Source organism: Triturus cristatus, chromosome 5_1 (genome assembly GCF_964204655.1).
Source record: "Triturus cristatus chromosome 5_1, aTriCri1.1, whole genome shotgun sequence".
In the NCBI taxonomy this organism is placed as follows: Eukaryota; Metazoa; Chordata; class Amphibia; order Caudata; family Salamandridae; genus Triturus; species Triturus cristatus.
In genome coordinates, this window is record NC_140587.1 from 764,973,289 (window position 1) to 765,117,467 (window position 144,179).

Genomic DNA, 144,179 nt, shown 5'->3' on the forward strand with positions numbered 1-144,179 from the left:
CGAACCGTCCGCGCACCGTACGTGCACAGTGCGTGCACCCTAACATGCGCGAGCGTAATTCTGATTGGTGGATTCATGACAGTCAACATTCGAATCGGTCGAAATCAGGAAGTGTCGGCCGCCATTTTGTGTGTTGTGTGTGTGACAGGGAAAAAGAAAGGTGGAGAACGTGAAAAGGGGGCAGGGTAGAGAGTTCCTGACCCCCTAGCCTTTGTCAAGTAATTTTAGCACTTGCACTTTCACTTTGTTTACTTATTTATATATTTATATATGTATTGTAAAACTGCGATTTTTGCACATTTGCCCAAGTACGATTACTTAATTGTACATCTTCAACAATATGTTATTAATATTGTGATTTAATGTTTACATTTGAGATTTTAGCTAACAACGGCATATTGTGTCTGTTTTCACTGTTTTCTCAACGGTATATAAGCTTGGATTGGCCGCACGCATGTCATGTGATCAAGACAGTGTTTCACTGTCGAAACGCGTAATGCTGCTATGCCAGAATTGCTGATAACCTGAGCAATAAACTGCACTGAATACCTGAACACGCTGTGGTCCGTACCTGTTTTTTCCTGGTATTCTCAAGATCAGACGGGACGGTGATACTTTGTATACATTTCGGGGAAGTTTGGCCGTCTTCCCCTCTACGGACCCTCTCTTCGCACACGGGCGGGCAGAATCATACAGCCAGCATCTGTGAATGACCCGGAAGGAGTATTTCTTTCAAGCCAGCCCCCCGCAGCCAAACCTGAGGCACAAGAGCTAATTCCCGCGTAACCCAGCTTTCCGGACTCAGCCGACGACTCAACGGAGGTCGGAGGACGCCGACGAGGAGAAGGAGTGACTCCGTAAGGGTGAGCGGCACTAGCTATACCTCGTATGTGGCATACAAGCGGGTGATTGAGATTCGTGTTCACAACAGTATCAGGCTCTGTGGGAGACATACTCACACCAGTTACAAGCGCACTAGTGCAGATACCCTTTGCAACTCACAGCAACACTAATATCATTGGAAAATGGCTACATCAGCAGACGCGCTGTGGGCTAGAGAAGCTATAGCGGACGTCCTATTTTCAAATCTTCCAGCAACCGACACAACCCACAATGGCAACAAAGATGGTCCAGGTGTCGATCATGGCGTAAAAACAACGTTGAAAAACTTGGAAAAATTATTAAAAACGGAACTCCCTAAATGGTGGGAGAAAAAAAGCCTGGAAAAATACAAAGAAGTGGGTGCATCCCACGTGGTCTTAGAATATTTACTGCACCATTGTTTGAAAACCCTAATCCCTTAATGCTAAAAGAATGGGCAAACAACAACCTGGAAGCATCCATGAACATGGTAACAATTTTGATAAAATATGCAGAGATCGATAGAATTGAGATCCTCAAAAAAATTGAATCATTAAACGAGATATTGGATGCACATGAACAAAAAGACTTTATCAAAAAAAGCCGTGAAGAAATAAAGTCAAGACTAACCAAACACGAAGAAACAATCAAAGCAAGAAAAGTATGGAAATTCACAAGGGATAAGACAGACTATGAAACAGGAAGAGTATTTACATTTTCCAGAAAATTTGACAACGCAAAAAGACAAGCTCTGACCACCAAAGTTACCGGTAGCAACAACCTAACCGAAATGAGAAACAACACACCAAGTACAGATACAAGCTCTATAAGTAGTAATTATGATACTGATGACAGTGCTTCAAACAATCACCTAACAAGACTCCCAACAGATTACACCCCCTCGGAGGAATTGGGGTTTCTCATAGACGATCGTCGCCATACTCTACGCTCACACGATCCCGAGAAGACAAATGCCGGGAAAACAACATCAGGAGAAAACAAAGGAGAAAAGTCCAAAGGCAGAGGAAGAGGCAGAGGGAGCAGGGGGAAAAAATGGTAACAACAGAACCAAATCAAACAGCCCCTGACAACACTGTTATCAATCTATCAAACATCGAACTAACAACAGCAGAATTACAATTACTATCACTTGGTTTATCGTTTTGCCCAGGCAACCAATTCAAATACCCACAAACTAGAGTTGACGTTTTCAAATTCATAAGGAAATTAAAGCTGAGAAAACATTTCAAGTTGAATAAAGTAACGGAAAAATCTAACACTACTGAATCAACCAACACTATGGATGAACTGTTCCAAGTATGTGATATTCCACTACTCCGTTCTATGCATGCCCTAGCACAAGAGGAGCCCAATACCATCCAACCAACACAAGAAGATATGTCAGCAATGGGCATGCAGGGCAATGCAATTGTTCCAACACCATTTCGACCACCATCATCATTTATCCCAATGATGCCAAGGGATGCTATTGATATCTTTAATGACTGCGTCACAGAAGATCTGAAAAAACTAAATCAGAAAACATTACGCACACAGAAACATAGAAAATACAAAGAACTTCAATACTCCAAGTTAATGCGTAAACTACAATCACGTGGAGATCTGATTATCAATAACTCCGACAAAGGTGGTAATATTGTCTTATGGCCACGGCATATGTATATGGAGGAAGCACAAAAACACTTGGGAGACAGTGACTGCTATGTAAAAGCAACATTCAATGATTTGAAGAAAATTAAAGAACTAGTATTCAAAGAACTATCTAAATGGAAAAGAATCGGACTGCTGACCAAAAATGAATTTGAGTTTGTAAGGAATGACCACCCTATTACTCCAGTACTTTATTTTATTCCTAAAGTACACAAAAAGACAAATCCAGTCCCAGGGAGACCTATAATATCAGCACAAAAGGGACTCCTGGAGAACATGTCCAAATATGTGGATTTCTTTCTCCACGAACATGTGGAACAATTGGACTCATATATTCGAGACACTAACCATTTCTTATCTAAACTTCAAACCCTTGAATGGCAACAAGACTATGTTTTTCAGGTTATGGACATTAGCTCTTTATACACTAGCATTCGACACTCTGATGGTATATTGGCTAATGAATACTTTCTTTCTAAGAGCTCCAGTATTTTTTGCCAACACAATATTATGCTACTTGACATGATTAACATATGTTTAACTAACAACTTCTTTATCTTTAACAAAGAAGTGTTTCAACAACTACGCGGGGTGGCGATGGGGACATGTTTTTCCCCCAGCTACGCGTGTCTTCACGTGGGCTGGTGGGAGGAACATGTCCTCAGAACCACTCACAAGGAGTTGTTTGACACACATGTCATTAGATGGTGGTGTTTTATAGATGATGTGTTCATTATCTGGAAGGGCAGTAAAGCAACAGCTCAGGAATTTGTCAAAAGTATAAACGTCAACAATCTAAACTTGAATTTTACGGCAGACATCGATGAGAAGTCAACACAGTTTTTAGATGTAGAAATTTACATCAACAACAACTCCATTCACACAAAACTACACAGAAAAAGCACAGCGGGCAACGCCATACTGCATGCTACGAGCTCTCACCCCTACCATTTGATTAAAAGTATCCCATATGGGGAATTCTTGAGGATCAAACGTATATGCAACACAGAGGAGGACCTCAAGATCTGTCAAATAGGGGCATTTGAGAGATTCATTCAGCGAGGATACAAAGAAAAAGAACTCCTTAAAGCCATGGATAAAGCCAACACTCGTAGCGCCAGTGTAGAAACGAATGAAGGTGTAGATCTCACAACCAATAAAACTGAATCTGAAAACACCATTAGATTAATTACAGCATATAGCCAACAAGACAAACAAATAAAAAAGATTATTTACAAAAATTGGCCCATTGTAAAAACAGACCTTACTATGTCCCAATTGGTGCCTTAAATGCCTAACATTACTTTTAGACGGGCTCCATCTATGAGAGACGCATTAGTAAGATCCAGTCCTGAAGTTACTAAAAACACTAGTAACTGGTTAACCAGCAAAAAGGGTTTTTACAAATGCAGCTCATGCAGAGCTTGCAAATTCGGGGTCAACACCAATGAAGTTATAGGAATGGTGGCATCTAATCCTATAAGAATCTCCAAAATGCTTACATGCCGCACTGAGTTTGCAGTTTATGTCCTTCAATGCACTTGCAAACTCAGATATGTAGGAAGTACCAAACTCCAAGTCTTTAATCGGATCCTACAACATCTGAGAGCAATAGTTAACTCAGACCCTAGTTACCCGGTAGCTCGACATTTTAAATATGTTCATAACAACAACTTAAATGACTTCAGCTACTTTGTCATAGACATGATACCCAAATCCATCAGAGGGGTAACAGGGAGAAAAAATTGCGGCAGTTAGAGTCATATTACATTTTGGCTTTAGGGGGCATATGTATCAAACTCCCCTTTAGCGAATCCTAATTTGCGAGATTTTGCGATTCGCAAATTCAGATTCGCTAAACGGGATGTATAAAATAAATCGCTAATCATTTGCGATTACTTTTAAATCGCAAATAATTCGCAGAATCCCGTATTGCGATTTCTTAATAGCAAAATTCGCAAATTAAGAAATCGCAAAAACGGGAATCTGCAAGCCTGGTGCAGGCTGATGACATCACAAACAGGAAACTGTAGTGATTGCCTGCACCTGCTCACCTGAGCCACACCCAGAGGCTGCTTGTGGAGTGTGAGGAGGCTTTCCTGGAGACAGCAACCAGCAATGGATCCCAAACAAAACCAGCAGGGCAAGGATGCAGAAAAAAGAAAGAGAAAACACAAGTTTTCAAAAAAGGAGCAGGAGGTCCTCATTGAGGAGATGGTCTGCAGCCATGAGCTCCTCTTTGGGAAGAAGGCACTCAAAGTCCCAGAGGCCAGGAAGAGGAAAATCTGGCTAGAAATACAGAGCAAGGTGAATGCTGTTGGAGTCACCACACGCACCATCGAGGAGCTGCGCACGCGGTGGTATGATATGCTCCAGAGGTCCAAGGAGAGGATGGCAGCCAGACACAAGGATGCCAATCAGACTGGAGGAGGACCATCCACTGCAGAGCAGCCAACCCCCCATGAGGAGCTCGTGGAGTCTACCCTCGTGCCTGAGAGCGTTGGTGGATTGGCTGCAATAGACAGCTCCGACCCCTCATCCAGCAGACAAGGTAAGATGCATGCCAAATCAACCTGCACTCCTCCCCATCCCTTGCACACTCCCCCAAATGCGCATAGTAAACTCCCAATATGCCAATCCAGCCCAGGTCTTACAGCACACCCAGCAATGCATCATGGGACTCGTAGTACTGTGTCTGACTGTGTGTCCATGACACCATCACAATTAAATGCAACATATGTGTTTTGGGGATCATTGAATGAAAATGTGTCAGAGGTTAGCCGTCAAAGAATTGTAACTTTATTGAGTGCCACATGCAGACAGTAACACAAACTCATGTAGTCCCCTTTACATCCACAGCACATGGCATGCCACAAGAAGACAGCGCAGAGGGAGAGGAGCCTGCAGACCCTGCGGACTCCAGCGATGACACAGAGCAGCAGCCAATTCAGCGCAGGAAGCGCGCACATGTGCCCCCACTGCCTCCATTTGAGGACGAAGTCCCAGCAACAGGCGATGACACCAACAGGAGAGAGGGGAGTCAGGGTGTGACAGACATGCCCCGTCAGGACGCACCAACACCAAGGCAAACGGAACAAGCCACATCCAGGTCGAGGCCCAGGAGCAGCACTGCAACAGAAGGAGAAGGCTCCGTGTTCTCCGGCTTGGAACAGTGCATGCTGCAGGAACAGCGCCTGCAAAGCAAGGCAATGCGGTCAATAAATCGCCAGCTAGGCCGCATACATCAGGACAATCGCAACATGGTAGCGGCAATACATGAGCTCTGTGCCACATTGAGGGACACCCAAGCTGCCAATAACAGGGCTGGACGACGTGCCAATGCACGGCTACACAATTATACAAAGGCAGTCAACCGCCTCTGCACCAACACCAGCGAACTCACACGCAGAAGCATAACCATGCAGGTGGACATGGCACATTGCTGCCAGGACATTGCATGAGGGCTAGAGCAGGTAACCACTGCTGTGGAACAGCTGCAGACAGCCAATGCTGGTGGCAGCGCACTAATGGCCTCTGCTGAGAGTGAGGACACATCGAGTCGCAGCAGCATCACTCCAACCTTGCCAGGTGAAAGACGCCGCAGTGGCAAACAGGTAGCAGGCCAAGGGCGCACCATGGGGGGCACTCACCCTGGACGGCACCGACGGAGGTGATCATCTGCGGGGACACTGACTGCAACACGGGTGCATTAACCCGAAAAGGCTGTTTGCCCTATTACTTGTGCCTTCTCTGCACTGTGTGTACAACATGTGCTGGGGACAATTGCTATTTCTTTCATGTGAAGTGTGATTAAAAACTTGACACATCATCAGGCTTTGTAGTCTCATTTCATCAATACTCACCTAAAAGTAGTTTTGTGTGATCTCAGTCCGTCTCTGGCGTCCAGCAGCTGCCCCAACTCCTGGTGCTGGTCTGGCAGGGGGAGCAGGGCGCTCGTCATCCGATGTGTCTGTATCGGTCACATCAATTGTGGTGCCTTTCCTCATTGCCATGTTATGTAGCATTGCACAGCTTGCCACGATTTTACAGCAGGTCTCAGGGCTGTATTGCAGTGCGCCTCCACTTTTATGCAGGCACCTAAAGCGGCTCTTCAGGATTCCGAAGATTCGCTCAATGACACAGCGTGTAGATCTGTGTGCCCTGTTGTAGCTCCTCTCACTTGCATTTGCAGGATCTAGGTATGGGGTCAGGATGAAGTTGCGCACTGCATAGGCACTGTCACCTGCATGGAAAAAAACACAATAGGTGAGTCAATGTCCCCCCCTCAAGTGATGTAGTGGATGTATTGATGTGTGCAATATATTTACCGAGCAGGTACCCCTCCCCAAAGTCTCCAGCACTCAGACGTCTGTGTATTCCACTGTGTCGGAAGATGAAAGAGTCATGTGTACTGCCGGGGTATTTGGCTACGATGTCTGTGATGTGATACTTAGCGTTGCACACAATCTGTATGTTGAGGGAATGGTAGCATTTCCGATTCCTGTAGACATATTCAGTTTCTGCTGGGGGTGTGATGGCCACATGGGTCCCGTCAATGCAGCCAATGACGTGGGGGAAACGTGAAATCTGGTAGAAGTCCAGTATCGTTTGCTGTAATGCCTGTTGGGTGGTGGGGAAGTAAATGTGATGTGAGAGCTGCAGTAGCATTGCATCTAGGAAGGCATGGAAGAAGCGCGAAAGTGCACTCTGTGACACCCCACCAACCTCCGCTATGACCCGTTGAAAACTCCCTGACGCCAGGAGGTGCAGGGAGCACAGGACCTGCACATGTGTGGGAATTGTTTGTGTCCTGCGAGTAGGGTGCTCCAAGTGGGGTTTCAGCTCCTCAATCAGGTCCATTATGGTCTGTGGGTGCAGTCTGTACTTGTCATAGATGTCCTCTTCAGTGTTCTGGAAAAGGGTGATGCGCAGCCTGAAGATACGTTCCTGTCTCCTTCTCCTCTGAGCAAGGGCCCGAATTCGCAGCCTCCTGGCTATCACGAACATTGCTGCCATTGTGGGTGGGTCTGTTGCATTGTGGGGTGGTTTAAGTACCTTGCACCAGTTTACCACCTGCAAGCAATTGGTGTTAATAGCGATTTCTTATTTAGCGAATTTCGTAAAATCGCAAATTGCGATTTTTTCATACATGTGTTTGCGATTTCTTAACTTGCGATTTCTTGATAGCGATTTTCGCTAAGCTAAGAAATCGCAAATTATGTTTTCGCAAGGAAATTCGCTGTTTTCATGTTTTGCAGCCTAAAAAATCGCTAATTTAGCGATTTCTTATTTTTCTGTGTGGAAGTGTGTCATACATATGAAATAGCAAAAAATCAGTCGCAAACGCTGTTTTTTGCGATTCGCAGCGTTTGCGACTCATTTTCCCTTTCATACATATGCCCCTAGATTCCAAAATGCCAAATGGTCTGAACAATGGAGAAGAAATGCACCATTTTTTGTAATGTATTGAATTTTTATGTATATGCATCGAATTGGGGACATACATCTTGTTTTATTACCTTCTCTTATCGGCCAACACAGCTTTAAAAACTACTTTTTATGCCATTTCTATTTGTTATTTATCAGGCTTTTATTGAATTTTTAGAAGTGTTTTTATCAAGAGTTTTTACTGGTTCTCCGGTTTTACTCAAGATTTTAAACATTCTATCACTGAAATGATCGCCGATAATAGCATGGGGGACTGGTGCAATAAGTATTAGTAGTCGTCTACATTTGTGCGTATTCACTGTTTGTAATCTCATTCAGACTGTGGCAACTATAATTATAACCCTATGATATGCTATTCTAGCTCTAGCACACAATACGAGGTTAACCAATTATTATGAAGTACACACAACAACCTCACACGAGGTCGATACATTGTGGACAGTAATGGTCTCAGTTTTACTTCATATTTCCCGTTGCCACAATAAGAGTTATCAAACACCAAACACACGCACTATCAATGAGCTTAGCTTCTCTATATTGATTCAATTTCATATGATTTTAATATGGATATTTTATCAATTTGGTTTTAAATAACTGTCGGTGATGGAATTCAATCTGAAATAATTTTAGCACTTGCACTTTCACTTTGTTTACATATTTATATATTTATATATGTATTGTAAAACTGCGATTTTTGCACATTTGCCCAAGTACGATTACTTAATTGTACATCTTCAACAATATGTTATTAATATTGTGATTTAATGTTTACATTTGAGATTTTAGCTAACAACGGCATATTGTGTCTGTTTTCAATGTTTTCTCACCGGTATATAAGCTTGGATTGGCAGCACGCATGTCATGTGATCAAGACAGTGTTTCACTGTCGAAACGCGTAATGCTGCTATGCCAGAATTGCTGATAACCTGAGCAATAAACTGCACTGAATACCTGAACACGCTGTGGTCCGTACCTGTTTTTTCCTGGGATTCTCAAGATTAGACGGGACGGTGATACTTATATATATATATATATATATATATATATATATATATATATATATATATATATATATATATATATATATATTATCTACTGGTGGTCGCCAGTAGATAGTTATAGTTAGGACCGTGTTTCCATAGGAAATCTCAAAATTCTATTTTCAATAACTTTCGCGCCGGTTGACGAATCCTCGCGAAATTTTCAAAACTAATGAGGCGCTCCGCTCAGCTCCTGCCCTGAAAGTCTTGGGGGGATTCGTCAAGCGGGGGCCGAGAAAAAAGGGGGGTCCCAAAACACATTTTCCCCATGCATTTTCCCATAGAACCTTTAGTCGAAGGTAGAGCCCGAACGGCTGAACAGAATTACTTGAAATTTGGCAAAGAGGTAGTCCTGAGGACGGGGATGTGCCTTTTCCATATATGGAGTCAATCTGTTCAGTAGTTCCTGAGAAAATTGCAGTTAAAAGCACATAAATATCTATAGCCGCGCACCGTCCGCGCACCGTACGCGCACGGTGCGTGCACCCTAACGTGCGCGAGCGTAATTCTGATTGGTGGATTCATGACAGTCAACATTCGAATCGGTCGAAATCAGGAAGTGACGGACGCCATTTTGTGTGTTGTGTGTGTGACAGGGAAAAAGAAAGGTGGAGAACGTGAAAAGGGGGCAGGGTAGAGAGTTCCTGACCCCCTAGCCTTTGTCAGGGGGTCCCTGAAGGACCCCGAAGGGTTAAAAAAAAATTAAATTTTTTTTCAAAAAATCGCGGGGTGCAGCCGCCATTTTGAGTTTTAGAGGTAGAAGAGAGCTAAAAACACAAGTGGATAACGTGAAAAGGGGGCAGGCTAGAGAGTCCCTGACCCCCTAGGCCTTCTCAGGGGGACCATGAAAGACCTCTTAGGTCTAAAAAAATAAAAAAAACAAAAAAAATGTCGTGGGGTGCGCGCACCGTGCGCATACGGTGCACACACGGTGGCAAAAAAACCATTAAAAAAATAGATTAAAAAATCAAGTTTAAGTGTATAGATGTTGGTTGGCTCTAAAAAAAGCCGTTGTGTTCATTGAGTGTTTTTTTGTACCTACAAGTAAGTACCGATGCAGAGTCTAAAGTTCAAGAGGAAGACTCTGTTGCCTTCATCTGTGAAATGAACACCGTCTCCTCTATAAATTCCTTGCATGTTGTAACACAAGTTGTTGTGGTATATAGAACCTATACCATGGTCTCTGAGGAAAGCAGAAACAGACTTATTGACGTGCTTTCTTGCTTTGTCAATCTGCGGACAATATTGGTTGGACCAGTTCCACTTTTGCCTTTGGCATATATTAGAATATACAAAGGTAGTTTGTGGAAAAAAGTGACATCAATTGCACAAAGGTGTCCTTAACAAGCATTTCCAGACCTACCCCAGTTAAAGTGCCTAGGTCATTTCCACCACCGTGCACAATTATAAGGTCAGGCTGTGGGAGATGTAGAAAGGATTTCACCAAAGGCATTAATTGGTGCCACTTTAACCCTCTCTGACCAATCCATTTAATGTCTACATTTGGCAAAGCAAGGTCTTTGAACATACCTCTTTTTCTGCATACTTTTCACTCCAGAAGACATAGCTATGACCTACAATCCACACTGTGAACATCTTTCAAGGAGATCTGGATGCACTCAGAAGGTGTCTTTCAGTAGAATAGCAATATGAAAAGAAAGATAGTTGTAAAATGGAGGCTTACGAGCTCATTGGCTGTTTCAGACCATTCTACACTAAAAACTAGGCTGTATGTTTAAATTTTTAAAAGCATGTTTTGTATTGGTTCAGAAAAATGTGTTCCCACAGAAGATTACTTTGGATATGCTGTTAGGTTTGAAAAGTCAAGCACTCTTGCTCTTTGGATTAGAAACATTGTGTGCTGAACTTCTGACCTCTCTGCTCACACCAGTGTTCCATGACCTGTTGCTATGGTAGGAGGCAAAAGTCATGTTGGGGGTAGGGATCATTTGGAAAGGGTTAAAATTTGCAACCAATAGAAATGAAAAAATGTGGGAAGCACTGTGATTTGAAGTTAACATGTATATGTGTGAAAAAAAGAGAGGGAAACATTGCCATTTACTGGTTCTGCTGAGAGGTGTACAGTTCAGGGATTCTGGCTCTGCTAATCTGCTGTGTGAGTGCCACATTTCTTTCTCAACTAACTACTTTTAAAGGTGAGTTATCAATTTGAGAGGGGATGTATGTGGTGCATTTTGATATAAAAAACGTAAATGAGATTCTTGTTTTAAAGTTGTGTTTTACATTTTATGTTTTGGAAGATATTTAACTGCCTTGAACTTGTCAGATATTATGGAGTATGTCTTAATCATAAGGAAAGGTGTACTGGTATCACCCAGGAATATTGTTTTCTGCCTACAATCACACCATGAGTCTGTGTGCACAAAGGAATTGTTGTCAGAGATTTAATTCGTGGTGGTCTGGTTCTGTAAGACTTGCATTCGTAGGAAAGGGGCAGATTGTTTTCTTGAACTGTGATGGCTAGCATTCAGCACAAATCAATATCTCACAAAAGAGAGGCAAATGCTAACACATTTGAAAACAACAGGGTAGATTTTCCTTACACTCCTGCAATGGGTGAGGTAGATCCAACATGTTCAAAACTCCAATTAACCCTTACCCCACATGTACTCTTACATACACCTGTGCAGTCTTCATGTAGTTGTGCAAGTGTCCATGCAGATCTCTCTTGCACCTGACAATACACAGTCTCCAGAAGCACGCTCTTAACACACAGGCAGCTGCTTCTCCTGCACTCCCATGCTAAGTATTCAGCACTGTGTGGTATTTTAGATAGTAGTGTGTAACGCTACCACATTCAACATCACCAAGGCTTATTTCCTTTGCTCTAGTCCAATCACTCACCCAGATTCCACATGCTCATGCTCTCAAATAGCTGTTAGGACATGTGCTCGTTTCTGCCTCTCTAAACTATAAGGAAAATGTGTCAGGCTCTTACAGTAATTATCACTTGCAAAACCACAGTAGTAAATGTGCTTTGAAATTGCCAATCAAAAATCGTTTTCTGCTTAGAATCACACCATGAGTCTGTGTGCACACAGGAATTGTTGTCAAAGATTTAATTCGTGTTGGTCTGGTTCTGTAAGACTTGCATTCGCAGGAAAGGGGCAGCTGGTTTTCTTGAACTGTGATGGCTGGCATTCAGCACAAAACAATATCTCACAAAAGAGAGGCAAATGCTAACACATTTGAAATCAACATGGTAGATTTTCCTTCCACTCCTGCCATGGGTGAGGTAGATCCTACATGTTCAAAACTGCAATTAACCCTTACCCCACATGTACTCTTACATACATCTGTGCAGTCTTCATGCAGTTCTGCAAGCGTCCATGCAGATCTCTCTTGCACCTGACAATACACAGTCTCCAGAAACACATTCTTAGCACACAGGCAGTAGCTTCTCCTGCAGTCCCATGCTTACTATTCAGCACTGTATGGTATTTTAGATAGTAGTGTGTAACGCTACCACATTCAACGTCACCAAGGCTCATTTCCTTTGCTCTAGTCTTATCACTCACCCAGGTTCCACATGCTCATGCTCTCAAGTAGCTGTTAGGACATGTGCTCTTTTCTGCCTCTCTAAACTATAAGGAAAATGTGTCAGGCTGTTACAATAATTATCACTTGCAAAACCACAGTAGTAAATGTGCTTTGAAATTGCCAATCAAAAATCGTTTTCTGCCTAGAATCACACCATGAGTCTGTGTGCACACAGGAATTTGTTGTCAGAGATTTAATTCGTGTTGGTCTGGTTCTGTAAGACTTGCATTTGCCGGAAAGGGGCAGCTTGTTGTCTTGAACTGTGATGGCTAGCATTCAGCACAAATCAATATCTCACAAATGAGAGGCAAATGCTAACACATTTGAAAACAACAGGGTAGATTTTCCTTACACTTCTGCAATGGGTGAGGTAGATCCTACGTGTTCAAAACTCCAATTAACCCTTACCCCACATGTACTCTTACATACATCTCTGCAGTCTTCATGCAGTTGTGCAAGCGTCCATGCAGATCTCTCTTGCACCTGACAATACACAGTCTCCAGAAGCATGCTCTTAGCACACAGGCAGTTGCTTCTCCTGCACTCCCATGCTAAGTATTCAGCACTGTGTGGTATTTCAGATAGTAGTGTGTAACGCTACCACATTCAATATCACCAAGGCTCATTTTCTTTGCTCTAATCTAATCACTCACCCAGGTTCCACATGCTCATGCTCTCAAGTAGCTGTTAGGACATGTGCTCTTTTCTGCCTCTCTAAACTATAAGGAAAATGTGTCAGGCTGTTACAGTAATTATCACTTGCAAAACCACAGCAGTAAATGTGCTTTGAAATTGCCAATCAAAAATCGTTTTCTGCCTAGAATCACACCATGAGTCTGTGTGCACACAGGAATTGTTGTCAGAGATTTAATTTGTGTAGCTTTTATTGTGTAAGACTTGCAGTCGTAGGAAAGGGATAGCTCATATGATATGTTTTGAAAAGCTCATAAAAAATATAGTAATATATATAAATTACATAAAGGTATTTTTTTTTTAGTTTCTTTCAGGTATTGCTGAACAAGACTGAAATAAATTAAAGATGCCTATAAAATCAAGAAAGAGAAAAGAACAGCAACAACATCTATATTTGAAGACAACTAGACAACAAAAATTAGTTGAAGAACCTCATGTTGGAAAAAAGAAAAAGCCTTCTGGTAAGCAGACTAAAGATTTATTTTTAAATATCCTCAAGCAAAGAAAAAATGTAAAAAATATATCCACTGGAAATAGTGTTTCAAGTAGAAAACAACAAGACAATCGACAGAATATACTAAATGCTAATGTACAAACAGAAGTAAGAAAGAATGACTTAAAAAGAAAAATAGATTTGAAAAACATTCGTACAAAAATGTTTCAGAGAAGAGTGATGTTCAATTTGCTAAAGGATGTGAAAAAATATAGGAAGAAAGCCACATTTTATAAGAAAAAGAAACATATTGAATCAATTGTTGCAAAGGCTTTGGAATAAAAAGAAAACTATTCATTTTAATTTTGAACAGGATCCGTACATTAGATAAATTAGTCAATGTAATGAAGTCAAAAAGCAAAAGGAAAAGAGTAGTGAAAAAAAATAACTTTTGTAAAGTGTTCTTAGGAGAATGGAAGCATAGTTCAAGTACTGAACCATTTTTTAATGAAGAGAGTTATCTTCAAAATTATAGTTTGCTGCATGCAGTTGACACCAGTGGTCGAGCTTATGAAGTTAAGGACGGTTGTGCAATGGAAAAGGAGAAAATGGTTCCAAGAAATGAGGAAGAAGTGTTAGCTGATGAGGTTATGGGGAAAAGTCTTAAAACCCCAGTGTACACTTGGAATTGTAGTAGTATTTGTACTGTACGACAAGAATCTATTGATAAATTACGTGACTTTCTAAGGGAATATAGTAAAGAAAATATTAAACAGAAGATTAAGGTGCTTCAAAGACTAGATCCGTGCAGAGTGAGAGAGAATACTGGTTTGCAAGGACATTCTCTGGCTTGTCTTTCTAGGAAAGTTTGTCAAAGTGTTTTTCACCATTTTAGGATGCTGGCAGTTCATCATACTGAAATGAGAAAGTTTGTGAGAAGATTGTATTTTGCTAAAAGTCCAGCACTAAAGTTAAATGAGTTGAATAGTGCTCTGTTCCGTGGATCTGTATCAGATGTCAAGAAGGTTTGTGAGGATATTGAGTTTTGTTACTTTGGTCCAGAGCAAGAAAGTGCAGGAAATGAGACAGTTATTGAAGAAAATGTGGAAGAGAATGTAGAACCCACTGTTAGTAAAAAATTTGAAGATCAAATGACAAAATGTACTATCATCTCTAATGAAAGACCAAATATTACTTGTATTTGTTGCCGGAGAAGCCATTATAAAACTCAAACAAGGAATGTTGATCTGTATAAAAAAAGTGAAAAAGAAAATAATTATGAGTGGAAGGATTTTGCTACATATTTATTTCTGGAAAATTGTTTTGATTTGGGTGAAGATCAGCGTATTTGTAAATACTGTTATAACAAGTTAGAAGAAAATAAAATGCCTGCTAGAGCTGTACATAATAATTTAGAATTGGTTGATATTCCTGCAGAACTTAGTGATTTAAATACGTATGAGTCTATACTCATTCAATGTGTCCATCCGTTTCAGACTATAGTTCGTATGGAGCCCAAAACAGGCAAATTACCTCCTACAGATTTACAAAGAGGTTTAGAAGGAAGAGTTGTCTATTTGCCATTAGATTTGAAAAAAAATATTGAAACAATTCATGCAGATAGTTTGGAAACTGAACCATTAGTTATTCTGGTTAATGGTGTACCTACAAAGAATAAGAAAATTTGGCAGGAGCTGGTGGATGTACGAAAAGTACAAAGAGCAAATTTATATTTGAAAAGAAATAATAAATGGTATGAATCAATTTATATGGATGAAGATGAAGAAGATTTACTAGCAGACACAGGAATAGCAACTGGGCAAATTGAAAAAGTGGATAAGTCAAAAGAAGAAGAAATTTATGAACATTTCAGCATACATCCTCTTCATTCTAAAGAACTTATGGGAAACACTATTGATCTCTTTCAGATGAAAAAAGCAAAAGGAACTCCTGTGAGTGTATGGGAGGAGAGCTTGGAAGCTCGTTGTTTTCACCAGCTGTTTCCTACAGGAAAAGGTGAACGATATGATGAACGTCCAGTACAGATTCCTGCTTCTGAGTATCGGACTACAAGATTATATGCAGAAGATCCAAGATTTTGTCAAAGTATTCCTTATTTGTTCCATCTTTTATTTGAAAGTGACTTATCAGCACTATCTTATGCAGTAAATCACATTTTGAAAACTGGAGTACATCTACATAATGTGTCTGCAAAGGATTTTCTGAACAAAGTGCAACAGCGAGATGATCATTTGGAATCTCAATTGATTAATCTAATGGCTTGTCAGCGTGGGACTAATGAATATTGGTACCGACGCCATGGAGAATTGAAATGTATGTTATGGAATTTAGGAACTCCTACATGGTTCCTTACCCTAAGCTGTGCAGAGTACGCTTGGGATGATTTACTGGATTTTCTTCGAGAGGCAAATTCAAATATTGAAAACATCCAATACAAGACAGCACGAGAATTGTGCTCATTGGATCCGGTTAATGTTTGCAGATATTTCAATCATAGATTTGAGGCTATGATGTCCTTCATCTGCAATAAAAAAAATCCACCTCTTGGAGAAGTTGTGGATTTCTTTTGGAGAAAAGAGTACCAAGAAAGAGGTGCTCCTCATATTCATATGCTGTTGTGGCTCAAGGATGCCCCAAAATTTGGAACAGATTCTGATGATGCAGTTTTATCTTTCATTGAAGGATATGCAACATGTGCTATACCTAAAAGCACAGAAGAAAAAAACTTAAAAGAGCAAGTTTTACGTTTCCAAAGTCATCGGTGTGGAAAATACTGTCGATGAAAGTAAAAGAGTAAAGATAAATTCTACACAAATTGTCGATTTGGACTTCCACGACCTGTTCTTTTAAAAGGAAGAGTAAACAGTTTTATGTCAGCTGTGCGACATACTATTACAAGAAAATCGCCTAAGAATACCTACAACCTAAGAAGAAAAGAAGAGTCAAAATATATAAATGACTACTACCCAGTCATTTTATCCATGTGGAATGCTAACATGGATATTCAGTTTGTAGCTGACAATTCTATTGCTGTTGCTCGGTATGTTACATCTTACATCACTAAATCTGAGAAAACGGAATTGAAAGAAATGTGGGAAGAGATTTCTCACGAGAAGACTGTCAGTAAAAAGCTATACAGTTTCAGTTTAAAGATGTTATCGCATCGTGAAATTGGGCCATACGAATCCTCAGATAGGTTATCATCTGCAAGTCTGTACTCCAAATCCAGAAGAATAATTTTGGTAAGTTTAGGCCTTGCAGGAATGCGACATCGGGTACTGAAATCTATTCGAGAAATTGAATATTTAGCAGAGTACGAACCTGAACGTACAGACATTTTAAGAACAAACATGTTGGACACATATTACCCAAAGAGAAGTCATCATCTTGAGAACATGTGTCTCTATGAAGTGCTGCAGAACTACATTTATAAACGGAATGCCACAGAAGACATCAACAATGGAAAATATAAAGTCATTGGTGAGGAAGGATGTTTGGTAAAACAAACAAAAGGAAGTTTGATTAATCACAGAAAGCTGAGTTGCGACACTACTGACAAGAAGGAATTTTACCACTTAGCACTTTTACAGTTGTTTAAACCATGGCGCTCAGAGGATGAATTACTTGGACATTTTCAAAGCTATGAAGATTCCTTTAATGCATGCAAAGATACCATAGAATGCAGTACTTTCACAACTTATGTACAAATGTTAAATGAAGAAATTGAACAAGAAGCAACAATTGCAGCTGAAGTAGCTAGAGACAGTTCTCAAGACAATCAACGTTCTGGGACACTCAGTCAAGATCCCCTAGGACAACCAATCGTAGAAAATTAAGCTGCAATAGCCATGACTGAAGTGGAAACAGCTATGAATCAAGCTCAGGAAGATTTATTAAACTTACCAAATTTGGAACAGCAACTGAATGATGAACAACAACAAATTTATGAGGAAGTCACAAAACAAATTGATCATGGATTACTACATGAAAATAAAGAGTGCTCATGCACATCATTTGAACCAATCAGAATGTATGTGAGTGGACAAGCTGGGACTGGAAAAAGTTTCTTGATTAAAGTAATTAGAAGCTACCTACAGAAAAAAACTTATTCAACTTTGTCTTGTGTTGTTACTGCTCCAACTGGGTTAGCAGCATATAACATAAAAGGAATTACCTTACATCGTTTGCTAATGTTACCAGTAGACCATGAGAACAAAATACAATACCACAAGCTAACAGGAGAAGCATGTTTTGAAGTTTCAAGAGTATTGAAAAAAATGAAAGTTCTCATTATTGATGAGGTAAGCATGGTATCAAACTTAATGCTTGCCTTTGTGCATTTAAGAATGCAGCAAATTCTAAAGACAAACTATGACGTGCTATTTGGAGGAAAACATATTATAGTTTTTGGGGATCTACTGCAGCTCACACCAGTTAAAGGACAACCAGTATTTCATACTCTTACACATGAAGACACGAAAAAGTCGTTAGGAAGTATAGGTAATGTGAATATTTGGACATACTTTGAGTACAAAGAACTCATTACCAATATGCGGCAAGCAAATGATGATGATTATGCAAGTATTCTCAAAGATATCAGAATTGGACTACTCACAGAACATGGAAGAAAAGCTCTACAGAGTCGATTGCTATGTAATTTGTTTCCAACAGAACAAATAGTTCCAGAGAAAATATACAAGAAAATTGCTGGAAAAAATACTGTAATCTGCTTAATGCCAACACTACATGAATGACAAAACACAGCACCAAATGCACCACTCTATTCATGTAATACAAATAAATCCAAGTCTTCAAGGTAGTACGTTTTCCAAAGAGTTCTTCTTTAATGTTCAATTTAAAATGTGAGTACTTTGACAACAGCAAAAACAGCCGACGCGTTTCGTCCAACTTTGGACTTCTTCAGGGCTGTAACAAATTTATATACACAAAAACACAAAAAATATAAGTGACATACATGAAGACAAAAGCACGAATAGCACATACGATACATATATAAATACTAAAAAACATGTTAAACTAGAGCATATTAATATCAAAACAATGACAGGCTCATATGAGCACATCTTAATGCTGCTAAAAAGGCTACAACGATAAACAACAGTAATGCAGTGAACAAACATGTGCATTGGGATAGCAAATCAATATTATAGTGAGACATAGGGGTACCCCTCGACATATGTCACATGTTTAGAATGAACCTAAGCTATCATAAGGGGGAATAGGGACTAGAAAAGGGAAAAGGAATGGTAGAACAAAGGAAAAAAAAAAAGAAAAAAAAAAGAGACGTCACCCCAGTGAGATAAGGAGACAGCAGTTAAGTGGAACGAAACCAGCTATTGAAGATAAAACCAAGAGATAAAAATAAGACGAAAATAGCGTCTTTTTAAGACAAAAGCTCAATTTGTACCCACCTAAGGTCGTAGGTTGAAATATAAACGCGTATGGTTATGATTGGCTCAAATCGAAAATCTAACACAGTGTAGCTGGATATGGTATATCCATGGTATAAGATCACAGTCCCTAAAAGGGAAAGAAGATCACATGAGAGGCCCTATGAGGGAACCAGCAACTTCTCTAAACTAATTGTCGTGGACGTAGTCAGTGTGTAAACCTACTTACTGTATAGGAGAAGAAATGGATAATACCATTTAAAATTCAGAAGTTCACAAACGGTCTTCTTATAGTATCAGTGACAGTTCGTAGTCGAATGATAAGAACGAATTTGTCTTATCGTTGAATACCTACAAATGAGGGGGACATATGTGAGGCATGTTTTTCACAAAGGATACAGGAACATCTGAGGGCAGTCAAGAATGGGGACCTGAGATACCCTTTAACATCACACTGCCAGGAACAACAACATAATCTGGATGATCTGGGGGACATATGTGAGGCATGTTTTTCACAAAGGATTGGCGTTTTACAGAAAAATGACCAGTAGCATTGGGAGTCAGGCTAAATTCCTTACAAGTAGGGAACGTTGGCAAAAGTAATGGGATATGTGTAAATAGCATCAATATCAGCGATGGCCATGAATGAAGTTTAACCTGTGCAAGGCAAGAGAAAAATACCAAGACTTCTAAAAGTCCTACGTTTTAACCAATCGGTAATGTAAAATACATGACGGTATTTAAGTGGTTATGTGTAAATAGTATCAATGTCAGCAATGACCATGAATTAAATTTAACCTGTGCAGGGCAAGAGAAAAGTGCCAAGAGTTCTATGAATCCTACGTAAAAACCAATCAGTAACGTCAAAGACGTGACGGTATTTAAGTGGATAAAAAGATAAAGAAATAACCTCAGAACTATCAATAGCACGCTAATATCATTATGCGCCGTGACCCTCCCTGCAGGCATGATAGGAGGCTTCTTACCCGATTCAGTATCCAAAAGCGCAGTGAAAGGCAAATGTCCGCTCCGTCCAGAGACAGCGTCAACCACTAGTCAGAGAAAACTTGTTTAAATAGTGTGGGGTATCAGACTCGAATGAAAAACACCTGTGAGCGATTCCCAAGGGTCGGAAGTTCAAGCCTAGGGTCCGGCGTTAGCCGAGGGGGAAGGATATCGGGAAGCCAGTCGCCATATTGGAACGAGCAACAGAGCATGAATGCCCGTTACCCGTATCGTAACATAAACGGGAAATTGATGATCCCAAGTGTGCCGGAAGACTCTCCCTTCAACCTAATATAATTTCCCAGAATAATGTGGGGTCACCTATCAGTAGTGCCAAAATAAGCAAAACTTTGATTAAATAAATCCAAATTATAATATTACGTTATATTGGCTCTCTAAGCACGACCATTGAAAGCCGTACATGCCTGAATAGGAACCTAGTTGATATCTGCGGCATCTCACCATCTTAGAGAATATATAAAGCATGCGTTAATAAACGGAAAAGCAACGGTCTCAACCAATGTATATCCTAATTCCGCCGCCATCTTAGATAGGCCGGAGTACAGCTAATATGTATATTGTTGTAAGAACTGAATACTTATTACAATACGGCCATAATACGTCGTACATCCCCAAGTGTAAACCAGGTTAACATCTGAAACAACTCATCATCCTGGAGTATATGTGAGGTGTGCGTGGTTGTATGGAGAGAAAAACAGTCTCCACCAGCATGTATCCTAAAAACAGTCGCCATCTTGGAGTGGTCGGAATACAGATCGCTTCCAAGAGGTGGAAACAGATGTGCATAATGGCCAGAAGCTCCTAATTACAAGAATAACCAACGGAAATTTAAGATGTTAGCGAAACCAAATCATCTAAACTAACTCATCATGCTAGAGTACATGCAAGGTGTGCATGGTTGAAACCAAGTCATCTAAACTAACTCATCATACTAGAGTACATGCAAGGTGTGCATGGTTGAATGGAGAGAAAAACCAGTCCCCACCAACGTGTGTCCTAAAAGAGGTCGCCATCCTAGAGGGGGAAACACCCCTAAACGTAAAATCATAGTAGACACTCAGCAAGTAATTGATGCCTCGAAATATGTCAAGCGGGCTACCCCAAAGGGGTTAACACCCAAACCCACTAATTCATGCCTCAAATACGTAAAAAAGTGAAACCCTAGTGGTCTGGCGGACACCCATATGTTCGCCAACGTGAGAGAGGAAATATGCTGGATATGTCCTGGTAAACAGGTATGACAAAAACCACAAAACCAGTTAAGACACATAGTCAGTCCCAGGTCATGTAAGGGCAACAGATTAGGGAGGCGAATAGAGCCATGACTCCCGCCGGGGAAAAAGGTAGAGGAGAACTGCATATATCCCCAAAAAACCAATTGAGTATAACGCAGGGCATCAATCTCAAATTAATGGTAACCATGAATCATGTGTCATATGGTGAGTGGTACCCAGAGAAAACAGAATCGGACGGGACGGGAGTACAATTGAGGGAACCGATCATGATTAAAGAATGAGATGTCATCACATAACTATGCTAAGCATTGTGTCAAACATGGACATCAGTGACGTGATTAGAAAGCATATCTAATTCGAATTCAGCTTAGAAAAACAGAGGTCATATGAAGATGGAAAAGGTAGGGTAATCTTGTACATTTCAGAGAAAATAATGCATTTCGGATTCATTATTATGACCCATCTCTACACATCGGAGTCTACAAATCCAACTTGCTTCATTTCTCCTCAGGTTCTGTTCCCTATTCCCACCCCTAGGGGAGATCCGTGTGTGATCAATACCAAAAAACCACAGATCATCCAGATTATGTTGTTGTTCCTGGCAGTGTGATGTTAAAGGGTATCTCAGGTCCCCATTCTTGACTGCCCTCAGATGTTCCTGTATCCTTTGTGAAAAACATGCCTCACATATGTCCCCCTCATTTGTAGGTATTCAACGATAAGACAAATTTGTTCTTATCATTCGACTACGAACTGTCACTGATACTATAAGAAGACCGTTTGTGAACTTCTGAATTTTAAATGGTATTATCCATTTCTTCTCCTATACAGTAAGTAGGTTTACACACTGACTACGTCCACGACAATTAGTTTAGAGAAGTTGCTGGTTCCCTCATAGGGCCTCTCATGTGATCTTCTTTCCCTTTTAGGGACTGTGATCTTATACCATGGATATACCATATCCAGCTACACTGTGTTAGATTTTCGATTTGAGCCAATCATAACCATACGCGTTTATATTTCAACCTACGACCTTAGGTGGGTACAAATTGAGCTTTTGTCTTAAAAAGACGCTATTTTCGTCTTATTTTTATCTCTTGGTTTTATCTTCACTAGCTGGTTTCGTTCCACTTACCTGCTGTCTCCTTATCTCACTGGGGTGACGTCTCTTTTTTTTTCCTTTGTTCTACCATTCCTTTTCCCTTTTCTAGTCCCTATTCCCCCTTATGATAGCTTAGGTTCATTCTAAACATGTGACATATGTCGAGGGGTACCCCTATGTCTCACTATAATATTGATTTGCTATCCCAATGCACATGTTTGTTCACTGCATTACTGTTGTTTATCGTTGTAGCCTTTTTAGCAGCATTAAGATGTGCTCATATGAGCCTGTCATTGTTTTGATATTAATATGCTCTAGTTTAACATGTTTTTTAGTATTTATATATGTATCGTATGTGCTATTCGTGCTTTTGTCTTCATGTATGTCACTTATATTTTTTGTGTTTTTGTGTATATAAATTTGTTACAGCCCTGAAGAAGTCCAAAGTTGGACAAAACGCGTCGGCTGTTTTTGCTGTTGTCAAAGTACTCACATTTTAAATTGAACATTAAAGAAGAACTCTTTGGAAAACGTACTACCTTGAAGACTTGGATTTATTTGTATTACATGAATAGAGTGGTGCATTTGGTGCTGTGTTTTGTCATTTGTATATTCCAAGTATTGGAACGGCATAGTGCTGGCGGGTGCTAACCAATAGTGCACACTCCTGGTGAATAAATAATCGTTTCACCTTACTACTATATTGAGTTATTCTTAAATCCGGTGCTGCCTCAGGGGGATTCCGCTGGCATTGTGGTTTTTTATTTATGTATGATGTCACCCTTGTAGCACGGATTTAACTCTGTTATATTGTACGAAAGGAACGTTTTTGAACATCTTAATTTCATCCTTGTTTTATTGAGTCTACTATGGCACAGTTTAAGGACAGAAGACACGAGTTGGCACAGGACTTATTTGTCAGTAATCCAAGGGCAGGAGGACAGGCTACGGCCACCCCCAGCTCCGAAGGACTACGCAGTAAATTTCAAAAGTTAGAAAGGCTAAAAAAGGCTGAGATGGCACGGTGGTGGGATGGCACCACCCTGACCAAGTATATAGAAAATGATAAAATCCCCAGGGGGTTGAGAATTTTAATCTTCCCTACCTTCGAGAATCTCGAGGAGGGGGACTTGAAAGATTGGGAAAAGAACTTACACGACGCATCATTTGTGATGATGCGTATTCTTATCAAAAATGCAGAATGTAAGGGTAAAAAGCTAGAACAGGAGATCACAGAACTAGAGTCTGAAATAACATCTATGGACCTAAAGGAGGCCACTAAGAAAAACTATGAAATATTAGAGAAGATTTTGGATGACCACCAGATCTATCTTAAAGATAAGAAGGTTAAAAAGATACGCAGGGATGACAAAGACTATAGGGACGGGAGGGTCTACACATTTGCCCGGAAATATGACAACATCAAAGTGACAGGGGAAGGTAAGAGGCAACGTGAGGATACAATGGGTTCCTCGTTAGCGGGCAGTGTGTCTTCAATCTCATCCTCCGTCAGTTCCATAGCCCCTGAGGACACTACTCCAAGACCCTCTGATAACATCCAACCCCACTCCGCTTCATCTTTTTTATTAGAAATGGAGAAAGTCAGGGTGGGTGGAAGACCGTTGGGAAAGGAACAAAGACAAGACGAGGTGGTAGGAGATGGCAGGAACAGCGAAAAAAACAAAAATATAACAAAGGAGATCCCAGAAAGGACGACAAGAGCCAGGAAGGGAGGAATCAGGAAGTGAGGGAAGTTGATGCCAGTATGACGAACAATTTGAAAATAATCAACCTTTCAAAAAAAGTACTTTCTTATGATGAGATTACCGTTCTGAGTAGGGGTTTGGGGTTTTGCCCAACTCAAACAGGCAACGATGTAGATATTTTTGTTGATGTTTATAAATTTGTACGACAACTTAAATTAAAAAACCACTTTGCAAACACTTTGCCTCCATGTATTGATAATTCTTCCAATCGTACTGATACTGTACAAACGGTCTCGGAATTCAACACTTTGAGATCCATGTTATCAATTCAGTCTGAAACGGAGATAGATACAGAGTCACTCCGCATGGAACTAAACATAACGGAGGATCTAAGTGTTAATAGTGGACTTCAACTGAAATCCAAATTTATTCCATCAGGGACACACCCTAACATCGACACCTTTCACGAGAGGGTCATACGTGACCTCTACAAACTCAAAACCGCCCCGCCCAGAACGGTTAATACTAAATTCAATCTCTCCCTGACTGAGAACCAAGCTATAAAAAATCTTAAATCGGACCCCTCTATAGTTATGCGGGAGGCGGATAAAGGGGGTAATGTTGTCGTGATGGACAAGGAGGCCTACATGGGGGAAATTGAGAGACAGTTGGCGGATGCCACATGCTATAGGAGACTTACACTTAATCCCACTAGGCAACTATGTGATCACATTAACAACAAACTCTTTGAGTGGCGTGAGATTGGGCTCATTGATGAGAAAGAGTACAGATATTTGACGGTCATGGAACCCACCTTTCCATGTCTATACATCTTACCAAAGGTCCATAAGGGTGGCCCTTTTCCCCCGGGGCGCCCAATAATCTCAGGCATCAATTCCCCCACGGAAAGATTATCTGAATACGTGGATGGCTTTCTCCAACCACTGGTGCAACAACTGCCTGCATACATAAAGGATAGTAAAGATATCCTTTCGAAATTTGAGGGCCTGGAGTGGTTGGACTCGATGATCTTTGTGACCTTGGATGTCACCAGCCTCTACACCAGCATCAAAAAAGAGTTTGGTGTTAGGGCCATGGAGCACTTTCTGGGACAAAGAACGGCCGACCACCTGGGCCACAATGAAATGTTGATGGAGATGACGGACATAATTCTCTCTAAAAACTATTTCATGCATGATAATGGGTGGTACCAACAGATACAGGGCACTGCAATGGGCTCCAGGTTTGCACCCGCTTATGCCGGCCTTTTCATGGGCTGGTATGAGCGGGTGCATGCCTGGGGCAGACACTCCTCTGCATGGACGGATTTTGTGTTGTTCTGGGGCAGGTACATCTATGATATTATCATTATCTGGAATGGACCTGTCCCAGAACTCATGGAATACTATAACTATCTAAATGATAATCCGTACAATATCCGACTGACTTTAAATTGGAACAAAGAGAGGATTGACTTCTTAGACATTCAATTTTTTGCTAACAACAACACAATTCAGAGTACCATCCATCGTAAATCTACAGCCTGTAACAGTGTTTTACACTATGACAGTGCTCACCCCCGCCATGTGGTTAACAACATCCCATTTGGTGAAATGGTGAGAATGAGAAGGGTCTGTAGTACCCATGAGTCATTAGTTCAAAACTTAACAGAAACAAAAAAGAGGTTCTTGGAAAGAGGTTATCCTGCCAGCCTGATGGATAAAACTGAAAAAAGGGCATTCAATATTAAGCGGGAAAGCACTCTTGCAGTGAAAACACCAAGTATGACAGGGAGAAGCTCACCTACTGCCTTAGTAACGGGTTACAACAGGGACAGTAGCAGAATTTATAACATCCTACGTAAACACTGGAGATTACTTGAGGAGGTCCCAGGCCTCAGGAATGAGATCACTAAATACCCAAAGGTTACCTACAGACGGGGAAAAAATTTAAGAAACATGCTTTGCCCTAGTTTGGTTCTGACACCCAAAGCCCCCAATTGGATGGTCAGGGTGGGTTTTTCACATGCACCCAGTGTTCCGTCTGCAAAATAGGTAAAAATAGGACCCGCACCTTCGAATTTAACACTGGTAGAGTACATACGATTAAACACATCATTACGTGCAGAACCAAATTTGTGACATATATACTGGGATGCCCTTGCAATAAGATATATGTAGGTAGCACGAAGAGAGAATTAAAGGTCAGGATACAGGAACATCTGAGGGCAGTCAAGAATGGGGACCTGAGATACCCTTTAACATCACACTGCCAGGAACAACAACATAATCTGGATGATCTGTGGTTTTTTGGTATTGATCACACACGGATCTCCCCTAGGGGTGGGAATAGGGAACAGAACCTGAGGAGAAATGAAGCAAGTTGGATTTGTAGACTCCGATGTGTAGAGATGGGTCATAATAATGAATCCGAAATGCATTATTTTCTCTGAAATGTACAAGATTACCCTACCTTTTCCATCTTCATATGACCTCTGTTTTTCTAAGCTGAATTCGAATTAGATATGCTTTCTAATGACGTCACTGATGTCCATGTTTGACACAATGCTTAGCATAGTTATGTGATGACATCTCATTCATTAATCATGATCGGTTCCCTCAATTGTACTCCCGTCCCGTCCGATTCTGTTTTCTCTGGGTTGGGTACCACTCACCATATGACACATGATTCATGGTTACCATTAATTTGGGATTGATGCTCTGCGTTATACTCAATTGGTTTTTTGGGGATATATGCAGTTCTCCTCTACCTTTTTCCCCGGCGGGAGTCATGGCTCTAGTCGCCTCCCTAATCTGTTGCCCTTACATGACCTGGGACTGACTATGTGTCTTAACTGGTTTTGCGGTTTTTGTCATACCTGTTTACCAGGACATATCCAGCATATTTCCTCTCTCACGTTGGCGAACATATTGGGGTCTGCCAGACCACTAGGGTTTCACTTTTTTACGTATTTGAGGCATGAATTAGTGGGTTTGGGTGTTAACCCCTTTGGGGTAGCCCGCTTGACATATTTCGAGGCATCAATTACTTGCTGAGTGTCTACTATGATTTTACGTTTAGGGGTGTTTCCCCCTCTAGGATGGCGACCTCTTTTAGGACACACGTTGGTGGGGACTGGTTTTTCTCTCCGTTCAACCATGCACACCTTGCATGTACTCTAGTATGATGAGTTAGTTTAGATGACTTGGTTTCAACCATGCACACCTTGCATGTACTCTAGCATGATGAGTTAGTTTAGATGATTTGGTTTCGCTAACATCTTAAATTTCCGTTGGTTATTCTTGTAATTAGGAGCTTCTGGCCGTTATGCACATCTGTTTCCACCTCTTGGAAGCGATCTGTATTCCGACCACTCCAAGATGGCGACTGTTTTTAGGATACATGCTGGTGGAGACTGTTTTTCTCTCCATACAACCACGCACACCTCACATATACTCCAGGATGATGAGTTGTTTCAGATGTTAACCTGGTTTACACTTGGGGATGTACGACGTATTATGGCCGTATTGTAATAAGTATTCAGTTCTTACAACAATATACATATTAGCTGTACTCCGGCCTATCTAAGATGGCGGCGGAATTAGGATATACATTGGTTGAGACCGTTGCTTTTCCGTTTATTAACGCATGCTTTATATATTCTCTAAGATGGTGAGATGCCGCAGATATCAACTAGGTTCCTATTCAGGCATGTACGGCTTTCAATGGTCGTGCTTAGAGAGCCAATATAACGTAATATTATAATTTGGATTTATTTAATCAAAGTTTTGCCTATTTTGGCACTACTGATAGGTGACCCCACATTATTCTGGGAAATTATATTAGGTTGAAGGGAGAGTCTTCCGGCACACTTGGGATCATCAATTTCCCGTTTACGTTACGATACGGGTAACGGGCATTCATGCTCTGTTGCTCGTTCCAATATGGCGACTGGCTTCCCGATATCCTTCCCCCTCGGCTAACGCCGGACCCTAGGCTTGAACTTCCGACCCTTGGGAATCGCTCACAGGTGTTTTTCATCCGAGTCTGATACCCCACACTATTTAAACAAGTTTTCTCTGACTAGTGGTTGACGCTGTCTCTGGACGGAGCGGACATTTGCCTTTCACTGCGCTTTTGGATACTGAATCGGGTAAGAAGCCTCCTATCATGCCTGCAGGGAGGGTCACGGCGCATAATGATATTAGCGTGCTATTGATAGTTCTGAGGTTATTTCTTTATCTTTTTATCCACTTAAATACCGTCACGTCTTTGACGTTACTGATTGGTTTTTACGTAGGATTCATCGAACTCTTGGCACTTTTCTCTTGCCCTGCACAGGTTAAATTTAATTCATGGTCATTGCTGACATTGATACTATTTACACATAACCACTTAAATACCGTCATGTATTTTACATTACCGATTGGTTAAAACGTAGGACTTTTAGAAGTCTTGGTATTTTTCTCTTGCCTTGCACAGGTTAAACTTCATTCATGGCCATCGCTGATATTGATGCTATTTACACATATCCCATTACTTTTGCCAACGTTCCCTACTTGTAAGGAATTTAGCCTGACTCCCAATGCTACTGGTCATTTTTCTGTAAAACGCCAATCCTTTGTGAAAAACATGCCTCACATATGTCCCCCTCATTTGTAGGTATTCAACGATAAGACAAATTCGTTCTTATCATTCGACTACGAACTGTCACTGATACTATAAGAAGACCGTTTGTGAACTTCTGAATTTTAAATGGTATTATCCATTTCTTCTCCTATACAGTAAGTAGGTTTACACACTGACTACGTCCACGACAATTAGTTTAGAGAAGTTGCTGGTTCCCTCATAGGGCCTCTCATGTGATCTTCTTTCCCTTTTAGGGACTGTGATCTTATACCATGGATATACCATATCCAGCTACACTGTGTTAGATTTTCGATTTGAGCCAATCATAACCATACGCGTTTATATTTCAACCTACGACCTTAGGTGGGTACAAATTGAGCTTTTGTCTTAAAAAGACGCTATTTTCGTCTTATTTTTATCTCTTGGTTTTATCTTCACTAGCTGGTTTCGTTCCACTTACCTGCTGTCTCCTTATCTCACTGGGGTGACGTCTCTTTTTTTTTTCCTTTGTTCTACCATTCCTTTTCCCTTTTCTAGTCCCTATTCCCCCTTATGATAGCTTAGGTTCATTCTAAACATGTGACATATGTCGAGGGGTACCCCTATGTCTCACTATAATATTGATTTGCTATCCCAATGCACATGTTTGTTCACTGCATTACTGTTGTTTATCGTTGTAGCCTTTTTAGCAGCATTAAGATGTGCTCATATGAGCCTGTCATTGTTTTGATATTAATATGCTCTAGTTTAACATGTTTTTTAGTATTTATATATGTATCGTATGTGCTATTCGTGCTTTTGTCTTCATGTATGTCACTTATATTTTTTGTGTTTTTGTGTATATAAATTTGTTACAGCCCTGAAGAAGTCCAAAGTTGGACGAAACGCGTCGGCTGTTTTTGCTGTTGTCAAAGTACTCACATTTTAAATTGAACATTAAAGAAGAACTCTTTGGAAAACGTACTACCTTGAAGACTTGGATTTATTTGTATTACATGAATAGAGTGGTGCATTTGGTGCTGTGTTTTGTCATTTGTATATTCCAAGTATTGGAACGGCATAGTGCTGGCGGGTGCTAACCAATAGTGCACACTCCTGGTGAATAAATAATCGTTTCACCTTACTACTATATTGAGTTATTCTTAAATCCGGTGCTGCCTCAGGGGATTCCACTACATGAATGCTCTATATTCAATCAAGAACTTTTGAAATTGGAAAATGAAGAGATTGTAAAACTGGAAGCTGTGGATAAAATAAAACATGAAGGAATAACTATTATATTGACAAGCAAATTGACAACTAAATTGGATTCTCTAGAGAAAAACATATTGAAAACAGCTGGTTTAGAAAAAAATCTTTATGTATGTATGAACTGTCGAGTAATTTTAAGACGTAATTTGGATGTAGAAAAAGGTTTAGTGAATGGAGCTATGGGTAAAGTTGTGGGTTTTGTTAATTACCAGAAAAAAAGATGGAATTGAATTTTTAAAAATAAAATTTGATCAGATTGAAGAGGTTAAAGACATTAGTCATTGTTCAGTTCGTTTCTTGCTTGTGAAAGACTTATATGTACGTAGGAAGCAGTTTCCGTTTTCTCTAGCATATGCTGTAACTATTCACAAATCTCAAGGATTAACTGTAGATAGTGCTTTTGTAAACATTGGATCTAGTGTGTTTAAAGAAGGTATGGCATATGTTGCTTTGTCATGCGTGAAAAAAATATCTGGTTTATTCATGATAGACTTTGATGAGTCAAAAGTTAGTGCTGATGCAAACTGTGTAAAGGAATATAATAGATTAAGAAGAAGCTATGCTCCTCATTTAGGTCAGTATCTTGTGTTTGAAAAACGTGTTGTTTGTCGGAAAAGGAGAATTGAGAATATCTGTAATGAGGATGTACAGAAGAGAAAACAAAAGGAGAGTGATGTGATTCCAAGCAAAAAGAAAAAGGACAATGTTGAAGAGGGTGTTGGTTGTCCTTTTGAAAATAGCTCTGGTGTCAACTGCTACGCTAATGTAGTGCTGAATGGTGTATTTTATCTTGAAAGTTTGCAAGAGCAGATAATACTAAATCATGAAAAAAGATTCTGTTCTCTGCTGAGTTTTCTTTATGAGAAGCTGAGTAATGATAAAACTAAAATAGAAAGTGCTTATGATGTTAGAAATCTTTTAGATGTATGTTCAGGATGTACACAGTTTACTCAAAATGTCCAGCAAGATTCACAGGAATTCTTAATGTATATGCTTATGGTACTGGAAGATGAAGGGGTAGAAATAGAAAATATGTTTGGTCTCTCTTATAAATGGGAACATAGTTGTGAAAACTGTTTGAACACATGCAGCTCTAATGTTGATTCTGAAAGGTTCATATATTTAACACTACCAGAGAGTAAATCAGTGACTTTTAGTAAATTAGTTAAAGATGCAAATCACAACATGGAATGTTCTCAATGTAAATCAGAAATGTTATCAACGTTATTTTTAAAGAAATATGGACAGTATGTAATTTTAATGATGCAACGTTGTAGAGCTGATGGAACAAAATTGGACATTTTAATAAAGAAGTTTACAGGAAATCAGTTATCAATATCAGGAAAAGCTTTTGTTGCAGTTGCAATAATTTTCCATGATGGACCTTCTATAACTTCTGGTCATTACACAGTTTATCTAAAATGTGAAAAAGGCTGGACACTGTGTAATGATTCTCAATTGATTTTCAAGCAACGTTTGCCTGCAGAATTACCAAATTCCTACTTAATTTTTCTAAAACCAAAATTTTAGATACAAATTGCAGCATCTGAAGAAACCATTATTTCGATTTTATTGGATTACCATTGGATATTTCACCCAAATGTTTTACAAAAATTACCATTTGGCCTCATGGAAAGGTAAAAATTTCTATTGTGGACTTCTTTGACAGATATTATTTTGGTGTATGAGCTTAAGCAACAAGATTTACAGACGTTATTTATTGGAAATAGTTATTGTTCTTAGATGATATTTTTTATATATATGTTACATTTCTATCAAGGTATGTTTTACTGAGGCGAGATTGAGGGCTTTTTTTAAACAATCTTTCAGATTGTTGATTTTTTTGCCTGCTGTCAAGTGATGAATGCAATTGATTTCACAATTTGCAGTGAAATTCAATATATTCTGAAAACAGCAAAAAAGGGCAAAAAATTACTTTCTTAAATATGAAAATATGCGTACTGTATTCTAAAATGTTTCGTTAAATATTACTACTTTTTTTCTTTTTTTTCAGATCGAGAAAGAAAAATTAGGAAATGTAATCCTTTTTTCTAGCAATAAAAAAAAAACATTTATTTATAATTAAGTTATTTTGTTGGTCAGGTAAGTTTGAAATATCTGTATTTCTCACCACTTCACTTTCATGCTCCCTTTTCTTCACTTCTCCTCACTCTGCTTTTCTCATTCCCCTTCTCTCTGTCTTCTTCCTTTACTGCTCTTTCGTAACTCCCTCACTCCTTCTATACTACTCCCCTAGGTTTACTGCCTCCATCACTACTTTTTCAACCATGTTTCTCTCCCTGTCCCCATGTGTCTCAGTCATTCTAACTGCCTTACTCCTTCTCAGTTCCTTGCTCTCTGTCTCTGTTTCTGTCTCTCTCCCTTTGTCTGTCTTACCCTTAATTTGCTTAACATCTCTGGGGAAGATTAACAAGGCCTCTGCGCCACCACTACATCACTTTTCATAATGTACTGGTGGCGCAGGGAGCTCCTTCATATTTACAAGGAGAGGAAAAGCCACCCTGCGTAACTTTTCCACTCCACATAAATACAGCCACTTCACACGCAGCACTGTGCGTTGAAGGGGCGTTCCATGGTTGTTGTTGTGGGTGTTCCCACGCAACACACAAAGAACTAGACACATCTCCAGGTATACGAGAAATCGTAACTCTGGAGCTGCGTGTGAATGCTACGCCACCCTAGAGGTGGTGTTGCGAGGCACAACGAGGAGAAATGTTTTTATTTCTCCTCGTTTTTTCCTCTTTTAGTGCGTCCTCCATTCTACAGCACGCATTGAAAGAGGAAAAAGCCTCTTGTGACAGTTTTTGTGCAGGAAGGTGTCCCTTCCTGCACAAGAACAATCATGGCTGCAGTTTGTACACCTGCGCAGGGGAAGCATAGAGATGCGACAAAAAAATCGTATAAAAAATAGAATTAAAAATAAAGTTTATGTGTTTGGATGTTGGTTGGCTCTAAAAAGAGCCATTGTGTTAATTGAGTGTTTTTTGGTACCTATAAGTAAGTATCGATGCAGAGTCTAAAGATCAAGAGGAAGACTCTGTTCCCTTCATCTGTGAAATGTACACCGTCTACTCTATAAATGCCTTGCCAATCCCCTCACTATTTCTTCTTATTTCGTGGGACAAGGAGCAGAACAGGTATCAATTTTAGTTGTAAATGGCAGAAGAGCACTCTACTTCAGGGAGTGAGGAGGACATCTGGATGCACTCAGAAGCATTGGTTCATAGTAGTTTCTCTTCCAGAATTTTCATACACCATAGCCACTCCCCTCACTATTTCTTCTTATTACCTGGGACAAGGAGCTGAGCAGCAATCAATTTTAATTGAAAATGGTAGAACAGCAGTGTATTTCAGGGAGTGAGGAGGAGACCTGGATGCACTCTGAAGGTGTCTTTCAGTAGAATGACAAAATGAAAAGAAAGGTAGTTGTAAAATGGAGGCTTATATATTTTTTTAATAAAAAGAACTCATTGGCTGTTTCAGACCATTCAACACTAAAAACTAGGCTGTATGTTTACATTTTTAAAAGCATGTTTTGTATTGGTTCAGAAAAATGTGTTCCCACAGAACATTACTTTGGATTTGCTGTTAGGTTTGAAAAGTCAAGCACTCTTGCTCTTTGGATTAGAAACATTATCTGCTGAACTTCTGACGTCTCTGCACACACAAGTGTTACATGATAAAATGCTATGCTAGCAGGCAGAAGTCATGTTGGGGGTAGAAATCATTTGGAAAGGGTTAAAATATGCAAAAAAAAGAAATGTGTGTTTCCATTTAAAAAAAAGGTGGAGAACGTGAAAAGGGGGCAGGGTACAGAGTTCCTGACCCCCTACCTTTTGACAGAAGTTCCCTGAAGGACCATGAAGGGTAAAAAAAACATTTAATTTTTTATAAAAAATCGAGGGGTGCGCGTACCATGCGCGCACGGTGTGCGCACGGCGGGGAAAAAAACTAAAAAAAAAAATAAAGTGTTTAGATGTTAGGTGGCTCTAAAAAGAGCCGTTGTGTTAATTGAGGGACAGAGGAAGAAAAGAATGGCAAAAATTATAGGGTGCCGCACGTGTGCTGCTGTATCTTGATCTCTATAAGGGGAATGCTGGTCTCCCCCAAAGCAAGAAGAGCATTACACGTATTGCACCGTATATGCACCCTCTTAGACAGAGGGTGTATATCCAGAGGAGCAGAAGAAGGTGAAGCTGCCGCCGCAGATGAAGTGCTCGGCTGAGCTGCCGATGATGTACTCGGCTGTGCTGCTGCGGATGTGCTCGGCTGAGCTGCTGGAGGGTTTTCTCTAGCAGCTCGAGCATAAGCCACAGGAAATCACGTACGCATGCTCACACAGAGCACGTACGCATGCAAGCCACGTGCGTGCACCATACGCGTACGGTGCGCTCACAGTCAAAAACCCTTTAAAAAAAAAATGTTTAGAGGTTTATAGAAGATATTAACTATGCTGTTCAACTATATCTACAATTTAAAAAAAAAAGCTGAGCCATTCCATATTGCAGGATACAGTAAATCTATAATTATATACATAGGTAGCATATTGTAAAATTATTAAATAAAAAATATAATAATACATTCATAAATTAGCATTTAAAAAACCTTGCAAATTCACTTAAAAAACCATAGGTTTCACACACGTTATAGTTAGGAATTAGCATTTAAAAAACCTTGGAAATTCACTAAAAAAACATAGGTTTCAGGCACGTAATAGTTAGGAATTAGCATTTAAAAAACCTTGCAAATTCGCTGAAAAAACCATAGGTTTCACACATGTTATAGTTAGCTGGACATTTCACTCATACAAAACCATTGAAATTCCCCCGTTATAGTTAGTTCAGCTAACTAGAACTCGCGCACCCACAATCCACTGCTGATGACGTCACATATTACATCACTCATGACATGGTCAGTGACATCACTCATGACATCACTGATGACATCTCAAATGACATCACTGATGACATCACTGATGACGTCATCCATGTGATAAGTTACCACATCTTCTCACACCCTAATATAACCTTTGATACACCGACTCAAAATGTAAGAGTTCCATTCTCAAAACCATACAAACTGCAATACCAATAACTACATACCCACTTATTAACTCTTAGGTCTACATACACCTCCAATCATTCACCTGTACAGTCACTCATACTTACAGTCACTCCATACAAAACTATCATATGCATTTATACACCTATATAGACACTCACACACTACCAATCATCTATAGAGGTACTCTCACACCTACTCAGTCATGCAAATAATCACACTCCCATTTACTCACCTATGCGGTTATACACCCTCAAGTTCACTTACTCATAAAAATAGTATCACATTCTTACGCTCTTATAGAATCATTGATACAAGCACACACTCATCCATACAGTCACTCTCACAATCACACACTGGCACATCTACCCACTTATATACTCTTACACGCATATATACTGCCTTTCACATATGTAGTTAGTCACAAATGTACAACTGAGATATACATTCAATCCCTAACACACCCATACATACACTCACTCAACCATACAGTCCATCACAGATGCACTCTTAAAACCATGCACCCATAGAATCACCCACTCACACATCTATGCATAGAGTCACACACACCCTACCCACACAAACACTCAGGAACCCATACAGATACTGAGACAAGCAATCAATAACTCATATAGACACTTATATAGGTATTCACAAAACCATGCTGCCACTCATACACCAACATACAGACACATACAAGCATTTACACAGTTTAGTCACTAGTCTGCAGTAAGATACATTTAATGACTCACTTATAGAGTCAGTTACGCACCACAGAAAATCATCCATTTACACACTTGTACACCCACTCATTCTTCAACAGGCCTTTCCCTATATATATTAAACATATTAAAATTGTTCAGAAACACATACTCAATGGATGATGTCATCAGTGATGTCATGAGTGATGTCATTTGAGATGTCATCAGTGATGTCATGAGTGATGTCAATGACCATGTCATGAGTGATGTAATATGTGACGTCATCAGCAGTGAATTGCGGGCGCGCGAGTTATAGTTAGCTGAACTAACTATAACGGGGGAATTTCAATGGTTTTGTACGAGTGAAATGTCCAGCCTCCTATAACATGTGTGAAACCTATGGTTTTTTCAGTGAATATATATATATATATATATATTCACTGAAAAAACCATAGGTTTCAGGGGTGTTATAGTTAGCTGGACTTTTCACTTGTACAAAACCATTGAAATTCCCCCGTTATAGTTAGTTCAGCTAACTATAACTCGCGCGCCCGCAATGCACTGCTGATGACGTCACATATTACATCACTCATGACATGGTCAGTGACATCACTCATGACATCACTGATGACATCTCAAATGACATCACTGATGACATCACTGATGACATCATCCAGTGAATGTGTGTTTTTCTGAAAATTAAATATGATTTATATATGTATATCTCAAGGTCGATAGAAGAATAAATGGGTATATAAGTGTCTAAATGGATGATTTGTTTTTGAAAAATTGGTTGTGTAACTGACTGATTAAGTGTATCATAGTGAATACATGGCTTAGTGAGTAATGTTTAAATATGTAAATATCTGTATCAGTCTCTCACTTTGTGTATAAGTGGCTGCATGGGTTGGTGAGTAGCTACATGGGTGTCTATATAGGTTATTGGTTGGTTTTTTGAGTATCAGTCCGACTGTCTGCATGGTTCGGTGGGGGGTATTATGTAGTGCATAGGTGCATGAATGAGTGACTCACTGTTTGTATGTGTTGAAGACAGCATGTGTGCAGGACTGTATGGGTGGATGAGTGTGTGTATGGGTGTGTTAGTGAGTGAATGACTGTCTCAATAGTGTCTTTATGAGTAACTACATATGTTTTAAACTAGTATATGTGACTATTAGTGTATATAAGTGAGTACATGTGAGAGTGAGAGATTGAAAAAGTTCCTGTATGAATAAGTATGTGTTTCTATAAGTGATTGTTTAAAAGACTGAGTATGTGTACGTTTCCGTAGAAGTAAGTGTGGTGGTGTGTGTATAACTATATATGCAAGTAAATGTATGTTTGATTCTTTATTAGCATGAGTGACTATGTGTGTGAGTAACTCTATGGATGAGTGGCATTGTGTAACAGGATGTATAGGTGTATGAGTACATATGATGAGTGAGTACATGTATGAGTGACTGTATAGGACTGTTGGTGAATGAGTGGATGTGTATGTGGATCTTAGAATTACTGAAGAGGTTATTGTAACTGGTATTGGTATGTCCATTGTTTTGAAAATTTTAGTCTCTATTTTTGAATGTGTGTATCAAAGGTTATATTAGGGTGAGAGGAGGTCTGCCACACTATCACAAGGATGATGTCATCAGTGATGTCATCAGTGATGTCATTTGAGATGTCATCAGTGATGTCATGAGTGATGTCACTGACCATGTCATGAGTGATGTAATATGTGACGTCATCAGCAGTGCATTGCGGGCGCGCGAGTTATAGTTAGCTGAACTAACTATAACGGGGGAATTTCAATGGTTTTGTACAAGTGAAAAGTCCAGCTAACTATAACACCCCTGAAACCTATGGTTTTTTCAGTGAATTTCTGAGGTCTTTTAAATGCTAATTCCTAACTATAACGTGCCTGAAACCTATGTTTTTTTCTGTGAATTTCAAAGGTTTTTTAAATGCTAATTTCTAACTATGCCTACAGAGATAGGACATGTGAAGAAAGAAGAAAAAATGCACAGAAAGAAAAAAAAGAAGTGCAGAAAGAAGCAACAGAAGTCCTCAAAGACGAAGAAAAGTGCAGGAAGAAGGATAACGTGCAGAAAGAACAAAAAGAAGAGCAGAAAGAAGCCTTGTTGCAAAATCATCCTGTACCCTCAACTTTTTCAGACGGATACTGGTGGTAACTGAGTCTGACTAACCAGTCCTAGAGCCAGTGCTATGTTAAAAGACACTTAGAATACAGTGAAAACACCTACATACACTAGGGAACATTATGCGTTGGGGTCCCCCTGTGATTAGCATGACCTCCTCTGTAAGCCCCTAGTATATAATAGGGCAGGGGGATTAAAACTACCTCTTAAAACAGGCCACAGGGCGTTTTTGCACATGTTAACTCAAGCCCCGTCCCCTCCCGTCACCACTGTGTAAACACGTCCTGTGTCCGTTTTTAGTTGGGAGATTAAGTTCATTTGAATCCTGAGGGTCCCTAGGGTCCAACTAGCCCACTAGGTACCTCCTGCCACAGAGCTGCGTTGCAGAGAGGTGTAAAAAGTGGCACGGCCTGGACCACCTCTCTGCAATGCAGCTCAGTGGCGCTTACTGGAAGCACTTGGTGGGCTAGTTAGCCCCGGGGGCCCTCAGTATTGAAGGGAAATTATATCCCCAATTTAAAACGTGCCATAGTGTGTGTTTGCACACGTCACCTCAGGCCCCGCCCCCTTCCTTCACCACTGTGTAAACGCGCCCTGTTGCTGTTCTAAGTTGAGAGATTAAGTCCCCTTGAATCCTAAGGGTCCCTAGGGTCAAACTAGACCACTAGGTACCTCCAGTAAGCACCACAGAGCTGCGTTGCAGAGAGGTGTAAAAAGGGGCTTGGCCTCAGAACACCTGTCTGCAGCGCAGCTCCCTGGCGCATACTAGAGATGCCTGTTGGGCTAGTTGGCCCTCAGGGACCCTCAGTATTGAAGAGGAATTAATTCCCCAACTTACAACTCGCCAGGGGGCGCGTTTGCAGAGTGCTGCAAGGAGGGGGCATGGCCTCCGGCACGATGCCAGTCTTTTATTAATTTTAATTTTTGAAGAAGGGGGGCTGTGTGGTTCCCCTTCTTATTCTAATTTATTGGCCCTGATGACCCCATCCCCCAGGGCCTGTCTCCTAATTATATTTTTTTGACCCCAATCCCCAGGGCCGGCCACTGTTTTTAATTATTTAAAAAATATATATATATTTATAGACACACCTAGGACATGCTGGACAAACCGTACGTACCTATCACCATGTCGATTTGCGTGATATTTATTAAAAGGCGACTATGCATACAATGAATCCACGTGGAATGTATTTACACCACTAGTGAAGCTCTGACATGTCTGATGCCCTACCGTGCCCAATCCCGGTAGACACCCTTGTCGTTTATTTATACAAACATGGGTAGCTATTGACGGGCACATTTAATACACATGCACACCAAGCCATTCAAAGGGGATTCGAAAAAAATTCGACCAAAACTATGCAAGAAACCCCCCTCACGGTTAATAAAACACACATCCACTGCCAGATGTGTAATACTTTTTATTTTTCTCTCTGGAAAGGGGACGAACATCACTTGAGAGTCACAGCGCGCTCCTGGCAGAGCCCAATGCTGTGTTCCACCCACCATTGCCTGCTGAGTGCCACACACCTCTGTGTTGTATTCCACTAGCTAGTGCATATGCTATGACACTCTCTAGCCCATGTGCACTGTAACACCACCCCGTGAATATGTCATGCCACACTTGTCTTCGCACGGGTTATATTGCCCCATCTAACGTGCCTCCCTCGATGCCTATGTTATAACGCACAGTGCTATGCCATACATATTACAATCTGGGATCCATATCTTTGTCACAGTGCATATGCAACGTTACACTCCCCAGCACATATTTTATATTACAACTTTAGAGACTAGTTAGGTTACACAACCCTGCCCTGTGCATATTACACTCCAAGGCGCATATCGCATAGCACGCGCTAGTGCCTTTGCTATCTCGCGCTTTCCAATGAATCTGTCATTGCGCACAATGCATTGCATATTATATTTCACGCCCGGTTCATCTTATATCACACTTTTTGGTGCATAGTTTATACCATACACTATATCTAGTTTTCATTTTCAATCGTGCGCTCAGGACTATGTTCTATATAACACTGTGTTCACCTACCCTTTTCACGGGCATTACATTTTGAGATAGGGGGTGGAGGGTCAGGGGGTGTTTCTGCCAAGTGAGCCCAGAGTCACAGTCACAAACGTCCTCTTCTTCCTGAATAAAAGTGAGATTATGCTGCATACTTGTTCATATTTTAAGTAGTTCGCACAGACACACGTTTTAAAAACAATAAAGCTCCTAATACCCGCCTTCTCTGAACAGTTAGCTTGCTGCGCCATCCCCCTCCTCCCTATCCTCTGTTGTGTGAATCCATGGACTAGCCACCTCCCTCCTGCCATGCATGGTCTGATGTGCTGCCACTGCCCCCAATTTAGTATGATGTACCAGTCCACTCCTCCTGCCCTCCATTGCCCAATTCTATGCCCCATCATTGACCTCCTGCTTAAACTCTGTGCTTAGCTTGCTGCTCCTATTCTCCTTCCCCCTGCCCTCCAATGTCTTTGTGCATGCCCCTGCTCCATCCTTTTTGCCCACCATGTTCCATGGACCTGCCACTCCTATCTACTCTGAGTGTTCTGTTGAGCTGCCACTCCCCTCCCACCTGCCTAGCATTGTCAGATGACTGTAACCTGTCCCTGCTACCTCCACCCTGCCTGTCCACATGCCATGCCCCTATCCTCCTGTCCTACATGGTCCATTGTACTGCCACACCCTTCTGCCCTCCCTGGTCTGGTGTGCTGCAACTGCTCCTCCTGCCTGCCCCGTGCGGTCTGTTGTGAGGCCCCTTCCCCTGAAAGTTCTTGTCTGTGTACAGGTCCTGACCCTCCCTTCTATCCTCCATCGTCCTTTGTGCATGCCCCTGCACCCTCCTTCTTGCCCATCATAGCCATTGTGCTGCCACTAACCCTCCCACTTGCCATGCATGGTTTTCTGTGCTGCCATCGCTCCTCCCACCTTCCCTGTGTGGTCAGTTAGCTCCCACCTTCCCTCCATGGTCTGTGTGCATGCCATCACAGTCTCGCTGTTGCTCTTCATGGTGTGTCTTGCTTCTAGTGCCCATCCTGCCTGACCTCCATGGCTATCTTGCTGCTCCTGCCCTGCCCACTTGCCCCCAGCCCTCTGTTTACATGTGCAGACCCCTACTCCCTCCCTCCTGACTTGTCTGTTCCATTGTAATGCCCCTGATACGTCCCTCCTGCCCTTTATGGTCTGTTATGCTGCAACTTTCTCTCCTGTCTGTCCATTATGGTCAGCTAGCTACCATTGCCTCTTGCCCCTCTGTTCTCTGTTGTCCATGTGCATGGTCCTGTCCCCTCCCTCTTGCTTTCTATGGATTGTTGTGCTGCACTCCCGTCCCGCATGCCCTGTGTGGTGTATTGTGCTGCTGCAAACCCTGATGCCTGCCCTGCAGGGTTAGTTTGGTTCACCTCTCCATGTCCCTCCTGTCCTCTGTTATCCAAGTCCATGTCCCTACCCCATTTCCTTCCATGATCCAATGTACCATACTTGCGAACATTTTGAACTTGGTAAGAGGGAGATTTTGAAAAAAAACTGGGGTATTAATTTTCCCCTTTGAGTTACATTGAAAAAGAGGAGATTGTAGACAGGAGACAGATCAAATAAAGCCCATTTGAGCTTAAAAACATTGGACGTTTCCTGGCTGAATCGGGTCTGTTGGCATGTATGGTTGTACTACCATTGCCTCTTCCTTCTGCCCACAATGGTCTATTACATTGCCACAGCCTCTCTTGCAAGTCCTGTATTGTTGGTTTGTTGCCCCTGCCCCTCTTTCCACTGCCCTCCATAGTCTGTTGTGCTGCCACGGCCCTTCCTGCCTGCTCAGTGTGGTTAAATTGTTGCCTTTGCACCCTCCTACCTGCCTTCAATTTTCAGAGTCCGTGCCCCTGGCCTCTGCCTCTCAACAGTATCCTAATGAACAACTAGATTGCTAACATTCTATATTTATTACAAAAGTGTGGAACGCCTGACGTCATCTTGATGTAATCAAAACTGTAATACCTAGAGCATTTCCTTTAGAAATTACATATATGAGACGGTCTTATTGGCATCAAAATTATGGTTAGTGCTCTAAAAGACTAAAATAAAGACATATTTTCTGAGTTTTCAAATAGCGACAAAGCACTTTTAAATTATTTGGTATCTTTATGTTTTTTTATCCAGTTGACCACTTGATTAAATGTTGCACTTAGGGGAGAGGATGTGGTGTTACTTCCAGAACTGCAGACTTTGCAACTGGGGAACCAGGTTGGAGTTTCTGCTTCAGCTCGACATTCTGTGACTCTGGTCCAATTACTTAGTCTCCCCATGTCTACAACCAAAATGAATTTGTTCTTGTGTGATGTAACCAATGCTCATGTAAAGCACTCCAATACCTGACAAGTCTGCACTATATAACACTGCAAAAACACAAAATAATAAGTGTTTTGCACACTTCTGTCATTGGGCTATATTTGGGCTACATCTGGGTGATTTTGGGCTACATTTGGGCTCTTTTGTCTCCGGTGGCCATCTTGGGAGATTTATTTGTTATGAAGTTTCCTAATTTCCTCATGTACTTCAGTCTCCTCAGTAGGAAATGCTTTCAGTTTTTTACTTTGATTCCATCATGAAGGTATTCAGATATGTCACACATTTGCCATAAATTCTGAATGTTAGCACTCTAGTTGCTCATTAGATCACTGTAGTAAAACTACTGTTCACCATGGAAGTCTGCTCCTGGTATTAAAAGTGCATGTTTCAGTCTGCATGTCAGAATTTTTTAATGAAATAGAAGAGGATTTGAGAAGTCACTCAAAATGTGCCCTCATCTTCGTTCTTCAGCATTAATCATAATTTCTATGGCAAAATGAACCCCCTCATTGTGTTCCTTTTTAAATTAAATGTTTTAATTGTTACCAGTTTATTCCAATCAAGATGGCTTCAGGTGTGCCATACGTTTGTCATAATGAAGACAGTAAGCGCTCTAGTTGTTTTTAAGAACACTCTGGGACATTCTGTCATTGGGCTATACTTGGGCTACATCTGGGTGATATTTGGGCTACATTTGGGCTCTTTTGTCTCTGGTGGCCATCTTGGGAGACTTATTTGTTATGAAGTTTCCTAATTTCCTCATTTACTGCAGTCTCCTCAGTAGGAAATACTTTCAGTTTTTTACTTTGATTCCATCAAGAAGGCATTCAGATGTGTCATACATTTGCCATACATTCAGAATGTTAGCACTCTTTTTGCTCATTAGATCACTGTACTAAAGCTACTACTCACCAGGGAAAACTGCTGCTGGTATTGAAAGTGCATGTTTCAGTCTGCATGTCAGAATTTTTTAATGAAATGGAAGAGGTTTTTTTTGAGAAGTCACTGAAAATGTGCCCTAATTTTTCTTTCTGCAGCACTAATCATACTTTTTATGGAAAAATGAACCCCCTCATGTTGTTCCTTTTTAAATTAAATGTTTTAAGATTTACCACTTTAATCCAAGCAAGATGGCTTCAGGTGTGCCATACGTTTATCATAAGTAGGACTGTTAGCGCTCTAGTTGTTCTTTGGAACACTCTGGGAAGCTGCAGTAGAACACAAAGGAATCAACTGACAGTCTCTGCCCTTGTTGGATGTACATGTTTTACTGAGAATGTCAGACTTCATTCTCACATGACTAAGAAAGATAATGTGAATTTACAGAAAATAAGCTCTCAGTTTAGCTTACAGATCACCTTCCAAACCTCTGTGGGAAAAGCATGAGAAAATATTTTTCTCTCAATCATGATATCCCAGCAGAAGGCTTTTTCACATGGTGAAATCACCTTAGAACATACCACAATTCCTAAAATGAGTATGGTACCATCAACAAATGATTTATAATGTAACTAAAGTCTTAAAACCTTCTATTAACTGCAATGCTTTTTAATGAGGTGCTATCATGTATATTGGTCCCAAGATGGCTGCCAACACTTCTTGGATGAAGTGCTGACAGCCAATCAGATCTCAGGATGAGATGTGTGGTTAGGCTCCGCCCACATATATATATGATTTTACTTTTGATTTTCTCAGGAACTACTGAACAGATTGACACCAGACCTGCAAAAGGCACATCCCTGAGCTGAGGACTACCTCTCTGCCAAATTTCAAGAAATTCTGTTCAGCAGTTCGGGCTGTACCTTGGACTAAAGGTCCCTATGGAAAATTGCATGGGGAAAATGCGTTTTGGGACCCCCCTTTTGTCTCAGCCCCCGCTTGACGAATCCCCTCGAGACTTTCAGGGTAGGAGCGGAGCGGAGCGCCCCACCTATTTTGAAAATTGCGCGAGGATTAGTCATCCGGCACCAAAGTTATTCCAAATAGAATGTTGCGGATTTCCTATGGAAACACGGTCCTAACTATAACTATCTACTGGCGACGCCAGTAGATAATATATATATATATATATATATATATATATATATATATATATTCACTTAAAAAACCATAGGTTTCACACATGTTATAGTTAGCTGGACATTTCACTCGTAAAAAACCAATGAAATTCCCCCGTTATAGTTAGTGCAGGCAACTATACCTCACGCGACCGCAATCCTCTGCTGATGACGTCAGATATTACATCACTGTATTTAGACACTTATTTACCCATGTCTTCTTCCATTAATCTTTAGCTATACATATATTACAAATATTTATTTTTCAGAAAGACACATATGTCATCAGTGATGTAATATCTGACGTCATCAGCAGAGGATTGCGGTCGCGTGAGTTATAGTTGCCTGCACTAACTATAACGGGGGAATTTCATTGGTTTTTTACGAGTGAAATGTCCAGCTAACTATAACATGTGTGAAACCTATGGTTTTTTCAGTGAATTTGTACGGTTTTTTAAATGCTAAGTTATGGTTTTTTTTTTCAGGTTTTACACCGTCCCCCAAGAAAAAAAAACAATTTTTTTTTTTTAATTCGCAAGGTGCGTGCACCCAGCGCGCACTGCGAACCGTGCGCGCACGGTGCGCTTCCCACAACGTGCGCGCTCTGTGGGCACTCGGTGCACTTCGCGCACCTAGCACCCACGGTTCGCAGTGCGCGCAGGGAGCTCGCACCTCGCGATTATAAAAAAAAATTGTTGTTTTTCCCCTTGGGGGTCCCCCTGACCAAGGCTAGGGGGTCAGGAACTGTCCACTCTGCCCCATTTTCACGTTCTCCACCTTTGATTTTCACCCCCTTAGACTGCGAGAGACAAAATGGCGGCCGACACTTCCTGGTTTCGACCGATTCGAATGTTTACCGACATCTAACAACCAATCAGAATTGCGCTCTCGCACGGCAGGGTGCGCGCACCCAGCGCGCACGGTGCGCGCGTATAGATATTGATATGCTTTTAAATGCTAATTTCTCAGGAAATACTGAACAGATTTACACCAGACCTGCGAAAGGCACTTCCTTGACCTTATGGCTACCAAATTTCAAGTAATTCTGTTCAGCCGTTCGGGCTGTAGCTGTGTCTAAAGGTCCTATGGAAAAATGCATGGGGAAAATGCGTTTTGGGACCCCCCTTTTTTCTCGGCCCCCGCTTGACGAATCACCCCAAGACTTTCAGGGTAGGAGCTGAACGGAGCGCCCCATTAGTTTTGAAAATTCGTGAGGATTCGTCAACCGGCGCCAAAGTTATTCAAAATAGAATTTTGAGATTTCCTATGGAAACTGGGTTGTAACTATAACTATCTACTGGCGACCGCCAGTAGATAATATATATATATATATGATTGATTGATTGATGTACTTATAGAGCGCAGCTATCACCCTACGGGCATCTTGGCGCTTGCATTGGGAACACGTCCTGGTTTTTCCCTGTAAGATAACCTGTACTGGGCATCCCCAAGGTGAAAGCCAGGCATCCCGCCGCAGGGGGCCGTTGTGGAGATTAAGCAGGCTTGTTGCCCAGAGCTGCATAGTGTGAACTCGTGCTTAGAGTGGGCACCGAAGCGAGAATTATCGAGTCCGTGGACGATTGGGCTCTGGATATATATATATATAAATGTTGCTCTAACAAAGTCAGTTTCACACACTTAAATAGCCCAATGTTTTACAGACACATTTAGAGGACCGTAGATATCACAAAGATAGACAGCCATGTATGAACAAACTTACATACTCATTGAATAGGAATTCCTGATAGGGACTCACACAGTAATTGACATATATGTGAAAAGACAGAGATATTCAAGTAAAGCCCTTCTCAAGTTTTAAGCTACTCTTATATAATACATGACTGACCACTGAGGTAGGCTGTAGGTAGTAAATAGGGTAAGCTCCTTTAAGTTAATGTCTGTGTAAGTAGGTGTATGGCTGATGAGAGGGTGTGTGTGTAACACTATGGGTGGGTAAGTGTGTGTCAGTAGGTGTATGAGCAACCTTTTACTCACCCATACATATAACTGTGTAATAACATAAGTTGTCAGTAGTTAATAGGATGGTTGATACATACGTAAAAGTGAACAAACCTAGTCTGAAGATTGCTTTAGGTATATATCCTCATATAAACTAAATGTTTAAATAGTTAAATATGTAATGTGATACTATATAATTAAGTGATGAATGTATTTTTCTATTTTTGTTCTCAGACATCAATATCTAGTTATCTACACAGAATTACCATGCCAACAAAAACTCATCGAAGAAAGAAGCAACAGCAAATAGAGCATCTTCTTAGAACTAAGATATGTAAGGGGCTAAATGCAGAAAATATGGTAAAAGACAAAAGGCTTACTGGTAAAAGAACCAAGACATTTCTTAAAATTGTTTGTGCACAATTGGAAAAAGTGCAGAAGTAAAGAAAAAGAAAACTACATTACCAAGTACTAAAGCACAAAAAGTCTCTGATATAAAAAGTAGGAAGTCATTGAAAAAGTGGGAGACTTTAACAAGAAGGCAGAAGCAGTTCAAAGAAATCAGAAGTAGAATGTTCTGTACTAGAGTAGTTCGCAATTTGTTACTATCTATGAAAAAGTATAAGAGAAGAACACAAGCGATCAGACAGAAAGAATACCTTGAAAATGTAATTGATAAAGTGTTTGCTCTGAAGAGGAAACTATTTATCTTAGTTTTAAACAGAATTAAGACCCTGGACAAAATAGTGTTGTCCTTGAGGAGACAGAGCTAAACTCAAAGACTTGTTAATAGAAGTAATTTTTGCAAAGGTTTTAGTGGTGAATGGATACATACTTAAAGTACTGAGCCTTTCTTTAATGAAGAAGGCTATTCCCATGACAACACATTAGTACATGTTGTAGATGAAAGCGGATGATTTTATGAGATCAAAATTTGTATTCCTGTTTCAAAGAAAGTAATGGTACCTAGAAATGTTGAGGAAGAGATTGCTGAAGAGGTACAAGGAAGGCATAGACAGGTCCCTCTGTACAAATGGAACTGTAGTAGTGTTTGTAGCATTCTTCAACAATCAATTGATATATTGGGAAATTTCCTCTTTGTGTTTGTTTCCAGAAGTTTAAAACAGAAAATACATACTTTGCAGGGATTAGATCAATTCAAAGTAAAAAAGCATACTAATTTACAAGGACACTCACTAGCTTGTCTGTCGAAAAAGTGTGTCAAAGTAGTTTGCATCATTTTAGAATGTTAGATGTACACCATCCAATAATGAGAACTTTTGTTAAGAGGCTTCATTATATAACAACTCCTGCTCTATGTTTAGAAGAAATTAATAGAGCTTTTTGTATGGTAATGTATTAGAAGTAGAAAAGGTTTGTGCTGATTTTTGAAATTCGTTTTTTTGGACCAGAACACGAGTGAAGGGTAAATGAAGAGTTGGTAACAACATGAGTTGTGGAGCAGAACAGATGTATTAGTGTTTCTAATTTTGTAAAAGAGATTAGAAAGTTTAACGCAGTTTCTTCAGAGCAACCAAACTGTTTATATATGTTGTCGATGCACTAAATACAAAAATCAAACTCATAATGTTGATTTCTACATTAAATCTGAAAAAGAGTATAATGAGAGGCAAGAAATTGCTGTTTATTTATTTGTAGCGGGACGATTTGACTTGTACATTCATCAAGTTATATGTAAGCTCTGCTCGAATAGGTCAGAGGAAAACAAAATGCCTGCTAGAGCAGTACACAACAACTTAGAAATAGTACCTATTGCAGAAGTACTTAAAGATTTAAATGTTAATGAATCTTTGGAGGAAAACACTTAATAGTCCTGCTACAAGTAACTTCACTAAAAGTACAACCGGTTTTTAAGAAACTACTACATAATGAAACTAGGAATTTCCTAGGAAGTATTGAAAATGTAAACATTTGGAGAAATTTCCAATACAAAGAGTTAATCCAAACTATGCGCCAAGCATCAGATATACATCATGGAGATATTCTAAAGGACATAAGAGTGGGAGTCGTCACAAAAGATGGAATGACAGTATTAGAAACCAGACTCATCAAAAATGTGTTTCCAAGTAATATTTCAGCTGCTGAAGTAATGTATAATTTTGTTATGGAAGAGAAATCTATTGCTTGTTTGATGCCTACTCCTGAGGAGTGTAATACATTCAATGAACACTTATTGCAACTGGGAAAAGAAGAGATCATCAAAATTAGAGCAAATGATAAAATGGAATATCAATGAGTTACAGTGCTACTAACAGAAAAACTGCAGTCAATATAGGATAGTTTAGAAAAGTCTGTGTCAAAAACTGCATAATTAGAAAAACAGTTCCGCATCTGTAAAAATGGTTGCATAATCTTATGTCATAATTTAAATGTTGAAGAAGGGCTATTGAATGGCGCAATGGGTAAAGTTGTGAAATGTATTAATTATCCAAACAGAAATGATGTGGAATACTTAGTCATAAAATGTGATGATGTTGGTTAGTTAAGCAGATTAGTAGATGGAGTGCACGTTTCCTTCTAGTAAAATACTTCTATATAAAGCAAAAGCAGTTCCCAGTGTCCTTAGTGTATGCAGTAACTATCCACAAATCACAAGGTTTAAGTGAAGATACAGCTCTTGTCAATATTGGTAGTAGTGTATTCAAAGAAGGAATGTCATATTTAGCTTAGTCTCGAATTAGAACATTGTCTAGTTTATTTCTGATTGACTTTGATGAGAAGAAAGTAAGTGCTCATGTGAACTGTGTAAGGGAGTATAATCGGTGAAGAGGTCAGTATGCTCCTCATTTAGGCCAATATCCTGTGTTTGAAAAACCGATAATGTATCCAAAGCGGAAATCAAAGCAGTCTATGAGAGCTGAATAGAAAGATGAACAAAAAGAAAAGGAACAAAAAACTAAGAAAAGAAAACTACAGCACAATGAGGAAATAGATGGTGATCACTTTGATAATACATCTGGAGTGAACTGTTATGCACATGTTGTGTTAAATGGACTATGCCAGTTGCCTCATTTTACAAATTCTATTTATAAAAGTTAGATGAAAGAATATCTTCACAACTATGTAGTTTACTTGAAGAATTAAGAAGGGATAGAAGTATTATACATTCTGCGATAGGGATAAGAAAACTCACAGATGACTGTACTGGATCAGAAGTGTTTCTCTAAATCTTCAGCAGGATGTTCAATAAGTTTTAATGGTAATGGTAGGACTATTGGAGGAAGATGTGAATATCAATGAATTATTTAGTTTAACTTATAAATTGAACCATAACTGTGAAGATTGTGAATTTATGTCTAGCAGTGATATCAATTCAGAACGATTCCTGGACTTGCCATTACCAGATTGTAAAGCTGCGCCTTATGATTTTTTTTTATTAGAATCGCCCATCAAGATATGACCTGTGAAAACTGCAGATCAGAACTTAGGTCAACGTTGTTTCTACAAAGGTATGAAAAATATGTCATAGTCATGCTACAATGATGCAGAGTGCAGGGTACTAAATTAGGAACTAAAATTACAAACTTTGTAGATGGACAAATTTCCATTTCAAAAAGAACTTTCACAACTATAGCAATCATATTTCATGAAGGTGTTAATATAACCCCTTGGTACTACACAATATATTTAGGATGTCAAACAGGATGGACAGAGTGCAATGACATACAAGTGACATTCAAATCAAGACTACCTAAAAAGTTACCAAACTCATATCTGCTAATTCTAGAACTGAAGTTCTAAGGAGAATTTAGGATAATAAAATGTGCTATTGTGTTGCCATATATATGGATTATCTGTTTCTGAGACATTATGCAGCCTATTAGGGGTATTGTCTACAGCAACCTGTCAGAAATTAAAGACTCTTAAGAATTGTGGCAAAGGAATTTAAAGAACATTTGAGGACTACATTCTGTTACTAAAGATAGAAACTAAATGGAGATACCAGTAGCTTTAAGTTGCATCTTAGAAGTCTCTTCACCACTGAAAAAATGCCCCCTTTTGTTTCTGCTGCAGCAACTTGCACGTAGTGCTGTGTGTTATATTTTTCGTACATGGCCCAAGAACATTTTAGACATCATTTGGCCTAACAGGGATGATGTTTACAAAAGGATATCGAAAAATTAAGAATGCTTCATAATTGTTCGACATTTTGTATTCGGTAAAAATATGAGAAACAGTTTCAATATTTAGTTGCTTTTCATTAAGGTAGTAACCTGTCAGCAAGCCAATATTAACAAACTTGTAGTAAGTGAAATGCACAGTATGACATATTTGTAATGATCTACTGTGTATATTTGTTTTTGCTTTTACAATCCATTGATTTTTTTCCCAGCTGTTTGATGATGATGCTTCATGTAGGCCACTGTTGAAAGTGAAGACGTATGAAAGCTGAACACAGTAAAAAACAGTAAAACATTTGGCAATGTTGAATTCCAGTTTTGGAGAAAAAGGATTGTGTGTTGTTTTGGTTGCCAAATGTTTAAAATGAAATCCTAATACATTTTCTCTGTTTATATTTTTTCACAGTGATAGGAGAACGTAATATATTACGTGTGTCAAATGACTAATCTATTGGTGGACTCAACAAGTCACTACTCATATATTCATCCCATCATCCAGAAACTACACTTGCACTCATGCAATGCCCCAGGTAGTACCCATATAGTCAAGCAGTCCAGTCACCCACACACTACCTATGCACTTATCCAATCACCAAGGCACTGCCTATGGATTCATTCAATCACCCAGGAACTGCCCATGCACTCATACAAACAACTAGACTCTACTCATGTACTCACACAGTCACTCAGGCACTACCCATGCACTCATACAATCACCCAGGCACTACAGTTGTACTCATGCATTTACCCAGGAACTACATTTGCACTCATCAACTCACCTAGGCACTGCACTTGCACTCTTTAATTCACCCAGGCACTATACTTGCGGTCATTCAATCACCCAGGTGGTACCCCTGGAGTCATCCATTCACCTAGGCACTGCACTTGCTCTCATCCAATCATCCAGGCACTGCACTTGCACTTATACACTCACCCAGGCACTACCCATGCAGTAATGAAATCACTCAGGCACTGCACTTTTACTCATTCATTCACTCAGGCACTGCACTTGCACTCATCCATTCACTCAGGCACTACACCTGCACTCAACTATTCGCCCAGGCATGTACTACACTTGCACTTTTACATTCACCCAGGCACTGCAGTTGCACTCATCCAGTTATTCAGGTAGTGCACTTGCAATCATTCATTCACCCAGGCACTACACTTGCACAGATGCATTCCCCCAGGCACTGGACTTCCACTCACCCATTCACCCAGGCTCTACCCATGCACTCATTAATTTACTCACGCACTACACATTCAGTTATCCAATAATCCAGGCACTGTACTTACACTCATACAATCACACAGGCAATACCCATACACTCAACCATTCACACAGGCACTACAGTTGTAGTCATTCATTCACCTAGGCACTACACTTGCACTCATTAGGTCACCCAGGCAATACTGAGGCACTCATCCAATCATCCAGGCACAACCCATGCACTCATCCAAATACCCAGAAATGACTCATGCACTCATCCAATCATGCAGGCACTATCCATTCACTCATCCAATCACCCAGACACTACAGTCGCACTCATGCATTCACACAGGCACTGCACTTGCACTTGTCCATTCACTCAGGCACTGTGCTTGCACTCATACATTTATCCAGATGCTGCACTTGCACTCATCCAATTTCTCAGGCACTTATCCAGACACTGAGGCGGTACCCATAGAGTCATCCATACACTCAGGCATTACCCATGTAGTCATGAAATCACCAAGGCACTGCACTTGTACTCATTCATTCATCAGGTACTTCACTTGCACTCATGCACTACATTTGGACTCATCCATTCACCAAGGCACTACACTTGCACTTATCCATTCACCCAGGCACTGCACTTGCACTCATGCTATCATCCAGCCATTGCTTTTGCACTCATACAATCACTCACGCAGTAGTTATGCACCAAGCACTACCCATACATTCATCCAATCACATAGGCACTACTCATGCACTCATTGAGTCACACAGGCACAATACATACACCCATTGAATCACGGATGCCATACCCATGTAGTCATTCAATCACCAATGCACTACTTTTACACTCATCCAATTACATATCCACTACTCATGCACTCATCCAATCACCCAGGCACTACACATGTACTCATCCAATCAACCATGCATGCAACATGCAGTTACCCAACCACTCATGCAGTCATTTAATCATGCATGCACCACTTTGAACTCATTAAGTCATCCATGCACCACTAATACACTCATTCAATCAAACATGCACCACTCATACACTCATTTAATCATCAATGGACTACTCATGCAAGCATTCAATCACCATATACATGTTCATATACTGATTCATCCAGCTTATTTTTTTTAACTGAAAAGATGTTTGTTTTTTGGGACTTTTTTGGTGAATGTTAAAGTTTTCTTGCTGGAGACAAAAATGGTGACTGGGAATGCAAAAACTTCAACATGCACTCAAAAATGTAAAAAACTATGAAGGGACAAAAAATTGAAAAAGATTGCTCTCCAGTACCCACCACAGTTCCACAATCCATGCAGTATGATGCCATTCGGTAAAACTCTGGAGACAAATCTTGAAGTTCACATAGGACCTCTGAAGGGACTTTCTGCCCCAGTGTTGTTGCGACTGCTATTGAAGCTGAGGGTCCTTCAGCCTCGTGTTGCCTTCTTACTGCTTTTAGATAATTGCCATGATATGTTTTTGGATGGCAAAAAATGGACACAGTTCTGCAAGAATATTTCTTGTTTTACCCCTTGACAATGTCTTGCCACATATTGTGCATTGCACACATTTGGAGACTGTTTTTGCTTCTTCCTACAGAATCCTGAAGAAATCCCAAGCAAAGGTTGATTTCCTCTGAGGATGCCCCTCATCTCCAGATTCAGCAGAATCCACCTCTTCGACTTCCTGGTCCACCTGCTGTTCCACCTGATCTCCCTCTTCTGGCTGAGTTGACAATTTTGCAAAAATATGCATAAGAACCAATCCAATAAATGCTAGTGAGCTGCTCACAATGAACTTCTCTTAAAGAATGTTCAATATAGACAAATTTCAAAATGCTTTATTCGGTATGTACGAGTACAACCATATAGCAACATACATCAAAACAATAAAGAATCAAATTTATGAAAATTAAATAAAGAAACATATAAAATTACATCACTATCCATGCCAATATTGTTAAATCAATAAAATATATCACTTTGTGTACAGAGTTAAATTAATCATTAAGTACATTTTAGTAATAATTATAAAGGGGGGAGTTAATTCAGTTTAGACATTTTAGCAGCAATTTGTTTGTAATGAAAGTTTGTGCAAATGCCAGTACAAAAATAAATACACAACAAACAATGTAACTTAACAGTAAATCACCAATAGTCATAAAATCTGATAGCCAACGGGTGAACGGGGATAACGGGATAAGGGAATCATATAATAATTGATTTCCTGTGCCAGGTGCATTTTAAAATGTAGGTGGCCACACGACAGCACACATTCAGGGAAGCCAAATCAAACAACAATTGTATTGCGGCTCTTGTATTATATATCTTATGTTCTAAAAATAGTTGCTTCAAATAAAATTTCCTAAAACCAGTATAAAATTTACAAAAAAGTAAGAAGTGGCAAGTGCTCTGTTTAGATTTCCCGTCGCATGGGCAAAGACATGACCCGGGTTTTTTTACGGTTGGGAAAGCCACCAGATGGTGGACTATTCCCAACCTCAGGCGTGCTAGAACGAAGCGATGAGAATTAATACTAACAAATGTAAGATAAGGTGGGAATCTTGTACTAAGGTTGTACTCCAAATATAATTTGAACGTACTTTGCATTGCATACTCCTTCGTTCTGGTCCCTTTTGCATGGTCCAAGTAAATAGTTTTAAGGTTACGCTTTGTTAAAACCGATGTTGTTAAAATATCTTTAAAAATATCCTGGCCAAAGAGAATCTTATACCAGGAGTGAATATGTTCTAACCAGGGGATTTTCGAATGACGATCTAGTTGAATACAGTCCAAAATTACTTCCTGGGTAAACCTAGTTTCTTCTTTGGCCCATATGGACCGCCATAGGGACAAGGGACGCAATGCAATCAGATCTGCGGCATAATTTATGCCAAGCTCTCTGTGGGTAATCTCATTTGAGGCAGAAGCGGGGAGGCATAATAATCGTTTCAGGTACTTGTTTTCCTCTTGCTGGATGGACAGAGCAATTTGACGATTCCATACAAAGCAGAGGACATGCACCTTGAATTATAGATAGAAATCATCTCACGGATTCTACGACCCCCCAATTTCGAGGCAAATCTGAAGATGCAATTTGTATTTCTGGTCATCTTCATACCAACACAGGATTGCTCATTTACCCATCTCCCATCACCTGAAAAGGTGATACCTAAGTAGCAAAAATGTCGGACTGCCTCAAGTTTATCCCCATCTAAAAAGAATGACTTGTTTTTCTTTATTTTCTTACCACAAGTCATAGTCATAGTCTTACCCTTGTTAATTTTAAGCTTTCTGCCCTGAATAAAAATGTGAAACTTCTCAATTAACTTTTGCAACCCATTCGCGGTCCTGGAAATCAGGACCGCGTCGTCCGCATATAATAGGACGGGTATTTGCTTTCCATTGATGATGGGAGCATCAGCATAAAATTCTTGTAAAAATTGATCAACCTGATTTATAAAAAGGGAGAATAAAAGGGGAGCTAGCACGCACCCTTGTCGGATCCCTCTACCAATTTTAAAAAGGGGGGTGCATTCACCATTTGTTCCGAATCTAACCTTACTTGAAAGGTTACCATACATTCTGGCCAAGAGGTGGATGATTTCAGGTGGTGCGCCCATATCCAGTAGTACTGGCCAGAGCAGTGCGTGTTCCACTAAATCAAAAGCAGAACTTAGATCGGCAAAGCACATAAACAAATTCCCCTCCTTAGCTTTAGTGTACTTGCCGATGATAAGTTCAAGGTTCACGCACTGCTCCATAGTTCCTAGACCCCTTCGGAATCCAAACTGAATAGGCGAAAGAACATTATTGTCCTCGGCCCAGGTCTCTAGTCTCACCAAAAGTATACGACTCAGAATCTTTAACGACGAGTCTAAAAGTGAAATTGGGCGATAATTTCGTGCTTCAGCCCTAGAACCCTTTTTAAAAAGTGGTACTAAGATGGATTGACCCCATGAGGTTGGTAACTCGTCCTCGATTGCAGCATTAAAATAACGGGTTAAAATGGGGGCCCATAAAGCAATCTCAGATTTGAAAAAGTCCACGGGGACCCCATCTGGGCCCGGGGCTTTCCCCCCCTTACTCTTTTCAATTGCCACAATCACCTCGCTTAGTGTCACCGAGAACAATGTTTTCTCCCATTTAAAGCAGGTTGGAGGATCAGTTAAAACATTAGAATTAAAAACAGTAGTAAAATCAGAGTTAAAAATCCCGGTAAAGTGAGCTATCCAGGCCTGACAACTGACATGCGAGGTTAGTTCAGGGACATTGTCATTCTTCAAGAATGGACTATTTACGGTGTCCCAAAAAAGTTTATGATCTTTGGTATCTGCAGCCAGATCTAATTTTTCCCATGCCGCATCCTGCAATTCCTTCTTCCTAATGGAAAGTGCAGTTTTATAATTATGGCGCTCTTCCCTGATCTTACAAACGTCTCTTGGTATTGCATCAAGTGAGGTTTTTAACCTTTTTAATGACTGCGCACAAAGGTCATCAAACCACACCGCCTTAACTTCCCTTGATTTCCGAGGTTTGTGCGTCAGGGATTTCTCAATGGTTTTTGTGATAGTTAGGAATTTGGATAACAGAATTCGTGGGCATGGGTCCAGCAATAAGCAATACTCGACCTCACCACAACAGTTTGTGATCACATTGGCAACAAGTTTAATGGGGTCAACTTTTATCCATTTCACTCTCATCCCATTCGGTCTTACTGCAACAATGTCCTGAATTGGTTGACCAAAGGTGTTCCTTTTGATTCCCCAACCCAATAGTTCAACGGTTACACTGTTGTGATCACTGACCTTTTGTTCAATCACCCAAACATTAATATAAGCTACAGAGCAAGATATCATAATATGATCAATGAATGATTGACTGTTCCTCCCATGGAATGTTGGACATCTAACATTGTTTTTGTTCTTATTACACTCTAGGAGGTCCAGGTCATATTTGGCCAATAGGTTATTCAGAGCACTACCATAATTATTATGCGGGAAATGATTATATACACATGTTGTTTCCCTTCCCGAGTACTCCTCCCTATGGCCACAAGCCCCCTTGAGTGCATAAGTACATGATTTAATGTTAAAATCTCCCACCCATATGATGGCAGCAGGTTTGGGTGTACTCAATAAAAAGGCATCAATGGCCTGCTCTATGTCAGAAATAAACTTTCCCTGTTTGTGCCCGGCAATGTTGTTATAAAAGTTCACTATTATTAAGTCTCTGCATCCGCTATGGACCATACGCAGAACCGAGGCGTGTTCACCTAGAACTACATGATCACTAGCACAGAACTCAGTCAGTGCAGTGGATATCAGGGTCACGAGTCCGCCCTTAGCTCGACCAGCTTGGGATGCCACAGCCTGCACGTTAAAAGAAGTATAGCCCTCAACATGTACTTCAGCCCTCTCCCAAGTTTCTTGCAGGCAAATAATATCATAGCCTTGTTTAGTAAAATCAACCCATATGGGGGTGTTTACCTTAGAGGCTAGCCCAGCTATATTCCACGTAATAGCCCTTAGGTTCTCTTCTAAGGCTACTTGGGATGGGTTGGTAACTATTGTGGCCGTTAATATTGTTGGATTTAACATACTTTTTCCGTCAGTACATGTGGTGGTATCTAACACATTAGAAATTCTTAAAGTAGTGTTTTCCGCATCCTGGAGAAGCCCATCACGACTTTGAGGGTCATCTACCACATTGGGTAACACAGTAACGTTACCCACAACTCCACCTCCAATTGGACTCTCCCGCCTACCCTGCCCAAACCATAATTTTCAATCACAATCATCCATGCTGGAAAAAACATCAAACCTGTTCCCTAATTCTAAAGGAGTAAAAGGCCTCAGGTGCTCCATTCCCCGAATATTATTATTCCTGTGGCCACTAAAGGGAACCATATTCCAACCTTGGTGATCAATTCGCTGATTTGGTGCATAAAGGGCAGTGGGGTCATTTGCGTAAACTGAACGATTTTTCCTTACATAGGATGTGGGGAAAACCAAAGACCTAGGATGGAAATAGGTCAAAGATCGAGGGCGAATTTGGCTATTACCGTTGCCTAGGGGCCAGTTCAATATAAGAGCTACCGCTTCTGGGTCTCTGAAATTAATCAGAACTATATCGCCATCAACATCTTTATTCCTTCCACCAAGCCATGGGAGACGTCTAACATGTAATATCTCACCATTTACTTTCCTATTTATGGGTCTATATGTTCTTAGCCAGTGGATAGTTTTATTTTTAAGCTGGGCATAATCCTCACTCTTATTAGCGGTTAAAACAGGTACCCCAGTCAACACCACCACTAAGGGTGCAGCTTCTGGGGGTAAATCAACCCGAAGACCATGAATCCCTGGGACCCCCTCCCACCTAGGGTTACCCTGCGCCTGGACAGTGCTCCCTACTGGGGCAATGCTGGCTTCCTCCACCAGATCCAAAACGGGCTTGCTAACTAGATGTTCCTTCGGCAACAAAGGTTCATTTCTGCCCTGGTCCGGGACTGGGTGGCCCACAGTCTGCACTACATTCCTACTGAGATCAGGAGGTTCCCTGGGTGGATTTATAAGGGGAGCTCCAGCCTGTTTACTAGTACCATCCGTTGTAACCTTACCTACAAAGGCCATATTTCTCATTGTAGATTCGATGTTCGCTAGCCTATACTCCAGCTTCCTTAAGGTGTCAGTAATGGGTAAAAGGAGGGTGCTGATCATATCCCCCAGTTGGGGTAAAAAAACTATGGAAGTGGGCACCTGTGGGATAACTACAGCTGATAAAGCAGGCTCTGGGGGGGTCACAACAGGGTTCACAGCCGTTGAACAGGTACTAATGGCCGCCGTCTGGCTATGATCTGGCCCAATTAATAACCCAGAAACAGACCCTTTAGAAAGATAGTGGCCAAATTCTGAATGCTGTATCCTAGGGCCATTGGTCACCCCCACCCTACGCCTTTTTTTCCTGGGAGGAGGGCCATGAATAATCCCCTTGGTCGGATTCTTAGCCTTATTTCCTACCCCCCGTCCCACGAGCCGCGTATTAGAAATTTTAGAATGACTTGTGGCATGTGGGGGGAGAGAATCGCTGATAACCTGAACACTAGGGACACAGTTTGTGGGTGAACAGTCACGTAACAATAGTGGAACACCCTCTTGCGAGAGGGGGGTGTCGTTTACACCATTACTACCACTCTCGACAACAGGAATGTTTGGGGAAACAACCTCTGGAACTCTACGTTTCATATTTTCAATAGAGCGACGACGTTCTAGTCTACGCTCCTCCAGGGTAGTGTCCAGCTCCTTGTCCGTTACGAAAGACTTTTTAAAATAACTGTCAAGAGGGCCATTTACCACTGGCCTTGGATTCTCCCCCGGCAAAACATTCTCACTAGAAGCCATGGTAATATTTCAAAGAAGAAGAAACTCCCAATTACCACAGTGCAGCGGATTCACTCCTGGCCCAGCCCAGCCTCGATCGGCCTCGGAGGGTCTCAGAGGGTCCGCCCTTAGTCCAGGCTTTGTCCCGGGTGATGTCCCGCACACGCGTCCCGCTGACGCGTAATACCTTCAGGTCTTATACTGGCTGTGGATGGAGGGGGCGGAGTCACGGGAAGAGGCGGCAGGTGTGCTGGATGGAACACGCACAGCCTGCTGGTCCTCGCAGTCCCGTCCTCCTCCACAGCAGCTCCCCGGTCAACTTTCAATGCCCAACGGGGCTCCCTGGACACAGGTTAAGTCAGGCCAATGCCCTACGGGGCTCCAGTAGGCAGCAAGCAACGCAGGTCAAGTACTCCTCTACGAGTGGCACCCGCGAAGCGGGGGCCGCGAGGAGTTATCAGCGGTCAGCAGGGGGCGGAGTCACGGGAAGAGGCGGCAGGTGTGCTGGATGGAACACGCACAGCCTGCTGGTCCTCGCAGTCCCGTCCTCCTCCACAGCAGCTCCCCGGTCAACTTTCAATGCCCAACGGGGCTCCCTGGACACAGGTTAAGTCAGGCCAATGCCCTACGGGGCTCCAGTAGGCAGCAAGCAACGCAGGTCAAGTACTCCTCTACGAGTGGCTCCCGCGAAGCGGGGGCCGCGAGGAGTTATCAGCGGTCAGCAGGGGGCGGAGTCACGGGAAGAGGCGGCAGGTGTGCTGGATGGAACACGCACAGCCTGCTGGTCCTCGCAGTCCCGTCCTCCTCCACAGCAGCTCCCCGGTCAACTTTCAATGCCCAACGGGGCTCCCTGGACACAGGTTAAGTCAGGCCAATGCCCTACGGGGCTCCAGTAGGCAGCAAGCAACGCAGGTCAAGTACTCCTCTACGAGTGGCTCCCCAATATAGATAAATGGGCATGTTCTGTCTATTCTTTTAGTTGAAAAGTGTATCATCCAATCATATTCATCTATTTCCCGATCACATAATCTTCACGATGATCAGCATCTTCGTGAAGACCGGAAACTGAACAGAATTATATTTAATTTAAAATAAGTACTCAAACATAATTGTTAATCGACTGGTATTAAACCCCCAAAAGTGGATCATACAATGTAATATGTATAAATATGTGTTATACACTTTACCAAAAGCACACCTTCATCGCCGTTACCAACGTCATAGTGACTTCCAGCATTGCCGCGATCACCAAGTAAAAGGCTTTTAATTGAAAAATTCTTACAAAAGTTAGGTTTAAAGAGTATATCAATAAACAACTTGTGTCAAAAATTAATTAAAATATGTGTAACTATGTGTTGCTGAGTTTTAAAAAAACACCCGCACTTCGCATCTACCGATAACGACGCGGTGTACGGAGTCACAGCGATTATATAAAACATCACATTGAAGAGGTTTCTTCACAAAATAATCACACAACCTCAAATATAAAGTCTACATTACAACTAGTGTCTGCTATTAAGTCAGATCTGTTGAAATATATGTTCAAGACTTCCTCAAAAACATGCACCTTACGCAATGTCCCCACTGGTATCACGACGTTGATGCGTGTATAAAAAATGCAAAGAAAAAAAACTACGCTTATCAATCCACTGAAGAAAATACAAGGTTATAAAAATACATGGTATAGAGCCATTATAGATACAATATTCAATTTAAAAACCTTAAATATTCAATAAAAAAATCATAGGTTGCATGGACGTTATAGTTAGGAAATAGAATTTAAAAATCCATAAACATTTGCTGAGCTAACTATAACTTTCACCCCCGCAATGCACTGCTTATGACCTCACATATTACATCACTCATGACATGGTCAGTGACATCACTGATGACATCTCAAATGACATCACTGATGACATCATCCACAGAATCTCTGATGCACCTACTCACACCCCAATATAAATGTTCAATACACCCACTCCAACTTGCACACTAACATCCTCAAAACCATTGACACACCCATACCAGTACATATACACCCACTCACTGATTCATAGGTCTTCATGCACATCCACTCAGTGAACCATGCAGCCACTCAAACACCAACTCAATAGCTACTGCTATATCCACTTAAACATCCATATAACCACTCACAAACTGTTAGTCACCCATAGAGCTACTCACGCACCTACTCACTCACACATAGAGTCCAACACACAGCCACATACTCTCCTATACATTTATACATACATTTACTCACTTATTCATACAGTCACTAACACGTACTCACTCACCTATACTGTTACTGACACAAGCACACACTCACCCATACAGCCACTCTCACATTCACTCACTTACACATAAAGTCACTCATATACTCCAACACTCACCTTTACTGTCTTTTACATAAACAGTTACTCGCCTATATACCACTGACACACCCATTCACTCACCGGCACAGCCATACACATGCTCAGTCACTCAAACAGCCTCTAACAGATGTGCTCACTAACCTATAAGGCACTGACTCACTCATCCATGCAGGCAGTCACACACATTCTCACCCCACCACACAGACACTCATACACCCATACAGGTACTCAGACAACAAATCTGTCACACATACAGCCACCTATGTATCCACTCACCAACCCAAAGAGGCACATAAACACCAACTGACAGATTGGTACAGACATTCACAAAACCTAGTCACTCATCCATACATTCACTGAGACACGTAATAACTCACTTATATGGTTAGTCACAACCATGCAGGTACTCATACACCCACTGATTCACCAATACACCTTGTGAGGTCATAAGCAGTGCATTGCAGGGGTGCAATTTATAGTTAGCTCAGCTAACTATAACTGCTGAATTCCACTGTATGAGTGAAACCTGAACCTAACTAAATCATCTCTGTAACCTCTGTTTTTTCAGGAAAAGTGTACGTTCTTTTAATTTCATTTCCTAACTATAACATCCCTGTAACATTTGTTTTTTTCAATGAATATATATTATATATATACACATATATATATACATATTATGTATATACATATATATATTTTTTTTTTTTAACTAAAAAACAAGGGTTAAAGGGTTAAAGTGGGCATCTTCAACAGCGGCTATGGGCAGGAGATCCACCTGTTGCTGATCCAGTCCAGGTTTTGGCTACGCAGGTCACGCAGATGCAGGAAGCGGCACGAACTGCGAGCCGCGAGTGAGCCGCGGGAGAGCATCGTGGGTGAAAATACGCCAAAAACCAGAAACCAGAAAACACCAGAGGAAAGAAGGGGTCTGCAGCTGAGATGACCCGCGGGAGCCCCCACTGAGCCGCAGGAGGTCATACGGGACTCACGGGAACCACGGCTGTGGGAGAGCACTCAGCCTCAATTTTCCAAATTTTCCATCACCACTATCCAACGCTTGCTGAGGCAGGAGTCCCGTGCTTTGTGCCTGATAGACGGTGAGGTGAGGGGAGGTGCTGGTGGTGAGGAGCTGCCCCTGGTGAGCTACAAGTCCAGGCATCAAGAATTTGAATGGTTTGGAGCCCGGGGGTCCGTTGAACACCAGTTGAACGTGATATGTGGCACTGAGAGGCACTGAAGGGCAGTGGTATCAAGCAGTAAAGTGGGACAGTGTGGTTGACGTTAGAGTCAGCCAGAAGTGTTGTGCCAAGGTGCACTTCAGAGGCGACTCAACTAGGCTGGGAGTAGCCTGTAGCACCCAGTGTGCCCTGCTCTCTCGCCCTGCCCAGGATCCGGCGCTGCATTACCGCGCATTACTGCGCATCAGCACACTGCATCATTTCCTCACTGCCCACAGTCTCTTGTTGTTGAACCGGCCTCAGTATTTGCCCTTATTTCCCTTATGCGCATTTTGCGCTTCTGTGCTCCTGTGCAGTACTTGGCCGGTCACAATCACAGGGCACAGGGCACAGACGGTCACAGCCTGTGAAGCCGCTTACAACTTCACAGCCTCTTTTGCTCCATTCTCAGGAGGAGGCCCACAGGACCGAAGGGCACATAAACTTTTAGAAGATTACTGGACTCTATTACTGCGAGCACAATCTCCTTAATGCTATAACGCTTCTCCACTATAATGTTTTACTAGCTACTCACCCGGTAGATAACTACAGTATTAATAATCTACCCTCCACGACTAACTGGGGAAAAGTGAGTAGCTTGCATTTTTTGCCGCACCTCCGCCTGTGTTAATCTCCTCTTTGCGGCGCTGTGACTGCTCGGGTGGGATGCTGTCCCAGGATCCCCGTAGCCTTTGTTTCGTCAGCTGCTGCAGGTGCCAAAACTCTGGGAGAGGACTCCACCTCCCAGAGGGCATCCTATCTGGACCAGCTGCCGCGAGTGAGGGGAAGGCGTCGTCACCGCATTTAAAGCGCTGCCTCTCCACCCGTGGAGTGGGACGCAGCCCGGACGAAGCCCGGACCAAGGGCGGGCCCATCTGAGCCCGTCAGAGTACAGAGGAGGCTGGGTTGGGCCATCCCTCTAACTTTGGGTCCATTAGCAGGGAGATCAGTTTAGCAGCATTAGTGAATCGCTATGCCACGTGTTGGGGCGAGTTTATTGGGTAAACGTAAATCTGGAGTGGGGAGGGGAGTCGTGGGAACCCTCAACGCATTCCTATCCAGGGCCGAATCTGCGCTCATTCATGAGATACAACTAACTGAGCGCAGGTTATCGTTAGAACCTTTAACATCTATAGGCTCAGGTAATCCAGCCCCATTTACCCCATTAATGCATCCAAATCCCCCGTAGCTGCTCTTCCTGGGCCAACTAGGCAGCCTATATCCGTCCTAACTGCTTCACCTGATCCCACCTCATTAAGTCTGGCAGGTCCTCCTAGAGCCTCACTGGCTACTACTAGGAGCAAGCAAGCCAAGCAGGTTAAACAGGGGGCTGTGGGGGAGGAGGGGGAACCTCCAATGAAGAAAAGGAAAGCCTGAGGCATAGCAAAATCACATCCCAACTTAACAGGGGGCTCAAGCAGGAAGGTCTCTGCAAATGGGTGTGGGGGACGTCCGCAATCTTCTTTGCCAACCACCAGCGACTGCTCTCTTGTGGGCATTACTCCTGAACCAGCTAACCGTAGTAAGGATGATTTTACCACAGAGTTAATGCAGAAAATCTCCATTTTAATTGACCCCCTGATGCAGAAACTTGCTTCAATTGAAGATAAGCTCACTAAAATAGAACAGGGCCTCCGTATGAGCCCATCGATTAATTCTAATGCACAATTAGGCGGCGGGGGTATTCCACCAAACCGGAGGTTAGGGGTTTGCAAAGTAAGGGGTCAGATAATATACCACCCAGTTATTCTAGCACGGTTGTGGGTAATAGTCAGCTAAACCCATCAACTAGTGGTGGACACGGCACCCAGGGTGCCCAACAGGACCGAGAGCTGGTAGAATACATCGACTCCAACAATCCTCAGCAGATGAGCAATATCTCCCAACATCTCTCCACCTACCGCCAGAAGCTACACGGTATACAGTTGTTTTGGGTAATGTCCCTGAGCTTGCAACACAGACGCTGCAGCACTGGTCAACCCTGTGAAACAAGGCACTACACCTGTTAAGTTCTAGAACAGGGATTACCACTGAACTTTTCACTGAATTTAAAATGGTGCCTAGGGTACTCTGGGTGGGGAAGTCTGGTAAATCTTTTCGGGGGGACTGTGTGGTTTTGAGGTTTAGGACACCTAGCATGGTTCAGTTTATATTGTCGAGGGCAAGGAACCATGATGCAAGGGATACTATCTCAGTACTACCACATGGATTTTTCTACCGACCCACAACAAATACTAATAGTGTCAATGGGAGAGGGATATTCCATCCATTAGGGCATTACAATTACTCTGTCCCCGTAAGCAATCGATTTGACGCCCTTTCATCATTAGAAAGTACTGATTGACTTGATAGCATTGGTGGCCCTGCATTAATTACAACAAGCCTTATCGGGGACATGGGGAATTAGAACAAGGATTTTTTACTAGTGACCCTGTTGACCTCATCAAAACAAGGACTATGAATGTATCGAGGGCTGCAGCTGGTAATAATGCGGGCAATCTAGGGGAAGACAAAATGCATTGGGAGAGCAAGTGGGCAGGCCCAGCCAGTGTATCCGAGGTTGGAGGCTCCTTATCGAATGGCCCCCCGGTACTGTGGCATCAAGTACCGCTTGTGGACCCGCAGTCCAAATGCCTCTCCTGAGTGAACCTCCAGGGCTCTATAAGCCCAGCAGTACAGTGGGTTCTTGGAACATTGTGGGGTTTTTATCTAAAACTGAATCTAGTGATTGGTCTACTTTTATTGAACAGCACAATATATGGGTATTTCAAGAGACATGGGCTTTGGAATAAGTCTACCATCCCGGGTTCTTAAATTTTTCAAAGCCAGCACAAGGTGGACAAAAGGGATTACGAATTGGTCGTGTATGGGATATCTTGTTAATTAACATCTATGCAAGAGGGATGCTGGGTGGGAGGCATTCAGAGACAGTTGCCCTCCTTGATAGACTCTTGGACAGCAGGAGAGAAGGTTGCAACATGATCATAGCGGGTGACTTTAACTGCTCTTTCGAACCTCTCGACCAAGAGGATGGCAATTTAACCTCTGATGAGGACTTACAATGGAATATTCCCCCCCAGACCTTAGCCCAATTCATAAATGGACGGAAGCAGCATTACAGCTCAAGGGGCTGTGCCTGGAGAAGGGAGTGAGGGCTGCAAATGGGAGGATGGAGTCGGACCGGAAGGGTGCGCATACTTTTAATAATGGTGTGAGAAACAGCAGGATAGATTATATCCTTCTCAATGTTGAATTCGGGTCCACTTACAAGACATGTCGGTTGTTGAACGGACCGAAAGTGATCATGACCCATTGATATTATCACTCAAGGCTCTGAGCCCACTAGACAATAAGGATGTTGCCCACACCCAATTGGAAGCAGTAGTTTCGAATGATGACAGGAGAGTCAGATGGGCAAGGCTCGTTGAAAGAGAAGGGGACCTGGAGCTGATGAAATCTATGGTTGCTCATTCTGTTGCTATTCTCAACAACTGTTCTACCCAGGAGGACATTAACCACACTGTCCCATATGTCCATAGTGAACTATTCTCTAGTTTAAAACCCTTTTATCAAGCCTATTTCAAGGAAGAAAAAGCCTGGTGCAAAAATGGCCTCTTGGTACAATAAGTCATGTAGAGTGGCATACCGGGTACGAACGAACGCCCTTAGATCCATAAATAAAGGCGCGGTTAGATCTGCCAGGGCCAGGTATAAAGCAACCAAATCAACAGCAAAGAAGGAATGGGACGACAAACATTGGCTTGACTTGTATGTAATGATCGGGATATGGTCAAATTCTGGCAGCTAGTTAAGTGGGGAAGCAATGGAACACCACACATACCAGTTAACCATGTAGCACCAGAATCATGGGTTGCGTACTTTGAAACACAATTTTCTAATTCAAATAATGTCTCGACTCACCCCCAACTTGGTTTCACCCCTACCACTTTATCGTTTGACAGCTCTGTGGTAGAGAAGGTTCTCCCATTGATACCGAAAGGAAGGGCACCAGGTCCGGATTGTTTACCGGCGGACTTGTTTCAGCACGACAAAGAGAATTGGGTCACCTACATCACCTTTTTAGCCAACGCGATAGCTAGTGGTGCACCCATCCCTGATACATGGTCTGGAGCAGTCATTATTCTGATTTTTAAAAAGGGTGATCCTTCGCTACCTGGCAATTATAGGCCTATCCGCCTTATTGATTCAATGCAGAAACTAATTGCCAGGTTGGTCCTCAGTAGAATCCAAGCGTGCATTGAGGAGTATGAGATTTTATCACCACTGCAGGCCGGCTTTCGCCCCTTTACTAGGACCATCAACCAAGTTTTTAGGTTTGTTATGATTTACTGGAAAGTAGTTAACATAGGGGGAGGATCCCTTTATGCAGCTTTTATCGACCTTAAGTCTGCATTCGACTTGGTCCCACGTAATAAAATGTGGAGCGTCCTCTCGGACGCAGGGATGCCACAGGAGCTATTAGCCATGTTAATCAAATTGCACACATCGAACTATGCACAGGTCAGGTGGGGCTCAAAGGGTGAGGTCACCGATAAATTCCCTGTCCTAAAGGGGTGCGCCAGGGATGCGTCCTGGCGCCCACATTGTTTTCCCTGTTTATTGACAGGGTGGTCCACTATTACTCCACATGTCATACTGATGCCCCAAGTTTGGCAGGGCTGAGCATACCACTGCTCATGTTCGCAGACGACACCTTGATCCTATCTAAGACACAGAAGGGTTGCAGGCTGCTTTATCCAGGTTTGAGGTGTTCTGTCAAGATCATGGGCTGGTAGTAAATGTGGACAAGACAAAATTCATGGTTTTTCACAAACACAAGTTCATTAAAAGCAGTGTGTGCATGAACAATGCCCTTTTAGAACAAACAGATGCGTTCGCGTACCTGGGGATTACCTTAGGCAGGAAGCTTAACTGGAAATCTCACATTGATTTGCTAGCTTTAAAACACGTACAGCTGGCAGGAGCTCTTGTGAAAGAACATAGCCACTCATTTACCAAGCCCATTGCCCCTGTTCTTAAAATATATACCACCAAGGTCACCACTTCAATCCTATATGGTGCCGAATTATGGGGTTATGAGAACATCTCCATCTTGGTACGAGCCCAGAATAAATTTGTCAGAGCAATCACGAATTTTCCGCAATCTTCACCACTGTTGCCCCTCTTTATGGATTTGGGTTGCTTACGTATTGAGGATTTAGCCCGATATAGACCAGTAGCATTCTGGAGACGGCTCTGAGTCACTCCCGAGCTTTCCCAATATGCCAAATCTCTTCTGAATTTCAAGGGGTTGGTTGTTTGGGTAAGATCAAATGGCTCCAGAATGTAAAAAACACCCTGTGTGGGATGGGGATGAGTGGTCTATGGGAGCACCCTGAAGAAAACCCATTCCCAACAAAAAGGGAGTTTAAGGCTGCCTATTGGGATATGGTTAAGAGTAATTATTTTTCCTCTGCTATTAGGTCCACCCTGTCGAGGGACTTTTTGACGCAAAAACAGGATTTGGTCTGGAAGCCTACTGGGATGTCATCCTAAAACCAATGGATAGGAAACTATACCACCAGTTTAGGGTTGTCTCTCTTCCGATTAACACCTTTAAAAGTAAATGGCTTCTGCATGGGCCAGATTACTGTCCTGTTTGCTTGGCCCAGATGGAATCCATATCTCATGTTCTCTTTGTGTGTCCGGCCAATAAGTTACCCAGGACTAAATGGTTGAAACCAATCTGTATGGACCTAGGTAATAGATCTGCCACGGAGGCGCTAAGGATTCGGCAGACATCCACTAACGAACCAATAGTTATTGCTATGGCGCAATTTTTGAAATGGGCTTGGCTTATCCGTTCCAAAAAACTAAGAGAAACCCAAGTCTAGTTATAACTATTCTTACGTAAAGTTATTTTAGTGTGGCCCTGTTAATGAACTTACAATGGTGTTGAATTATTTTGTCTCACACATTTTATCGATGTATTTCTATGGAGCCTTTTTATATGATACAAACTCTAGTACTAATTCATGTTTTTAGCGATATTTTTTATGATTGCTATTTACAGCTCTGTGTTCTTATCTTAAGCATTTTCAGTGAATTTCTAAGGTTTTTTTTAATTGAAAACTCATACCTTTATTACACTTAACTATAACATTACTTTAACCTTTGTTTTTTCAGTGAATTTCTAAGATTTTCAAATACATATATATATATATATATATATATATATATATATATATATATATATATATATATATATATTTAAAAATACATTGAAACTAACTACTCCAACATTGTTTGAGCACCGAGAATGTTCAACTTCTTAGTTTTTGTATCTCATATATACAGAAATATTCCCAGCAAAGTTTTCATAGTCTTTGTATGCATCCTTACATAAACTTCATATTTATATTTAAAAAAGACAGTGATAAGTTTTTCCAGTACTGTAAACTGTATGTTTTCACTATGTACATCCTTTTTTAAGGTGTGCGATCACTCTCATGGGAGACTCGACGATGACTTGCAGGAGGCTTGCTAGATTGTAGGGTTGTAAATTTTGTTTTGATCTATGTTACAGAGATCTTTCTCATGTGGTCAGTTATTATTGAATGCTAATCTTTTAATATTAAATTCAGTATAGTAATTATATTGTATATTGTATTACATATTTTGTTTACAAATTTACAGCTCTCGCAAGACGATAACTGGAGCGGAACCCACAATACCTTGGGTGGCGCATGATGGGACTGTACTCCTTGTCCGTCTCTCACGATCAGTTCGTGAGAACATACATTTGGAGTTAGTAAGAGTGCATTTTTTATGTTCTGAATGAAGTAAGACATCAGAAGTTTTGCTCAAAGTAGAAAAAACATTAATGTATTATTGCATTTGAGATATTAAGAAAGCTCTCTCTTTTTACCATCTTGTGGGCCTCTCGTGAAACACCTGCAAAACGCTCTAGATAGGGAAGACATACCAAGGAAGGACTGTGATTTGTTCATATGGATGTCTTTATTTAGCAAAAAAATATTCCTTCCTTTTTATGCTCCATTTACCTATTGGGTTTTGCTGTGGTTAGACATTTTTGCTACCTCTCTGACATAGCTGATTTTCTGTGATCAGAATGTCATCATTTGATTCAGATGAGAACCCTACTCCTCAGCTGTGATCTGTACAGGTAATAGCGGTGGGGTGGTGGGGCAGTGTAAGGGGAGATTCCAAGGGATGATGCAGAGGGAACATTTATTATTTATTTAATTTTCCCAAGGCATCGTCCCTCGGAATCTACCCCTACACGGCCCCATCGCTGTTACCTGCATGGACCGCGGCAGCTACTACTGTTCCTGCAAGTCATCCACCTCTGCCACCCAGGGAGTTCTTGGTTTGCCAATTTTTTCAGATGAGGCCTGGTGGAAAGAAAGTTTCTTGTAAATATGTAATTTGTGACATATGCAAAAAATGTTCAGCAGGGGCAGCCGGAACGAGCAAAATTCCATGAGTACCACTAAGATGTGGTGACATTTAAGGGCAATGGACCCTCAACACCTTGTTAGGGCTGAGTTAGCCTGTGTTGCAAAGCTTGATAACTCATCAGTGGCATCCACATCCTTTCAACCTGGTGACACTGTGCCTGCCCAGGTACTCACCACTCAAGCAGATAACAATTCTGCTTATATGAACGTAGCAAGGAGACCATTTATTTGTTCTGAGACTAGCAAGGGGTGCACGGAACAGGCTTGTCCAGGATCATAAATGCCCATCTAGGCAGTGGTTGTTTCTACATTTTTCTCCCCTTTGTTTTGAAGGAGTTGTTAGTTTTGCTCCCAGTTTCTTGTTTATGCTCTATCCTTAAAAAAATACAAACATTTTTTAAAATGTTAAAAAATCACAAGATAAAGTTGTTAAAAATGCTACTTGAAAAGCTTTTTTCATAGCTACCCTATACTTTCATTGTATATGTTATTTGTACTATACACTCCTTCTTGATGACTCATGTGGGACACTCGAGAGAGCCATGATGCTCTCATACATAGCGTGGTTGACTCTTGTGGGCCTCTTGCCAGAGCCAGGGGCAAAGTCCTCCGTATCCACTCCAAAGGGGCAGTGATTGCTGCATTACACTCACAAGCCTCCCGAGAGAGCATAGTTTTAGAATGGAAAGTGCATATCCTGTTGTAATAGGTATAATTTATATACACTGGATTTTCGCTACCCCTATTTATTTATACGATCCGAAGGAGTCTCTCGAGATTGTAACTTTATTTTGAAAATAGTAATTAACTATCTGCTCCTTACAGTACGTACCTCTAAAACAAGGACCACAATATGCATTCCTACTAATGGAATGTATTGAGAACTCATCTACTCCTTTTTGCTATTCGCGATCCCTTGAGAGTCCCGGGAGTTCGCAAAAATTGGTTAAAACAATATTCATCAGGTTTCTTCACAGTAGTTATCCCTTAGACACCTCCTCTCTAAACTTAGGGGACAGCATGCCTTTCTGCTTCCCCCTTATATAGCTTTTTTGTTTCATTTCCACAACTCCTCAAATGTATCAGCCGAAATGTAGACCATGGCAGGGAAAGGGGATGTTACAGAGTTTGGGGTGGTGACTCAGAATAGGGATGTGACAGGGATTGAGATGGTGACAGATACTGCTAAAGAGACACATTGCTGGAGAGAGGATCTCATCATGCTCTGCTGTCCCATGCCTGATTCCCTCACTTGCTGAATGCCACATTGAGCTAGTCAAAAAAGTCAGTCAAATGTTGCCTTCATTTTAAATCATTCAAAGCTTAGAAAGTGTGTAATAAGACCATAGAGAATTGGAGATATCTCCTCACTGTTTTCATTTATCCTTACACAATCAGCCCATCCTATCATTATCCTTCTTCTAGGCCATTATCACTATCTTTCTTATCTTATTAACTACGGCACAGCCCACTAGTCTCACTGTCCTTCCCTTTATCATCACCCTGCTCTTTTCCTACTTTCTAAGCTCCCCATTCTTTTTCGTACATGCATATCCCCTCTTTGAATTCACTTCAATTAGCTTGTCTCCTCTCCCCCAAATATGTATTTCTTCTCCACCATGTGATCGCTCTCATACCTCCTAATACTGTGTTTTTGGATAAAGTTCTTACTACCGTGGAAGTCATTTAGTTTCCTCATTCACAAACAGATTTCATAATGCATTCTTTGAGTTTAGTAATTGACTGTGTAATGGCCACAAACAGGCATGCATAGTGTTGCACACATATCCCAGCAGACAGTGCTTCACTCAATGAGCTGTCCTCCTTCCTGCGTTATTCTCTCTTTCTTTTGCCACTGATGTATATCTTAATTCCAGGGGAGATGATTACATTGTCAGATACAGTTGTTGACAGGTATACCAGAAGTAGAGATGACACTTGAAAATAGGAGGTTTCATATTTGGAGATTATGAAGGGGTCAGTAGCTGATACTTTATTAAGAATATCCGTAAAATCCCCTGTGTTCATAACATGGTAATTCAGTCTTTATTTACATGCATCATCATTTAAGATGAGCTTACACAACTTTAAATGTTTTTTTATGTCTTCAAGTTGTATTTGCAATTCTCTGATTATATTGAAATGGGCGTAATACAGTGTTTTTTCTGTGCTACCATAATTTTTAAATTGTCTTCCCCGTAAACATTAATTGGATTGCATTGGACGTCCCACATTACATAATTTTTATTGCAAAATTAATTAAAATCATTGCAATCAGGCCATACAAAAACAATATAAAGTGTATATATTCCAATATTATAAATAGGGGTATACATTATTTTTTCACTCTGTTTTTCTGAAGTTTAAAAGGTTTAATCACCACTTTAGCAACTATAAACATGAAGCTCTAAAACAGTTGGCGCTGCGTTATGGATTATAGTTCAGTGTGAATTGTCGGAATCCAAAACTGTTTTTACTGCTGTCAGGTATTTCATGAAGGGTGCCGCCAACTGCACTGATTCGATATTTAAAATACACCAAATTTCACGTTCATTTTTGCACTTTTTAATTCTCCCGCTAAGCCTCTTTGCTGTCTTCCAACCCCACTGCTTCCTCTTCCGACTGGCGATATAGAGTCCATTCTGTTTTGGTTCCTTGTTGTACACTTTGTCATTGCTGCCAATCTGGAATCAAAATGCACTTGATTCCAAACTTCTGAGTGGCTGTCCTATCATGTCCCTGCTTTTCTTCCACACTGCTTTCGTCAGAGATGTTATATCTGCATCGAAGAAAGATGTAGGGGCTCTAGTTCTAAATCTTTGAAACATCTGTGTGGGATGTTGTTACATTGATTCCAGAGCGAAGAGCACTTCAACTTCTCCTGCTCAGCTCCTTTGTTCTTTTATACCTTAAAATACTGTAACTGTAAATTGTCTTATTTCTGTTTAGTCTTGTTTACCAACAGTATTTTCTAATTTTACTTTCTATCTGTATGTTTTTTTGGTGATGTTTTTTACTGAAGGTGCTATTTATTCAATCTTTTATCATTTTTCAGACTTTGAGAGATGCCGCTCATAGAGAGTTTGGCCGACGGGTTACTATGTCACAGACATGACGGATGTCCTGTCTGTCTTGTTGCAAGTGCCATAGAATATAATGTATGTGTAATAAGGCGAGCGGGATATCCGTCACATTTGTGATGTGACTCATCCAACAAACTTTAATCAGACCCAGATTTGTCTTTATTAATTAGCTGAATTTACTGAATCAGCACTTCTTAAAAAATCCATAATAATTGCAAAACACTTCATTCCAAAGCAAATAGCTGCAAATATAACTCACATAATAAGATTTTTTTTAAAGAATTTTACATAACAAAAAATACATTAGTATATTTATTTTGCTACTATTAAAAAATATAAAACATTCGCATTCGATCTTTATACCTAATTTCTCGAGGACTGCCAACCATTTCTTACAAAACAAAAACATGGCTAAGACTATTCTTCCTTCCTTATCCCTTATTCTGTTTGCACCAGTACTTCACTCATCCTCCTCTCCTATCTTAAAATTCTTCCCTTGACATGTTCTTTCTAGCATTTCCAGATTTCCTTGAGGCACTTTTACATCTACATATCGCAGGGAACAATATTTTAATGAAAGCTTTTTTAAAGGCTGGGTGACATAATGGATAAATAAAGGGATTGAGTGAGGAGTTAAGGTAAGTGAAGAGGTAAGCGGTATCAGACCACTCTGTTGGTATACAATCTTGTTGGCATACTTCACGTACAATCATAAGCAAGGAGCAGGGCGCCCAGCAAAGGCAAAATGTGCCCACTAGAACTGCTAGGGACTTCGCAATTTTGATATCTGCAGACAGCAATGCACTGTGTGTGGTAGGCGGAGATGTTCTTGGTGTGTTTCCTACACGGTGCTCCAAAACAACAGTTCTGTTGAAAGATGCATTGGACAGGAGGTTATTAAATAGTTTACTATGTTTAAAAAAAGAGTCATGCTTCTCTTTCCTTTCTTGTTTTGAAGGCGAGTTTTTGTTGCCATTACAGTTTGGCAAATATGCAATGGTGAAAATAGGACGTGAGTCTGTGGTGTTTATGACCAAAGATTTCTGTCTCATCCTTGTGCGGTGTCTGATATTAACGTAGGTGTTCAGGTTAAAATAAAGAATGCCGACAAGGGGGGTAAAGAAGAAAATAATGGATGACAACAGCCGGAAGTACTGGTTGTAGAAGAAATCAGGATTACAATCCCCCTCGTGAATGTTGCTGTAGCCGGCTACATATTCCCAGAATATTATCACTGGGCCATACACAAGGAAGGCGAGTGTCCAAGCAACCATCATTTTCAAAACAGCGCTTCTGATGTTATGCTGTTGTCCTCTGTAGATAACCTTTAAAAAATAATAGATAAGAAAATTGTGTGCATTTAGGCACTAAAAAAAATATCACAGTCAATTAATCTAGATTGCTTCGGTCAAAATGGGTAAAATTGCTGGACAGCCCTTTTCTGCTCCTCCCACCCGATTTAGAATGTGTTTGTGTAGACGGTTAATCCGCATTTGTGTAATGCTCTTATGAGTGGAAAATGTGTTGCCTGTTTTGGAGTCATAGTTTCAGTCAATCTTTAGGCACGGTAAATATGGTCCACGGTCTTCAGTCACTTAATTTGCAAGTGTACCAGAGCGTTCTAATATGAGGCACAGTACAGGTGCATAGTACTTCCACATGACCTATAGCAAAACTCAGGAGCAGCCATAACCTCTAAATCCTCACTCCATTCTCATATGTGAAAACAGGACCTGGCAACACCAATGGGTCTGCCTTAGCCACCAGTGGTTTGGCTTTGTCAATGCTTGTTTTGTTATGTATTTTGCAAAACTTTATTGTTAGCGGAACTGTTCAGCACTTTTCAATGGCTAAAAACTAAAATATTTTTGTTCTCAAAAGGAACACATTGCCATAGTACACCCTGGCATTGAACTGGATGTGCTGCTTGTGAAGGAGCAGCATGTTGTCATTCACAAAGAAGGTAGCCAATGGGTGAAGTGGACTGACCCTTTTCCACATGCAGTGCACTGTAGTGAGCAGAATAAAAATGTAAATGGCACATTAACAGACTAATGGATGAAGAAGGCTGTCTGAAAGCCCCTTTAGTTATGCATTTTAAACATTTTTGTTTTAGTAAAATCAAAAGATCATGGCCAACATCAGACCAAATAAACCATGTCAACTGTGCCAATCTAAACAAGCATTGGCATAGCCAATAGGTCTCGCCTTTGGGACCTTATAAGTGTTTAGCCATGCAACAGTTGCATAACTAAATACTTATAAGGTCCCAAAAGCGAGACCTATTGGCTATGCCAATGCTTGTTTTAACTGCTGCAATCTATTGAAGCATTGGATCATGGTGTGCACATGCACTGTAGCTCTAGGCTGGCCATGGTGGCACTTTTTGGAGCCCTCACAAAATGTCTCGCCAGACCAGCGCATGCGCTGGGTCAGGCGAGTCCTAAAAACCCTATAAACCACTTTGAGTTGTATGGAACAATGAAAAGCATTAAATTAGAGAAGGAGAAAATTAATGTGCATGCTGAATCTGTAAAACTGCAGGAGGAGCTGTATTACATACACACAGTGTTCAGAGGGAGAAACTGGCTTATGAATGAACTGTGTGTGCCCCATGGCATTATCGCATTACAGGAAGAGTTGCACATGCTTTTGCAGCCCCTGATGTAAAATTGATAGTGCTTGCACACTTATAGACCCAGCACTGTCTTCAGAGGGTGTTCTATCACTGGCATGAGGCCGTGACCCATGCAAATGAGGGAATCACTTTGCTTCCGCGCCTGCACCATATTATGGACGCAGGTGCTGAGGCAAAAAGGCCTTCAGGAGATGCACAGATAGTGTGCCACAAAAAAGTGGTGCACTGCGTGCAGGTTCTGCATGCAGCCCTCTGGGAGGGTGAAAGGAGGTCCCATGCACACCCCAGACATCATCCGGCAGAGGAATCTCCGCTCCCTCTTTAAAGTGCAGGCCGGTTGCCACCTGCACTGTGAATTACAGAGCAACTTGTTATCAGTCTCTCTGTATTTCATTGAATGTGCTGCAACCAGGGCAGCAGCGAGTTCGAGGCTGCCCTGGGGGCAGCACTTTGATTGTAATAGGGAGCACTCTCCTTGTTTGCGTTTGGTACACCCTTTTAAAGGTGCATCATGGTGCAAACAGAGACAGTGCGTCCATTACATAATACGGGACCAGGAGTGCAAATGAGAAACACCAGGAACAAGATGACAAGGTCTGTGTGATTCTACATCCCCAAGCACTGTTTAATAGTTTCTGGGATTATTGGTGCTTCTCATGCCGAATGGTGCTGAGTCAGCTCATCCGATAGTTTATGGAATGAGAATGTCCTCCATATTCTACAATCTGACCATCTGCTGCCTCAAAAGAATGCAGGTTCACTTACCTAATTGACGTAGGGACTCATTCGGACACCGCCAATAAAGCAAGTACAGTACTATTTACCTTGTGCAATAATATATTACCATTCCGAGTTTTTCCCATATTCATGGTGATTATGCAATCATAGAGCATACATTATTTGTTCCCTGCTTCTGCGGTGTTGTGTTTTTCCTTGCAGAACCTTCAGCAGGCCCTAACTCACAAAATTAGTGCAGGGAAAGTCCACCATGTACAGTCATTTCACTTACATTGTACAATTGATTTAATTGCAAACTCCAGTTTATGCCTGAATAAGGATTAACTGCCCGAGAACAATGAAGACCTAGATTCTCCAGTCCTATTTCCCTGCACTGCATAATTTTTATTTGACTTTTTAATGTGAAAAATGGTGCATTCAATTCATTATATACACTCATCCAATTCAGGTTTAAATTAACGGGGTTGCATTTAGAGGAAATATATTTAAGAACGGTAGGTACAAAGCAGATGCACAGGAATAAAGACATGGGCATGATTGATACTCAGTGTTAGGAGTTTACCATCTGGCCACTGAGTGGCACTCACCAAGTCCTTCCAGTGCCCTGCCTTTATCCCTAAATAGGATTGTATACACTTCTACACTGCATTCCCAGATCCACTTCATATACCCATCCAGGCTTTGCATTATCTTCCTGATTCATCATGGTTCCTGTAGTCCTTTCAGTCTCCCAAGTCTGCCCTGATCAAGTCATGATGGTGGTATTATATTCTCTATCTTGATTCCTGAATCCTAAATCTGACCTCTTTAAACTTGTCTTTTGGACTTTTCTTGCTCTTGGCTCTGACCTGTTCTCTTTTGCTGGATTTCCTGTGTTCTGTCTTCTGTCTGCTGTTTTCCATAGTCTTCCTCTTTCCAAGTCTCAGAACTGATTTCCCTTAATTGATGGTTCCCAGATTCCTTGCCCCTGGTTGATTCCTTGTACTTGGCTCTCTCCCTTCACCTGTGCTCCTCCACTGACCTGCCAGCTGTTACTGCCCTGTCAGCCTAGCGTGCAGGGGCTCACAGCTGACCGTGCTACTGAGCCTCCTTGAACTCTACTGATCCTCCTACTATACTGCAGGCTTGATTACTGTTTTCATTGTTGTTTGATTACATGTTCCTATTCTGATTAGTTATTGTGTTTGTTGTCTTTCTCTTGTTTATCCTGCCTCCTTGGTCCTGTGTTTGTCTTGTTTATAGTTCTGACTGAAGACAACCAGACCTGCATTGTATATGCATATCTCTTGGTGGAAGAGCTGTGGCGCCGCGGCCAGGGCGACTGACTCCGGATTCTGGGGATCATGGTTCGATCCCCGGCGCCGGCGATTGTTCGCGCTTTACAAATGTGGATTATTATATTCCTTCTCTTTTATTTCTGTGTTCCTGTTCCGACTTTATATTCCTGTTCTGATAGTGTGCAGGTTTCTAGTATATTACATTTTGTGCATTCCTGTCCTGACCCTTATGTGAGTGCAGATTTTCCCTGAGCCCAGTTCCTGTTTCTGTGTACCTTCCAGCCATTGTTTTCCTTTGCCTTCTTGGGTGTTTATCCTGATTTTCATTTCTTCCATTGGTGCCAGTTAGACCCCAAAGCTTGTGCCTTTGGCGTTGAGAGACACCCAGAGCTCCTTCATAAGAGCTGCTGGGTGTCTCGCTGAACTGTGGGAACTTAATCTGCTCCTTGCCATCTTGTAGGATCCTTTTCACCTCCCAGAGAGATCAACTCTGAGGAGCAGACAAACTATCATTTATGATACCTTGTCTATTGTTTCCATGACTTTATCATATTGTTTTTACTTGTGTTAGCTTTATAGTTTTCAATAAAGACATGCAGTCCCCTATTCACTGCCTGTTGTTACCTTCTTCTGTTCTGTTTCCCTCCCTGACTCCAGGTACTGTCTTGTTTAATACTAACCTCTTCTCTAGAAACCCTTTGCCCTGCATAGAGAAAGCACCCTCAATTACCCTGTCTGTCCTGAACTAAGCTTGTGTGCCTCACAGATTGTCTTGAACTTTGCTAGATCTCTGACACTCAAGGTCTAAAATTGTGTGTCACAGGGCTAAGGTTGGTCTCTTCCACCACTAAACATGAAGTTCTTGGAGCAAGAGCTTAGAAAATAATTCGCTTTCTATGTTCGGTCGGTAGAATGGCAGGTGTGGGCTAATTTCTGACTTTTTCGGGTTTTTTTAAAAGCAGAAATACTCCAGTGGGAATCAAAGCAGATGTTGATATCACCGTACAAAGGAAAACGTGGACGCCCTTGAGAACATTTGTTGTACTTTACTGATAAAGATAGTAAACTACATTTGAAATTGTGCCTATGGGTGTCTGCCACCATAGCAGATTTGGGGATGTATCACAGTTTGCCCAACTATGAAAGGTTTTGTTGCTGTGGTAATGCTACTGTTGGATCTTTGGAACACCTAACCTTTAAATGCCCCTTAATAAACACCCTCATTTCTAAATGACTGGGAAAGAAATGGTGTTTACCTTCAGAGAAATCAGAGGCTTAGCAGCTAACTTTTCGATTTTTGGGCGAGTACGAAGACGTAATAGAATATACTTTCTAATCACTGTGTAGCATGCCATGGCACAAAGAGGAGGATTGGTCACACTGACAGTTTGTACGTTATTGTTATGTATATGTGAATGAGTAAATATATCTATATTACAACAATTTATTGAAAACTATAAAATAAAGTATTTGAAATAATGTTGACCAACCATCCATGCATCATTCTGAGTAATGCGGGATATTGTGTACTCCTGTTTGTAGGGCCTTAAGGTGCTGTGTGGAATTGTTAATATTCACTGAGCACATTGAGGCTTAGAAAGCCTAGTAAGTGTTTTATAATATAAAAATAAAACATAGGTGCCAGATGGTGTGTGTGTTGTCCTATGTGTGTACGGGAGAGGGGCAGGGGGAGCGATACCAGTAAAACAAAAACAGTTTGAATAAATTGGCCACATCAGGCACACAATATTTTGGCCCCTTACTCCACCACTGGTGAGGTAATTTTTAAGAGGGGCACTAACACCAAAGTACCCGCCATGAATAAAATATGTGGGAGAGGGCAGGAGGCACACAAAAAAGGAACTAGGAATTAATAACAAATGAGAGTGAGGGAGCTGAAAGAGGAATTGTATTGTTGCATTTATATAGAGCTTCCTGCCACTGACTGCGTTGCAAAGTGCTCCAATGGGCATCAGGATCCTGCACATCCTTTGTAGAGTGCAGGGATGAAATATAGGGTTGATTGTAGGTTGACCTGCGTAGGCAGGGTCATTTGATGTGTATGAGGTGTGGAGACATGCTCTAAAACATAATGTGGAGGCGTTGATTTGCATAAGCAATAGGTGTTGCAGAACTGAGGAATAATAGAGGTTTTGAATATGTAGATACCTAACTATTTTGGAATGTTGCAAGAGCAGGATTTTTAGTGATCTTTAAAAGTTAATAGGTTTACAAAACATTGTCATTCTTGCAGGGAGATAGAGTAACTGCTTTGACCAAAAAGGAGTTTCCACCTGTATTGACTTTGTTGAAGGCACAGACAGTAAAAGTAGAGCTAGTCTGGAAAGAGGCTATCTGCACTAATATTATATCCAGAGTCTTTGGTGAAGGAAGTGTAGTTCCTAAACCTTGAATGGCATGATGAAATAATCATATTACTTTGAAGGGTACGCATCTTGCCAGAGGCAGTGTGTGGAGAGATTGAGGTACAGGAGAAATGTGTGACCTGACATTAAGTTTAATAATTCTCAAAGCTGTGTTCTTGATTCCCTATTGAAGCTTTAGTTTTACAATCACTTTGGTGAGTGCTCTATGGTATATTTCATTCACAAGCGTTAGTTGAAAGCCTACAACACTAAATAACTTTTTTGCTGAAACTCTTTTTAGGGGAAGATTCGACTTAGGCATCTCATCTTGTAAAATGTTACCTTAGTAACTTGATGCCTCAAGGTATCAAACAGATGTTTGTATGCATTATCAAATTAAGATTTTTTTACTTAGGGTGATGGTTTAATTGTTAGGCTAAGCTCCTTTTGCTAGATGATGGGTAGTTGGTCCTTTTACCATAGGCTAGTAATGTGAATGACTTCTGTGCTAATCCATTCACATCCAATGGCCTAGAGCTATGAGACATCAACCAATGTCACAAAAGTCCAACCTGGATGGGTGAAAAAGTTAGTTGTAACATGTGTGTGTTATCCACGTTAGTTGTAGCAGTGGGTTTGAAAGAAGATGTATATTCTTGTAGTGGTTTGACATGTATGAGCCTTAAAGAACTTCTTTTGAGGGAATAGGACAAGCCCAATTAGTAGAGTGAGAGCAAGAGTGAATGACGGATATAATAATCAGGAAGGAATAGATCTAGTGGAAGATGAAGCCTCAGACCCCTATTGATATGAGTCTCTGGAGCAGGACAGGATAATCAACCATTTAAAATCAGAAGATATATCCAATAATAGAAGGGTTGTTGTCCCATTAGAACCCTATGTAGGTTTGATATAGTCCTATGTTACAATTATCCCTGATTTTGCCCCCTACTGGTACAGAATACTGTGTGGATGACTGAGAGGAGGAGAGTTTCAAAAGTGTAGGGTAATATTTGCTCTTTCAATTTGCTTGCCTGGGACAGTTACATATTAGGCAACAGTTAGATGGAAATGTTGGGTCTGGGCCTGTTACTTGTAATAGATTTAATGTGGGCAAGAAATTAAGAATCAGGGTCAATGTGATAAAGTAACACAGGCAAAAACCTATGCAAGCACATGAATGCAAATTTACAGACATTATTTCTGTCAGCGCACAACATACACCAACTAGAATGGTGCAGTCGCTGGTCCTGCAGGAACAACTGGGATCCACCACCTCCTCACTTAATTGTGACTACTGCTGCAACGTTTAATGGAGTTAGTGACAAAAACAGTGGAAAATGGGATGGGTGAAAGAGAGAGAGCACACACATCTTTTGCAGCTTGGTCCACTCTTGTTGTGTTGGTATTTGTCCACACTCGGGCACAGTTGTTTGGGTCCATGATGTTGGATATTTTGGAGTATGATGATGTTGAACTTGGCCCTTTCTGTCGGGTCATCCCCAAACCTTTTGCCTTACTTCCTGTTTTCTGAAGCCATTTATGTTGGCTTTTAGGAATTTACCTACCTTACCGACTTTTCCACTGCTAACAAATGCTAAAGTTCTTGTGCTCTCTCCTTTAAACCTGGTGAAATTGGCTTACACTAATTGCCACAAATATTTACTTGTAAGTTTCTAGTAAAGTGGTACTACATGTACCTAGAGCATGTAAGTTAAATGCTACTAGTGGGCTGGCAGCACTTATTGTGGCACAAACCTAAGTAGTAATTTTAAACATGTCTCAGGCCTGCTACTGCAGCCTGTGTGTGAAGTTTTTATCTGCCATTTCAACCTGGCAAAATAAACCTTTTTGCCAGGCCCAAATCTCCCTTTTTAAGACAATTAGTTCAAGTCTGTGGTAGACCCTACACAGCCAAGAGGGTAGGGTGCAGTGTATTTAAAAAGTTGGAGGTACAGGCTACATAAAATGGTACCTACATCCTCTTCTCTTTGCTAGCAAAGCTCGAACTCTCCCGGAGATTTCCTTCACATCTGATGGACTTGCCCACTTCTGGCCACATACTAGAAAGAGATCCTCAGCCACATCAAATTGGTTCTTGGCTTCCCCCTGCCTGAAACTCCAGCCACGGTTCTCTTGGGTATCAAGCCTGATAATCTATACGCTCTGACACGTAGAGACTGGCATATCTGTCTTCATATGTTGGGCGCGGCTAAACAACTCATAGCCCTATATTGGAAAAAAGCTGAGACTCCCCCAGTCACTATTTGGTTCACTCGCTTGTGGCATATCATGGCGATGGAATTACTCACTGCGCGATTACAGTCCCGAGACACCCACTTTACCAAACTCTGGCAACCACTAATAGATCATTTCTGTAGGATGGAACATGCCTGTCTTCAGCCTCCGAAACTCCGGGATTACGCCTTTTTCTAGATGCAATACATCTCTCTATCTCCGACACACTCCCTTGACTCCAATGTCAACAATCTGCGATTTGTCATCCCGGCCACGCTCTCTGCAATAACCACCCCTTGTGTCCCACCCTCCCTTCCTCTTCTCTTTCTCCTCGTCTCTTCGTCTATTTTTTCTCTGTCTATTTTATTTTCTTCACTCTATATCTTCTTAGAGTATTGGGGGGCTTATCCCCTCCTCTCACTTGTCCTCTTCTTTTGTTGGTATATTGTTTTATGTTTGAGTCCATTTGTTTGTTATGGTTCTTCCCATTTGGAGAAGCCCTAAAACTTGCAACTACCGCATTTTACTGTCATACTACGCGGCCAGCCCTGCTTGGGTTGTAGGTGACTTGCTGTGTAATCCAATATCCATGCATAGCCTCACAATGCTTCACCCTTGCCCTCTGATCGTTTAGCTCATCACGCGGCCGGCCCGCCAAAGGGTTGTAAGCGACATTCTGTGTGCATGCTGATTCTTCTTCTCTTTCTTAATTAAACAGATTTACATAAAAAAATTGGAAGTATATGTTTAAGTTTTACATGCCCACGTGATGGAAAGCTCCTACATTCATTTTTCAGTACTATGAGGGCTCCATCTCCAATAGGGTAATATTGGGTTCCCTTATTACATTTAATAAGTGGTAACTTCCAATTAGGAGGCAATAGGACTCTCAAGTTTGGTGTCTAAAGAATTATAATTTAAAACCCTCTTTAATGATGAAGTCGGATTTTACATCACCATTTTGAAAATGCCTCTTTTAGAAAGTTAGAGAAAAATTAACTAGGGCCCAACAGTCCTAAACAGAGAGAGCACTACCTTTAGCACTCATGAATTAGTGTATCATCAATGTTATACATCGAACTTAATACTGATTAACAGTTTAAAAAAATAAAAAAGTACTCAGTGTAAACACAAACAAAAATATTTCAGTGCATCTGAAGGTCAACATAAGACAATAACTTCATCCGTATTTCTTCTCAACGCTTCCTTTTATTCTGAAGCAGAGTTCATAAATCATATGAAACTTCAATGTGTGAAGTACAACTTCTTGACAATCATGAAGAAAATCAGTCCCAATGCATTTCGGGTGTATTCGACACCCTTTGTCAGGGGCTATCTACAACAGAACATATACATTTTAAATATATGTTACATCATGTACAACAAATTGATAACTCTGCAAATCTCTCATTATCCGGGAAAGCAAATCTTAAGTCTTAACGAATTGAGCAGTAAAAGTCATCCTTATGGTGCCACTGAGAAGTGAATAGCCACATCCAAGAAAAAAGAAGACTGAAGAAAGAAAACAGTGCCGATAATGTGAATTAAGTGGTTGATAGTGACAGTGGGACATTCCACCCATATTTTGCTAATTCTCATTCTAGTGGGGGTATCCATGCCTTACACACTAGACTTAGATGGAGATCACGTTACCTAAATTCGTCTTAGATAATAGTGCGCTGCCCACAAATACATTAAAGGCTCCAGCCACGTGTTAAAAGGAACACCTGAAGGATGTCCTTTGATCGTTCTAAAATGCAAAAAATTCTGCTTTAATATGATATGCGACATATTTAACAAAATGGCTGTCCTGACATCTATCTAATGTTCTCACCTGTCACTTTGGTGTTAACTAGCGACAAAAGTCTGTCCTGCGAACCACAACTGTAATGTAGTGATCTCCAAGATTTCAACCTGCCACAAAATAAAAACATATTATAAAACTCCTATTCATCTGTCTTACCCCCCTGGACATGCTAACACTAGTGTGTGTCTCGAGTGCTGCAGTGATTTTAGAAAGTTGACATTTTCTTATCCTAACTGTTTCGTGCCTGCTGCCAGTATCCTGGGTGACATGACTAGGTGTAGCTGGCAGTTGGCCTTTGTGTATTGCTCCCAGTGAGACAAAGGGGGGATAGTTGTTTCCAGGATAGCCCATCTCTGACTTCATATGGGCATAGCTGTAACCTAGCACATTTACACATCACAAAGCTTCTGCCTGAGCACACTCACAAAGGGTTTGACACCAGTCTATAGTGCCCCCAGACAAGCTGCTGCCAGGGCAGGGATACAGGAAATTCCAGGCCCTTCTAGGGGATGTACGTCTCTAGAAACTTCTACTTTTAAGTGAGCCCCAGGACTGCCCCTGCTGCTCTGTTGCTCTTCTACCATGCTACCCTGCTTACTGAGAAGGAAGACAGGACCTGCATCCTTCACCCCAGGTTGGAGGTATTCCAAGGGGTAACTGACTGACCTCCTGTTCTGAGCCAGTGGGACATGACATGCTCCAGAGTCTCCTTGCAACTACCTCTCTGACCTGTTGCCTGGACCTGCAACTTGACCTGCTTGAGCTCTGCTGGCCTCTGTTGGAGTGAGTTACTGATCCTAAGAGGTGTCCCTCAGGTCCTTGACCCTTAGTTTGGCATAAGTTGAGCTCTCTCTCAAAGTAAAGGGGAAATTCTGAAGTTTTGGTCTGTTCTCACTAATATCTTGCTGCCTGGACCACTCGACAATGCGAAGCACCATTGAACCTCACTCTATGTGCCACAATGAACACCAGAGATGCCCCGCAAAGCAAGATCTGCACTTCACCCTACAGCATCGGCAGCCCACAGTGATCACTAAAGTGAATCTCTAGCAACGATCATCCACAGCGCCTGACAGGATCTTCGTGCTACAGTGATGATTGTCTACAAACATGGCTTGCTCTTTGTGCTACAGCAACGACCATCTGCGACACTCTCCTTGCTTCTTGTGGACCCCCTGGAGACCCAATTTTGTGCTTTACTCCTGAAGGTAACTTTTTCAGCTTGACTAGCCTGGCCTCTGTTTCTGGCCAGCGCTCCATCCCAGTCGGTTTGAACTTGTGATGTTTACTGTTCTCACAAAACCTGATAACCGCTAGTGGAGATTTTTGCTCTTAGGCGCTTTACTTTTTAAAATTGCATATCTCTGGTGCATCTACTTATGATAGTCATTGTGTGGAGGTATAGTGATGCGATTGTTGGTGCATGATGGGGTTGTGCTGACTTATGATGGGAAATATGTGCTGGCATATGATGGGGTGTGTTGGCAAATTATGTTGACTGTTGATGTATGATGATGCTAGTGTGTGATGACGTATGTGTTGCTGTTTTGTGGGTCTATTAGTGTATGGGTATTCTGTTATATGAGGTCAGTTGTTTGGACATATGATAAAACATGTGTAGGTTTATGATAGTCTGTAAATGTATGGTGCTGGATGAGTTGGTGTACAATGTTGGTTATATGGTTGTATGATGGTGCCTATGTTAACCTATGGTGGTAGATGTGTAGACATGTAGGTGTGTTTATTATTGATATTTGTTGTGTGAAAATATGACAGTGAGTGTGTTAGCATATGAAGGAGGATATGATGGATTCTAACGTTGGTTGTGTGTACTTATGATGGTGGGTTTTGGGTGTATAATATTGAATTGGTAGACATATGATGGAGGATATGCAGACATATGTTGGTAGATGCATCGGCTATGATATTGGTTGTGCATAGTTATGATGGTGAGTTTGTTAGCTTACTATAGTGATGTGTGATATATGCTGATTGGGATGGTTGGCACATGATAATGATATGATATCAACCTGCACCTTGTGACACACAACAAATAAATAGACATAATTGGCCAAGTGTACAAAACACAAGAATATCTGGTGTGCCAATATTCACAAGATGGGCAGATATAACAACAGAAATGTGCAATGTGAGTGTATTTATTTTCTACATGAATCTATCTCACCATTACTCCATATCCGGCGTCCGAGCATTGGACCAGCCAATGTCGTGACATGCTCTATCGTGACACACTCCCAAACATAAAGTGCCTGAGTGCTTAACTTCACAATAACAGAACGTTCTTCCACCCAAAATAATCACCTACCTTACACATTAATCTATGCTATACAACGAGTAATCACTAACCTCTAATGTCTCTTGTCTTAACAATCTGTATAACAAGAGGGAAAATGTATAGTATATTAAATGTGTAGAAAGGCTACTATCCTGAGTAAGCACATCAGAACTATGGTGTGTCACAAGGTGCAGGTTGATATCATATCATTAAAGATTTGCTGTACACCATTTGAATTAGACACGGTGGTGGTAGTGAGGAATTGTGCATGTGACATGACATGTCAAGACGCTAATACATTGGTGAGTTATTCTGTATCTCTACTTAGCCTTGAAAAAGTTGCGGGCTTGTATTCCCACTGTGGCGACGAAACACATGTTGGCTGGCTAAGATCTTGTTTGAATGAAAAGGAACCTGAAGAAAAGAAATTAAGGAACAAGGGGGCAGATTTATGAGCCCCTTGCGCCACTTTTGCGTCACTTTTCCCATGTTAAAAGTGACGCAAAAGTGGCGCAAGGGGCTCATAAATCTGCCCCAAGGAACTTTATTGTGCTGTTTATTTTGTATTCTAGTGGACTTAAGTGTGCTACTGCTATCCAGTATTTGTTGATTATTAAACGTGTGCTGGGGATTGTTATTGCGTATTTCTGTAGCCTATGGCCACTAGATTTGGGGAGGCTGGTGGTTCTCTCCACCCTTCAGCACCGTTCAGCTGCGAGGAGCGCCAGGATCCCTATATTTTGTACCACGGATCATTTGTTCTAAGATTTTTTCAGACCTAAAAAATTGTAATTGCGCAAAAGACTCCTCATCAAGTTCACAAACCAGAAACAAACACCCATATGTTGATTCACTATGGAAATAAAAGAGGAGACACAACGCATTTCCCTACAGACACAGAATGAGTAAAACCCTTTGATACATGAGGCCCATAGAAACATATACATAGAAACACACATACTAAAGTACAAATAAATAGACAATGGAAAATTGCAAACTAGAAAGATAGATATTAGATAGTTACGTGGTAACACTTGGAATATGGAACCCATTGCACAATAAGCCACCCTGACGCCCCCATCCCCATTAACACTAACCCTGGGTGGAGTTTGCGGAGTTGTGCTATGCAAAACTCCGCGAAGTGGTAAAAAAACTCCGCTGCGTGAAGCTCCGCAAGCGGCGTAGTGTGGTAGAAAAAACGGCACCATGCACAGCGCAAGCGAGCGCTGCTTTTCTTTCTGTCGCTCGAGTAGATTTTTACTCGAGCGGCAGCTTTCTCAACGCGAACGGGCAGTTTCTCAACACGAGCAGTCGCGAGCATACGTGACCACTCGTAATGAGAAACCTGACCCCCTCGCGTTGAGAAATCTCATCGGGCGGTTTATTTTCCATGCTTGGAAAGCTAACTTGATGTTGATGATCGCGAACAATGAAAAACCTCGCCAGGAGGTGGATTTTCCTCGCTCTCGCCCGCCAACTTGATGTTGGTGGACGCAAACGAGGAAAAAAATTCTGCTTCGCAAACCGGAGTTTTTCGGAACTCCATGAGCTCCGCGTAACGCGGAAAACTCCGCAAACTCCGCGAGCGGAGTTCACTGTCTAGGGTTAATTAACACACGTGAAAAATGCTTATTCAGAAATAGTTTTCTGACTCCTAAAGTATACCCATTGTATCTAATTTGTTTCTGCAAGGTGAATGGGAGTCTAATATTAATGGGGTAGGATTATTCAAATGCTACCGAATGGTCCTTTTGTACTGCAAAAAAGTACTATATCAGAGTCAAAATAAAGGTCAGGTTGTAAAGCATTCAGTAAGCAGAAATAGCTATTGTTGTGCGACTTTCTTGTACATTGGGTTCCAATTCCCACTTCCACAAATGATAGATATGGAACGTACTCATTCCCTCTTTGTGACACCTGCGGACTTCACACTTTAATATCAACAGCCTAAGAGACAATTATGCATCTATTGCCACTATCTGAAAGCTCATCTGTGTTTACTTTCTCTTTCAGAAATCACGACCACGAGTATCAGGAATCAGAGGTACTGAACGCAGGGCTGGCTTTATGGCAGTGTGACCGATGCAGCAGCACAGGGCGCTGACCTCAAGGGGGTGCTGTGTTTAGCAATAACTTGGAAAGATGAGTAGCACTTTTGCCCAGTGGTACTGAGAGAATCCGAGGACGCGTTCATGTGGCGTGAGGGCAACAAAAATGATTGTTGCACTTGGCACCCCCCAGTGTTAAAGTCGACCCTGAATGAACGTTCGTGCTTTTTAAGTTCTCTTACCCATTCTTTCATTCATTCATTCATACTAGAGCTATAAAGGCTAGAACATAATTAATATACATTGGGTATGTGAGACAAAGCTGTACTTGTGGAATAATGTAGCTTACGTGCCAGCAGGTATAGAAAGGCTCCTTTTTATTGAGAAATAATCAAATCAGCAAGGCTAACCCGAGAAATTATGACCAAGTCTATGGAGTAGTTTGATTTTTCATGGCTGGTAGGGCTTAGCCTACTTTGAAGGCAGATAGTAGCTCATATCTTCACAAAGGGAAGGGTCACCAGATGTGACAAATTCCGTAGAGTTCAGTACGCTAGCCGTATTAACGCAACTTGAAGGGTCAGCGGATGGGACCAATTGCCCAGAGATCAATAAGGATAGCCTAAGACATTGCAACCATCCTTAATGTGGAAGAGGGTAGTTTAATTTGTAATTAATTGCAGTGCTGACCATACTTCACCTGCCAATGCAGATAAGGGCAGATTGTGGGCCATATCTTCACGATGGGTAATTTTAAAGTTCCCTAGGATCCCACAAGTCTAGCCTGAAATATTGCAACCAGCCTTGAAGTGGTTGGGGTGCTGGCAGGGCTCATCATAATTGCATCTTCTAACAATGGGAAAAGCAGATTCTGGGTCATTTCTCGGCAATGCGAAGGATCAGCAGGATAGTACCAAGTGCCTTAAATTAGTAAGGGGTAGTCAAATTTTTCCCTATTTTAAAGTTTTAAAAATATTTAATTTTGCATGACAAATAATTTTGAGTACCAATGATTTGTATGATGAATACTAGTCCTAATCCAAAAATGAGTAATATTGTATTTAAAACGATTTGCTAACATACTTAGAAGTGTGTTGAATAAGTGACTAAGTTGTGCCAAATTTTCTTAAGGCACCATTGTTATTAAAATGGATGTAGATTTCTGATGTTCTGTTCAAACTGCACCTGCGCAATCTCCCTCCCAATAAATGTCCCTGGTGTGTCATTTCTCTCTACTGCTCTGCAGACTTCGCAGAGCACAGAATTCTGTGATGTAACTGGTTATTTCCTTCAAGTGCAATCTACTGTGAATAAAACTTTCATTGTGTACTATATGTAATATTTTGGATGCCTTCTGCTGTAACTTCCTGATGGCAGGCCTGATAGAAGACATCAGTGTATGAACTAATGCTTGACTAATATATCATAATGTTCTGCATCTCCAGACAACAACATCAGAGAAGGTGCTGGAGACTCCTGAACACGTAGATAAATGCTATTATGGGATTTAGTGACGTGTTAACACGAGATTGGTTAGAAATGTGTTATCACTAGTCAGACCACTGTAAGTTTGCAGCTTTTGCTCATTACTTATGTTTGTAATGTGTGTAAAAACCCCTGGTTGTCGGGGTAAGCCAGAGAGATGTACTTATTTCTTCCCGAGACTCTGTCCATTTGTTTAGGGACTTTCTCCATGGTATTAGCGATGCTGTCAGGTTACTTTGGGAGTATGACTATTATAACTAAGATGACTTTGACTTGCCGCTAAGGACTCCATTAATTTCTCTACAGATTTTGCTGTTCACTTGGGATTTAGAAATATTCTGATTACTGATGATGTAATCTGCATTTATGTCTTCATGGCATTTACTAATGATCCGGTAGCCGAGCACAATTCCTAAAAGGTTTTCAAAAGAGTCCAAACTTTACGGTTATCAATGCTTGTTTGCGGTTGTGTGTAAAAGTACTGAGATTTATATTATCTTGTATAAAATCTATATCTATGGAACCCTCTGGTGCATTGTTTTCACCTTGGACTCTAAAATTAATAAAATATCATCTATTTTTATAAATTGGTGTCAGAATCCTTTCATATTCTGTGAATGTATGATTTAGTTTTGCTGCTTCTAAATGCTTTACACTTGTTTCTTTGTTCAAGCCTTGCTGCTCGAAGCCATAGTTACCCAGATTTGAGCTTAAGGTTTACAAATGAGCCTGATTGACCTCAACATAATTTTTTTGAGTGAAAACAATCACTGTGGCAAGGTTATCGGTTGGGCAAACAAAGTATTCCCATGTTAATATCACTTTATCTTACAGTGCTCCAAAGGGAAAAGAGTGGCCAATAACACCCCCAACCTCATTAAGGCTAAAATCCCCAACTTAAATGAATTAATAAGAAGCCTGAGCAGCCCACTTTTCAAAATGTCAGTACATAAGTCCAATGGTGTTTCTTTGTCTTTTTTATTCAATCTTCTTCACACAAGATTTAGGTAATCTCAATAAATTCTGTAGTCACTTTGGTCAAATCCAGTATCCAACATGCGTTTCGTCATTAAGTACATACACCTCTGACTTCATAAGGGCAGTACTTTCATATATCCTACTATAAATTATTGTCGTTGTGAACTCATTACAATCCAAAGTGTATTAATTGAGCAGTCATAAATAGTAATAATCCTCTTTAGGCATGTCTGTTTGTTTCTATCAATACTGTGTCAACACCTGTATCTTGGTAACCATAACCAAAGGAGAGCACTCCTATTTTGTATGCAGACCGGAGTGTGAGTGTATTATATGGTAAGGTCTCACAACCATACCATGTAATACCCCCAAATCCTCGCATTGGTGTCTACTGGTGGGATCCAGAACTTGTGTTTAGCTGTACCAGACAATTAATACGTTCGTAACCATCAAAAAATCCACCAAGTCGACAATGAGATGTTTCTAAAGTTTTGCCAAGTACTGTATATCCAAGGCACCTATTTCCAGAACTTACTGACTAGGAGTAAGAAGTCACAAATTTGACTGCAAGTTATTCAAAAGTTAGCAAAAGGTTTTGCAAGGTCTTTAGGAATAGAAAACATGGACATCGACTTGGCAATACTGCCCACACTATGGTTCAATGGTTTAAGGGTGTGCAGGGATAGAACAATCAGCCCAGGCATCACTGCCAAGAAGGAGGACCTGGAGAAGGCCCTCGGAGCTTGGGATGAAGCCCGGAGAGCCCTCGCCCAACTGGCAGAAGAGATCACCTCTGACAGTGGGGATGAGGAGGATAGCAGAGATCTCTTTGACAAGGTGGGAGACAATGAGAGTGTGACCCCCTCAGTTTGTTCAAAGCATGACTCCAAACCTGGAAGTTAATGATCTGCACTTGAATAAGGAGCCCAAGGACCTAGAAACCCAACTCAGTCTCTTGGAGATCCAAGAAAGGAAGCTGGCTCTAGAAGAAAGGAAATTGGCTCTAAAGGAGAAGAGAGTTAAGCTGGGGCAGAAACCCCATGGACATGGTGGCAGCAACAAAGAAGCATGGCGTGCCTATAGCCCTAGGCTGCCCAAGGGTATTGTTCCTAAATATGTAAAGGTGCTGGCATTATATGAGAGGGCTCTAAGGATGAGAAGGGTGGGTAGCCAGCATTGGGAGTCCTTTTGTGGAAACTAGTTCAAACAGTAGGGAGAGATAGGCAGCGGACACTAAAAGATGAGGTGGCAGAGTCATATACTCACATGAAAGGGGCCCTCATCGTGCTATTTGGTTTAAACCCAGAAGAGTATAGACAAAAGTTCAGAAACACACACAAGGGGTCACTCAGACATGGGTGGTCTTTGTGGATACCTCTGTGAAGTTACTGGAAGGCTGGAAGGCTGGATAAAGGGTTACAAGGTGCATTTCTATGAGGGGGTCTACAACCTGGTGGTTAAGGAACACATACTTATCAATTACACCTCAGAAAGGTTACACTAGCATCTAGTAGAGCCTAAGCTATCCATTCCTAGAGAATTGGGCATGATTGCTGATGAATGGGTACACACTAGGGTGCCCAAAAAGTCCCAAGGTGGTGATCATTAGAAAGGAGGACAGGCCCCTTTCATGGGAAGGATGGGGCCAAGCATAACAAGTTGGAAACACCCAGAGAGTCCTGAAAAGGTTCCAAAGGAGGGAAGCCCAGAAGCACATCCCATTCAAATTGTAGAGGGTACCTGGGAAAGAACTTTGATCCTGCAAAGGCTGTGTGTGTGCTTTGACTGTAGGCACACAAGGGGAAATTCTGCATGCATCAAGAAGTCACCACTGGTGACCATCTCAAGCGCATTGCCAGTGTAGGGATGGGGTAGAAGTTGTCCCTCAGGATTACAAGGGACACACTTAAGGTACCTTAGTCTCAATGGGTGGGGAGGAAGTTAAACCCTTGGCTCACTTGCCTGCCAGCTTGGTAAAGTACAGGTAGTAGCCAAGAACCACTGGGACTAAAATCCAGGCACTGAGGGATACAGGAGTCACCATCACCATAGTGATGGCTTAGCTGGTTTCCCAAGGGCAGACCATACCTGATGAGCTGCACCAGATAGTTAACTCTGACAATGTTATGAAGTCAAATATCATGGCTATAGTGAACATTGAGTGGGGAGGGGTTAATGGCCGTAAGAAGGTAGCTGTGTTCCCTGACATCCCAATGGAGTTTCTACTCGGCAACAACCTTGAAACTAATGCCTAGGCAGAGGTGAAGAAAGCTCATGCAGCAATTCTGGGTCTGCCTGAGTGGGTATGTGTCTCCACTAGAGCACAAAAGACCTTAAGGGAAAGTCAAGGGACCTTGGAGCCTGGTAAAATGGTACAGAGCCCTAGTTCCGAGTGGAAGGACAGGAAGAAAGGCAAGGCCACTGACTAATGTTCACAGACGCAGGAGAAGCCTAACCCTCAAGGGGAAGGCCTAGTGTCTGAACAGGAGACTGCTTCCTTGAGAAATGTTCCTTAACTTGCAGAGCTCCAAGGAGCAGGTGGACACTCCAGAAAGCACTTATGCCTGGAGAAAAAACTCTTGTCCCACTCTTAAGAGCCTGAAACAGCTGGCTGTCAAACTGGAGTAGGGAGATGTAAATGGTACCCATAAGGTGTACCAGGATCAGGGAACCCTGCACACTGAGGCAAGGGACCCAAAACCGGGGGCAACCAGGATAGGTGTGATCCCCCAACAGTACAGAGAGTTCCTCTTTAACCTGGCCCATGACATCCCCTCTGCTGGACATCTGGAAAAAGGCTGGTCGACCACTGTTATTGGTCCCAAATGTCAGAAAAGATTAAGGAGTTTTGTTGCTCCTGTGCCACCTGTCTAGCCAGTGGCAATGCAGGTGGCAAGCCAAAGGATCCCCTTATACCATTGCCTGTGAAGGGAACTCCCTTTGAGAGGATGAGGATCGATATTGTTGGTCTCCCAGACCCACCTACTGCCTCTGGGAATAGGTTCATCTTGGTGGTAGTGGGCCATGCCACCAGATACCCTGAAGCTATTGTCCTTAGGACAGTTCCTGCTCCTGCAGTAGCTAGAGCCCTGCTTGGCATCTTTACCAGGGCTAGGTTACCTAAGGAGGTCATTTCAGCTAGGTCCCACAAATTGCATGCATATCTGAGAGTCATGGGGATGAGTTACCATGACCAAGGATATGGTCTTGTGGAGGGATTAAAATAGACTATAAAGGGCATGATTATGAGTTTACAGGTGAAAATCGGAAACAGATCAGATGTTCTGCTGCCATGCCTGCTGTTTGCATACAGGGAGGTTTCTCAGAAAGGAGCAGTTTTCAGTCAATTTGAACTTCTCTGTGGACGCCATGTAAGAGGTTCCTTGAGTTTGGTGAAAGAAGGCCCAGAGAGACCTATCTAGGACCCCAAACACGACATTTTGGACAATGTGCTTAGCCTTCGCTCCAGAATGGTTGAGTACATGAAGAAAGCAAACAGAAATTTAAAGGCCACCCAGGGGCTTATCAAGCACTGGTGGGACCAGAAGTCCTCCATGGTTGAATGCCAACCTGGACAACTGGTGTGGGTCTTGGAGCCTGTGGCCTCTAGAGCCCTGCAAGACAAGTGGGCTGAGCCTTACCCTATCTTGGAGAAGAAGGGTGAATTCACATATCTGGTGGACTTGGGAACCCCCAGACAACTATAGGGTGATACATGTGACTAGGATCAAACTCCATCACAACTCCATCACAACAGAGCAGATATCACACTACTCATGGTGATAGATGGAGGAGAAGAGGAGAGTGAACCTCTTCCTAGCCTCCTGTCTACCAATGTTAAATATGGCTCATTGGAGGGAGTAGTTCTCTCTTGCACTTTGACAGAACAGCAGCAAAAGGACTGTTAATACCTGCTCAGTCAGTTTGCAGATCTCTTTTTGTTGAACCCAGGTTTAACAACATGGTCTACCCATGATGTGGACACCGGGGACAGCTTGCCTATCAAAATTAAAATTTACAGTGTGTCAGACCAGGCCAAAATATAATTAAAGCTGAGGTTGCAAACATGTTCGAGTTGAAGGTGATTGAGTCCTCTAGCAGTGCCTGGGCTAGCGCAGTAGTTCTGATGCCCAAGCCTCTTCAGAGATCAGATTCTGTGTGGACCACAGGGGATTGAATGCAGTCATCAAGACTGATTGTCTCCCCATACCAAGAGTTGATGAGCTCAATGTTAAGTTGGGGGCTACAAAATATCTGTGCACCTTTAACCTAACTTCATATTATTGACAGATAGCCCTCACACCTGGAGCCACGGAGAGGTCTGCTTTTTCAACTCCTGAAGACCACTTTCAATTCAACTGATGGGTTGTAAAATGCACCTTGCACATGTGAATACAGTTCTCTGAGGTTTGGAAGACTTTATTGCAGCTTTTCTGGGTGATATTGCTGTGTTTAGTTCCACCTGGGAAGATCACATGGTCCACCTAAGGGAAGTGCTTCAAGCCTTACAGCAAGCAGGGCTGACTATCAAGGCAAGTAAGTGCCAGATAGGGCACAGTTCCTTTGTGGGCCTGGGCCACCAAGCAGGTGGAGGCCAGGTACATCCTCTCCTGCTCAAAATCCTGACCATTCCGACCTGGGAAGTTCATATGACCAAACCCATATCAGAGCATTCCTTGGCCTGACTGGGTACTACAGGAGATTTCTTAAAGGGTATGGTACCATATTGGCACCTTGGGCAGAGCTAACAACCAAGAAGCAACCAGGCAAAGTTATCTGAACTGACCAATGTCAAAATTTCATTGACACCATTAAGGAAGCTTGTGCTCAGTACCTGCCCTAAAGGCACCTGATTATAGGAACAAGCTGGTTGTCTAAACTGATGGCTCAGAACATGGCATTGGGGCAGTACTGTCACAGCTAAATGACCAGGGGCAGGATCAACTGGTTGCTTTTATCAGCAGACGACTCCTCCCCAAAGAGCAGCATTGAAGTGTCATTAAGAGGAACGGCTTTGTCATGGTTTGGGCACTGAAGAAGCTGAAGTCCTACTTGTTTGGGAGCCACTACAGAGTTCAAACTGACCACAAACCTCTCAGATGGTTGATGCAGATGAGAGGCACAAACTGTTAAGGTGGTCCATTTCCCTACAGGATATGGACTGTTCAGTAGAACACAGACCTGGGACTGACTATGCCATTGCAGATGGCCATTCCAGGTTCTTCCACTTAGACGATGAGAACTATCAGGACAAAGGTTAGTTGCTCATCACTTTCATCTGGAGGGGGGAAATGTAAGGAAATGCTTATTTTTTCATGATCATTCCCACAATTTTGGACTGATGCTGTTTGTTTTATCTCTCTGAGAGTGCACTGAGGCCTGCTAACCAGACCTCAGTGCCAGTCTTCTCAGTGTACCCAGTGTTCTAACCCATTACAAAACGTATATTGAGTTGGCTATCCCCAATTGGCATAGACTGACTTAGTTGTAAGTCCGTAGTACATGGTACACAGAGTACTACCAAAGGCAGGTAAGTGTCCACCCAGACCTGCAGCACTGGTTGTGACACCCTGTGTGTGAAACATCCAAAATGGGACCCAGCCTGCCACTGTAGCCTGAAAGAACAGTTTTAAAACTGCTCGTCCGGCTTGGCCATTTAAACCAATGGTAAAACCCCCACTTTCCGTAACAACATATGCAACTCTCCCTTAACGAAGGCCCACCAAGCCCTAATGCAGGGAGCTGTATATTATTAGTCATTGGGCATATATTTTTAATATGTCCAAACAGCAAAACTTTCAATTGCTGTGGAAGAATTACTAGCCCCATTGGCTAACACAGAGTTACCAGCTGACCCCTCAGCCTGGCTAACTTCTGAATGGGACTACTAAAATGGGTACTTCGTGGTTTCAAATTAATCATGGCATTAAACCCAAGTCAAATTTAATGTCACTTTTAAGGAAAGGCAACTTTTAGAAATTTGCCACTCTATTGCCCAGTTCATCCAGCTTTTGGCCACCAGACAGCCTTCTGCCCTCCTTGAGAGAGGTGCAAACGACTCTGAGGCGCAGGAAAATAAGATCCTTCTGTGGGGAGAGGTGGTACCCCTCCCTTGCAGGAAGCAACTCAGGGTGTTCGCCCAAAAGACGAGCTTCAAAGGCATAGCCATCTTTGGTGGACAAATGACGATCACAATCCCAAAAGATTGCCTCTTTGTTCAGGTAGACAGGTTGGCAGTGGGAACAGAGCAGGGAAACCAAGCCGGTTTTCCTCTGGACGTTTAGCTCACAGGTAGCCACATGTCGAGGGTAGGCTACTGAGCTCTTAACATCCAAGGAGGGGTTGAGACATCTTGGGTAGAATATTGCACTTTGGTATTGCAAGAGGCCACACAGAGCCAAGGTCATCATAGGGTGGAAGGGATCCTGGTAGCCCATTGGCTAGTGACTGCATCATTCAGTGATGGCACTTTTTGAGCATAAATATGGCACTCCTGGCACCCTGAACCTCAGTTCAATGTGGAACTGGAAAAAAGTACTGAAGAAGGACTGCCCTGCTTACCCCTGGACTTGGCAAAGAGAGGTTGCATCGTCTGCTGGACCCCACCTACCACACCTTGGGCTAGCAAAGAGAGGACTGTGGCTCCTGGCTTAAGGAAATGTCGCTTCCATGGCCTAGACCAAAGAAATTACTCCAAGGGTCAGTTGGCTGATCCCCCTGGAACCAGCACCAGGGCCATCAAAGCTGAAGTAGCCCAACTCTGCATGTCAGTAGCCACTTCTGGACAATTGCCACTCACTGACTTTTGGTGTCCCAAGAGACCAATCCTTGATGACCAAAGTACATACCCAGAAATGTCATCTGAGTCCATATTGGTCACCCAGAAGGAACTCTAACCTCCACCAAAGGATACCTCTGAACTTGCCTTGGAAGCAAACAGGTAGCCCAGCCACTGATGACCTTCTACTGGCTCAATGAGAACTTCAAGGGACTCCGACATCTGTGGCCAAAGTCGCCCCACTTGACCCGTGGACCGAGGAGTAACCACAAGGACACTCCGGTTGACCTCACAGCACCACGATCATCCTTGAGCATTGTCCATCTCCTGCATCCCCAGCATCAAAATGACTCAGTTAAAGTCTATGGCAGTCATGATATAAAGTTCAGAACTGGACTGGAGAATGCTTTGGTAACAAAGATAAGTCTCCAAATGCTCCTTAGTGGCCCTCCTGTCCTTCTCCATGCCAAATCTGATTGCCCTGTTGGGGCTGAAATAGCCGAACACAACTCTTGTAAACTTTTCAAAAGTTTCCGAATTTTACAGTTACTAATGCTTGTTTGCGATTGTGACTAAAAGTGCTGATATTTATATTACCTTTGAAAATCTATACCTCTGTAACCCTCCAGTGAATTTTGATCATTTTGGACTCTAAAAATTCATACAAATATAATCTATTTTTATAAATTGATGTCAGATTTCTTATAGTGTTACTTTCTTATTTCGTTATTTGGTGCTTTTAAATGGTTTACATTAAATCTTTTGTTTCAGCCTTTCTGCTCGAAGTCTCAAATACCCAGGATTCAGCTTAACATTTACAAAAGAGCCTGACTGGGCCCAACCATACCATATGCCCAAATCCTCACATTCCCCTAGTTTTTTACATCACCTTAATCCCATTTGTGGGTTTCTGTGATGTCTGTCAGTGTAATGTTGTTTCTGAGAAAGTACCATTGTTTTTGTAAGCACTTATGTAGATATTGTTGGCGTTCATGAAATCTAGTTATTAATCTTATTGTTGTGGGTTCCTTTCAATGACTTTTGGTGGGTAACAGTGTTGATCTATTCAGTTGTCTGACCTCAGCATTTTTTAAATGTTTTTGTTACATATCCTGGGTCAAAGAGGCACTTAACTAGGTGAAGGTGGTGAAGACATCATCCTCACTGCGGTTTCGTCTTGCTTTAAAAAGTTCATAGTTTGATATTCCCGGAATGAGAGACTTTGGATGGAGAGCATTTGGTTTAATGAACTGAGTTCACAGTTGTTGGTTTTCACTGATGTTTTGTTTGCAGTTCAGTATTATTGATATAAATGGTGCCCACGAATCCACTTGTTCTTTAGAAATCTGCATGGTTGATTTGGTATTAAAAGGATTTTGATTAATTAATGTGACATATCTCTGTACTTGTTCCTGCTTCCTTGTCAAATTAGGAGGTTGTCATCAATGAATCTTCCCCAATATAACACAAGTTGGATGAATTCAGACCATTGTCTTTCTACTTATTCCACGAAGACAAAAGGCACAGGAGAGAGTAGTGTTTTGCTTCTACTACTGTTCCGTGCTTCATGTTAGATGTGAAGGACATCTAACTTGAGCTTCAATTGGAATTCCATAGGGCATTTTATCAAGCCCATTATCGCCGTTTTAGCGGCAGTTTTCTGCCGCTAAAGCGGCGATAGTTTTATCGCCTGTCTTGATAATATGCTCCTAGATATTTTCTCAAGTCTGAATTTCTTTCACTCTCCTGCTTCAGTAGCTAGTACCATATCATTCTGATACAAGGAATTCATTATGTATTGTCTTACCCAGACCGGGCACTCGCCAATGACTACACCACACACGGAGAATAGTTATTTATGTCTTTCTTCTTCAGAGTGTAAGCAAGAACTCCACGTTCTAAATCCACATTCATTTCATTACCATCCAGCACTTATGTCACAGGTCTACTGAGTCCGTCAAGAACCAAAAGAGATCCATCATTCTTTATTTACACAACACTACATCTCCCCCTTTGTTAAATAAAAAGTTACAACTTTTCCAACAAATAAATGAATAAAGTAATACATAAAGAATTACAAATACATACACACTTATAACTTTTAAATGAGTCTTTGTGGCGCTTGGATCAAATGTACTGATCGGATCATGGGCAGGGCCGGACTGGGAACCAAAACCAGCCCTGGCAAAGTGCTTGGCAGGCCCTCCCGGGGGGAGCGGTGTTGGGGGTGCAAAAACGGCCCTGTAACAAAAACGGCCCCCACCCGTGCAGTTCACTGGGGGATTTCCCGTTGCCCGCTACGGCCAGTCCGGCCCTGATCATGGGGAACCAGGAGCTGGCAGTCAAAGTGTCAGTGATCTGCCTAGGTGAGGTGGAAAAAACAGTAGTTGCAAGATCATTAACTCTCTGTCTGGACTCAGTCTCTACTGTTATATGTCATGTTATAGGAGCTTTCAAAGCGCACTTATACCCAAAGGTGTCCTGGCGCTGAGTACTGAACTCACAGAATCCAAAGGTAAAATGTCTATACCGAGAATAGCCATGTCTTCGGCCCCTTTCTAAAAGAAAGGTGCTCCAGGTCATTCCTCAGATGCAGCGGCAGACTGTTCAGGCTTTCGCAGCACAAAAGGAAAAGCTGCTGCTGCCCCAACTAACTTTTTTCACTCTAGGGACAGTTACTAGCCTTCCTTCGGAATAGCGCAGCGCTCTACCAGGAACATACCATTCAAAGCATCTGCTCAAAAATTCCGGACCACAACCCACCAGTGACTAAAAAACAGTGCACAAAGCTTTTCCAACAAATAAATGAATAAAGTAATACATAAAGAATTACAAATACATACACACTTATAACTTTTAAATGAGTCTTTGTGGCGCTTGGATCAAATGTACTGATCGGATCATGGGCAGGGCCGGACTGGGAACCAAAACCAGCCCTGGCAAAGTGCTTGGCAGGCCCTCCCGGGGGGAGCGGTGTTGGGGGTGCAAAAACGGCCCTGTAACAAAAACGGCCCCCACCCGTGCAGTTCACTGGGGGATTTCCCGTTGCCCGCTACGGCCAGTCCGGCCCTGATCATGGGGAACCAGGAGCTGGCAGTCAAAGTGTCAGTGATCTGCCTAGGTGAGGTGGAAAAAACAGTAGTTGCAAGATCATTAACTCTCTGTCTGGACTCAGTCTCTACTGTTATATGTCATGTTATAGGAGCTTTCAAAGCGCACTTATACCCAAAGGTGTCCTGGCGCTGAGTACTGAACTCACAGAATCCAAAGGTAAAATGTCTATACCGAGAATAGCCATGTCTTCGGCCCCTTTCTAAAAGAAAGGTGCTCCAGGTCATTCCTCAGATGCAGCGGCAGACTGTTCAGGCTTTCGCAGCACAAAAGGAAAAGCTGCTGCTGCCCCAACTAACTTTTTTCACTCTAGGGACAGTTACTAGCCTTCCTTCGGAATAGCGCAGCGCTCTACCAGGAACATACCATTCAAAGCATCTGCTCAAAAATTCCGGACCACAACCCACCAGTGACTAAAAAACAGTGCACAAAGCTTTGAATTGTGCTTGTTTTATTACTGGCAGCCAATGCAGTTGCCGAAGTCCATCTCAAACTGAGACAAATCTTGGTATGCCTGTTAGCAGTCTAGCCGCTGCATTTTGCACTAGCTGGAGTCTGTACAGATGTTTTTTTTTCAGATTCAGGTGCAGACAATTGCAATATTCCAGCCGTGACAAAATGAGGGCTGAGACCGCTGTCCTAAAACACTCATCTGGAAGGAAAACTCTAATTTTCCTCAGTATTCTAAGGAGGAAAAAGCAAGTCGACACAACTCCACTGACCTGGTCTCCTAAGTCAAGTTTGTGATCCATGATCACTCCAAGGTTCTTGGCCTTAACTGTGGGAGCTGCCGGCTTGCCTATTACTTTGAGCCATAGGTCAGGTGTCCAAAGATTGGGATTATTCCCGAATATAATGACCTCGGTCTTACCTGCGTTCAATTACAGGCAGTTGATGGCCATCCAGCTAGAGATATCTTTCAGGCAATCATGACATCTAGAGGCCATAACCGCTTCAGTCCCTCATTGTATGGACAACAAAATTTGTGTGTCATCTGCATAAGATGTAAGTGGCAGTCCGAAAAGTCTTATCAGTGCTGCCAGCGGACTGACATATATGTTAAAAAGCGTGGGACTGAGGGAGGACCCCTGTGGCACCCCGCAGGGGAGGGCGAAAGGCTTAGATCTATCCCGCCCCAAATCTACTGTCTGAATTCTGTCTACCAGAAAAATTTCAAGAGGCTCCAGGCCCTACCCTGCACCCTCGCCTTCGATAATCTAGTCCATCAGAACGTAATGATGGACCGTATCGAAGGCCGCTGACAGGTCCAGTAAAATCAGGACCGCCACCCATCCCTGATCGACCGCTGCTCTAACCTCCTCCGTGGCTTTAATAAGAGCTAGCTCCTTCCTATGACCTGCACGAAAGCCAAATTGAGTGGGATCAAGCGCATTGGTACTCTGAAAAAAAGTACTGAGTTAGCTATTGATGGCATTATCTATCATCTTTGCTGGCAACGGGAGTCGAGATATAGGTCTGTAATTGTTGGGATCGTTCTTATCCAAATTCGTTTTTTTTATCAGTGGAAGTATTGAAGCGGATTTCCAGATTTTGGGATACTGGCCTGAGTCAATGATGTTGTTAAACAAGGGTGTAGGGGTGGTCGGCACGACCTCAGGAATGTTTTTAAACACCACCACTGGACAAGGGTCCTGCGGAGACCCTGACCGAGATGCCAGCAAAAGGTTTATGACCTCCGTGATCTCCAGAGGTTTAAAACCCTCTAGCCTGTCTGACCCTGAGGTAGCCTCCGGCTTGGGGCTAGCTGCTGCATCACCCTCCTCTCCTAGAAAGTTGGAAAAGGAGGAGAAGATAACTTTCACCTTATGAAGGAAGAAGGACGCTAGCGATTCACACAAGCTGGGCTACTGTGCGAGCTAGCTTTGGTTGGATTTGTGAGGTTAGTAATGGTCCTGAACAATTCTCTGGACGAGGATTTAGCCTCTTTTATCCGCCCCGCAAAGTAAGCTTTTTTAGTTTCTAGGAGTAATTTTTTATAAGTAATGAGGCTTTCTTTATACTCTTCTTTGTTTTTAATGTTGTACCCTTTCTTCCAGGCCCTCTCCAACCTCTTGCAGTCTGTTTTGTGCTTTTGCAGGTTAGCAGAAAACCAAGGTGCTGAGGGCTGGGCTCGCTTGGGTGTGTGTAACTTAGCTGGAGCAAATGTATCACAAGTAGTCTCTATCCACCTCGAGAACAACACCGTAGCCTCATCTATATTAGCTGGCAGGTTTGGAGTAGTTAACGTCAAAATATTCCCCATATCAGTGCTATCTATGTTTTTCCAGGCCCGTGTAGCAATGCTCTCCCTGGCTTGGATTTAGACTGGTTGTGAGGCGTTTGAAGAAAGCGTAAAAATAATGGCCGCATGATCTTACCATGTGAGTGGCAATACCGGTGTTGTTAGAAAATATGCCATCCAGGGTGTGCCCCGCAACATGTGTAGGGCCAACTACCCATTGCTCTAGACCACCTCTGATCATTAATTGCTCCAGTCTCATATTGTCCAGATCTAAGAAGTTCTCCAGATAGAAGTTGAAGTCTCCCATGATAGTGAAGGAGTTTGCGCACATCCCTTCCTCCAGAAGAGAACGAATCGAGACAAGAAAAGTGCCTCTTGGGCCTGGAGAACGGTATATCAGCATAGCTTTAAAAGTATCCCGGGGGAGAATCATACACTTAGTGAGAGAGCTTCACAGGCTTGTTTGGAGGCTTTCGAGAATGTGGGCTCAAGGCTACTATGATATATAACAGCCAACCCTCCACCTCTTCTTAAAGGTCTGTCCAGCGTGTGGCATAGAAAATCAGTGGGCAGGGCTTTAACAATATCAGGTCCTGAGGCATTGTCCGTCCATGCTTCAGTTATAAATGCCATCATGATGTTGTGTTCTTCGATAAAAAGACAGCACTCCAGGCTGTGTTTTATCAAAGACCTGGCATTTAAAAGCAGACATTTAATGTGAGCGGCTTCACTGCGCTTCTTTGGGCCCTCTGACTTCTTAAAGGGAAATTTACTCGGATATGCCAAAATGTGAGGGAGGGGTCGATGACAGTTGGAACACGCCGCTGCCAAATCTCCCGGCACGACACTGGGCATGAACCTAGGACAACATGCCTTCCCACCCTCCGGGTCCAGACTCCTAAGAAAGTTCTTAGAATATGTCAATATATCTGGCCTGAGAGAGCCAAGAATGGAGCCTATCCTCACAGGGATAGCATCAACTTTAACCTCTGTATGAAGCTTGGGATCAAAGTAGGCCACTTCCGAAGCATTTTTAATGGCTTGCTTGATTCTTTTTAAACTTTCATCACACTCACATGACCACTGAAACACCATATTCTTTTTCGGCAACTCTCGTAATGGTGCACAGATCATGGCAAAGTCTTATATGTATCTAGAACATTATCTGGACATTCCAAGGAATGAACATAACATATAAATGTCCTGTGGGGAATTAGCAGTAGATAGCACTCCACAACCTACACGCTTAATGCAATGTATACCCGCACACACCACAAAAATCTACCTTCAGGTCAGTCGAAACAGGGTGCCGGTCTGTCACGGTCAAGGTGCAGCAGGTAAGGGGGGACCTGGGTGAAGGAGTAGAGGACAAAATCACAGGCTGTACTCTGAAAAAAAGGTGAGTTTTCACCCCTTTTCATCCCATTCCGCCAACTCAAAGTAAGAGGGATTCCTGCTGAAATTGCCTTTGAAACAGCCCACATCCACATCTGGAGGGCGGGAATCCTGGCTAGAGTCCAGCTGCCACCTCCTGCAGCCCATCCCACCATAGACACGGGGTCGAAATCCTGGTGGAGGTGGAGGTCTTCTCCGCCATTGCCAGCCAGCATCTAAATCAGACAGGCGGACCACCAGGCAAGGCCGCCAAAAAAAAATCCCAATGCATCGCGGTCCCACCAACATCTAAATCAGGCCCGAGTCCAAACATAGAAATCTTCACCACAACTTTTTCATGTGTTTTTTTGGCACTTTATTACTATTTGTGTGCTGCAAAATACTTTACATATTGTCAAATTTGGCCTCACTGCTTATGTGCCAAGCTATAAGATGATTAAGCACAGGTTAACTTAGTGACTTTAGTGGTTCACCCTGTCAGGAACTGTGGCTGTTGCTTGAACCAATGTTAGTCTGAAAATCCCCTAGCTGTGTTATTCTTGCATTGTGCTATATTTAGTTAGCATTATATGCTAAGTTAGTAGCCGCTGCCAGGTTTGTATGCAACCCACTCAGTTATTCTCTCAGATTTTCTGGTCACATTAATAAAGTCTCCAATATGATGTTGCATGAAGTTCACTCAATTATGCTTATTGATGGAGGCCTGTTTGATTATTGAAATGCTTGACTTGTTATTACCTTGCTTTGATTGCTAGATGATTATGTACTGTCCCTTCCCACTTAGAATTGTAAAGACCCTACCGGATGGTCAAATAAAGCTCCTTAGCATATAATGCTAAAAGGAGGGTCTGTTAGTCTGAAAATCCTCTAGCTGTGTTATTCTTGCATTGTGCTATATTTAGTTAGCATTATATGCTAAGTTAGTAGCTGCTGCCATGTTTGTATGCAACCTACTGAGTTATTCTTGCAGCATGTAAGTTTTAGTTAGCCAGGGTGACTCCATTTTGTATTTCGCAATCCTTATTAGACTGCTCTCTTTTGAGCCCATGTTAGGCCTAGAATTCAGAATAGCATGCCTCAGCAGAATACTGTATTTCATTAAATTTCCTTGCCCTGCCCAAGGCCGCCGCTCGACTTGCTAACAAGACAATTATTTTGCTTCTACATTCCATTGTATACATGTAGCTCTGCTCCCACGTTAGGAGACGCTGAGACTCGGCACAGTGGCCTTGGGTCGCTGATAGAATGCCCATATAGCAGGTGTTAGCTCATCTTTCTGTGCCTCCTTTGTTTGTGTCCGGCTCAGACCAGTACTTTTCTACTAGAGGCGTGGCCGAAGTCTCTGAGGGGTTTATCTTGTACTAGCAAATGTTGGGGAGTCAGTCCCCTCGACAACATCTTATGGTGATGGTCTGACTGGGCTCCTCTGCAGAGAAATGCAATAAATACGTGATTTTCCATTCTCTACTGTCTGATCGACTCTTAACTTGGGAAGGCATAGCAGGTGGTCATAAGTACCCGCGTGGCCACAGAGGGCCACATCCTTCAGTTTGCGCCCGAACAGGGATCCCACAAAAGGGCCCCCTCACCCATAACCGGGTTTGTAGGGGCCAGGGTGGTATCTGGTCATTCGGGCGGATTGGGGCCCCTCACATACAAGACCGAGCTTTGTTGTTGCAGCTGCCCTGCCCTCCCTATCAGATGGATCTCCGGCTAGTGGCCCTTGGCTGGGGACCCGAAAAGGCAAAACCTTGGAGCTGACCGTTTGGTCTGAAGAGTTGGCAGTGAAGAATAACTTGCTTAACCTGTGTGCACCAGGTGATAGATTTGACTCTTGGGAAAATGGCGCCATTCTTGAACGACACAAGCCTGCGGGCTGTGTCCTGGTACAGTCACTGACTGTCTTGGTTGAACGGCACAAGCTGATGGGCTGTGTGTCCTGGTACAGTGTGCGGACTGTCTTGCCTTGGACTTGGTGGGTATGCAGACCCTTGAGGGACACAAAGCACTTGGGAGCAGTCTACCAGGCCAACTGGTAATTGGCCACTTTGTGAAAAGGTCTGGAACGGTTCATAGGTAATCTGCCAGACCAACAGGTAATTGGCTTTACTCTTCAAAAGGTCTGGGGCCGGTGCCTGTCCTCTTGTATTGGTGCAGTCACTCTCCGGACTGTCTTGGATGCATTTTACGAACTGCCTTGCTTGGATGACACGAGTCGAAGGGCTGTGTCTTGGTGCGGTTTAATACCGTCTTGGTTTGTACTTGACCGGTTTGCGGACCCTTGGAACAGTCTACCCAGCCACCTGGAAATTTGGCCCATGCTCGGAAAGGTCTGGGACTGTACGCGAACAATCTGCCAGGCCAACTTGAAATTTGGACTGTACCCGAAAATGCCTGAGGTGGTTCCTGTCTTAATTGAATTGGGTACAGTCTCCGGACTGTAGGGAGCAATTTTCAAATTGTTTTAGTTGGGTCCTTGGACAATTTTTTTATTTTTTTTTTATTGTGTTGGTCTGATGCAGTCTACGGGCTGACTTGTGGTTGGAGTCTGGTGTTTTGGTGTATGAGGTGTGTGGACTGACGTTGGTGGTGGTGCTAGTGAAATGCTTGTTTGAGTAGTAACTGTGGTTTCCGGACAGTGGTCCTGGTTTGTGAACGGTTTTGTTTCTTTATTTTATCTGTATTACATTTGTGGGTGTTGTTTTTCTGTTAGGGACAGGGTGTGTGTCTTATGTTAAGATGCCTTGTTTCTGTAAGTTTGGTGTTTCGGATGCCGATGCCGTTCTAAAAATGCGCAGTTGGAGGACAGCCAGGCCGCCCCGCCGGAGGGTACTCCGAACTTTGGCATGTGTCAAACACGGTATTGGCCCTATTATGTTTAGCACATTGTGGAATAAATATACGAGGGACAATACTAAGCTGCAATGGCCACTTACTGGTTCTTTCGATGAACAGAAAATTAATTTCCTGCAGGATAAATTGTTTGCTAAGAGGAGTCGACAGTCCATGTTTAACTCTTTTAGGGTGTGGCAGAAGGAAGCGAAGCAGCGGCGCATGAGAGCAGAGAAGGTGGCTAGAAGGAAAGAGACGCAAACAATTACGAAGAAGGCAGTAGCCTATGATAGAGAATGGATAGAGAAAGGTATAGAGCGCAAAGACAGAACGTTTAGACTGCAGACTGATAAAAGTTATGTTGCTAGGGAGGAAGGAGATGAGTTAGTTGAGGAACTTCTGGATTCTTGTCCTCCACCGCCCTACGCCCCGCAGCAGATATACCCCACTGTCCCCACTTCCACAGCTATGGCCTCTGGGGCTACTCCTTCCAATATTCCCGGCATTGTTACATCAGCCTCGGCACCACTTGCTTCCCTCGCATTCCCGCCGGTAACAGGAACGAGCACCACCGCTTCCCCTGTGTTGTCCCTTCCCTCTCCTGTCTTGTCTCCTAGCTCCACTTTATCCACTACCCTCCCCCTTACACCCCTCACTCTGACACCCTACGTGTTGGTACCCATTTTGGTATCTACTATTCCCTCTGCAGGTGCTACGCCACAAACACTGTTGCATGCTGAGACACCCACACGTAGGCTCTCTGACACCAATTGGGCAGCAGTGCAGGATCGCATGAATAAAGTATTAGTGTGCTCTGCAGTGGACACTGAGGAAAAACAGATAGCAGCGCACCAGGCAGCTCAGTGGGCTTGACACCTGATTTATACTGTGGAGGATGTGTGGAGTGTGATGAAAGATTATGAGCCCTTCGTACAGCAACATGCCCTTAAACATATGTCAACCACTCTGATACAATTATGGGAGCAGTGTTTTCAGGGTACCGCACCTCAGATTATTTATGAGATACGAGACCGAGTATATGTTGTGGACATTGCCCGAATGAAGTTTTTGGTAATGTGTCCACCTTAGTGGGTTATCGAGGCAGATTACATCAGAAGGTTCTGTCACTGGGGGCACAACATCAAATGCGGGAAGTTCATCTTATTTACCATCCTGAAATACCAGAATTGTGCGACTCTATCGATACTGTAATAAGGAAGCGAGTTGATGCTTGGTTTCAGGAACATTGGTTCTATACACCTTGGAAAAGGAGTGAGGTCCTTTCCCTAAAGAGTCAGTTAATGGACCCGAGAAAAAAACCTAACTGCGTACTATAAGGAATTGACAGAGGCGGCCTCTTTCACAGTGATGACGTTAGCTGACATAGAGTTATTCTTCGGCTTGTTGGTTCCGGTAGATATATGGAGACAAGTTCATACGCAGGACCATGCACTGGAACTGGGTGGCACATGGGAAGAGATTAGAGCTTGGGATAAGGAGCACAAGCCAGGGGAGAAGCCCAAGGCAGAGCTACTGGCCCTGCCTGGACATATTATTGCCTACATGCACTCCCTTATCCCACCGAAGAAAGTGGATTGGGATAAGTTGACTGTGTGTCATCAGAAGGATGACAGTGTGTCGGATGTCTTTACAAGATTTGAAGGGGTGTTTCTAGATATCAGTGGTCAGGATTTGTCACAGGAGGGTGGCATTTGTTTGTTTGTGAACAGGTTTATTACTAATTTACTCCCTGAGATTGCTGCTCGACTGCAGGCCTCGGAGAGTTCTTGGACACCATCCTCGCCATCCGTCATAGATGAGGGATTTGAAAACGAGAGTGTTGATGCAGCAGGTTGCAAGGGAAGGTAGTAGAGGATCTGGTTCGGGGCCAGGCCCGCGGGGCCCCAGGTCCAATAGGGGTGGCGCATCAAGTACGCCCGTGGGACCCAACCAATGTGTATACTGTAAAAAGGGATATTGACGCAATGAGTGTCCAGAGTTGCTGCAGAGAGGCGGGACTCCTAGAGGTAGAGGGTTTGGGGGACGTGGACGTGGAGGAGGTGGTCGAGGTGAGACGCAGTCAGAGCGACTAACAATAGGCAGAGCAGGAATTATTTTGACCTTCGAAGCCGACAGTACTATCATGCAGATTATGACATGGATGCAGTGACTGGGTTGTCTCACAGCTACGACAGCCAGGGGCAGGGCATGGGACCAGTTTTGGTGTCTGTAGATCAGCGTGGACCATATGTTACTGCGGATTTACAAGGCTCCACCAAGAAATTCCTAGTCGATACAGGGTCTATGAATAGCTCTGTTTCCCGTTCACTGGTCACAGGTGCTGCTTTTTCTGGCCAAAATAATATTTTGGTAGGTTTTTCAGGCGTGCCGGTCATTAGCCCCATTTCTAAGCCTCTTGCTCTGACTATTGGTCCTTGTACAGTTGATTCACCATTCCTACTGACGTCGAATTGTGGAGAGAATCTACTGGGACTGGACTTGGTAAAAAGGTTACATGCGACAATATATTGCTCCACGGATGGTGTTCACATTTATTTATTTAAAAGGTTTTGTATAGCGCGAACAAGACCCCGAAGGGTATCAGAGCACTTCACATTAATGGGAAGGGGAAACAAAGTAGGGGAACGTTGAGGTAAGGGAGGCTAACATGTTAAGCTTGTATGATTGTACATAAATGTGAGCAAGAAAAATTATGAAAAAAAATGTAGATACAAAACTATAAGGCACAACATTACATAAAAGTTAAGGCAATGAGTCAAAGACATTAATAATTGATAAAAAAGAAGAAAAAAACGGACATTTCGAAAACAGACGAGCCATGGACAAATAAAGGCAGGAACTTGTTCATTAGGATTGTTTTTACTTCCTTCTTGAACGCCACCATGTAGGGGCTTCTGCGAATTTCCGGTGGGAGAGTTCCAGATCTTGGGTGCTACGCCCGAGAATGCTCTGAGCCTCGTTTTCTTTTTACGAAATGTCTGCGGTTTGAGTAGCAATGAGGTAGTACTTCTGGAAGGTCTGCTACCCCCTGAAAATTCAAGTTTTTGTTACACATATCCGGGTGATTTGTGGTGAAGGGCTTTGTCTGTCAGAACGTCAATCTTTAATTGTATTCTAGCTTCGTAGGGTAGCCACTTTAGAGATCTTAAGGTTGGGGAGATGTGCTCATTTCTTTTAGTGTCGGTAATCAGTCTGGCCGCGGGATTCAGAGAGGCCCTAAGCGGGGCTAAGGCATATTTGGGGAGGCCACTGAGAGTTGCACTTCCATAGTCTAGCCTAGGGAGGACAAGTGCTTGTACCACCTGCTTGAAGTCTTTTTGAGGTAGGAATGGTTTTAGTTTCCTAAGAGTCCTTATTTGGTGTTTCGCACCCTAACACATCGTACTAATATTTTTCTTCATGTTCAGGTGTGAGTCCAGGGTGATTGCAAGAAATTTTGCTGAGACTATGATAACCGGGGAGCAGTTGAAAAGGTGAGGTGTTTCATCCAGGTGTCAATCTTGAGGGTGTGTTTAGGGGGGAGATGAGAAGGAATTCAGTTTTAGAGGTGTTCAGCAGAAGATGGTTTTCAGTTAGCCAGTTTTGGATAATCGTCAAGGATGAGTTGAGCGAGAAGAGGTCTTCAGATGAATTGATTTTCAGGTAGAGTTGCGTGTTGTCTGCATACATAGGGAAGAGCATGTTCAAGGAAGATAGAAGATTCGCTAGTGGTTCCAGGAAAAGATTAAAGAGTATAGGAGAAAGGGCTGAACCTTGCGGGATCCCCATGGAAACTGCAGACGGATGGGATAAGGTATGGTTCAACTTAACTCTTTGGGATCTATTGTGAAGGAAGGAAGAGAACCTTTGCAGTACGAAGCCTGAGAGGCCCATCCTATGTTCCAGAATAGCTAGAAGTTTATCGTGATTAACAGTGTCAAATGCAGAAGAGAGATCAAGAAGGATTAGGAGGCAGGATTCATTATGATCTAGCATGATTAAGATATCATCAATGATGTGGAGGAGTACAGATTCAGTACTGTGACCACTCCTGAAGCCAGATTGATATTGATCGAGGAGATTGAAGGTCTTGATGTGCCAGCACTGTTGCGATTGGACGCATTTCTCTAATAGCTTAGCCAGAGTAGGGATGTTGGAGATGGGATGAAAGTTGTTGAGATCAGATCTGTCCGCATCAGGATTTTTTAAAAATAGGTGAAACCTGGGCTGCTTTTAGACATTCAGGGATCTTACCTTGAGTTAAAGAAGCGTTACAATTTTAGTCCATAGGGGGATGAGGGCCTCCTTGATTTCTTTGACGATAACTGGTGGCAGAGGGTCGCTAAAGTGATTGGAGGGGTTAATGCTAAGCAGGGTTTTGTAGATGTCATCTTCAATGAGCGGCAGGAAGGAGTTCCAAGTGGCACTGTTCTTAGTGCTGCTACTGAGCAGCTTTTGCATCACCGAGAGGACTGGCTGAACCGTCATCTCAAGTGAAGTAAGACAGGCCCTCTTTGCTTCGAGGTCAATGCTGATGGCTTTAGTTTTCTCGATAAAGAAGATCGCCAAATCAGAGCAGGAAGGGGATTTGTCTGATGAGTTAATGTATTTGGAAGCTATCCCTGATTGGGAGAGGCTTGTCTAAGCTGAAATCGGAAGTAGTCTGCCTTAGTCATCTTGATTTTTTTCTTGTAGGAGCTTCTGACCGTTCTAGGGGCGTTTAGGTTAAAGGCAGATGGTTTTGATCTCCATAGGTGTTCAGCTGCTCTTAAGCCGAAAACATCTGAGTTTAGGTTGTCATTGAACCATGGTTTGGAGAATTTGGATGCTGAGTTTTTTAGTTGTAAAGGGGCTATTGAGTCCATGATATCAGAGATAGTTGAGTTGTAGAAGTTCGTGAGGTCATGAACATCAGTCATGTCAACTTGGGGAGACAGGGCTTTTTTACAGTCGGTAGCTAGACAGTCCGTGTCAATATTCCTGAGGTCCCTTTTCCAATGTTTAATTTTCTTGGGCTGGCTCTTTTTTGGTATCACCTCCCTATTGATAAGGAAGAAGATGCTGTAGTGGTCGGACCAGTTACAAGGAGAAATGTCTAACAGTGTGATGGCATTACTTTTAGAGGTAATGAGGTCCAGAATTTCTCCTTTGTTGTGAGTTAGTCGGTCATAGAATTGAATAAGGTCCATCTCTGCTAGGAAAGCGTTAAGACAGATCACCGCTTGGTCATTGTGCTTAGACCAGTGAAGGTTGAAATCACCAAGGTAGATTTGGGATAGTGAGTGTCATCATTGGTGGAGATAATTTCCATTAGTTGTTCGATGAAAAGTAAGCTATTGCCAGGGGGGTGGTAGAAGGTATGCCATTTGCATATTGGGAGGTTGTTACTAAAGATTTTGAGGCACAGATATTCAGCTACTGTTGAGGTGGGGGCCTCAATGTAAGAGACAGATAGTGTATTCCGGTATATACAGGCTAATCCCCCACCCTGTTTCGTGGTTCTGTCAAGACGGGTAATGTCATGACTAGGCGTACCAAGAGGTCTAATTTAGGAGTGGAAGAGGGATTTAGCCAGGTTTCCATGAGGATTATGATAGCAAGCTCATTATTTTGTATGAGGTCGAATATCTCGGTAGCATGTTTTTTTGCTGATCTGCAATTAAGAAGTGCACACTTCAACCAGATAGGTATGTGAGATGTGGGGGGCTGTGTGATGGTCACTTGCTTGAGACTGTCAATATTTATGACTCTGTGGTTGTTAGAAGGTACCCTGTTTGGGTGGGCTAGAATGGACTGAATTTGGGCCATAGGGACCTTGTCAACATCTAGAGTGATAGAGTAGGAGAGGAGTAGATCCTCTATCTCACTGGTCGCAAGTTCTACCCTTGCTCTTTTTGGGCCGGAGAGGGCATTGGGGAGGGGTAGGGTATTGGAGTTAGGGAACGAGGCATGTTGGTCGAGGCCGGTGATTGCAGAGGTGGGGATTATGTGCGGCTTGCCTAGGTGGGTAATAAACGGGTAAAAGGCACCTTCAAGGGATTTATTTGAAATACTCTATTCTATTGCATTTGATATATATTTTTAACTGCAAGAATTATTGATAAACTCGCAAGAGATATTATTCAAATGTATTTTAACTAAGAAATATTGTTGTTCCTTGTGAGGACATAAGAACCAATGAACCAATCACAAAACAATAAATATTCAAAACACAGGTATATATAGAAAAAGGTTTTATCTTTCAAAATGTATCAAGGGTACTACACAGTTATACAAACAATGTAACAAGAGGAAAATAAATACAATTGTATAATCCTTCAATGTCACTATTGTAAACACTTCTTCTAATTGAGAGTGTGAATGTCGACGTTTCAGTCTCTATGCATTTGTCCATGAGACCATCTTCAGGACTATCATATATTTAACAGTTGACCCCTGAATGGTGTTTCCAAAGATTCAAGAATTATAGAATACAATTGATACATATATGTCAAATCGATCGTCGTTCTGTAGCTTTTGTTTAAGGTGAATAATCGTCAAAAGATACAGGTAAGTGAACTTTGGTGCTTTTTGGACGGTGTAATTAAATTAGTATTAGGATTAGGATTAGTATCCGACTGCAGACTGCCGAATTTTCGCTGCGCTACAAAACTTAACAGAATAAACTTCTTCAATTGAAAAGTTGCTGGGGACTGGACATTTAATTACACCGTCCAAAAAGCACCAGAGTTCACTTACCTGTATCTATTGACGATTATTCACCTTAAACAAAATTTTGGGCGCCTCTGGGCAGAGAGGGGATTCCTGACATCATACAGGCAGAAAATACAGTATGGCCCCCTAATACTCAGACTGTTATCAGCACTGACGCTCCCTGATAAACTTGCTATAATAAAATGCAGCACATATAAAGCTGTCGTGGACAATGTTGGGAGGGGGAATGCATTCGCGGACCAGACAGCTAAGGAAACAGCTAGGTCAAAGATGAGTAAAATGTTTGTGGCAGATCCTGCTAGATGGGTTCCAGACAAAGGAATGTTGGAGAACACTGTGGAAAGTGTGAGGGAAATACAAAGAGAGGCCACTGCAGACGAATTGGCAATGTGGGAGAAGAGAATAGAACGCTTAGACAAGGAAGGGTGTTGGACTGATTTGTTGGACAAGCAAAGGTGGTTGTTGGCGAACAAATATGTTTTTCCTGTAGTCACCATGGTCCATTGCCCAGTGCATATTAGTGCTAAAGGTATTTGTAAGTTGTTAGACCCAGTACGGCAGAATGAGAACATCTCTAAAGTTGCAGCATATTTGGGTCGACACTGTATCATTTGTCCCAAGCATAATCCTGGAAAAGGTACCCCTGCACCTGCTGGTAATTTTGCACCACCTCCCTTCCCTTTCAAGGTTCTCCATATAGATTTCATCGAAATGGAATGAGTGAATAACTTGAAGTATGTACTAGTGGTAGTTTGTACATTCAGTAAGTGGGTTGAGGCCTACTCAACTAAAGAGAATACAGCTCTAGCAACAGCAAAAGCACTTTTAAAGGCATACTCCCCGTGCTACGGATTGCCACGTGTGATCTGGAGTGACAATAGGAGCCACTTCAATGCCAAGGTCATTGATTTGATGTGCAAGGGCTTGTAAATTACTCAAAAATGTTATGCAGCAAACCATCCTCAATCAGCCGGCCTTCTTGAGAAATACAATGGCATTCTCAAACTGACACTGGCAAAAATACATGAAAGCACAGGATTGCAGTGCCATGTGCATTGCCCCTAGCACTGATGTATCCAGGGTGACCACACATTCTAGGACTGGATTGTCACCCTACGAGGTGGTCTGCAGGCTCCCTGCTAATGTCTGGGGCGTCCCAAGACCCAAGCATTTTTCAGAAATTGAATTTCCTCTTTTGATTGACTATTTGTATGCCTTGTCTAAAGATTTGCGTCATGTTCACCAACAGATATCAACCTCCCTACAGCCATTGCCTGAGGGTCCCGGACATTGGATCCGGCCTCGGGATTTCGTTCTTATTTGCCAGTTTCAGCGCAAATCTTGCTTGGAGCCACGGTGGAGAGGCCCCACCCAGGTGCTCCTGGCCACTCGGACAGCTGTGAAGGTGGATGGGCTGGAAAAACTGGGTGCATGCTTTGCATGTGAAGAGGGTGCCTCCCCGCTTTCATATGATTCCTGGGTGAAGGACGGGATCGCTGAGCAGGAAGGGGAGCTGGTCCCCCGCTTTATTCCCTTTTACGATGCCCTGCTGAGAGGGGCGCGGACCGACAAGGAGAATGATGAGGCCTTATTCGAGGCGATTCCCCCTGAGATAAGGGCCACCCCGGATACCCCAGCTCCTGGAGCACAAACACCTGAGTCTCGATCCCCAACTGAATGTGAGCTTTTACCTTTGTTTGTTGATGAGGAAGTGCCTAGGCACACGAGGTACAATTTGCGGCCCCGACGGAAAGACAGTGTGCCAGAAGGGCAACACATGATTTAGGGAAGGACTTGAGTTTAGGGTGCAGGTGCTGCGCCTCTGGCGCCTGTTTTAGATTAGAGTGAAGAACACAGGTGCACTGCCCTGGACACCGGACAAGATCGTTCAGGGTACTTTCCCTTGAGGGAGGTTGTGGTGGTAGTGGTGTTTATTAACTTGGTGACGATAACACTGTTCGGGGTAGTCTGGTACTTAGAGGAACAACACCCTGTGCATACTCGGCTAGGGACAACCCCAACTCCAGCTGAGCATTTGTTTATTACATTTTCTCCGCATAAAGAAAGACATAGACATACTTATACCCAGAATGCATTCATACAGATGCTCCATAATGTACACAGCACCACTAATGCCACAAAGTGTTGGGTGTGTGGGCTACTCCCTTCAGTCGTGCATAAACATGATTTATTAGTGTCATTGCCCTCATCATATTTAGGTAGCTCTGAGGCCTGGTTTCAACTGCTCTCTATGGTATACATGCATTACTATGCGGATGCGATGAACACAAGCTGATTATGAGGCGGTTCTAGTTTACATAGTGGTACATCAGGGGTATACGCCAGGGACAGATGGAAAGGAGGTTATCCTGACGCATGTATGAATGTATTTACAATTCATGAAAATGTCACTTGGTTACAAAATGAAGTACTAGACTTACAGGGATTCAATGTCACTGAATATTTTAAATGTTTCCAGGAGCGTAATATCACTTAAGATAAACCATGCCCGTCCGCTTGATAAATGCAACAGCTTGATTTTGTGTTCAAGGGACAGGAAATGTTTCAGTAGGACAGAGCCATTGTAATTATACCTATCAGTTGAATATTACCAGTAGTCCGCCCTTGCTGACACCCACGAACGTATATTTCATCTGTGGGGAACAAGCTTACACCTGGCTTCCTAGGGGGTGGTAAGGCTGGTGTTAACTCTCCTTCCTCCTGCCTCCAGTTTACATTGCACCTTCCACCTAACATAAAGATCACAAGCTGTATCATAAGGATCTTTATGTGCATCGAGTTAAGAGAGTTGTTGATCCGGATGATATTGATCAAACTGATACATCCTCTCAACAATTCACTGATATAATGAAGGGTATTGTACCGTTCTGGGGCCTCATGTTCAATAGCCACAACATTCGTCGTCTCGCAAAAGTAGTTGAAGGAGTCATTAATACTACTGCAGGCATGCAAACAAATATTACAGTTGAGCTCCAAGCTATGAGACTTGTCTTTCTTCAAAATAGAATGCTTTTAAATGTTACCTTAGCCGATCGTGGTGGAGCCTGTCGCATCATAGGGAGCAGCTGCTGTGTATACATACCAGATGGCGCTCCGACTTTCTATTCTGCCATACAGAAATTGCAGAAACTTACCTCAGAAATACATGAAGACAATGGTTCATGGTCTCTCACAGGATGGCTCTGGGGTTTGTTAATGTCCCGGGGTTGGAAGATTCTGCTCGTCTTGATAGGTATTGCAGGTATCATCTTTACTTGTTGCCTGTGCATTCACTGTCTCCCGGTATGCTGCACTTACTGTGTTACTAAGCTTACACCAACTCCCAGATTTTCTGGTCACATTAATAAAGTCTCCAATATGATGTTGCACGAAGTTCACTCAATTATGCTTATTGATGAAGGCCTGTTTGATTATTGAAATGCTTGACTTGTTATTACCTTGCTTTGATTGCTAGATGATTATGTACTGTCCCTTCCCACTTAGAATTGTAAAGACCCTACCGGATGGTCAAATAAAGCTCCTTAGCATATAATGCTAAAAGGAGGGTCTGTTAGTCTGAAAATCCTCTAGCTGTGTTATTCTTGCATTGTGCTATATTTAGTTAGCATTATATGCTAAGTTAGTAGCTGCTGCCATGTTTGTATGCAACCCACTGAGTTATTCTCGCAGCATGTAAGTTTTAGTTAGCCAGGGTGACTTCATTTTGTATTTTGCAATCCTTATTAGACTGCTCTCTTTTGAGCCCATGTTAGGCCAAGAATTCAGAATAGCTTGCCTTAGCAGAATACTGTATTTCATTATATTTCCTTGCTCTGCCCAAGTCCACTGCTCGACTTGCTAACAAGACAATTATTTTGCTTCTACATTCCATTGTATACATGTGGCTCTGCTCCCACGTTAGGAGATTCTGAGACTCGGCACAGTGGTCTCGGTCTGCTGATAGCATGCACATCTGGCAGGTGTTAGCTCATCTCTCTGTGCCTCCTTTGTTCGTGGCCGGCTCAGACCAGTACTTTCCCACTAGAGGCGTGGCCAAAGTCTCCTTAGGAGATTATCTTGTACTAGTGAATGTTGGGGAGTCAGTCCCCTCGACAACATCTTATGGTGATGGTCTGACTGGGCTCCTCTGCAGAAAAATGCGATAAATACGTAAGGTTCCATTCTCTACTGTCTGATCGACTCTTCATTTGGGAAGGCATAGCAGGTGGTCATAAGTACCCACGTGGCCCTAGAGGGCCACGTCCTTCACCAACAACCCAATTTCTCACACTATGTATCTAAACTGATGCCGGGGTATTATGTCTCTGCACCCTTATTTACGTTGACATGTTTCATCCCTTGCTTGAAAAAGGCCCATATGGGTCCTGGGCTGTCTTCAGGAATAGGTGCATGCCCCAGGAAAAGCTGATTTATTGCCTACCGTTGTTCATTAGGCATCCTAACTCAGTTAGTCTGGACATACAGCATAAAACTTTGAAAATGCAAAGTTACTACTCGCCCTAAAGCTGAGTTCCCCACTCTAGATTCCTATAGAGATCAAAATAACCAAGGGAAGCATACTATTATACATAATCAGCATCAGACCAAATTGTCATTGATTCAGTGTATACAAGTATATACTCATGCAACACACCATAGTAAGACAATGCACAGCGATATGTAGACATATCGTAATTTCAAATAAACACTTGAGACATTGGTAGTTGAGACACTTTCATATGGACATTGACAAAATACATAACTAGAAAGTAAAAACAACATAAAAGATGCAATCACGCGTGCAAGCTAAAAACCCATGTAAAAGATTGTTTGTGTTGTCCAGCGTCACTAGCATTTTACCCTAACTGAGGGTCCATGTAACTTAAAATACATAGGAATGGCATCCAGGAAAGTCAAAATAAGAATCTGTGAACACCTAATGAACATTCATTGGCCAGCAGTATGAGTTTGGTGTGACTTTGCTTTGTCACAAAAGCTATGCATTGGTGTTTGTGAATGGTCTGCCGTTGTTCCAGCAGGTGCTGCTCACTGCTTGGTGGTGTGCAGATGAGTTTCATAGCACTTGGCCATCATGATGGAAATTTTACCATCTTTTGTGGTGTTCCTACTATGGCCGTCTGGACTGAAGGGTCCTCGTTCATGCCGTGTTGACAGATCATTCTAAGAGCCAGATTACGATTTTAACGGTTCGGCGCCAAGTCCACCCCACTTCTGCACCACCAAAGCTGTGGGCGGGCCACCTGCCAGATTATGAGTTAAACTCAAGTTTTGTGATCGTTTTTGGCATTCCCACAGCGGTGCCTTTAAAAATAGGCACTGCAATGTGAATGGTAAAAACAGTTCCCTGCATGCCGTGCAGGAACGTGTAGGAACTGGTGTGCATGCACAAAGGCGGGCACAAGTTGAGCCCACCTTTGTGCATACACAGGGCGTGAGGGACAAGGGGGCCCTGTTTTTTTTCCTCTCCACCAGGGTTTTCAAGGAGCAGGAACCGCCATGAAAACCCAGGCAGAGAAGAAACTCGTAAAGTGTTTGGCGAGACCACGATGGTCCCGCCAAGCATGTTGCGGCATCTCGACCGCCGCGCCTCCTCCTGGGCATGGCAGTTCCCATGGCGGTTTGACCACCCGAGTCATAATCGGGCGGTTGGCAGCCCACCACTGCTGCCCCACCATGAGTCTGGTGCTCCTCCAGCCACCAGTCTTGTAATCAGGCCATGAATATGGAGGACGCAGGCAGTCCAATGCACCTACAGAAATTACCTCTTCCTAGAGGATGGCTTGATATCGTGGCTAAACTGTAAAATTGATAATCCGTCATCTGCCAGCAGTATTGCACCCTTGTTCCAAAATCTAAAAGGTCCCCTCGAGTTCTAACACCATAAGTAATCTGGAGAGAATAGTATTGTAAATCATCACGATGCGAGCAATAAAAATGCAATGTTGAAGAAGGTGGTAGTTGCAAGTTTGTTGTAGAGGGACGAACACACTGTTTAAAAATGATGGATACTTACAGCTTTGGTAACAGCCAAAAATCGGTCATAGCTGATCAAGACAATATTATAAACTGAGCATTGGCATATCACATAATCTATGGCCAGCCATGCTTTGCAGATATACTTTCCAAGAATCCACCTTCCATTCATAATGTAGTTTTTCATGTAGAGTGGGATAGAAAAAGTACCTGAACAATATTAGTGAAATGCAATTAATTAAAATGCAGCAACTTGCTTTTTAGATCAATAGTCTACTTAAATGTGAATTAAAACAAAGACTCATTATAAACTTTTTTCTAATTGCTTTACATATCATTAAACAACTCGCGCGTCTATTACAATTGTTCTTATCATATGCTGCTACTTGAAACTGACCCTATATGTCCATCATAATTAATTACCTACGTATAACTTTTTTTAACTGGCGGAAGCAAGCAGTACCTATCATTTTTGTAGCAGCCACTGCCACTGTGTATACTTCTAAAATGATTTAACAGTCCGTCTAGAATGCAATGATTGTTCAGACCTAGGTCAACAAGGAGTACAACAAATAAATAGAAAAAATAATTTACCGATGCAGAAGTCACAGATCGCTAGGTTCAGAAGGAAGTAATTGCTCTGAGTTCGAAGGTTTGCATCTACGACAAAGCTCAGAATCACCAGCGCATTTCCAGTCACAGTGACACCGACCATTAACGCCATCGCCGCATCCTTGATGAGTCTTACATTGTCTGACGTCTTCGCTGCGTCACTGGTAAGATGGGTATCGTTGATGGTAAGAACGTCTCCTTCAAATGGCAGTGACGTGTTTATCGAAGTCATTGGCACGTTGGTTATAATAACGTCTGTGTGTGTGCCTGCAGGTTGTTTTGAGGCAAGAAATAAAAACAAGCATTGTAGGACCATTATGGGTGTTTTTCGTTACTTCTATTAAGAATTTGGGTGTGGTATGATGCACAGCATTTAGCTTTATAAATACCTCTGGGCCTGTCTTCTTTCCCTAGTGCTAAGCCTTTAAGCAGGTGCAGTATATTAGTCTCCCAAACAGTTTTGCCTCACATGTACAATGGACGGCCCTCAAGATGTTTGCCATTTCTGTTTTTTTAAATGCACCAGCAGAAGGAGAGAGATTAAACACTGTGCTGGTTTCTTATATTTTATGTTTGCTTCATGTTACTTTATTCAGTCTTATAAAGTATTACAGGGTAACAGAGCTAAGGAAATATTCGATGCATAAACAGGACGTTCATTCTTCCAAAATATTCAACACACTGATTTAAAAAGAGTATCATTTTGTTGTGACTCCAGAAGCAAGCACCTACACATCCCCAGCCCCGCAGGTACCATGGGACCTCTTTCAAGTAACTTCATTTCAGGAAAGATGAGGGGGGTGGGGTACGTCGAGGCGAGCTTATGGCAAGAATATAGTTACTGATAAAGAATGGGGGAGGGGAGGGGTGAGAAGTAGGGGGTAGGAGAGGCAGCTGTGCGGGGGAGAAGCAAATCAGAACAATGACAGAATGGGTGGGTGGATGAATGTTGGGGGTATAGGGAGGTCCAAGATGGGGGGTGAGGGGTAAAGGGTGGGCTGTACATGTCTGAGCTTTATGAGGTGCGTGCGGAGGGGAGAGGGTGGGGGGGATTGCGCCGTATGTGTCGGCGGAGGCGCTGGTGAGTTAGAGGAAAGAGGGGTGGGGCTAATGCACAGGACGGTTGCTCATGCCATGAGTCACACATCTTCGCCTGGCAGCGCTACTGTGGCTGGGATTGGATTCCCTCTCGTAGGGTTCTCTTGGTTATTGCCGTCCATGTGTAAGAAGGGTGCCCACACTTGGAGGAACAGGTCGGATTGATCCTGGAAGTTGTAAATAATTCGCTTGTGGGTGGCTGTGTGGATCATGGCCGTTAGCCAGGCCTCCTGTGATGGTGGGGTTGTTGACCTCCATTTTCACAGAATACATATTTTTGTGGTAGCCAGTGCCATGTGGAGGAGACAATGTTGTGGTTTTGAGAGCTCCGGGGAGTGTCGCAGGTTGTGCAGAACAATGATGGCAGGGGCTAATGGCAAGTGCAGGGGCATAGTGGCACTCAGAACCCGGCCCACATAGGACCAGAGAGGTGGCACCAATGGGCATTGGCATATGATGTGAGTCGTATCACAGTTTGTATTAGAGTATCTCCAGCAGTTAGCATGCGGGAGTAGGCCTGCTCTGTGTAATTTCATTGGTGACCAGTGCCAGGCATGCAAGGTCCTAAATAAGCAGAAGTTCAATCTTGCCTCCTGGTTGCCTCGGTTCAGGCCCTTTAAGAGCTCTGCCCATTCGTCTTCCTCATAGGAAACCGATAGTCGGGCTTGCCATTTGGAACGGAGGGTTCGGGAGAGGGGCTGTGAGAAGAGATGGCATGTGAATACCCCATACTGTCTGGATGTCACCCCTTTGAGTTTCCCCCACGTGTGCAAGTATGATACCACTGGTGAAACTGGTAGGGACCAAGGGCGCAGGCCTAGGCATTTCCTCAGGCAGTGCTGCAGTTGGATGAATTTTCAAGACTGTGGCAAGGCTAGGCCACGTTCTTCTCTCAATTGTGCGAATGTCTCTGGGTCGCCGTCATGGAGGAGCTTGTCTAGGGAGTGGCCGTCGCCCTCCATATGGGCCTGGACAATGTCTGCCCATCAATGCATTCATGAAATTGCGGGTTTGAACCTGTTAGAAATGGGGGTCTCTAGTTGGAAAGGGTTTGCACCTTTGTCTAAGTAGGGACCCCTCCTTCTAGTCAGGATAAGGCAGTTACACTCCTAAAATAACCCCTGTTCACCCCCTTGGTAGCTTGGCACGAGCAGTCAGGCTTATCTTAGAGGCTGTGTGTACAGCATTTTCACATAACCAGCAGTAATTCCGTGAAGACACTACAAAAGGACACCACACCAGTTTAGAAAAATATCCAATATTTTATATACTTAAAACAAGACCAAAGCGATGAAAATCCACAATACAGTTATTCGAAATCTTCAGTAATCAAAATAGACCTGAAATACAGTTCCTTGAAAACCATAGCTCTGTCTGGGGCTATCACGGCGTCGTGAACAACAAATCCAAACAGTTCTGGCTGACCGCGGCATTGCGGGCCAACTACGGTGTCGGTAAGACCCGCAATACAGTACATTTAGAAATGTAGGGCTTCGACGACCTCTCGATGAGCCCCGAGGGGCCGCAGTACGCAGGCTTCGGTTCCGTAGGTCGGTGCAGGTGTCGACGGGCCCTTGAAGTCACACGTGTTGCAGATCGAACTCCTCGCGGTGGCCTCGAACCACAGTGCAAGCAGCTGCGTCAATGTCGGCGTTGAGCGGTGTTGTCGGGGATAACAGGGCTATGGCGTGAAGCGAGGTGGTGCAGAGTGCGGAGTCATGTGGCGTCGTCGATGAGACAAAGGTTGCGGTGCAAAGTGTGGCGGTTCCCTTTGTGGTGCCTTCAGGACACGGAGTCGGCAGCGGCGTTGTAGACGACATCGGGTTGCTTTTTTTCAATTGCAGCACTAAACACACAGTTCCCAGTGCTGATGGCAGAAGAACATGAAGTCTTTGCTGTTCCTGAGACTTCTTGAACAGGAGGCAAGCTCTACCTCAAGCCCTTGTTGAAACTCACAAAAAGGAAGTTGCAGAAAGTTCAGTTCAATCCTTTTACTGACCAAGACAGAAGCAGCCACTGCAGGCCAACACAGCAAATCCCGCAGCAAAGTGGTAGTCTCTCCTCACAGCTTCTCCAGCTCTTTTTTTTCTTGGCAGTCTTCTTGGTTCCAAAAGAGTTTTAAAGTTCTGGGGTCTGGGCCCCAGTATTTATACTACAAAATCCTTTATTCTCTCAGGCAGAGAGTGTCTGTGCTTAGTCCAAACCAGTTCTGTTCTCTCTGGTGCAGCTTCCTGGCAGGAGGTGGAGATGGCATAGTGGAAGGCAGACTAGGCCCATTTAGGTGAAAGGAAATCTCCTCCCTCTACTCTAAATGCAGCCCAGGCCTATTCAGCCCAGCCCTGACTCATCTGACTCTCTGGAGCCACTGCACCTTCCCAGCCCCTCTCATCCCAAAGCCAGACATGCAATACACAAACCTAGCAGAGGCACACTGGATGGCTAAGCAAGAAAATACATACTTTCTAAAAATGGTATTTTCAAACACAGAATGTAAAAATCACCCACATTAAAAGATGCATTTGAACATTCTGAGTTCAGGCATACTAAACTTTATTTTCCTATGTGGTCTCAATGGAAAGTTATAAATTAACTCCCATGCTTTCTTATGGGCCAGATAGCCTTTCAATAATGAAAAACGAAATTGGCAGTATTTCACTATCAGGACATGTCACCCACATCAGGGCATGTCCTACCTTTCACCTACACTGCACCCTGCCCACAGGGGTACCTTGGTCCTACCTTAGGGGTGACTAATATGTAAGAAAAGGGAAGGGTAGGGCCTGGTAAGTGGATGCACTTGCCAAGTCGACATGACAGTAACAAACTGCGAGCAGACCCTGCAGTGACAGGTCTGAGTTATCTTTGAAGGGCTGCTTGTGTGGGTTGCACAACCAGTGCTGCAAGCCCACTAGCAGCATTTGATTTACCCGCCCTGGGCACCCACAGTGCACTGTACTAGGGATTGACTAGTAAATCAAATGACCGATCATGGAATAACCAATCCATAACAACAATTTACAACAGAAGCACTTGCAGTTTAACACTGAACAGCAGTGAGAAAGTTGACCTAAGGACTTGGGTGGTCGACCTCGAATCTGGGGAACTGGGTTCAAGTCTTGGCAATGATGCTGAACATCCTGTGATTCTGGGCAAATCACTTAATCTCCCAGTGCCTAACAAAAATGAATGTGTCCTCATGTAACGCAAATGGTGCTATGTGAAGCACTCTGATACCCAATACCGGGTCAAGTTTGCGCTATATAAAACTCTGTAAAAAAAAAAACAGCAAAAAGAGAGTCAAAACTGGAAGGTTAGAAAGCAAAAAGTCAGGGGAAACACACCAAAAGCTGCCAAGTCTAACAGAACCCTAGAGACGATGTGCCTGGTGCCAGGCCCTTTGCATGGCAGACAAGACCATGTTAGCAGGGCCCTGGCGGCTTGTCCCGGTCCCATAGAGGGCAGAGAGACCCATCTCTGTAGATAACAAGTGTCCATTGTAGAGTGTCCAAGGTCTCTGGTAGCATGTACGCCAGTTGGGAGAGCTGAATGAATGAATGAATATAATAAATATTAGTCTTATAAAGCGCAAACTTTGCACAAGGGTGTCAACGCGCTGCGGATAGAGCCAGAGGTCACAGGTGCATAGATGCTCCCAACACTTAGGTGGTAAAAAGCCAGGTCTTCAAGGCCTTGCGGAAAAGAGAGTAGGACTCTTCTCCGCAGATTGACAACAGGAGAGTGTTCCAGAGTTTAGAAGCAGCAACAGAGAAAGTTCTTCGTCCCCACATGGCTCTCCTGAACCTAGGGCACTACCAGACAGTTTTCACTAGCAGATCTTAACTGCTTGGTAGGGACATATTGTTGGAAAAGCCTTTTAATGCCTTTGGAGCTTAGGTTATAAAAGGCTTTGTGAGCGAGGCAAAAGGCTTTAAATAAAATTCTCTGGCCTAAAGGAAGCCTGTGCAGTTTGTGGATAGATGCAGAGACTGAGTGGAATTTAGGAAGATCCATAACCAGTCTTGCCACTGCATTCTCTACAAACTGCAGTTTGTGAATGGATCCCTTATTGATGTCCAGATTTAGGGCATTCAATAATCTAGTCTGGGCAAGGCCAGGGTGACAGCTGCATGCTTTAGAGAGGAAAAGGAGAGACACGGAGAGAGCTGCAGGGCAAGAGTGAAGTGCTCTATCGATGCAAGGCTCAGTCCTCCACAGGAGCGGCGGGCCTTCAGTTTAGATGCTGCCAGGTGGGCCTCGAAGAGCCCCACACAAAAGATTTCACCATAGAGTCTATCATATATAGAGAAATTGTTTATAATGTGAAGCAGAGATGGTAGAGAATGGTGCAGGTCTGTGAGAGTGAGTAGGATGTCGTCCGCATAAAGATAGATTTTGGAGTCTCCCATCGGGAGGTGTCTGTGTCTGTAATGTTGGCTGATTTGTGTATGGTGGCTGCCAGGGGTTCCATGGCCAGGAGGAAGAGAAGCGGGAAGAGGGGGTGTTAGACGGCGACCTCAGAGGAGCCCGGAAAGGGGTCCTGACTACCCTGAGACCCACCCTCAAAGTATCGTAGCCGGGCACTGGCGGGAGACTCCTCAGGAGGAGGAATCTCGTATCTAGGATCGTACTTCTGGCACCACACGACACAGAAACACCACACCGTGCGTTCTTAGGAATCAATCTTTATCAAACAGGATAGCACTGCAAATATGTACAAGGAGAGCGCGGGCTCAATGAGTCTCGGAAGGGATAGGGGGTAGCGGGACAGTCTCTGGTAAAGGTTCAAGGCAGGGACGTACCCGGCGCACAGCTGACAATCCTCGAGCTGGGGGGTAGGCTTGTTGTAGTTGGGGTCCGGCGGGACCGGGGGAGTCTGTGGAAGCCGCGAGTCACTCAGCGGGCTCAGGTACAAGTTCGGAGGTCTTACGATCTTCAGGGAGCCGCGAGTCACTCAGCAGGGCTCAGGTACAAGTTCGGAGGTCTTACGATCTTCAGGGAGCCGCGAGTCACTCAGCAGGGCTCAGGTACAAGTTCGGAGGTCTTACGATCTTCAGGGAGCCGCGAGTCACTCAGCAGGGCTCAGGTACAAGTTCGGAGGTCTTACGATCTTCAGGGAGCCGCGAGTCACTCAGCAGGGCTCAGGAACAAGTTCGGAGGTCTTACGATCTTCAGGGAGCCGCGAGTCACTCAGCAGGGCTCTGGTGGTTCTAAGTTCCAGGAGCCGCGACCGCGTCAGCAGGCTCTCGTTGTTCCAGCGTCGAATCTGCCGGACAGTCTCAGAGCACCCCTTGTTATAGGTCGACCCCTCTTTGATGTCCGGAGTCTGTGCAGGCAGGGGTCTTGTCACCTGGGGGTCGCTTGTCGGGGTTTCCTGCCATTGTCTTTTGATCCTTTCAGGGCCGGGTCGGGAGGAGTCCCAGACACCCAGCAGGCGTGGAGCCAGCTCTCAGGGAGGCCGGAGGGCCGATCGAAACCCATCGTCCCAGGGGAGTTCAGGGGTGCGACAGAAACTGCTCCTCCCTCTCTCATCCCCTGGCAAGCGGGATGTCCTCCAGCCGGAGTGGCGCCGCTAGGCCCGGGTCGCGCTGGGGCCGGGCGGCCATCTTGGTGCATGAAGTGGGCATGCGGGCCCGGGGTGGCCGAAAGGAGAGAGGCCATGGACGAGGATGTCCGGGTCGGGCGCGTGTGTTCTGGTGGGAAGGATCGGCTAGGCCGTGTGCTTGGGGCTGCAGGTACCAGGTTAGGTGGTGCGGGGACAAGTAGAGCCATGCTACGAGGCCGGGTCCAACAGGGGGCAACCCTCATGCATTCCCCTGTGAATTGGAAACGAAACAAAACCCCCACCGTGTACCTTTGCTATGGGGTTGTCGTATAGCAACCGTACTTTGGTGATAAATTGATCACCCAGTCCGAAGCTCTCCATTACCTTAAAGAGGTAGTCCCATTCGATGCGATCGAACACTATTTCTGCGTCGAGTGAGAGTGCTAGTGCATTGGTCCGAAGACCTTTGGTGGACCAGAGTGTGTGGGCAAGGGCGCGCAGATGGTTTCTGGAGAAGTGGCTATGTACGAATCCTACTTGTGTGTGGTGGACCAGCGAGGGAATAACTTTACGAAGGCGAGAGACCAGGACACTGGCCAGGATTTTGATGTCACAGTTCAGCAGTGAGATAGGACGGTAGCTGCCGCCCAGTAGGGGATCTTTCCCAGGCTTGGGTAGAACGGCATATCGCTGCTCTTTTAGAAATGGGCCTAGAGAGGACGACTTGCACTCTGCCTCTTGAAATGCTGCATGCAAAGTGTCAGCTATTCCCTCTCCTGCCCAGAGATAAAACTCTGCCAGAAAGCCGTCTTCGCTCGGGGCTTTATGGTAGGGTAGGTTGGCTATTGCTTGTGCAATCTTCTACTTGCTTATTTCACCATCAAGGAGCTCTCTACCCTTGTCCGAGAGACGGGGAGGGTAGTTTCCATGAGGAAGGTGGCCATTCTATCCCCTCCTGCTGGTGTTCCCGGGTGTAGAGGGATTTGTAGTACAGAACAAATTTGTTAACAATATCCTGGGGGCGCGTAAGGGTCTCCTCTCCATCTGCCTGAATGGCCGATATGGCCACAGCCGCCTCCCGTTGATGAAGCTGCATCGCCAGTAGTCTCCCTGCCTTTTTCCCCTGCTCCTAATGTCTCCCTTTCATCCTCTGTAGGGCGTATTCTGCCTTGGATGTGAATAGACCATTCAATGCCATGCGGGCCTATTCCAGGGCTCTATGGTGCTGTAGGGTAGGTTGTGCAGTGTAGAAGTGGGTATAAGACAAAATATCTTTTTCCAGGTCCTATTAGTCTGTTGGCTTGCCCTGCACCCCACATGAGCTGGCCCGGAATGGTCACCTTTGCTGCAGCCCATAGGGTCCTGCCCGAGTCTACAGACCCCCAGATGTTAGAGACTTGGAGGTGCTTGCAGTTGAGATTTGCCCTTAGGCATCCAATGGCACTGTATATTCATGCACCAGGGCTTGCGGCTCTGTCTAGCCAGCCCTACCTCTATTAACAGGAGGACCGGAGAGTGATTAGAGAGTGCTGCCTCTAGAATGCAGGATTCCTGGACAAGCTGCACCGTTCACTGAGAAACCAGGAAATAATCCAAGCGAGAGAGTGTGCTGTGCGTCGGTGAGGTGAAGGTAAACTCTGAGTCAGCCAGGTGACAAAGGAGCCAGTGGTCCACCAGGCCATTGACCGCCAGTATGTCATCCATCATGGTTCTGTCCACTGCATTACCTCTGTTGATGGGGCCCGTTCTATCCAGAACTGGGTCTCTTACCAGATTCCAGTCTCTTCCGATAAGATACTGTGAGGCGCCTATCTCCACTAGTAGGTGGCTCAGTTGGAGAAGGAATGATTTTTTCACTCCTGTCAGGGTATAGACCGATCCTACGCCGATGTTGGCTTCCTCTAGTCGCAGCTTAGGAAACGCATACTGTCCACCCGGATCCGTCCACGTCCCTGTCACCGTGGCTGGGAGAGATTTACGTATGAGGATTGCTACCCTGCATTTGCGGATGGGTCTCGAGACCAAAGCATTGCTCCCCAGTAAACTGCTGTGAACCACCTTTTCCACCCAGTGTCTGCAAAGTTTATCGGACTCTGGGGCATCTAGGTGCGTTTCTTGAAGAAGTGCTATGTCCACTCATTTAGTAGGAAAGGATTTTTTTCTTTTGAGATAGTGCAGCAATCTGAGGACGTTCTTGATTAGACAGTGACCATAACCTTGCAGTGGTGCCTCTTCAAGAAAGTATTCATGAGTAAGGTAAGAGGTGGCTTATTACTATAAACATGTATAACACAATGCCTTAATACTTTGTTCACTTCCTTATTGCATCTGCAGTAATCACCTTTATTGCATTGTTTTGTCTGTGTCATATCCAAATGGCTTTTATTCATCAAATCAAACCTACATGTCCGGTGGAATTATCCTGTCTCCCTCTCATTAGAAAACAGCCTTGACCACTATCTATTGTTTCAACATGCAGACTCAACTGGTACTTCCTTCTTCTCTATCCATCCTTCCTTGACCAAATCTTTAATTATCCGCAACTCGTGCAGTCCCTTCTTGTCTACCCGACTCCTATTTTGTAGTAAGTTCTCGACCATATCCTCTTAATGTCCTGGCCCTTCCAGCAGCGGCTGCTCCACTAAGGCAGAAGAGGTTCGCCATACTGCTTTACAGTAGTGCACAAAAGGAAACATAAATTGAAAATAACACAATGTTATTATAATTTTATTTTTCTGAGCTGAAGCCAATTTTGGAGCGGAGTGGGGCTTGGCTGCTGCCACAGCAAGCAGGGGGCAGAGGGGTTGGTGCACTTAAGTATGCATGATGGTTTGGCAGGCCATCTTGGCCTGTATTGCATAGCCTGGGAGGGGAATATGCCCAGGCTCACACTCCCTGTCTGAGCACCAAACCAGGCCACTGAAACCAATCACAATGCTTCTGTCATGCTGGTGACTGGCCAGGGGAGTCAGTGTGCTTCCAGTTGACGGAAGAGGATGGAGGAGAGGTAGCCGGGCAGTTAATTTTATTTTTTTCTTAAACCTTCTCTCCCTGCCGCACCACTACTGCCCGAGAGCAGCCGCCACTGCCTTCATCCACACTGGAAAGCTGAGATGGACAATAGGCGGCAGTATTTCTTGATCCTGAACATACTCACTATTGAATGTACGCACTTGAAGAACCCTCAACCGCTGACTAATTCTTGAAGACACACTAGCAAGACACTTTGACATTAACTTTCATAAGTGGTTAAATTATGTACCTTTAATTCTGAACTTTTTCACTACCTAAACTACCATTAGCACCTTCTACTCATTGACTAGATGTCTAGTCTTAGCCTTTTCAACAGGCAAGAAGCAAAACTAATGTTTCCTGTTCTTCTCTGTGTAATAAAACATAATCAAATGAATGAGGTGGAATGGTGATAATTAAGCATTTACAGTTAAATCAAGACAAGATTGCTTCAACTCCTAATTAGTCCTTGAGGGCTCCTAGCCTGTTAAATTATTTTGCTCCTCAGTGAAAACCACTGCTTCCTTCTTTTTTAAATTTCTTACATTTCCCATATTCATAGAAATAGATAATAAAACTCAGACAATTCTACAAAAAAGTAATCTATACTTTACAGGCTAGTTCAGGCATCTCTAACAGATATTTGCAATGACAACACCAGGTTTATCTTCTTCACTTTTTATGATATGTACCAAATAATCAATGTGTTTTAACATAAATTCAGTATTTTTTGCTAAAAATCATATAATTCTCTCTAAGACGTTTTTACACTTACCATGATATTCCACAATGCTATTTAGCAGCATCCCTTCTAAACACTACTATGTCATGTTAGAAATGCAGGAGCTTTCCAAACAATGCATGTATCGCCCACTTTAAGCCTGGTGCTACTGACAGCATATCAAGGGGCAGATTAACCAACATTTTGCAGCAGATTTGTGTAACAAAAAAATAATGCAAACTGGCATATAATATTTATTTTGAGTTTACTTTTCATCACAAACAGTGTTTTGCACTGGAACATTGCCTGACAGTAAACATTTGCATCAAGGGGGCTTCCATCGGTGGTACATGGGAGGTCCCATGCAACCACTCATAGTTTTTGATTCAAAACACAATCTACTAACAATAGTAGAGAGGGTTTTTTCACATAAAAATAATGTCTCTGTGAAGCAGGAGAAAAAAGAAGAAATGTGTTTATTTCTCCAAAGTTTTCAGACTTTGCATGTGTGATGCACTGTACAGCTCAAACCCAAAGTGGCAAATGTTTTAAAGATTGTCTAAGATTAGTATTTTGTACTGGAATTATACCGGGAAAACCTGGTCTCAAACAGGTGCAACGAGGAGAAATGCTTCATTTCTACTTGTTTTTGCTGTTTCTGTGTGTTCTGGGTTGTGCAGAACACATAGAAACAGCAAAAGGCCATTGATTGTTTATGTGCAGGAAGGTGACCCTTAGAAGTTTGAAAATGCCATTTCAGATTGTTGATGTCAGCCCTGCGTTTTGAAAGTGGCAGAGTGGAGCGCAGCTTTAAGCCAAGGCGGCTAATGCCACGCTCCGCCACTTCCTTGTGAATATGCCCCAAAGTCTTTTAATTTACCTTGTTTTCTTTCTCTTTTGTTAACAGCAATATTCAGAACTATATCAACGAAAAATACAGCTGCTTGTTGAATTAAAGGCAGTTCTCAAGTCCTCGCATTTCTCACTAAATTCTTCTGGGTATTAGTAATACATTTAGAAGACTCATCCCCTTTCCTTTGCGTTCTTGGTTCTTAGATTTTCAACAATTTAAAAGGTACATACGTATACCTGAATCTCATTTGTTTACATTTTTATTAAATGCATCTTAACTGTCTTCTCCTGTTTTCACCTTTCAAAAGCTACTACTGGTTTTCTTTTCTAAATATCACTTCCTCTATCATTTTTTCCTCCCCTATCCACATTTTTTGGCTTAATTCCAAGATTAAATGTAAAACTCTTCTCCAGCATTACCACTGAAATGACTTCTTGCACTTTTATCTATTCCTTCCCACATTCCGGCATATGCTCTATCCACCTGCCCTCCCTAATGACGTCTTGCAAACTTTGATCTCCTTTTAGTCAAATATCTTTACATAATATTGAGTGATTGCACTGCAATATAAATGTATTTTTACTCTTTTATCCAGTTGTAGGTATTTGCTAATCTTTTCAATGGAGTTATGCATCCAACTACCTGTTACCTTAAAGGACAACAGGCTGCATTTAAAAAAGTAAAATGAAACGTATCTGTTTCATCTTTTAATAGTAGGCAGTGGTCCGTGGAACACTGTCTGCTGTTAAAAAAATATCTTTGCTGCCAGTCATAAAGGGGAATGGGTCCCCTGGGGACCCCTTCTCATTTTTGAGTGGCTTACCACCTACTTGAGGTAGGTGTTAACTGCAAGTGTTTTGTGACTGCACTTGCGGTCGCAAAACAATCGTACATAGAAGTGCTACTCGCTATTAGGAAGGGATGCTCTTGGCACGCACCTTCTTAATAGCGAGTCACAAACCCTATTTTGCAAGTCGGTAAAATAGGGTTTTTAGATTGCACAGACCTATTTTGTGGTTTCACACAGGCCAATTTCCCTTTTGCGACTGCAAAAAACAGTCGTACATCTGATAACTGGTGCCGTCCTTCAAATTGGTGTCTTTTCATTCCAATGCTAACTAATGCAAATCCAACTTCAGCATACATATAGAATTCATAACCATTCACTTTACGTGAGCAAATCTTAAAAATGATTAGCTTTTCTGAATTCAGACAATAAGTATTGTATGAGTAAAGCTTTTTTTATCTTATAGTTGAAATTGTGCTCATACACTGATTGTTTATTGAAGTACAGTTTCACAGGTCAGATACAATAAAAAGCAGTTAGCCTGCATATTATGCATGTTTTGTGCAATGATTACCAAAACAAAATATATATATATATATATTAGTACATGCTAAGATCCTCGCATACATGTAGATGGCTGAATATCTTCTGCACCCTCTTTAGCTTGCGTGATCACACATCTAAAACCTCTGAATAAAAAATCTGAAGGTCTGATAAATAAATCTACTAGGGAAGGAAGGTCCAAGTTAAAACTTCCTATAGATATTTTGTATGAAAGGAGATCGTACGGTAGAGTTTGTCACAACAACCAAAAAATATGATTGTTGCAGCAAATTAATTGAACAGTAAGGTAAGCAAGTAGTTTTTCTTTTGTTCTTTTGAGATACAAAATGTGTAGGTACCTTCAAAAAGCCATAGATATTATGGGCCAGATGTACATACAATTGGTTGCAAAACACTGGACACAATTTGTGATCAGCATTGTTGCAACCAGTAACGAATTTTAGGAACCAATCTATGTACTAATAGGTTGGTTCTTAAAATTCCAATTGAGTGGTTCTCAATATGAGCTACCACATGAATAGTAACTATTTAGGTGTCAAATTGTGACTCACTACAGTTGGAAGCCATCACTTGGATGGTGGCCTACTGGGGTCAGCAGACCACCATATCTCTTATTGCCTTTAAATAAATGATACTGTGTTTTATAATGAAGTACATTTTCCTTAAAAGAAATAGGGATGCATTTAGAAAGAAAAGGTATTTTTATTTGACAGTAGACTGAGGTCTTGTGGCACTGCATCTTCCTAAACAAAGTTTCATTTTTAATTCACAAAGGTCAACGGGTCTCTATTGTGAATAGGATATCACCTATTTTGAGGTCTCAGTAAATTGGCAAAGTTTTGGAACCAGATTTTTATTGGAAAGCATTGATGCTTAGCTTCTCATGTCAATGTACAGAAGGGATGCCTACAACACTGCCCTTCCAGATAGAGAATAGGTGTGCATATGTAGTCCCTTTTTAAGAGTTGGAAAAACCTTTTCTGACACCTAAAATGGGATTAGCACATCTGAAAATGCATTTTTACGGTTGTAAACACCAAATCGGAGAATCTCCGACCATAAAAATGCTTAGTGTAATTTACCCCTCTTTCCTGTCATGTGTGTCAGATACTCTATGTAGGAAAATGCCTCTTTTCTGCATGATCACCCTCATTTTTTGGAGATCAATGCTGCTTGCCTTTTTGACTCTGTTCACTAGGGCTCAACTAACCAAGTCTCAATGCATGTGCTCTGACACATAAAACATATGGAAACTGGCTATTCTGTCAATTGGCATATTGAACTTACCTTTAAGTCCCTAGTTGCAGGGGTTCCCAATCAGTGTGCTGTTGCAATCTGGTGCGCCGTCAACACTAGCCAAGCACACAGTTTGGGAAGCACTGCCCTAGTATATGGTACCACGTGTACTCATGGCCTATGCATTAAATGTCACTAGTGGACTGCAGCACCCATTGTGCCACCCACTTTAGTGACACTGCAAACATGAATGCAGGCTTTATACTGTTGCCTGTCTGTGCAATTTTAATACCACAAATGCAACCTGTGAAGTTTTTACAAACCTAAACCCTGTTTTTTAGTCACCCCTAAGAAATCCTTAATGCCCAAAAGGAAGGGTGCAAGGCATTTATAAGAAGAACATGTAAAAGTTTAATGATAAACACTTCCTCACAGTGAGAAAGCCCCAAAAACCAGTTTCACTGTAGCAGAGTAAGTGTTCCATAGGAAGAAAATGGGATACAATACTAAATTCTAGCTTTTTATCTCCACCTACGAAACAATTACAAACTTTCTTTTTGGACTTTTAAAAATATTTATTATAAGCCCAATTCATTGATGAAGCCGGATTTATAACACACATTCTATAGAAGGGACTTTTAGAAAGTCACCTTTTCCGTGCCTAAAACCTCTAGGAGCCCAGCTTCCAACTGTCACCCAGGAGCTGGATAGCCCCCTCCATTGATGAGGTGTGAACTTGCTCCCAGTGCTGAAATAAAGGTCTTTGGTGTGGGGAGGTGTACTGTTCCTCTGGCAGGAAGACCATCTGGGCTGAGCCCAGTAGCTTACTTACCTTCAGAGAGGCCTACTTTGTCACAGGCCAATGTCAGCTGACACCAGGGCAGGGTCCTCTTTTGTCCATGTAGTCAGGCAGGCACCAATCCCAGTGGGAGATGAGATGCCCCCAGAAATGGTTTCCAGTATTCGCCGGGAAGAGGTTGCTCATTTTCCTGGCCACACCTCTGGGGTAGGCACAGGAGCTCTGCACAGGGTAAGAGAGGTTCTCCATTCTTGGTTTTAGGTAGGGAGGGCCACTGTGGGATTGTTTGCAGCGCAGCACCCAAGAACTGCTTAAAAAGTGGGTCAGGTACCCCTTGAACCATTTTCCTATTGGTTGAGGAGGACCAGAATTAACTCCCAACCCACAGGCTAGTGCCAGGCATAAATGTGGTACTCCTTGATAACCTCTTCAGAACACTGCTGGACCTGGGGAAAGCAGAAGATGGACCTCACCTGCTGTTGAGACCTGTGAGGAGACATGAAAGGCTGGACCTGCTCCACTTGTACCCAGGACAAAAAATTAACTACAAGGGTCCTTTGGCTGGGACACAAAAGCTGCTAGAAACCCTTAAAAGCTCAGTTGACCATTTCCAACTGGACCTGTCCTGGACCCTGCTGGTGGCTTTTGCTGGAGTGAGTCTTGACCTTCAAGTGCTGTTTCTGAGGTCATGGGGCCATTGGCTGTGTCCAAGTGTACTCCTCCTAACACCCTGAAAAACCTGGGACTTAGATATTTTTTGGCTCCAAAGAACTCCAGACCACTGGGACAAACCTGGCAAGTCAATACAACAAAGGGGCGTTGTCAATGGGCCAAATATTCAGATTGCTCTAGCTTAGAGCTTTGCCACAGCAGTAAATCCATTTCAGCAGGATGTCGGGGAAAGAGTTTCCACCCTCTTGGAGTCCTCATTGGCTGCAGTTTGCACCGTTGCACTGCTGGAGTAATCTGAACTCCACAAAAGTGACGAAATCTAAGCATAGATAGCTTCATGGACTAAATATCTGGCCAGCAAGGGACCCCTCTGCAAATTCTGAATTTCTACCTCAGAGCTTTCTTGGCAAAAGTCAATGGTGTCACTGGGGCCTCATCTGATGGCTATCTAGCCTCTTGCACCCCTTCTCGAACACAGCCTGCTGCCTTTCACTGCTGAGCATTGTTTACTTCCATTTCAGAGAATACGTCTGATGGTGAAACTTCCGACCGTGAAAAACCTGTTTTTTCTATCCGACAGACTCACCCTGTCCAAGCAGGAACCACAATCCTAGTCAGGGTAAGTCACAGCATACTCAAAATTATCCTGTGCTCACCCGCTGGTACCGTAGCACATAGCAGTCAGGCTAAACTTAAGAGGCAATGTTTAAAGTATTTGCACAGTACTTCAAACATTAGCACACTGAAAACACTGTGAAAAGACTCCACACCAGGTAAAAAAAATGTATTATATTTTTATGTGTAAAACAAGACCAAAATGACCATACCTTACACACAATTCTCTATTCTGTACAGTTGCGCAGCTCTCTGCCGTCTGCCACGAGGATTATCTTGCAAATCCGGCGGCAGGCGCTACGGAGGATGGGTTGGTGGAATAGGCTGACCCGGGAGACCCCTCTTTGGCGCAATGGGCGCCTACCACAGCTGGCTGCCCTGCCTGGATTTGGCGATTGGGACAATATTGGTATCCCTACCCTGGGAGATGTCATGCGGGGGCCTGTCCTGAAATCCTTTCAAGATCTACAAAAAGACTTCCATATGCCAAAAACCCAATTTTTTAAATAACTTCAGTTCCGACAGACCATTTCCCCTAGCCTAGAGGGCTTGGAGACGTTGGCTGAGTTCAGCCCGGTGGAGGCAAAGGTGTTCATGGGCGATCTCCAAGATCACAAGATTTCCAAAATCTACCAGTTCCTAGTTACCCATAGCTCCACCTCTCTGCAGCATCTTAGGGAGGCCTGGGAGGGTGATGTGGGTCCGATGGAGGAAGAGGACGGATAGAGCCCCTGGCCTCCCCGCGGGGGGCAGCCATTGCCATGAGCCTCCGCCTTGTCCAGTTCAAGTACCTTCATTGGGTATACTTCACCAGGGTTAGGCTGTGGAGGGCAGGTCTCGTGGCTTCCCCTGTGTGTCTCACATGTGAGCATGAGGAGGGTACTCTGTTACATACAGTTTGGCATTGCTCTGCTCTGGCACGCTTCTGGAGGGAGGTTACGGCCTGCCTCTCTGAAGTGTTGGGCTGGGACCTTCCCTGTTCGCCGAAACTGGTGCTCCTGCATGTTAAGGACGGAATTGGGGGCAATATATACAAACGCCTTCTAATACTGCTACTGAAATTTACCCTAGCTAAAAGAGATATTGCCAGGGTTTGGAAAGCTTCGTAGTGCCCTCAGGGCCTCTTTTATGAAAAGTGACGCATCGCTGCATGTAAACAGAGATGCGTCACTTTTTATTGCGTCCTCCTTGCGACACCAATGATGCGTCATATTTACAGTATGAACCATCATGTCTCAAGGAGTTACGGATACGTCAGTATTTCTGACGTATCTGTAGGCTCAAAAATGACGCATTACTGGAGTGTGTCACAAAAGTGACGCAACTCCAGTAATGGGTCATTTCACATGGGCAAGTCCCATTTAAAATGTTCTTGCATCAGTCTTACGCCTGCTGTGAAGCAGGCGTAAGTTATTGACTCATTTGCATCCTAGAAGTGGCGCAGTGAAATCTCATAGATTTCACTGCGTCACTTCTATGAGGCTTACTTGCGTCGGAATGCCCACCCTGCATACATTATACCTGGCGCAGGTATAATGTGGTGCAGGGGTTTACAAAGTGACACATCTACCTAGATGCTTCACTTTGTAAATATGGGCGCAACATTGCACATTTTTTACGCCGCTGGTGCGTCACAAAAGTGACGCAAGGGCTCATAAATAAGCCCCTCAGTCTCTGCATGGAAGAGCGGCCTGGACTTCTGTATGGGCTTGGAGACTCCTATCTTTGTGGCCAGGGGGTGTCCACACAAACACTTTAAAATTTGGAAGCGCTGGGCGGACTATCGTGGCCAGGAGTTGGAGCCCGTTCCGATGGCCAGACACCTTGACCCAGCTTAACTTTTTACTTGATTGACACGGAACGTTTCTTTTTGCGTGATGACAGATCATGTTTGTATGGACGATGCTTTTGCTTTTGCTTTGCTGCTCTGGAGTGGACGTTAGTGCGATGGGGTGGGTTAGTGGGGTTATAGTTATCTTGTTATTATTTCATTTGAATTGCTCTTCATTTTTCCTCTTTTACTTATGAAAATAGTAAAAGTCAGGATGATGTATTTTTCTACTGCAGAAGTTTATAGGGCACAGAGCTCTGCTTTATATGTCTTATTTGACAAAAAAAATTTGTTTAAAAAAAAAAACAAGACCAAAATGACAAACATCCAATACGCAGACCCAGATATATGGATTTTTTAAGTTTAAAGGAAATGATAGTGCTTAAAAGGGGATATCTAGCATGCTAGACAGGGGTAAATCCAAAGGTTCAGGCAGGCCGCAGTTGCACGCAGGTTGAATAAAGGGACCAGCCTTGAGCTGCTAAATAGTACCTTAGATGTATCATCAACAGAGCCAAAATGTGGGAAGCAAAAAGTGATGCATTGTGTTCAAAGTAAAGGATTGAAGGTAATATGTTGGCACCCAGCCAAACAAAGTTGGAGATGAATTGGAAACTGGAAACGATGCACTGTGCAGTCGGCGACGCTGTGTCCACGGTCCTCACAGCTGCGGTGATGCATCAGCATAGAGGAAGATGGTTCTGATCTGCGCAACGGCATCGATGCACGGGTTCTGGTTATAGCAGCAGTTTATACCCATTTCCAAGGGCCCAGGACTCGATTGGCACCACTTGGCAGGCAAGATATGCAGCAAGCAAAGTTCAAGTGCTGTTGCTGAATTATTTTAAGTCTTTGATGTCCCTGAAACTTAGAACAGGGACCAAGCCAGCAAGCCCATTTATTCACTCTGAGTTCAAGTGAGAGGGGTCTAGTCTTTCCTAAGCCAGGACAGATGGGAGAAGTTAGCAGAGAGCAGGGCAGCAGAGGATAAATGCAGTTCTTCCAGAGAAGCAGTCCAGCAGAGTCACAGTCCTTTTAGCAGCAAAGCAGTCTTTTCACCTGGCAGAGTTCTTCACAGGCCCAGTAGTGTACTCTAGGTGTAGGTCAAAAGCCCAGTTCTCATATGCAGTGAAGCATTTGAAGTGGGGGGCTTCATAGAGGGAGTTAGAAGTCACCAGCCATGGCTCCAGACTCACACCAGGGGGGTATGCAGCCCTTTGTGCGGAGACAGGACACAGCCTATTCAGGTGAATGTGTCAGCTACTCCCTTCCATCCTGCATAGGATGACCCATCAGGATGTGGATGGCCACTCAGTCACATCTAAGCTCTCTTTGTGTGAGGCTGTCTAGAAGGAATGCACAAAGTCCAGCTGTCTGCCACCCCTGACATGTATTGGAAACAGGCTGCAGACACACAGGGCTAAGAGCAGAACAAAATGGCATTTTTAAAAGGGTAATGATAAATTTGACTTTACTCGTAAAGAAGATTTATCATGACCATTCCAATGGTATGAAACATGACAGATCTACCCCTTCTCAATCAGGAATTACAGCTTATAAAGTGTCATAAGGAATTCACAATGTTAGCCTATGAGAGGGGTAAGCCTTACAGTAGTAACACATAAATGTGGGTACTTTTCACTACCAGGGCATGCAAAACTTAAAGGTATGTGTCCTACCTTTTGATTGCACAACACCTTGCCCTATGGGATACCTAGGGCCTACCTTAGCAGTGACATATGTAATAAAAGGGTAGTTTAAGGCTTGGCAAGGTTTTTTTTTTAATGCCACATCGACATGGCAGTGTAAACTGCAACAACAGACTCTGAAGTGGCAGGCCTGAGACATGTTTAAAGTGCTACTTGTGGGGGTGCCACGATCAGTGCTGCAGGCCCACTAGTAATATTTAACAGGCCCTGGGCACATGCAGTGCCCTCTACTAGGGACGAATAGGTAAATATAATATTCCGATTGTGGATAGGTCAATCAAACTATGTTTAGGGGCGAGAGCACATGTATTTTAGCACTGGTTGGCAGTAGTAAAGTGCTCAGAGTTCTAAGGTCAACAAAAAGAATGGGGTAGAATTGGAGGCAAGCAGGCAAAAGGTTTGTGGGAAGACTACCCTAAGGCTGACAGGTCTAATAGACTTCAATCGCATCTAAGTTCCATTCAAGCACAACCAGATGTCCATAGTTGGAGCTTAATTCCTTTTTGGTGCTATTTTTATTCAAAATGTTTAAACGTTATGTCTCCTGTTATCCTTATTGTGTTTTTGTTGTTTTGGTGCCATTTTGTTCATTAAATTATTCTCTATGATTATAAATACGAGTGGGATCTTATTGTGCTGTGTTTTTGACTTTTTATTGTCCTGGATTTTTATAAGTTAAGTCTAACTGCAGTTGAGCTCAGGTTTAACTTACTGAAACCTTTACCGGACCTAAATAAGAATAATGCCATTATTACTTGTTGTGATCGACCATCCACCTCAACTAATCATCAGTTTTCTCACACTTGCCACAGATCCTTGTCAGGAGAGTGTGTTGAAGCATTGGACTAGCATGCACACAAGCCTCAACCAGCTAATGCTAAGAGCTCTCCAGCAGATCTGCATCAGAACAATATACTAGTGTATGGGGCCTCAAGTTAGACAGACTTTTCAGCTCCAACCATAGATACTCACACTCAATGTGTGATACAGCTGTACGAGACAACAAGCTATGTAAAAATCATGGACAAGGAGGTAGTGGCTTGGCTGCAATGGCAAATTTCTGCTTTCTAATCATCCTCCTTTCATCTAGGTCACTGAATAGACATGCATCCTCTTTACTACTGCACATAAGGGTGTTGTGCAATGTTTCTAATCACGGGGTGACTGTGCTTTCAGTGCTGCAGCTCAGATGTATGAGACAGGCTGAATTTTGAGGAAAGCAATCTCATCTCAAAAGCCCAATGACCAGTGTCCTGTGACTCTCAAGTTTTATCCTTTAGCTGCACCTGGGGACTCCAAGCTCCCACCCACTTTGTTGTGGATGTCTCTATTTTGCCAAACTGCAGATAGGAGCCAGGAATATTGCACTGCTGTTGTAGAGGAGCTATCTAGGAGCCTTGCAGTGCCTGGTTGGTTGGCAGTGCTAGCAATCAAACTGTGAGCTCTGTGACCACCCAATACCTTTGAGCTACTTGGCAACAAATGACATGAAAAGAAGCTCCCATATTAAGGTCCCTCTTTTTTATTGGTTTAGCACATGCAATTCATTTGATACATTTTTGGTGACTCAGACAAACTTAATTCAATGTGTGACTTATTCATTGCATACATCTGCATTCCACAATGTCTAATTGAAAGGGTCCTGATAAATTTACTATCCCCTGCATTAAGACACTTGGACTGCCTTGCTATGTGTGATTATCAATGATATTTGCTGATATAACCTTTGATTTACTATGAAGTCTTCAGGCCAATGGATAGACTGCTCTTTGTTAGGGAAATGTAATGCGTAGGTTAACAAATAGAATGATGCACAATAGCAGTGAAATAGGTACCTTGTGCCTGTGCTGTTTAAATTGGGTAAAAGGTTCCCCATGAAACAGTAACTAAACACCTGCCATCTTAGTTTGGGGCCATTTTGGATTGGAAACTAAATTAAAAATTAAAGACAGCAGCAGTGCAGATCAAAAGGCTTATGCACTAATCGCTCCTAAACAACTATCAATAGTGGCATGAATACTGGAATCCCATCTCAGCCCTACTGGCCGGTGCCACAGAGAACAGGGCCAGTATGACTTGCACATCAATTATGTAAGAAACATTCTTGCCATGAGTCCCGCCACTGAGAAACATGTTACTCCCCAGCTCGGGATGAGCAGCTGAGATGTCTTCATCAGCATCCCTCCCTCGTGAAGCTCCAGGCGTCCTGGGATGCCAGCAGTACAATTTATGAATCAAAACAGGGGTGTCAATCACTGAAGCTGAATCCTAAGATTGGCCATAATTTGGGGACCCTTTCCCCCTTACCAAGAACATACCAAGAACTGCATTTTTCCATGAAAGAAGCAGGAATATTCAATATCGGAGACTTCATATTCCAGCTGTTCACTAACCTCTACAGGTGGAGGTGAAGGAATATTTTTAGCAACTTATCTTGAGCATGTGACTTTACTCGAGACACTTGAAGGATGGAATGAATTTACCAATTTGGAGGAAGTCTCAATTAGAAAGCCCCAAACATCAAGCTTTTGGCTGGAAAAAAGAGGGATGACAGTCAAACCTTTTCATCAACTTTATAGTTAGGTATCTGTTGTCTATGCTGGTCTGCCTGCTTTTCCATCTGAGTCATGGCTACACTCAAATTCTCAGAAACCAATCTCTTTACCTCAATTTGCTGCAAAAAAATTGCAGCTCATTTCTTCAAAGGTGGTAAATCAGAGATAAAACCGGTAACTAAAACCAGCCAAGGTTCTAGAGCTGGAGGTTTTGGTTGCAATAACCCTATTGGTTTCTGATGCAGGTTTTTTATCTGAGAACATACAGGGCAGGATTGAACATAACGCTGCAAATGTTGCTTCGCTAAAATGTTTGTGTTGTTCCAAGGTGTTTCTTACTCCTCGATGACCAGCAACTAGGGTATCATGAGCAGTTGTAATGCATTCGTTAGTAAAGTGAGACATGGAAAGAAGAGTGCTTGTTGGAAAATATTTAACCCACTCCTTAGCATTACCTTTTGGTAGTCCTGAATTTGTTAATCTTTCCCACATTGTATTACTGTTGTGTAGCTTGTACTTACTATTAAAGAAAATGTGACTTGGTGGAATAAGAGTCAATATTTCAGGTCCTACACCACTAAAATATCTCTGAGACATGGAATATTCTACTATATATTGAGTTCCACGAATAAAGCTGATATCAAAATAGTGGTTTGAAAAAATACACCCACTGTGCTTGGTGGCTGTTTTTGCATGGAATCAATTTTCATGCTTGTAAATTTTCTGTGTTGTGCTCAAATTTCAGGGTGACAAAGAAAGGAGCTGTCATAAATGCTGATTTTTATGCTTGAAACACTCTTTGAAATAAATATCCCAGAGACAAAACCCTTTATACCTAAGAACGGAACCAGGGTACAATCTGAGAACTAACAGGGAGGCTCCATGGTCTCATTTGCTTTCAAGTGTGTGTCATGAATGCGGACCCACTGTTACTTAAAAATCATGCAGCACAAGAATAAAAGAGGCCTTTCCTTCCAGAAAGCTTAAATGATATCCTCCTTGATATATACCAGCAACTATATGACAGACAAAGGTGCAGTGTTCAAAGGGAGGATGTTGTGCCAACAAAACAAGAGAGCTACCTAATATACACAGACTCAGGATTGTACATTATTTCTCCATGTTACAAGTCCAGTCATGCTGATCCCTTCCTAATACTCAGTTTTTTGGTAATCAGTCCCTGAGTTTAGTTTGTTTCAATCCTATCCACCAAAGCGATGGGTCAAATCAAGATGTGAAGCACGCTGTCTCTCTTTCGTACCTTACATATCATATGCAATACCTTGGAGGGGGAGGTGTCTTCTATGACACCAGTGTATGTTAAC

General features: G+C 42.7%; 1 protein-coding gene across 1 annotated transcript; it reads right to left on the bottom strand.

Moving 5' to 3' along the window:
* Positions 1–53,370: 53,370 nt before the first annotated feature.
* LOC146831444 (histamine H4 receptor-like) lies at positions 53,371–121,092 on the bottom strand. The gene is made up of 4 exons (XM_085603914.1): positions 120,843–121,092; positions 120,289–120,458; positions 74,019–74,636; positions 53,371–53,502 (listed from the first exon to the last, which is right to left on the bottom strand). Exons 1-4 carry the CDS (start codon positions 121,090–121,092, stop codon positions 53,371–53,373), a joined length of 1,170 nt encoding a protein of 389 aa, XP_085460040.1.
* Positions 121,093–144,179: the final 23,087 nt, after the last annotated feature.

What these genes read in the sequence shown, in the direction of transcription:
- LOC146831444 (XM_085603914.1), bottom strand. Translation starts at nt 121,092, where the DNA reads ATGACTTCGATAAACACGTCACTGCCATTTGAAGGAGACGTTCTTACC. An exon ending in TTTTGGCTGTTACCAAAGCT is followed by an intron (nt 74,637 to 120,288) that starts GTAAGTATCCAT and finishes TATTTTTTAAAG; the next exon opens with GTTATCTACAGAGGACAACA. An exon ending in CCTGCTCCTTGCTTATGATT is followed by an intron (nt 53,503 to 74,018) that starts GTACGTGAAGTA and finishes TTGTCAACTCAG; the next exon opens with CCAGAAGAGGGAGATCAGGT.